The following is a 144,179-nucleotide window of genomic DNA, read 5'->3' on the forward strand; positions in this document are numbered from 1 at the left end:
GAAGTAAACGTGGAAAAAAACAGAAAACACAAGTGGTGACCAATGAGTGTATCAGGCCACAGGACCAGGCCTCAACCCATTTGTTCAGTCGAGGCTGGCTTCGGCTGACCTGTCTCCCATCCCATTTCTCATCCGGTTGGCAGGTCAGGCCAGTGGCACATAAGTGGCCTGTGAGCCTCCTCCTTAACTTTGAAGATTTTTGTTCCAATTTTTTCATTACTACAATGACCTGGAATGACTACAAAGGCTTGGAAAAACACTTGTCTGGGCCCGCATACCATGCTGGCACAAGGATTCTCTCAGGCTATCTCAGACCACTTGTGCCTAGACACGTCAAAGACAACCCCTACCCACATCACGCCATGTTGGATAAAGGGGCCCTTGAGGTGGTGCTGACTCCCAGGACTTTATTCGAATTGGGGTTCAGAACACCCCCCAAACTCAAACACACCCTCAACCATTGCTTTAATTAGGATTTCTACTGTTTTTCTCTTTCCTGGTATTTGGCCTCAGACATCAGCTAGGGCACAAAGCCCATTTCCTGGGAAAAATCACACCACTATCTAAACCTTTCCCTTCCAGCTTCCCTTCCAGCTTTCCCTTCCAGCTTCCCTCCCCCCGCCCCCCTCTTCTCGTCTGGCAAACTTGAATACTGTCTCTGAGACAGGGAACAGCGGCTCTGACTGACACTTAGCTTACATTTCTGAAGCCCAGAATCTAAGCATTGACTTGTTTTGTTCTGTGGTATGTTGTATTAACAGGCCAATTTAGAGTAAAGCCTGCCTCTTGCCCCAGCGAGGTAGGATGCAGTGAGGAGGGAAGGGAAAATGGGGGAAAGGCTGGCTCCTGGGAGGGTGAGGAAATGGATACACGTGCAGTCTTAGTCTCAAACTTAGAAAGAAAAGAAAAAGGACGAATGTCAGAGTGAATATTTGGAGGAGAAGCGCTTAAATTAGTCTTGAAATTAAAGGAGTTTTGATGTGAAAATAGCTCTGCTTAAGAAGGAAGAGGACCAAAGAGTTAAATCCAGGGTAGAATAGGAACTTCCCTACGTGGGGGAGAGGGAAAAAAGTGTTAATTAATTAACCAGCTTTTTAATCTTTGTGTCATTTTAGTTACTATAGTTTTTCCTGATATAAGTTAAATTTTAGATTTTTAAAATGCAGCGAGGAACGAAATGTGCTGGGCAGAAAAGAATTCACTCACGTCGTTATGACTTCTCTTCAGGTCACACGGTAGTTGCAAGATTTTTACCTTTACGAAGGGCATCTTGCTGGCTCAGTCAGCAGACCCAGCGACTCTTGATCTCAGGGTTGTAGGTTCAGGTCCCTTGTTGGGTGTAGAGATCACTTAAAAAATAAATAAATAAAGGTTTTATTTATTTATTTTTACTTCAGGAAAAAGTGAAAAAAAAAAAAATACAGAGAATTTGTCCTCATCATCTTCTCCCCTTCTTACTGACTCTTTCAATCCTAAATCTCAGATGCTGCTATATATGCAAGGCAGTTGGCTTTCTGTTTCACTTAAAATTATATTTTTGTATTGTTACTGAAGTAATGCTTGTGTTTTGCTAGACGATTGTATTTTTCAAAGCATGATGCAAATTTTATTCTACACTATAACAAGGAAAGAATCCAGGCACCAGCCCATAAGCGCATTATAATCTCCTGGAGACTGTGGATTCTGAGAAACAAACTGAGGGTTTTGGAGGGGAGGGGGGTGGGGGGTTTGGTGAGCCTGGTGGTAGGTATTATGGAGGGCACATATTGCACAGAGCACTTGGTGTGGTACATAAACAATGAATTTTGGAACACTGAAAAAAATTAAATTAAAAAAAAAAAGAAAACAATCCACTTAGTTCTATGGAGAATGAAATGCTATGATTCCATAGATGATGATAGGAAACAGGCAACCTGAGTATGTGACCCCGCGGCCACAGGCTGACCCCAGATGATGCTGGCACTCTGGGAATAGTTTGCCAGCTACTGAGTAGCAGAGAGAGCCTCAAACCAATATAGAGATGGCCTTACTCATGCAATCTATTTTGGCATTGGAAAGCTTATTTAATCCATCTTTTAAAGTATCTTTTACAAAGATGTCTGGGTGGCTCATTCAGTTAAGGGTCTCCCTCTTGATTTCCGCTCAGATCATGATCTCAAGGTCACGAGACTGATCCCTGAGTCAGGCTCCACACCCCACATAGAGCCTAAGATTCTCTCTCTTCCCCCTCTCCCTCTACCCCTTCCCCAACTCATGCTCACATGCTAGCTCACTCTCTCCCAATAAAAATTTATAAAGTATCTTTTACATAAGGTAAGAATGACACAATTTGTTCTTATAAATTATTTCTTCATTTCTTCAAAATAATAGCCACTTGTAATTTTATTAACCTTTTCCCCTTCTGGCTATGGCTTACTCTTGTTGCTAATAATGTCAGACTTTGTACTTGACTTACCTTTCAATCTGATTTAGCAGCTTTCCTGAAAGTCCCATGTGTTTCCTCATACATAACACATCAGGATGCTTTTTTTCCTTTTTTTTTTTTGTTTTTCCACATCAGGATACTTTTAATGATGGTAACAGGAACCCCACTCAAACTAAAGGGATTTCATTGCCTCCCATAACTAAAAGTCCAGATGAAGAACAAATTGCTTGAGTGGTTCAATTTGGGATTTTCTCCATTTCTCTGCAATGCCCAGCTCCACATTTCTGTATGTGTTAGCTTTTCCCCCCTTAGCTCAATTTCCATGTAATTTTAATACAGCTGCTATCGACATTAGGGCAACCTGATACCTCATTCACATCTGGCTGGAGAGTCTGGCTTTCCATTGTTCTCTGGTAAAAGTAAGGAAGGACTTTTTCCCAGGAGCCACCAGAAAACTTTGTCCTGGTGCCTCATTAATGAGAATATGAGGCTGATTGCCATTCTTCACAAGCCACTGTTAAACGGAATACCAAGACCAACCAGTTCTACCCCATAAGCCGAGGTCAATTATGCAAACATTACAAATGATAGAAGAACAAAATCATCATCATCATCATCATCACTACCATCACCATTTCAGATAGGTTAAAAATATTAAACATATTGGCCTTCATTTTTTTTTTTTTTTCCTATTAGAGACCCCTACCAATGCATCTCGCTAGTGACCTATTCCACAGCATGGAGCTTAAAGTAGCTTTTTTCTAAACTTCTGTGTCTAGCTTTTTTCTTCCCATGCTGCTCCTGAAAGCCTTCCCAATCAAGCAAGTTCTCTCTTGCTGGGTTCTGCTAAATAAAGGTAAGTGAATATCCTGTATGCTATTCATTCCTATATTAACTTGCTGATTAATTGACACTTAGATAGCTTTGTGATGAATAATAAGAAGGAATATTAGTTGTTAATTATGGTAATTGTTGTCATATGTGAATTAGTAAGGCTTGGGAATCCACCTTTTCAGGAACGTAACCCTCTACCGAAATCTTGTTTCCATGGGAAAATGAATTTATCTTCTATCATTTCCATTGGCATAAATTCATTTATTATTTGAATTAGCATATGGCTCTAAACTTAAATACCAGTTTTTATAAATTAATGTGACCTTTCATTCATTCAATAAAAATGATATTGCACAGGGGCACTTGGGTGGCACAGTCGGTTAAGCATCTGCCTTCGGCTCAGGTCATGATCTCAGGGTCCTGGGATCGAGCCCCGCATCGGGCTCTCTGCTCAGCAGGGAGCCTGCTTCCCACTCTCTCTCTGCCTGCCTCTCTGCCTACTTATGATCTCTCTCTCTGTCAAATAAATAAATAAAATCTTTAAAAAAAAAGATATTGCACAATCTAATCCTGTAGATAGGAAATGGCCATCTCCATTTTTGCAAAATGAAGGCTAAACACAACTGTGCATATTTAATAGATAGATGCAACAAGCATTTTTTTTTAATTGAGTGTACCCAGGGCCTTCACATTTGTTGTTCACCTCATCTTCACAACATTTTTGGAAGGCAGATTTATAACTTCTACCTTACAGGTGAGCAAAACAAGGCTTAGAGAGGTGAGTCGCCAAACAAAGGTGACCCAGCTAGCTAAACATTGAGGCTGCGAGAGGACAGAACACAGTAAATCCTGACTCCAGTTTCACTCTACCCATGAGTTTAAATAGGGAGACGTAATGGCTAGACACTGGACAGGACAATGCCAATACGGCAGTGAATTTAATTTCCAGGAATCATATATTGAAAGAATATTTTGCTACATGTTAAACTTAATTCATCTGTAGTGTGGGCCACTAGACATACGACACTGTTGGACCAGAAAAATTTTTAAGAAATAAAAATCACTACATATTAATAAGAGAGATTATTACTCACTATTCTTCTATACAATTTATAGAATATGTTAGTCTGATCTCTCTCCTACACAGAAACAGTAATTTTCTTAAAATTGCCCAACATTTTAGATTCCAACCATAGATGCAAGCATACACACCTCCAGGTTTTTACTGACCTTGAGAGTTTTGAGGAGTGCTAGTCGGCTGTTTTGCAGAGTATTCTTTACTGGCATTTGTGTGATGCTTTTTCCTATGATAAGGCCGGGGTTATCTATGGGTTATTGCCCACAGTCTTTTTTTAATCTCGTGTGAATGACTAAAGTCTAAGAAAAACTTAGACTTTATGAGAGTCTAAGAGTCTATATGAGAGATCTGAATTAATGCTTTGTTCTGCTTATATACAGAACTTTCCCCATTTCCCAGAAAAAATTAATTCCTCTTACCACAAACCCCATTTGATATAAATGTCTTTTCATATCACACAGATCATAATATCTTCAAATAATATTCTCTTCTTGGTTTAAATAGTGTGTGAAGGTAATTCAATAGCAAAATCAGGTATTTTGGTGAGGATCAAAACCAACTGACCACTCATAGACTTCCTTTTTAAACATAATGATTTTGGGCGCCTGGGTGGCTCAGTGGGTTAAGCCGCTGCCTTAGGCTCAGGTCATGATCTCGGGGTCCTGGGATCAAGTCCCGCATCGGGCTCTCTGCTCATCAGGGAGCCTGCTTCCTCCTCCTTCTCTCTCTACCTGCCTCTCTGCCTACTTGTAACCTCTCTCTGTCAACTAAATAAATAAACTCTTAAAAAAAATAAAATAAACATGATGATTTGGCTTGCCTAATAATCACCAAAATATTTGATTAGTGCAGAATTCACAGAAGTAGATTTGACTGTTATCTTTGATATAAACCAATTAGTTCCTATTTTTCCCTTACTGGTTTTCTTGGCAACATCAAGAAAGAATTGTCTTTTTGTTTGCTAAACTTACTCTGACAGAAATCTGTTCTCTATGTTACTGCTTTTGTGGCATAAGCTTTCACATATTATCTTCAATATTTGTAGCTCATTTGCATGAAAATATAACATCTAGTTTCAATACTGCAGCTCTTAATATATGGAGAATTTGCTTTCCTCTTCCATTATGTCATTGACAATTTATAAAACATATGCCTGTGGAAAATGGCATTTTTTTGGCCCAGAGGTTCACTTACAGATAAGAGTACATTCAAGAAATAGCACAAAGAAGAGTCATTGTAAAAAAAAGACGGCCAGGTGGTGGGTATTAGAGAGGGACGGATTGCATGGAGCAATGGGTGTGGTGCAAAAACAATGAATACTGTTACGCTGAAAATAAATTTAAATAATTTACAAAATAAATAAATAAATAAATAAAATCTTATTTAAAAAAAAAAAAAAGACAGCCAAAACCAAAGCAAAACAAAACAAAAAGACAGCCAATGACTTAGCTAATTCCATTCCCAAATCGGGCAGCTCGATGTCAGCATAAACCCGTCTTTGACCCGCCCATTACCGGTTTGGGTCCCTTGTTCCCATCCATCATGCCTATGGAAGCAAAGTAATCCCTTGGCTGCTCTTTCTATTCTGGCCCCAACTGATAAATAGGTAGAAAGAAGTAAAATATCTGCCAATTCTAAGAGAACTGCATCATGAATCCTATTGGAAGACCCTAAGAAACACAATCAATGACAATTCTATGATTATTTGTAGAGATCCTTTACTGCAATTTTTCTTCCATGTCAAGAATTAGAAGTTAAGAACTGAATTTCAGTTTGAACCAGAATTTATCTAATTTCCATTTTGAAGGGCAAGATGGGAGCACTTAATTTCAAGCTATTTTGGCTTCTATCATTTCCCTCAAATTTGGGTCTACATCCTTGGGAATGTGCTGTGGATACTGGAGAGGAGGGGGGCATTGGGTTACCCCACCATGCAGTTCTCTCTGGAAAAGTCAGTTTTATTTGGTTCCCAGTCAAAGATCCATGCAGTTAGCCACTGAGATGCCCCTATTCTAGCACCTAGCCCTCTAGAAGCCAAATGTCCTTCTCACTAATTTCCTGCTGAAGTCAGAGTCATGGGAACCATTCTGTCTCTGAATTAGCCTCGTGGCTTCTCATAAGTCTCTGTGACTGTAAGACCAGAGACTTTCTAATCTAGATAGATTCTAGAACCTCTCTTATCTACACTTTCTTGAGGATTTCATTTCTTAGAAACTAAAATCAGAAAACCTCCTTGCCCCCTGCTTTTGTCCTAGTAAACTTGGATCTTGGTAGGGGATCCATCTTTTTCATATTCTTTCTGCTTTGGAAGAGAATTCATCTTCTCTTCCTTTTGCCTCCCCCCCTTTTTTGTGTAAATGTTCTTAATATATAATAAATGTGGGCAACTACCTTCCCATGTTTCTAGACATTTTCTCTTAGTTTCTAGCTCTTTAAAAACTTTAATCCTTAGTGTCTTTTGTCTTAAAGAAGTTTTGAATGTCATGAGATCTTATTTTCTATTTCTTTTATGTCACGAGTTATTTTGTGCACTGATGGAAATTTTCTATATCAAGGCAAAGGCAGAGAAACTCATTACCTCAATTTCCTATAATTAATTACCCTAATTAATTACACAGAGGACCCATCTTGGTCTTTATATGTGTTTTTAATGTGGTTGGTTTCTTTTGCCTTTGAAGCATTTTTCAATGGTATAAGTGTGAGGCTTTTTTCCCCCATCCATCTATGGTTCCTTTGAAAACCTGATCTCATGTGTTTCCTATTTTCCAGTAACTTCTGACAATGTTTTATCCACTGAAGACAGTCTCTCTTGTTCCCTCCATTCCCCCATCTTTTAGTGGATTATTGTTTTCATGATATTTTGTCTTTTACTATAATGAATTTGACAAGAAAGTTACAGGTAAGGGAGTAAGATACGTATGCTAAATTCACCATCATTTTCTCATCTCTAACAATTTTAAAAAGTTATGAGTTAGTAGTAAAATGTTCATTCAGATTTATTGCAATAAAGAGCACCCATACATCAAAACTATGTATGTAAAGACAGAACAGACTGTTAATGGGAAAGGTAAAGAATCCAAATCACCAATATAAAAATCAAGTGCCAATGTATTCATTCACTTAATAGTTTTTAATGAAGACCGTTCATCCATTCTCATATATTTAACAGGAGAATGGATACACTTAGACTTATTTAATTCATTCTGACTTAAGAACTTTTTTCTCTTTTAAAATTTTTTATTTCTGCAAAGTTGATTACATCTTGTCATTTTTTCAATCTTAAAGCTTTACATTTTATTTCTATGCTACTATGCTTAACCTATACATTTAAAAAATATTTTAATTTCGTAACTCTTATTTTCCTAGTAAGTACAAAAAGGAACCACTGTATCTGCAACTTCTCTTCCAACCAAAATAAGCTTTTTTTTTTTTAAGGTTTTGTTTACTTATTTGAGAGAGAGAATGAGCAAGTGAGATAAGAGAGAGAGAGAGAGAGAGACAGAGAATGAACAGGGGGAGAGGGAGAGCAGACTCCCCACTGTGGAGGGAACCAGATGCAAAACTCCATCCCAGGACCCTGGCATCATGACCTGAGCCAAAGGCAGATGCTTAACCACTGAGACACCCAGGCTTTCCCCCAAATAAGCTTTTTAACAGGAGGCAAAGCTAACTTTCCTTCTCCTTGTACAGGGAGCTAGGTTTATTGGCAAAGGAGCTTCCTGTTGGGCTCCGCTCCATTTAAGCTTAGCTCCACAACCTCCTCCTGTGGAAGCGAGCTCACTTTACCAAGAGAGTCATTTTTGTGGTTCCAGCTTGAAGCAAACCTTGGAGGTTGTTGCTTCCAGACCAGAAGAAGTCCAACTGTGTGTCTTATATTGTCCTTGCAATGCATTTCTGTTAATAACCACAAACCAGCTCACAAAGTCTCTTCTGCCTCTGATCTTAGTGTCAATACCTACATTCTATTGTAGTCCATTCTTTTTCTGTATCACCAGTGGTTTCTACAGCTCTGTTGGGTTTTACCATTAATTTGGTGTTGTTTATGTATCTTCCAAAAATTCCCAAATGTTTTGGGCTTACTGGTTTTCTTGGTTTGCTGTAAAACACTTCTGTATTTCTTCTATCATCAGAATGTGAGTTCAATAAGGCAGACAGGAATGTATGCATGAGGTCAGTCAGCTTTCTTGGACTGGAAGTTTACAGTTAAAACATCAGAAAAGAACCTCAAAACACAATTAATGAAGATGATTTTATTGAGTTATAGGACAGGGTGCATAAGAATAAAACATTTGAGCAAAATTTAACCATTTACTAAAAACTAGAAACTTTCAATAGTAAAAAGTACATTTGTAGTAAGTTTCTAAATTGTTAACTACTGATTATTTAGAATCTTTATGACTGAAGCAAATATTTGGTTATGTAGTGAACCCCCAGATAGATAACAAATAATCAACTGAAGTTTGTTACGGTCTAAAACAAATGAAAGTTCCTACTTAGAAAAAAGTTGTTGCAAATTAAGAAAACACAGCATATGTTAGTTAATATCCATTTCCTCCTCCTGTATCATGTTAAAGAATCAGACACTTTCCTCTCACTTCTCCTAAGAAAACATATGAAAATCCCATGTGTAAAAATTCTTAAAGTTTGACCTTCCCTAACACTATTTGATTATAAAGTTCTTTGGTCAGTGGAACATAAGATTTTTTCAAGTTATCCATGAAATAAAGTGGGTCAGAAATTTTCAATGGACTAAATCCTTCTTCCATCAATTGAAACTTCTGAAGTTTGAATGTCCCTGTTGTTTCCATCTTCTCCTACAAAGCAAGTGTCAGGATTAATGGAATCATTTAATATTATCTAAAATCTATAAACAGAATATTCAATTATAAGATAGACTGTAATATTTAATTATAACACTTTTATATTCTGTGACCATCTCTCTATTTACTACTAATAATTTAACATCAGAGATTTTTTAAAATGCCCTCTAGAAGAGTGGAATTTTTAGCTCGATTTACCTCTGAACTTTATTTAATATAGAAGAATTATGAAGATTGTAAAAAACTAATTATAACCAACTATAGAAGCATCTAAAATACACAGGCTTATCTCTTTAATTCACTGTCAACACAACATCATGTACAGGAAATGTTATTAGACACCAAGAAGATAAAACCTCTGAAAGAGAACATTCCATTCCATAAGGCCAAATACTATAAAAACCAGGAGTAAAAGATGATCTAAATCTTGGGTTCTCAAACTGTGCACTGAGGTGCTCTGTGGTACTTCTGTGAAATTCCAGTGTCTCTAAGGTGCATTTTAAGTTTTCCAGGTAAACTTGTTGGTCACTGCTTGCTAACTACTAGCTCAAGGTAGTTCATACTTCCAATATTAGTTTGTGACACATTCTTTTCAACGATGCCGTATCTTTGTGAAACAGGGTTTTCAGTGGTTGCTGTGATAAAAGGCAAGTACAACTCCAAATCAATGTGCGACAAGGAATTAGGCTCTCCCTGTGCAGTCCAATCTAATTCCAAGGTTTGAGGAGTTGTACAATGCCCGATTTACCTCTCTCTGGTAGTTGTGGTTGCCTAAAAATAAGAGTATTTTTTCCCTTTCAATTTATATACACTATTTTTTCAAAGAGGAATTAATTTGTTAGATCTAAAAACTTAATGAATTTCTTTTGACCTAAATACTGAAGAAAAGAAAATTTAGGTATTTGGTGAATCCCAAATGCCACGAAATACTGAGACTCTAGAGATGCCATGAATCTAGAAAGTTTAAGAAGCTCTCTGCTTTAAGGGATTTAAGAGATAAAGTATCTCTCTGTGACAGCTTCAGGCATGGAGAAGTAACCTGCTTTGAGTCAGATGACACAGCGAGGTCCTTATAAGGTTCTATGAGTCACCTGGCCATTTTTATTCATCCTTCTGGACTAATGCAAGACTCCCGTTCTCTCTGCACCTCCTTCCCTGATCTCATCCTTTCTATCCCACCCTCTTCCCAACACTGTCATCACAGAATTAGATCTGACTGTATGGAAACACATACTCTTTTTCTCATTTTTAGAAAATTAAAGACTCCCTGTATGTATAAAATTGATATTCTGCCTTACACACACACACACACACACACACACACACACACATAGAGCTCTAGCGGCACCTGGGTAGCTCAGTTGGTTGAGCTTCAAACTCTTTGATTTTGGCTCAGGGTCCTGGCATCTGGCCCCATCAGCTCCACAATCAGCACAGAGTCTGCTTGGGATGCTTCTCTCCCTCTGCCCTTCTTCCTATTCCACTTTTGTGCTCTCTCCCCACCTCTCTCTATAAAATGTAAATAAATAAAATCTAAATAAACAAACAAAAAACCCCAGCTCTATAATATGCTGGGTGTATTTCTACAGGTAAGGTTAATTTTTCTTTAGGTAATAAAAACCATTAGGTAATGGTTTAATAAGATCTCATCTAATTATACTATTTTAATTAACATTATTCTTATTCTAGCTAATAAAGAATATCAAAAATTTTAACTCCTATAAATAACATTTTGTAGAGCATCTTTATATATAACATTTGTTCAGCTTTGATTACTTTTTAAGGATACATTTCTGGAAATGAAATTACTAAGTCAAAATATATGTAAATTCTAAGAGCCTAATTATATATTTACCAACTTGTTTTCTAGTGAGGTTATAACAGTTTGTGTTTCCACAAGCAGAATGAAAGAATCAATTTAATTTAATTTCATCCCACCCATACTAAGTAATATCACATTAAATCTTTTTTTTTTTTTTTGTAAATTTAGGGTACCTGGGTGGCTCAGGCAGTTAAGTCTCTTTCTTTTTTTTTTTTAATGTTATATTAGTCGCCATATAGTACATCATTAGTTTTTGATGTAGTGTTCCAAGATTCTTTGTTTACTTATAACTCCCAGTGCTCCAAGTGTCTGACTCTTGATTTTGGCTCAGGTCATGATCTCAGTGTCCTTTGAGGGAGCCTCACATAGGGCTCTGGGCCCAGGGGGAGTCTTCCTGAGGATTCTCTCTCTCCATTTGCCCTTTCTCTGCCCACCCCCAGAATAAATAAATCTTTAAAAAATTTTTTTTGTAAATTTAGTAGCAAAAATAATCATTTTTTAAATTTTTGCTAAATGGATTTTGGTAAGATTTTGATTTTGATAAGATAGTTCTTTTATTTACTTTGTCAGAAGTGATTTAAAGTTTTGTTCTGGGGGCGCCTGAGTGGCTCAGTGGGTTAAGCCACTGCTTTCGGCTCAGGTCATGATCTCGGGGTCCTGGGATCGAGTCCCGCATCGGGCTCTCTGCTCAGCGGGGAGCCTGCTTCCCTCTCTCTCTCTGCCTGCCTCTCCATCTGCTTGTGATTTCTCTCTGTCAAATAAATACATAAAAAAAAATCTTTAAAAAAAAAAGTTTTGTTCTGCTTATATCAGATAATTTATTATAATTCATTTGTTAAATAAATATTGTTACTGCCAACTAAGTACAATGCATTGTACTAACTATAGCAAATACTATAATAAATTTAACAGTCACATTTCTATTTCTTTAGGTATTAAATGATGCTAAAGCATTTTCTAAGTTTGTGTAAGACTGACTTAGATTTCTAGAATAGTTCTATGCCAAAATATTTCTTCTTCTTAATGAAAGTGAATTTTAAGTTGCCCTAGGGGCAACGTGTTTAAGATACTATTTAAACTACCAACTGTCTACCCCATTAAAATATATTATTTGTAAGGTAGTATGGGGAAATTCAAGAGAGAACTCAATGTGATTATAAAAGGGAAACATGAGACATCCTATGGTGTCAGAATTGTTCATATCTTGGCTGAAGTCATTGGTGAAGAAGCAATACAGGTGATAAGAGTGTATAGATCTTAATACACACACACACACACACACACATAGGTAAAGCACAAAATTTAATAAGATGGGTAGATTGTATCAACATCAATGTCCAGGTTATAACAGTTTTGAAAAATAACACCGCTGGAGGAAATTGAGTAATCGCTACACTAAGGATCTTTCTCTGTGTTATTTCTTCCAATAGCATGACTACAACAATCTCAATAAAAATTTCAGTAGAAAATGTATCAATTCTGCTTCATACTTCTGCTTACCTTTGGCATTTCAGAGGACTGATAATTATGAAAATAATCTGAGACAATGTGTATGAAAGCTCTTAAAAATTATGTAAATGAATATTTTTAAAATTATGTAAATGAAATATATATTTATGACAGTTCAGATGATGCATCCCTTTGACCAAGCCATGACAGGGCCATGAAGATGCTCAGCGAATGCTTGGAAGATGAATATGATGCTATCGATTGTTCCGCTAGGGATCTAAGAGTGATACGATGAATGTATCCAGAAAAGTTTTGTGATTGGATGTTAAGAGGTAAGTACTAGCTTTGGGGACACAGTATTAAATACACAAATGGCTGAATAAATGAGTGAGCAAATTCATCCAGTGGCTGAGCAAACTCTTCTTTTTACTGTATTTTATTCTAGCAACCTAACAAGAGAGTGCCCACCTCTCAAAACAAATAAACTGAGAATTCCTTAAAAGTTTAGAGTCCCAGAGGAAGGCTGGACAGAATGAGGGTAAAAATTAAAAGCAGAATTGCCTAAAGCCAATTGCCTTTCAGTTCTGCACACATCCTCAGACACCTTGATGTCAGTCTGGTGGAACACAGTTCTAGGCGCAGAGCACCAAGGGTCTTCACAAGGCTTGTGTACAATGGAGTTTGGGCTTGCACCATTGCTGAGGTCTTGAGTGAAGAGGAAGAAAGCAAGTCTATAATTAGGACAAAGACAAAGACACCCTAGCATTTCATCAAGTTCCCTCCTATAATTAGGCTTCAAATATGGCATAAATTAGCATCCCAATGCTTTTCATTATTCTTGAGGTTTTCTAATATAAATCAAATGCACATATTATCTAAAAGAAAATATTATCTTGTAAATAAACCATCTCCTGGAATCCTGGTCTTGTAGTTAAGTTGAATCTTTAGTTAAGTAATATTACCTGAATTCTCAAAATTCAAACAGTAGAGTTACCTGAATTCTTAAAAATCGTGGGCAGGCATAAGCTGGTAAGAATGTTACAACTTGTTCATAAACCTTCTCCAAGTCCAGAGACTTATTTGGTTTTAAAGTAACAGAAGCCATTCCTGCTTTTCCTTCATAATCTGAGAAAAAAGTTTGAAATAGCATTAATTTTACAAGCACTAGGTGATTTTTAAAATGATTCTCTTAATCACATACTAATTATTGCAAATGGAGACATTAATCCTATCACAGCAGTAACAATGCAACAATAGTATAAATGGTGGATCCCTCCCCGAGCATATGATCGATGTCCCAGAAATAAGTCATGAACAGGAAAGGATACAGTCTATTCTTGATTGTCAACACTACACAAATGAAATAGATAGAATAGAAAATACCATAAATAACCCCCAGTTTGCATTCTACCACCATTAATATAAAATATTGGGAGGAAACACTTATTTAATGGTGAATTTATTCCAGACAAATATCCATGTTAAGAGTCAATACAAAAATTAAAAGGCAACATTGTCTTTAAATTTAAAAACCAGACTGGTCTTGAATTTCACAGATCACTTAGTGCTTATCATGCCACCTATGTGTTTTTCCAGGGAAATAGTATAGACAACACCGAAGGTCTATTAGACATCCCCTTCCTCTGCTCCTCATTTAAACACTCCCATCCCATTGTCCTGGGCACCTATAAACATTAGTTGGACATTATTTACACTTTTCAAAACAAAACAAAACAGCAAAGGAGAACAGCTATCCTATCGTTTCATTTTGGTAACTTTTCTTTGTCATTTTCACCATCATGAGACAATCTTCATAGGCACATTTACAAAGATAAATGAAGCCAAACAAGTTTTTAAATTATTTTTTATAAAGGTTCAACTTAAGGGCACCTGGGTGGCTCAGTGGGTTAAGCATCTGCCTTCGGCTCAGGTCATGATCCCCGGGGTCCTGGGATCTCGCCACATCGGGCTCTCTGCTCAGCGGGGAGCCTGCTTCCCCGCCCCTCCCTCCTTCCCCCTCAGCCTGTCTCTCTGCCTACTTGTGATCTCTGTCAAATAAATAAAAATAAAATCTTTAAAAAAGTAAAAATAAAAAGGTTAACTAGGGCTCCTCAGTGGCTCAGTTGGTTCAGCAGCCGCCTTTACCTCAGGTCATGATCCTGGGCTCCCTGCTCAGCAGCAAGTCTGTTTCTAGCTCTCCCTCTCCTTCTGCCCTCCCCGTACTCACGCACGCTCTCTCTCTCTCTCTCTCAAATAAATAAAATCTTCAAAAAAAAAAAGATTCAATGTAACCACAAGTCAGTGTTACTAAACATTTAAACTAGCATGTGTTCCTATTTAGTGGCATGCATAAACTCTAGTCATAAAAGGAACAATAACAGACTATTGAAAAGCTGGAATTATTTTCAAGCAGTGAGTCATGGACCAGAATTTTCAAGCTTTACTTAAAAATACACACATCCATTAAAATTAAGTTGGTACTGGATGTGACCATGGCATTTGTTAGCTTGGTCTAGGGCATTACTTGCCAAGACAAGACTAAGATATTTAATATATCAAAAAATGAACCTGAAATATACTCGTACCTGGCACCGTTACCCCATAGACGTTTGCCTCCTGTATAAAATCCAACATTCCAATAACGTCAGCAACCTCTGTGGTGGCAACATTTTCTCCTTTCCACCTAAATGAAAATCAAGTTCCAGTGAATGTACCTCTGTCTGAAGAAGTAGGTATTCAGTTTTAGCTTCAGTGCCTTGTGTTTGGTTCTGGGAAAGTTCCAAGTAACCAAACACAATGGCAGTTTTTGAAACGAAAGGCATTTCCAAGGAAGCACTTCACTGAGAAGTCAACAAAAGCAGAATCATTGTTTTAATTAAAATTACTGTATCTGTGTTTCATTGGCATAAATCGATTACTATAAGATGTTTTTCTACAGTATATCATAAAAACAAAGGAATGATAATTCCTCTATATTTTGAATTGTAATTACAATTAAGACATAACATTGCCTATCTCTAATGATAGAGTCAGAAAAAATGAAAGGAAAGTTTCAGTTGTCTCTCAGGGTAGTGACCTTTAATTTCTAGGGGTTAACCCCTTTGGATCCTTTAATGCAAATGAATTATGGATTGAGTATATTCAATTAGAATGATTTTATACAAAGTAAGCCCGTAAGTTGTAGGAGAAGGTAAGAAATTATGATTCATTTATCCATTCAAACATTTTTTTGAATGCCTCTTGTATGTCCCTCATTATTCCATAGTCATTGAGTAGTAAAGCAAAATCATTGAATAAGCCTAAAATAATCTTAAGGAATTAAGAAGGAAAATGTAAGAAAGGAAAATTTTGCTGTTTCATTGTTTTTATCATTCAGTCAAATATTAGACCAGACTTGACCAAACTGGTTTCTGTTTCAACTCTGCCATTTAAACATCACATCTGTCTACTTATTTTATATTCTTAAAAAAAGGAGCTCACTGATTTGGACCAAAATGATTCATTTAAGTAATGATAAAAACTGACATCAACACTTAAATTAGGTTTTAATCTAGAAACAGATGGTCACTGAATTTTTAAATGGGGAGACATTACAGAGCTGAAAGCACTCTGTCTGCCCCAAAGGTACAGACCATGTGGTCTACAATCTTTCCACGGAGCCTTGCTTGGACATGGTTCACAATTCCAGAAGAAGCAGTATGACCCATGCTATTTCGCACCTGAAAGTGTCTCCAGTACGGTCCCAGAAATAAAAGAAATTGTCCTGATCTTGCACCATTAAGTCTCCTGTGTTAAAGTAAACATCTCCCTTCTTAAAAACATCACAAAGCAGTTTCTTCTCTGTGTGTTTCTTACTCCCAGCATAACCAAAGAAGGGGTTCTTCTTTTTCACTTGACAAATGAGCAGCCCAGGTTCTCCTGGGAGAGAAAGGCACTTTTTGGTGACTTGATTAAAATTATTATTACACATATCATGCATGTACTTAGATTATATCTGACCAACACAACCAGTGTTGATATCCTTTCCCTGAACTTGATTTTTATTATATTTGATATTTACCCTGGGTGCCTGCATTCTGCATCCAACACACCCTTTCACAGACTGCCACCAATACAAACCACTTTGGAAAAACTAGCAAAAAGGAAAGCAAATGCAGGCAAAGGCACATTAAATTTGTTTTACATCCTATCCTGGGTGGATAGACCAATCCATAGACTGAAGTTCCATAGATTTTAACACTGATAATAATGAAACTATATAAATAACCATAATAATAATTTTAGTAAGATTATGATAGTAGGAATATTTATCAGGCTTTTACTATGCAGCAAGCCCCATGAGTCCCTTGCAACTGTCATCCTATTTATTCTTCACAGAAATCCTTTAAAAATGATAATTAAAATCCTTATTTCACAAGGAAGGAGCCATGGCTCAGAAGGGTCAAGTAAGTTACTGAAGTCCAACAATGTTGAAAGGAATGGACGTAGAACTCAAATTCAAGTCCTTGATTTCGCAACAAGGTTTCTGTTCAATACTATCTCAGATCTAGAAGGTAATAGAAGCTTAAGAAAATATTTTATTCTTATAGGATGTTATGTGGAAATCCTCAATGGGCAAGAGATGAGGCATGAAAGTTATTAGTATTCTTTATATGTAGACACATTAACTGAAACAAATTTTCAATCAGATTTACTCAAATTAATCAGGATTTTGCCCAGCAAGCTGCAAGATAAAAATCTACTTCTACGAGAAGTGTGGAAGACAAAGGGGAGCAGCAATCACTGTCCCAGAACATCCCAAGGCCATTGTTGACATGATTTTTCCCCCTGTAAACAGAGGCGAAGTCCACATGACTACTCAGATGGGGTTAATTCCAGAACACTATAAACCAATTATGTCATTTTAACATTATTCAGTGTTCATTGCTCCCACTCCTGCTGGACATCCTGGCTTCCACAGGCACATATGCCATTGGTCAAGCCAAGTCTGGCTGGCTACTGCAGAAGCCCCTCATTGTCACTGTCATCATGGACCCCTTCATCATCATTGTCATCAGCATTGTTACACTTCCTGAGTGCTTTCTGGGGACCAGTCACTATTCTGAGCACCGTATTTATGTGATTCTCATCACAAACCTGTAACACAAGCCCTCATATCATCTTCATTTTACAGTAAAGAAACCAAGAAAGAAATAGTAATTTGCCCAATGTCATACAGTTACCAAATGTGGGAGACGGGCTTTGTTTTTGTTGTTTTAAAGCCTCAGGCTCCATGCTGAGATCAAGACTCAGATGCTTAACTGACTGAGGCACCAGGGTGCCCCTGAGATGGGTTTTTATAAACCAAGTTCATCTGACTCCAAAGCCTGTCCTCCAACACATATTCCTTCAGTTACATTCCCTCTATTGCAGACATTTCCAAGCCTCTCATGTTCCCCTCAAAATTTATATTCTTTGTTTTTCTTAAGACACAGGTTGACAGTTTCTTCCCTGACAAATTAATTATTGCAAATGCTTAAAAAGATCATAGTATTCTTCATCTATCTATTCCAGGCAAATGTATGCAAGATACAGTACCATTAATGGAAAAAATATTGAGTAATTTATAATGAGAATCACAGAACACTAAAGCAAATGTTTGGGGACAATCCTTTTTTTTTTTTTTTAAGATTTACAGATTTATTTACTTATTTTAGAGAGAGAGAGAGAAAGAGTGCAAGCACAAGTCAGGGGAGGAGTAGACGATGAGGCTGAGAGCGAGTCCTTAAGCAGACTCCCACTAAGTGCAGAGCCCAAACAGGGCTCAATCCCAGGATCCTGAGATCATGACCTAAGCCAAAATCCAGTCGGCCACTTAACCGACTGAGCCACGCAGGTGCCCAGGGACAATCTGCTTTTTTAAGAAACCCTGAGTTTGTACAAGCAGTTCTGAGACTCAAGTTCCAATGTTGATACTGTCCTAAATCCAATAAATAAAACACACCAGGAGTGCATGGCTGGCTTAGTCAGTAGAGCATGAAACTCTTGATCTTGGGGTTGTGAGTTTGAGCACCATGTTGGGCGCATAGATTCCTTAAAAAAAATAAAATCTTAAATAAGCAAAACAAAATAAAATACACTAGAAAGGTGTGAATCAACAAAGTTCTTTACAATCTTTTTAGAATTGGCTTTTCTCTTGGACACAGCTTACAGACCTGAATTAGGGGAAGATATTTGATAAATGCTCTTAGGCTTGAAATTTAGAGGACAGGGCAATTTGTTTTTTAATAGACAAGGCTTATATTCTTTCCAAGCTTCCAGCTTCCAAAACACACAAACAAGCCAGGTTTGCAACCTTTATCTCCACATTTGAAGTTAAGATTTAAATGAATTCATCTTTGAAATGTAGCCTAAGCATATTCTGAAAAAAGTAAAAAGTAATTTTGGCCTGATTTATCCAGCCTGAATCTCTAAACAGTTCCAAGTGCACATATCTACATTGAAATCTCTAGACTGATCATATGCAGCAGCAAGTTAATTGTCTAACCAAAAACTATCAGAAACTATACCTTGGTGGAGGAGGGGAGTGAGATGGAGAAAAGCAGCAGGTAGGTAGCAAACCACATGCCAGGCTCTCTGTGGGACTCTGCATACATCACCTCATTTAATGGTCAACAAGAACCTCACAAAATAAATATTGTCAACTCTACACATGAAGAAAATGAGTGTCAGCTCGAGTGGCCTGCCCAAAGTTGTATATTTTCTAAGGATGAGAGCCCAGATATAAATGTAAGTCTGCCTGACTTTCACTATACCTAGAGTGATAACTAAGGCATTCTTTTATACATTTTATCTTGGTGATAGAGGACATTAGCACTACTGTTATAACTAGAAGGGTGGATCAGGAAAAAAGGATCCCAGTAATAATCCATTTTAGATTTTAGTAACTGCCCCAATTGGGATCCCTAATACCTAATAATGAAACTATTCTACCTGCACTGAAATTCCAAATAAATCTCATCATATATCCGTAACAGCTATTCTTTTGTCTCTAAATTCAGTAGTAATTAAATAGAAATTCAGAAACTTTTGCCTGAAAAGACATGGTCAAATGCAAGAATCTTACCTTTCTTCACACGAATACACCAGCCCTGTTCATTTCTAATGGGTTCATCTTTCTGAAAATCATACTTTAGCAAGTCATAACTGAAAAGAAGCTGCAAAAATAAAATTCAAAAAACAAAAACAATAACGAAATATTTATTTGTGCAGTGACATCTACTGGTGGCAGAGTTTATGTTCAGGCAACTGAAATAAAGAATTAGAATGCAGATTTATGAAAAAAAGTAAACTTTCCTGATAAAAATTAAATACATATTTGAAAATCAAAACTGAAGGCATTAGTAAAGAGCACTTATATGATGGCATTTACTTACATTTCATTTTATGTTGCACATTAGCTTAGCAAAACATTAATTTTATTCTTGAAGGAGCAGTATCAAACATCCCGGTGCTCAGTCACATACTCTACTAACTCTAGCTAAAAGAAACACTTCCTGCTTTCTTTTTTTTGGCAATCATTCAAAAATATCCCTTCGGGGGCACCTGGGTGGCTAAACTGGTTAAGCATCTGAATTTTGGTTTCAGCTCAGGTCATGATATCTCAGGGTCTTGAGATCCAGCCCCACATGCTTGGGATTCTTTCTCTCCTCTCCCTCTGTCCCTCTGTTCATGCTCTCTCTTTCTCAAATAAATAAATAAATAAATAAAATTTTTAAAGACCCCCTGAAAGTTTTAATAAAACCAAAGTTTCAACTACACAAAGACAAGAATTTCGTTGTCTGTTTTTAAATTATAATCCCTTAAAAAGGGATCAGATGCTTATTTGACTTTGAACTTTTCCCCAAGCCTTTCACCTTTATATCCCTAAACTAATACTCAGTACTTCTGTGCTGTGAGATAGCAAATTTGTTAGAACATGCTCATCAAGTTGGGAAACAAGCTAGTTGGACATCTCTCCTTGTCCCCAAATATTTCCAGCTATCCCGCTCCTGTCATGTCCACCTATACACTAAGAGGTGATTCTGGGAGGAAAAATTGCAGATTGGTTCAACCCCACCCCTTCCTTTTATATATAAGAAAACAGAGGTTTTGCCAATCAATTAAACAAGCTATCTTATTAAGGTGAACTAGAAAACAGTCATTTAAAAATACAGAAAAAATAATAAGGAAGAACACATAGAAGAGAGAAAGACAAAGAGGAGGAGGAACAAAGTGAATAAATATAGAGCAAATAAGTGGGGAAAGATGAATAAAATTAATGGGGTGCCTGGGTAGCTCAGTCATTGGGTATCTGCCTTCAGCTCAGGTCATGATCCCGGGATCTTGGGATCGAGCCCTAAGTCGGGCTCCCTGCTCTGTGGGAAGAGGCCTGTTTCTCCCTCTCCCACTCCCCCCGTTTGTGTTCCCTCTCTCACTGTGTCTCACTCTGTCAAATAAATAAATGAAATCTTAAAAAAAAAAACTATTAAGACTATATAAAGGAATGCATTTGACAAGCATCATTACAAGTGTGTTTAAATTGATAGGGAGAAAGGTAGGAAACTGAGTAATAAAATAATCTATAAAAATGATACCACACCATCATAATTTAATTCCCTTGAATTCAACCAAAGAAAATGGAACCGAAGTTAAATTATGTGTTTCTTTAGAAAGGGAGAAATCAGTCCCTGTGGCATCAAGAATTTAACCTTGGGGCGCCTGGGTGGCTCAGTGGGTTGAGCCGCTGCCTTCGGCTCAGGTCATGATCTCAGGGTCCTGGGATCGAGTCCCGCACTGGGCTCTCTGCTCAGCAGGGAGCCTGCTTCCTCCTCTCTCTCTGCCTGCCTCTCTGCCTACTTGTGACCTCTCTCTGTCAAATAAATAAAAATCTTTAAAAAAAAAAAAAAAGAATTTAACCTTAACCCCAGTTTAACCAGGGGTCTGGCTTTCACTCTCAGCTTCTGGGAGATTCTCTCTATGCCTTGCAGTGTTATGGTCAACAGGACTCTATGTGTTAGCCTAAGGGCTTTTGGCATCCACATACTGACAGTATGGTTCAGATTGAGTGTCTCTGAACCACATGGATAACATGATGTGGTGTGGGGACTTTGGGTCTCCCAGCTTGACCTTCTGAGGGATTCGGGAAAGAGGTCAGCCTCACAAGCAACCAAATAGAGTTAAATGATGGAGCTGCAAAGAAGACTGCAGACACCAAGGCTGGTGTGCGTCCCTAGCGGGCAATACTCCGTGTACATGGTCACACGTCAGTTCCAGGAGAGTAATGCCATCCTGACTGCACATGAAAGGACCCCTAAAAGCCTTGCATTTGGTGCCCTTTTGATTCTGCCCTATTGCTTCTCCCTCCATCTGATTTTAATCCATATCCTTTAGATGGAATAATAATAATGACAAGTGTAACAGCTTTTGGTAAATTTTGAGTCCTCAGCAAATCATCGAACCCCAAGTGGGTTGTCAGGACTTCAAAACTGGCAAGTGCTGTGGGAAGTGACGATGGTCTCATGGAGATTATTGCCTAAGTGCACTGCTGGTTAAATTTCCTGGTCCATAAAAATTGCCTACTTTTAAGATAATAAATAAGTTTACAGACATTTGAAGGTATCTTTTTATTAAATCCTTTTATGTATTTACATAAATATGGGAAGATGAGAAAATTAGTACCTGTATTTCCTCCTCTCATCCCGCCCAATTCCCATCATAGTTAGTGCTGTATTTTTATATTCTCAGGATTGATACTGCCATCCCATCTATAAACATAATTTGGAGCTCTTCAATCTTCTGTATTTAAATGGATTCAATCAAACCTTTTAACTGAAGGCGATTTCTTCATTTCTAAAATCTGCTTTCTTTTCAGGTTGACTGGATATTTCCACTGAATGAATTTTATAAAGATGTATGATTTTTTATACATATAGGGGCATTGTATTCTCTGAATTCTTAAAATTTTGAGAACATCTCTTTGTTGCCTTTTTACTCAAAGAACAACTCAGTCAGAAGTAAAATTCTTGGGTGAATACCTTCCTTACTTTTTTATTTTTCCTGGCTTTGAGTGTTTAGTTCTTGTTTTAAGAGATGCCTGAGATGATTCCCATCTTCACCCTACACTTTGTACAACATTTGTTTTCTCCTTATGGTTCTTTATGTTCAGTAATTTTACAAGTATATATTTTTCTGATGGTCATTCTGTACTTTTGTTTCCCCCTAGAACATAGTGTGCTCTTTTGCTAAAGATTGAAGTCTTGAAGGAAGTTTTCCTCTATTAGGTTTCAAATAATTTTTTTTCTTTTTGATCTTTTTTTTTTCTTGCAGAAACACCAGTTAGTGGATGTCAGATGATTGTATATGTTTTCTAAATCAATCTTCCTCATTTATTTTATATTCTTATTTGCTTATTCTTTTTATTGTGTTTGTGTGACTCCTTAATCCCACCCATCTAGCTCCCTAACAATGTTTAGAGCCTGTAATGTGGTGTTCATCTCTGCAATACTTTCATTCTTAGACCCTTTTATTTTTCTCCTTGGAACTGAGTGTGTCTACTTTCTAACTCCTTTTGTTAATTTATATTTCTCTTGTACTTTCATATCTTTTGAGCTCTTATTTCTTTTTAAAAGATTTTATTTACTTTATTTGTCAGGGAAGGAGAGAGAGAGAGCACAAGCAGAGGGAGCAACAGGCAGAGGGAGAAGCAGGCGCTCTCTGAGCAGGGAGCCTGATGTGGGACTCGATCCCAGGACCCTGAGAGTATGACCTGAGCTGGAGGCAGAGGCTTAAGGGACTGATCCACCCAGGTGTCCCACTGAGCTTTTATTTTATTTATTTATTTTTAAACACTTTATTTACTTAATTGACAGACAGAGAGGGAACACAAGCAGGGGGAGCAGCAGAGGGAGAGGGAGAAGCAGGCTCTCACTGAGCAAGGAGCCTAAAGAGGGGCTTTGGGCTCCATCCTAGGACCCTAGGATTAAGACCTGAGCCCAAGGCAGACGCTTAATGACTGAGCCACCCAGGCGCCCCTGAGCTTTTATTTTTAAAGAGAATATTATTATAATTTTTTAACCTATGGGAAATTGTTTTACTAAATATTCCCTGGTCATTTTATAGGGCTTATCATTTTGTTGTGTATTTGTATTTTTTCGTCAGCTACCTTTTATTAAGACTTCTTTTCTTTTCTTTTCTTTTCTTTTTTCAAGTTTTATTTCTTCTAGGGATTTCATGTTTGTTCTCTCCCAATTATATCATCCCTAGGTGTAGAAAAGGAGAAGCCAGTCTATAACTGTGACTTGGGTTTGTCTCTCAAATGCAGTCACAAAATTTTTTAGTGTTTGCCCTCGGGGCTTATATGGCACATATTCCCTTCAGCTGTATACATTTAAATGGTAAGTACGGGGGCGCCTGGGTGGCTCAGTGGGTTAAAGCCTCTGCTTTCGGCTCGGGTCATGATCCCGGGGTTCTGGGATCGAGCCCCGCATCGGGCTCTCTCCTCGGTGGGGAGCCTGCTTCCTCCTCTCTCTCTCTGCCTGCCTACTTGTGATTTCTGTCTGTCAAATAAATAAGTAAAATCTTTAAAAAAAAAAGTGGTAAGTACGGCACACAGGAAGGACATGTGGGATGCAGGAACTTTGTGTTGATGCCTCATCTTTTCCCTTTTTTATTAACAGCCTACCTCTGTTTAGATGTTGATTTGTTTGTGAAACAGTAAGTGGAAGCTTCCATTAGGTTTAAGTTTTTGAGAGATGGACTTATCAGATCTCTCCACATGATTATGAAAGTTACTGGTCCAAATTTTTCTGGTGACTTGGTATGTAACAAAACAATAATATATACATACTACAATAATAATGAGAAAAGATATAACTGAATTCATATGACACCAGGTATACTTTTTTTCATTTCCAAACTGAAAAAAAATAAGTTGAAAATCATAAGTTTTCCAAATAAATTGGGGACAATGACTTCTTGCTTTATTGACAGTATTACAGTCAGGGAATTTAAGATGTTATAAAATTATAATGAGGTTAAGTCAGTAATGTAAAATACAAATCTTCTTCACGTACTCTTGTTGGATGACTATTAGGGAATGACTCAGCTTCACTAAGGAGCTTTAATGCGAATATGAAATTCTTAATGGAACCAGTGCAATGAATTGAGAAAATTAACTGTAAGGACTGAAAAACTCAATAAATATCAGCACTTACTTTCCCCAAATTACTTTTCAGAATGCAGCAGCATTTCTGAGAGGTCAATAAGACCTTCAAAATCCCAAAGAGTCTATCATAAAAGTAGTTTGCGCCTTCTCTAGGTTCCAAACACGAGATAAATTTATACCAGTTTTGACCTTATTTCTTTACTTTCTAAAAATTTTATGTCTCTCTCTTCTTATACCTCTCACTAAATGTTTATTTTGTGTTTCTTTAATTTTTATTTTTGATTAGTTCCTTATTTTTATTTTTATTTTTTTTTTAGTTTATTTCAGTTGCTTTTTAATTAACCCCCAGAAATGGATATTTAGCTCACAAATTTTCAACCACTCTTATGTAGGTCCAATGTTTTGAAATATAACATTTCAATTTTGATTCAGCTCCCATTATTTTTTTTAGATTTATTTTTATTTATTCACTTGAGACAGAGAGATAGCACAGACAAGAGCCTGAGCAGTGGGAGGAACAGAAGGGGAGAGAGAGGGACAAGCACCAGTAGACTTTCTGCTAAGTGTGGAGCCTAATAAGCATGGGATCCATCCCACAACCTTTGATCATGACTGAAGCCAAAATTAAGAATCAACTGATTGTACCACCCAGGCGCCCCATCTCAAATTATTTTTCAATTTCAATAATGATTTTTTGTCCACTCATAGAAACTTATAGATATTCTATAACCCAATATATAGATGACCTACCTGTCATTTAAAAGATTTATTTCTACCTTAATTAAACTGCTGTCAGAGAAAATAAGCCACATTTAATCCTCTGAAGTTTGCTGAAATTCCCTAAGTGACCCAGTAATCTTTGTGAATGTTTCATAAGTGCTTGAAAAGAAAGAATATTCTGCAGTTTTTAGATGCAGTATCCTATAAATGTCTGTTAGTTCAAGTAACTTGTTACTGCATATTCTATAACATTGAAGGGTTTTTTTTGTTTGTTCTAACAAATACTGAAAGAGCTATAATACAATATCCTACTATGATTCTGGAGTTGTTTATTTCCACTTGAGTTTATAAATATTGTGCTATATAAATTTAGAAACTATTTTCTTTAATTTCACTTTTATTCTTTAAAAAATATTGTTCAGTGTAAGCTTTATGTTGACAATTACTTTCTCCAAAGCAGTTCAAGACATTGTTCTTTTGGCTTCCATGGTTGCTACTAAGAAATCATCTAGAAGTCTTTTACTCCTACGTAAGTGATTTTTTTGGGTTGCTTTTAAGATTTTAGTGGTATCTTGGTTTATCAGAAACCTATACATAATTATTTATTTATTTATTTGACAGAGAGAGCAATCACAAGCAGGCAGAGAGGCAGGCAGAGAGAGAGGGGAAGCAGGCTCCCTGCTGAGCAGAGAGTCCGATGCGGGGCTCTATCCCAGGACCCCGGGATCATGACCTGAGCTGAAGGCAGAGGCTTAACCCACTGAGTCACCCCAGAGCCTCAGAAACCTATACATAATTTTTGTGTGATATAAAAATGAAGTGTAAGCAGAAACACTGGATTGAAAAGGCTTAGGAAAAATGGAAAGAGTCAAATTGACATGTATCAGAAACTTTGCTTGTTTTTTATATATTATTTTATTAACTTTGAAGACAGAACAAAAACCACTTGGGTATCATTATCCCCACATTATACAGGAAAACCTGGGAGACAGTTGAGGTTTTTATAACCTATGGTTTACCTAGAAGCTATGACTTTATAGACGTTCTCAACTTAAAAAAGAAAAGAAAAAGGAAAGGTGATTGTATTTACCGTAATTTATAAACAGGAAGTCTAGAAGATAGGTAAACTGACCTCATTATATTTATGGAAGGAAAATACTGTACTTACTTTGTGAAAGAAATTTGTTCTCCCGACGGATCCTATTTTTCCAGTGTAATTCATGAAACTAATGTTTCCTTCAGTAGCTCCATAAAGCTCACACATCTTAATATTTCCAAATCTGTCTAAAAATTCCCTCCATACATCACTCCGTACGCCATTTCCAACTGCCAAACGCACTTGATGATCTTTTTCACCTTCTCTCTGTTAGAAGAAAAGATTTTACTTGTAATTTATTATTTCCAGTTCTCCATTCTTTCTTTCATTACTATGACTTTATTGGCAAATATCCAGAAGTAAGTTTGCACATATGCAATAATGAAAGGGAAGTAAAAAAAAAAAAAATCACGTTTAACTGTTGCTGAACCACGTACAATAGCTAATGAAACTAACACTGGCCTAGAATAATGTAGCTTTTATTACCCCATATCTGGTAAAAGATCTTTACCTTCCAGATTACGAAAGCCTTATTTTGGTAGAGATCAGCTAAGGAAGAAAGCATATTTCAGGAAAAAAAGCATTACTTTTTAAAATGAGTTTGTACTCTTAGCTCTACTACTTATTGTCTATAGAACTTTGAACGAAAAGGTTGAATACCATTGCGATTCTCCATTTATTCACCTGTAAAAATGAGAATACCTCTCTCATCCTGCAGTGAATAGTAAACCCAGGGCCAAGTATAGGATAAACGATACACTGATATCATATAATCCCTATAATATTTGACTTGCAAATATTATGGCAACTGCTTATAAATATTATTATTTTTCATTGTATTATGTTAGTCACCATACAGTACATTAGTTTTTGATGTAGTGCTCTAAGATTCATTATGTATAATACCCAATGCTTCATGTAATACATGCCTTCCTTACTACCCATCACCAGGCCCTATGACCTGGCAATTATAAATAATATTTTTAAATATGCAATTTTCTCACATTTTTTCTTCTGACTGATACTTAAGAATTGAAAGAGAAATAGAACTATATTTTACTCTACATTCAGCAGGCACTATGTTAACGTGAATTATACACTGATCAAAAATGAGAAACTCACACCTGTTAGAATGGCTATTTTAAAAAGAAGACAAGAAATAACAAGTGTTGGCAAGGACAGAGGAAAGGGAACCCTTGTGCTCTGTGGGTGGGAATGTGTATTGGTACAGCCACTGTGGAAAACAGGAGAGAGGTTCCTCCAAAAATTAAAAATAAAACTCCCATGTGATCCAGCAATTCCACTTCTGGGCACTTATGTGAAGGATAAGTGGAAAAGATATTTGCCCCCCTGCCCCTGCCATGTTCACTGCAGCATAAGTTAGTACCCAGGACACAGAAGCAACTCAAGTGCCCACTAACATATGAATGGACAAAGAAATTGTAGTACACACACACACACACACACACACACACAGTGGGATATTCCTAAACCAAGAGAAGGGAAATACTGCCATTTGCAACAGCACAGATGGACCTTGAGGGTATGCTTAATGAAATAAATCAGACAAAGACAAAGACCATGTGATTTCATGTATATGTGAAATCTAAAAACAAAAGCAAAAACAAAACTCAAAATAATCCCCAATGTAAAGCTCACTGATATAGACAACAGAGTCAAGGAGTTGGGTGAGGGTGAAATGGGCAAAGGAGATCAAAAGGTACAAAATTCTAGATATAAAATAAGTCAGTCATGAGAATATTATATATAGCAAGGTGAGTACAGTTAAAAATACTGGGCTGAATATTTGAAAGTTGCTAAGAGTAAATCTTAAAAGTTTCTCCACAGGAAAAAGAAATTCATAGCTATGTGTGATATTAGACATCAATTAGATTAATTTTGGTGATCATTTTGCAATATACACAAATATCGACTCATTATCTTATACACCTAAGACTTACATAATGTTAAATGTCTATTATATTTACCAAAAAAACTGAGTAAGAATATAGTATGAATTAAAGTAAGAAGATACTATAAGTATAGTTATGATAAATCCATGATTCCCTGAGTGACTCCCATCCTTGCCAAAAATAATTATAAAATTAACAAGAAATAATAATACATCAGCAACAATAAAAATCAATATCCCTGACACTTATAATTAAAAATACACAACTGAGGTGAACAAGGGGAGGTGAACCATGAGAGACTATGGACTCTGAAAAACAATCTGAGGGTTTTGAAGGGGCGTGGGGTGGGAGGTTCGGGGAACCAGGCGGTGGGTATTGGAGAGGGCACGGAATGCATGCAGCACTGGGTGTGGTGCAAAAACAATGAATACTGTTACGCTGAATAGAAATAAAAAAAAATGATTAAAAAAAAAAAAACCCACGACTGAGCACATTCTTTATCTCAGTTCCTTCTCAGTCTTAAAAGAAATGTTTTAATCTATTAACTCAGTGGAAAGGGCTGGCATAAAGGCCTGCAGGTGGAAACACAAAACATGCTCTGAGGTGTTACAGAAGCAGCAAAAAGAATGAGGAAGGTAGAAGGCTTGGTTGAAAATGTCTAAGTAGTCCCTTAGATATTCCAACATAGACAATTTATCTGGGCGTCTGCCCTCACTACGTGTTTGTTATGCAGATACCAGAGACTAACTTTCTGGAGAAGTCCATCCAGACAGTCACCAGTCTGGGGTTGAGGAATCTACTGAAGACAGTAGTGTTACAGAAAAGTATGAATGCTAAATGGTGAGGTCATTAAACTCTTCTGCTCTGATCTCAGAGCAAAACTAACCTGTAGTGACAGAAATCAGAATACTGTTCACATTTGGTGGGACAATGGCTGATTCTTGAAGCTATCCAGGGGGGTGGTCTTCAAGAAAAAAAATAAACAAGGGCGCCTGGTGGCTCAGTTGGTTAAGCAACTGCCTTTGGCTCAGGTCATGATCCCAGAGTCCGGGGACCAAGTCCCGCTTCAAGCTCCCAGCTCCATGGGAAGTCTGCTTCTCCCTCTGAACTGCTCCCCTCTCATGCTCTCTCTCACTTTCACTCTCTCTCTCTCAAATAAATAAATAAAATCTTTTTTTTTTTTTTTTTTAAGAAAAATAATAGGGGTGCCTGGGTGGTTCAGTGGGCTAGGCCTCTGCCTTTGGCTCAGGTCATGATCCCGGGGTCCTGGGATCAAGACCCACGTCAGGCTCTCTGCTCAGCAGGGAGCCTGCTTCCCTTCCTCTCTCTCTGCCTGCCTCTCTGCCTACTTGTGATCTCTCTCTCTGTCAAATAAATAAATAAAAAATCTTTATTTAAAAAGAAAAAAATAAACAGAATTACTTAAAAATATTCCAACTGCTGTTAAATCATAATGAGAAATTTCAGCTGCAATGGAGAGTTTGAGAGTATTTCAATACTAACTCATTTAGATCCTAATTCATTGGGTGTTTATAAAGCCAAATTTTCTAAGAAGCAATTATTAGAAATGAAAAGTTGAAAAAATAAAATGGTAATGATCTTTTAATTACATGATGTGCCTCAGCTGTGAATAAAATGTACATATTATAACTTCTTTATAATAACTTTTAAAAACCTGATTATCAGGGTAATTATATTGGTGCCAAAGAGGAAGAAGAAACAGTCTATAAGAATATGTGAGGAGAAAGCCAGGTAGATGACAATTAAAACTAAAAAATCAAGGAATTAGTAACATACATATTTTATTGAGAAATATATGACTAGATAACAACCAGAAATATGTTAAAATAATGAAGGGAGATCAAGTATTGACAGCAAGGGGTTACCTTTATTTTGAGAGTACTACTTGGTTTTCTTTAAACTATAGAATTCCTTATTTGATAAAATAAAAATTAGATTAAAAGAATAAACTAGGAAACAAGCAAGAATGTGGATATATTGAAAATAAGACTCCAAGCTGCTGATTTCCTTCGCCCCGCATCAAAAGGGTTGAAGGTAAATATTCTGCAGACAGAGAAAAAAACTCACTCAAGATACAAGCAGCTCCTTTCAAGACAGAGGAGCAGCTGTGTACTGGTTCCCACCTCTCATGGGCAAGTGGGATATGGCCAGCCTGCCATGGATTGCGTTCTTGGATTTTCTGCTATCATTTTTCTACAGCACTACTACAAGATAGTAGTGCTGCTAATCTTAGGGTTTATTCTGCTTGAACAGAGAACAATCTTTTGTATAGTATAGCTCTTGGATGCTTTCCAGGTCAGAGATGAGTCTCAGCAAGTATCATTACTTATAAAATGTGTTGCACACTCCAGAAAAGAGTAAGAAGGTGTTTATAAACCAAATTCCACAGACTTTAACCTGTGTGTGCTACAGCCAGACAAGCTTACTAAATGAGGCTAAATATTCATCCAAAAATGATTGGACTGATAGAGAAAATTGTATTATCAATACTAGGGTAAGGCTTTTGTCTAAAAACATCAAATCCACTTATGTAATTCTTTTTTTTTTTCACTTATGTAACTCTTAAGATATCTTTATTTTATGGTCTTCCCTTTTATTTTACTTTTTAAATTTATTTACTTAAGAGAGAGAGAGAGCGAGAGCGAGAGAGCATGTGGTCAGGGGGAGGGCAAGAATCCTGAGAGTCCCTCCTGAGCATGATTCCACTGGTGGATCCATCCCAGGACCTGAGATCACAAATTGAGCCTAAATGCAGACTCAGACCCTTAACTGACCGAGCCACCCAGGCACCACTGGTCTTCACTTCAGAAACAAACCCAGAAGATCATGCTTTGAGGGGTATGAGAAAAGATGAACTGATTCATTTTTTACTGTTACGGGAAAAAAAGAAGGTATATTTCTTTTGATTTTGAAATGCATGCACATCGTAGAAAATTTGGAAAGCATGGGAAAGTTTTAAAAGGAATTAAAAAATCTGTAATCTTACTACACCAACATTATTTTCATATAACCATGTATGTAATGAAAAATTATAATCATACTGCATTCGAGCTACATATCCTTCTTTATTAATATTATATTCTGAACATTATCCTAAGGTATTGGCTCTTAAGTGTCAAAAACGGGATTTTTCATGTGTATATGATTGTCATATCATTATATTACAATTTATGTACTATCACCGATTTTTGGATAACTACCTTGTTTTCCAATATTCACCTATATAAAGAAACCTGAGTGAACATCCAGTCTACAAATCTTTGCAGTTCATTCAGATAGATCCCTGCAAGAACATAATAGTTATCAATTTTTATGATTTTGTTGCCAAAATTATTGTATAGAAAGGACATCTTATTTACATCATACTTCTTCGATGTATGAACTAAGAATTCTTTTAATTTAAAATGTTAATTTGGTAAGAACACGTGGAATAATCTTTTTGATAATTAAATATATTATTCTTTTCTTTGGTTAATATTTTTACTTGCTTTGTGATTAAAAATCTCCTTTCCCATCCAACATTAAAAAAAAAACCTCAACAGACTATCTTCTTCTTTACATTTAATAATTATATTCATCTAGAATTAAATTTGTGAGAAAAGTGTAACTTTTAAAATTTCACATAATGATACGTCTCATTTAAGGCCAATTCAGATAGAGATGCAACGTGAGAGACATTCACAGAGACGTAGAGAAACCCACGCACTAAGTGAGATGAAGAGACGAAAGTGCAGACACAGGGATGGATGCTTGCTCTTTCCTGCTTGATCTTGCTCTTTTTTATTCTCTATCCCCCCACCACACATACACACTCTCTCTCTCTGTGTCTCACTCTTCCCCCACCACACACACACAGGGTGTGAGAGAGAGTTAAAAAAAAGATAAACTAGATAGAGACATACTTGAAGAAAGAAAGGCGCACACACAGAGACACACAGTTGTACACTGAGACACAGAGATACAAGCAAACAGAGAAGCAAACAAGCAAAACTAAGTGAGATAGAAACACACAGAAAAAGGAGACAAACGCAGAAATCCACAGGGTGCGGGACAGGAACAAAAGACATGTTTGCAGCCCAATAGCAGGAGAAAAAGGAGTGGATATGTTTGAGCCCCCATGTTCAGGTTACTGTACTTTCTCATTTTAATCACCATGACAACCCTAGAAAATAAGACGCAATATCCCCATTTTGCACATTGGGATATGAAGTTCAGGTCCAAGGTCACAGGCATGAAATAAGACAGAGAATTCGAACACATTAAAATGAAAGTGCTATGTGGGCAGGCGCTGTAGCCTGTTCTCTCCTCTGTGGTGCTCCATTGCCTAGGACAGTGCCTGGTGCATAAAAGATGTTCACAACATACTTGTGGAAGGAAGAAAGAAAGAGAGGGAAGGCAAATCAAAGAAAGAAAGGGAGACAGAGAGGGAGAGAGGGAAGGAAGGAAAGAAAGGGAGGAGAAGAAAAAAAACAGCTCAAAACCCTGCAAAGCCCATGTTCTATTTTCCCAAGTATTTCCCCCATGATTTTAGGAATAGAAAGCAATCAAAACACGAGTTTAAATTCAACAGTCAGTGCTTAAATATTTATAGACTTGCATGAGTGTGCACACACACATACACACACAGAGTAAGCCATTTTACAATACACAGAAAGTACTCATTTTTATCTCCAAACATGTAAGCTCCCATTTGAAATTTAAAAGGGAATCTGCTGGATGAGTCACACCTTTTAATACAGAGATGCCACAGTCCCGAGTTACAGTAGAGCAGTGTCCCTTTGCCTTTCAGTATCATCCACCCAAACCAATGTGGACAGACCATGTCCGTACCAGGACAAGACCCACACCCAGTGGACCAAGGCTCCTGTTTTGTCAAAGCGTTCTCAGAGGAGGAGCCGTTTTCCAGCTGCCAGATGCCAGGCAGTGCTTCAACTATAGCTTCCTCCTCCCGAGCCATACATTCACATACTCATTTGATGAAAGGCACAGGCCTCTAAAAATGCCCTCCTAGAAAAAAAAAAAAAAAAAAAAAAAAAATGCCCTCCTAGAAACAAAGTCTTTTTCTTCCAGAGCACGGGCTTAATCCTACCCAGAAAATCGAAAACACAGCCAAGCTAAATGCTCTTCATATGCCTATGAAAAGTGTAAGTCTGAAGGTTCTGCTTACATACAGGTAATTTTATATCAACCTTGATTTCTCAGAAACAAAGCATGTTTGCTGACAGACAGAGACACAGAAAAGCAACATGAATTAACAGTGAAAACAAAGGGGCAAACCATTTCTACCTTCAGAAACTATCTGCCTCGGGTAACTAGCTGCTTAATGTGCAAAACACAAGTATGGTCTAATTACTAAAGGATCACTGGAAATTCATAACAGCATATGATAGGGCTTATGACCCTTCCATCTTGATTCTCCTTAAGACCTTTTTTTTTTTCTAAAACCTCCTGATAATCACACATGCACATGTGTCACACCAACACACCCCACAGGGTAAGAATAACTATATTCCAACAGTTTGCTGCCTTCACAGATACTCCAATATCAATATATTGAAAAAAAAAAAAAGGCAGCAAGCCAGCTGGGTATTACAGAATGGGTACCAAGTAACACTAAATGCAAACACATTGTCAGAGAAAAAAAATAAAAGGCATAAAATAGCAAAATTTCTTCTACTACAGCAGGAAAGGAATGGTGGGGGGGCAGGGTGGAGGCCTCTTTTGAGAAAGAGCCAGAAAGTATTTAAAAGGAGAGACATGCCCTAAGGGCTCCAGCTACCCCTAAAAGTCTTCACCATGCTGCCTCTCCAGCCTGAGCTGGGCAGGTCATGGTTTCAGAGAAGCCGGCTCTCAGTTCAACAAACCATTTTAAGGCCTAAATCATAGCTTGTAAAGAGCTGTGTGATCTCAAGTATTACAGCAGAAAGCAACCACACTGTGGGCTTATTTCAAACTCCCTGTCTAGATAAAACAGTAAGAGGGATGGCCATTTACAGACTACTTCTTCTGAACAGGTGTCTTCTAACCTGGCAGCACTCTAGGGAGCTCAAGGGTAGAGGGAAAGCCAAGTTGCAGACCAGAGACATTTCCAGATTGCCTTGTTTGACAAGGACTGGCTCCAAGACTCTGTGCAAGACATGCCTTAAACCTGAATGACAGAGCTAACAACTAAAAAGACAAGGGAGCTGTGTAGATATAAAGAGTTCGATCTAGAAACCCAGAGAAAGGGTCACCTAAGCCACAACTAAGCTGACTTATTAATGAAATGTTCTGAAAAGTGCAGGGGCCCATGACCAAGATAATTTCTGCTATGAGCGGGATACAGCAGCAGTCTGACTCCCTCCATGCAAGGATGCAAACTTTTGATTTATCCAAACTCCTTCAGGGAGCTCTGTCCTCCCCAGGAATGTGACTTGCTGATTATAACTGAGCTTAACAGGCAGGCTGGGACCAGTGAAAGATTGTGCTGACCAGGAGCGCACAGGTATCCTAGCAATGAGGCTCATTATTATTTGTTACTATATTTTTTAAAAATAACTCAACGAATTTTTATTGAGCACCTGCTATGTGTCAGGTACCATAATGAGTACTGAGGGTATAACATTAGACGAAGAAGATAAACTCCCTGCTTTCCTGGAAGGAGAAGATAAGAGGGGAAGGGGAAGATTCAGAGAGAATAAGGAACAATTATATATAAAATCTGTAATATGGTAATAAGTTCTGTGAAGAAAAACAAAGCAGTGAAAGAAGACTATGAGATAAGAATTGTGATGGAGTCTGGCTTCATTCTTGATGACTGACTGCTAATAGCTAATAGCTTTCTTCCCCTGACCCACATCTGGGCAAGCTGATGAGATCACCCAGTGTTCCTTTATTTGGCAGCAATAGGAAGCTCAAAGTATGCAAGCAGTTCCACATGCACAAGACCATTTGCCCTGGTGCCTTCTTCTTGTTACAGTAAAAGCCAAACCTACCTCTTTCCCAGGTTTCTGAAGTCATTTTTGGATATCCTTGGGATCCTAGCCCGCTCTCCCCAGAAAGCCCCATTATGTGAGTAATAAACCTGTTCACATTCTCTTGGTGCATGTTTGGTGCATGTAAGTCTCAAATCTGTACCAAATTTGGGTATGAGACCCTCTGAGTTGCTAAGGTGACCGCACCTATATTAGTAGGACTTGTGGTCAGAGACGTCCTCACCTGGGAGGTGGGATGTGGATGGACTAGGGACTGAGCCATGCAAGTATCTGAGGGAACATTCAAGGGAAAAGAACGGAGAGTCCTGATATATTGAAGGCAAAACAGGGAGGACAACAAAGCTGTAGTAGAATAAACAAGGAGAGACAGCAGGTGTGGCAGGGAGGTGGGGAGGAGGGGAAACGCTATCAGGGGAGCTGACCACATAGAGAGCTGTGTGGTTCATTCTAAAGGAATTTGGATTTTCTTCCAAGTGAACCACCAGAAGGATTTTAATGGTGAAGGAACACAACCTGATTTCTATTTTAACTGAATCATTCCAATTGCTATGCAAGAATGGAATAGAAGGGGACAAAAGTGGGGCAAAGAAGAAGCCAGCCAGAGCTAAACTAACAGGGGGAGCTAGAGCTGGCTCAGACGAGAGCAGCAAGGAGACAGTAAGCTGAGGTTTGATTCCAGATGAATTTGAAGGTCAAATCTGCAGGGGTTGCTCATGGATTAGATGGGGAGAGAGGGAAAGAGAAGCTCCAAGGGAGATTCCAGGGTCTGTGTGGCTGAGCACCTGGATAGGGCAAGAAGGGCATCTTCCATCTTGATGGAAGAGGTAGTGAAGACATTGAGCTTTGGCCATTTTTGAGATCAGATGCCAATGAGATCCCTAAGTGAGGATGTGAAGTGGGAAGGCAGGTATCTAATACCTGAAATCAAGGGAGAAGACACAGCTGGAGACACACCCTTGAGTGTTAAGCTGTGGGTGGTATTTGCAGCCAGAAACCTATCCAGAGAGTGAGAGTAGAGAAAGGTTTGATTGCAAGTAGTGGGCACTGTGAACATTTACAGGTCAGGAAGATTAGTGAAGACCCAGCAATGGAGACGATTTAAAGCTACCAACTGGCACTCCTGAGCTTGGTCTATATGAGTCTAATCTAAAGACCTATACTGATAAAGGGAGATCTGAACCTGTCAGGCTGGAGACTAGAACTTCAACTTCGGCATATTTGCTGTGATAACAAAAACCATTTTGTGAGGTCTCTTCTGAGAGCCCTTCACCACTGTTTCCATGTGAATTTCTGTGCCTAACAACTTAACCCTTACATTAATCCCAGACGTAACTGTTACTACACTCATTTTATCGAAGACCAAACTGAGGTGGGAGCTGCTCAGAAAAGTGAGATAATTTGTTCCAGATCACAGAGCTTTCGAGACACAGAAGTTAGGCTTGAATTTCAAGATCCCTGATTCCAACAGGCAAAGAAATGAAATAACTTGCGTGATGTGACACAGTAAATTAATGGAAAGGCTGGAAATAGATCCCTGATATGTTTAATATAAAGTTATTATTTTTTTCCACTGGGAATAAAATGATCACTTGGAAAATTCTGGCCATTTATTATTTGCTGAAGATTCTTGTGCTTATACACTGAAGACTGGCCATTTCTTACCTTGATTTTATACATTTTATACATCCATAGCAAGGACATCAAGAACATTATTAAAGAAAGAGACAATGTGAAAATTTGCAAATAAATCATAATACAAAGAATCTTGGAGGTACATTATAAAATGTTAAATCAATCTGAACTATAGGAAAACCTCACCCACATACCACATTTACAGTAAAAGCAGTATATAACCCAAGAGGAAACAGGCATCATACCGTCAGGATTTTTAACTTTATATTTCTGTTTTTAGTATTTTTATTTGTGAAAAGCATCATGTTATAAAATTATTACTATTTTAGTATTTTAAAGTTTTACTTTGAAATTATTATGCTGTATTTATACTGGCTTTTACAAATTTTATTCATTTTATCTATTTATTCATTCATTCTTTTTTTTTGGAGGTGGAGAGAGAGAGAGTGCCTGCACATGAGGTTGGGAGTGAGTGGTGAGGTGAGACAGAGGGAAAGGAGAGAGAGAATCCTAAGGAGGCTCCAAGCTCAGTGCAGAGCTGAAGGCAGGCTCCATCTCACGGCCCTGAGATCATGACCTGAGCCCAAATCAAGAGTCGGACACTTTACTGACAGAGCCACCCAGGCGCCCCTAAGCTGGCTTTTATAATTAAAGTATGATTTTCCTTAGTCAAAGACCAATTATTTTCAACACTCGCACAAATCACTCTAATTTTACAATGACATTGCAGAAAACATTACTACATTCTGTTTTAAAAATAGTTTCTTCCATTTGTATTGGGCTTCTCAGTTTAGCTTTTTAATGTATATCTCATAACTGGATTATGAAAAGCAGGGGGCAAATGAGGATAAGTGGGTGCTGCCACCTATTTTATATAACAATGGGAACCATGGCTCAAAGAGAAGTGACCAACAGAAAGTCACACAACAAGAGTCTGAAATTGAACCTGTGTCTTTTGATTCCATAGTCAATGCATTATTTTCTTTCTGCATCAAGTAAATTTGTTGGAAATTTTTTTAAAAGATTCATTTATTTGAGAGAAGGGAGAGAGAACATGCACACACATGTAAGAGTAGAGGGAAGGGGAGAGGGAGAGAATCTGAAGCAGACTCCCCGCTGATTCTGGAGCCAAGGTAGGGCTTGATCCCTGAGATCGTGACCTGAGCCAAAATCAAGAGTCTGATGCTTAACTGACTGAGTCACCCAGGTACCCCTATCTGTTGGGTAATTCAGCAACTAAGAGATATGTGTACTCTTAATGGAAATTATAACATGAATGGTATAAGCAAATAGAAAAAGATATGTATATTTTATAGACATTACTACCCATGAAATACAGATCATTAAATATTAAAATTAGCACTTATTAAAACCCGTTAATAATATACACAGTCTAAAACATTTCAAAATATTCATTAATTCCCTGATAATTCTTCTAGCATTTAGGCAGCTCATAGCTATTCCTATCTGAGTCCTTCTAAGGACTATGTTTCTATATTTGTAGTTTTTGTTTTTTTTTTTAAAGATTTTATTTATTTATTTGACAGAGAGAGAGAGAGACACACACAGTGAAAGAGGGAACACAAGTAGGGGGAGTGGGAGAGGGAGAAGCAGGCTTCCCGCTAAGCAGGGAGCTTGCTGTTGGGGCTCGATTCCAGGACCTTGAGATCATGACCTGAGCGGAAGGCAACCACTTAATGACTGAGTCACCCAGGTGTCCCTCTATATTTGTAGTTTTTAAGCAGAAAAAAAGATTCTGGGAACTTGTCAAATTTTCTAAACATTTTATATCTACCATGAGAATATTAAACATATCTTTGATTTACTTAAGGAAAACAGTTTTAAAAGAGATGATTTACTCAATCATATAATAAAATGCTTCAAGAAATAAAAAAAGTATAAATATCTTAAAATGACTAGGTCTTGGAGATAAAATCAATTGTTTTGAGTGTTTCAGTGTCAGAAATGATAGCGAAACTAATGCAGAACATCTTAATAAGAATTAAAGCTCATATTAATTTAAAAATGTCATTCTTTAGAGGCTATTAAATTTGATGAGAAAAGTTTTCAGAGCTCAATGTTTTGATAAACTACATCTTTTACAAGATGTGGAATGAGGAAAATGTGATGATAAACTAGGTAGAAACTAAAAAAATGAAAACATGATTAAAAAAACGAATGTTTTTAATATACCCATTAAGATACATGTATTCTTCTACGTCAACTTAGTGTAATTTAGTCCCTTCTATTAGAATTGTATTCTTTGACAAATCTCCATATTCCTCATCCCCACTTCCCTAAATATGACAAGGAAAACTCTTAAAAGTTTGGAAGAAACGATGGGCTTTCTTTGAAAAAAATAGAGTAGATGTTTTTTCAAATTGAAGTCTTAAAAAATCTCGCAGTGCTGATTATTGTCATTTAACAACATAACATTAACCATTTAACATTTAGGGTAACAACTTGTTACCCTAAAGAAAGCCCAGAAAACACGTATGGGTGCCCTGCATGACTGTCTAAACATTGCTGGTAAAAAAATTAGTATGGCTTTTAATGACCAACATTTAATAAATATTTATCAGATATCCGGGTCCTGTAAAATATCTCCCTTTTCACAATGGAAGTCAACTGTAATCCATTTTGTCAAAGTTTTTTTTCTTTTTTTTTTAAGATTTTATTAATTTATTTGACAGAGAGAGATCACAAGTAGGCAGAGAGGCAGGGAGAGAGAGAGAGGAGGAAGCAGGCTCCCTGCTGAGCAGAGAGCCCGATGCAGGACTCGATCCCAGGACCCTGAGATCATGACCTGAGCTGAAGGCAGCGGCTTAACCCACTGAGCCACCCAGGCGCCCCATTTTGTCAAAGTTTTAACACACTCTAATGAAGGTATCCAGAATCTTAAGGATACTATCTAGTTCCTAGTGAACTTTCTGGCTTTTAAGAAAATAGAAGAGAGAAAAAGGATGTAACGTACAGAAGATATATTCACTAAAAAACATATACCAAAATACATGTACTAGAAAGTATAGGATATGCCTTCAGAATGTCAAAACATAGGTGTTTTACACTGATACAAACTATATTGCCTAAATAATAATATTAACTTGAAAAACTGATATTACATACATAAATCTTTGCCTGGTTAATTATATCTTGCCCTTTGCAGGCTTTGGGCTCCTGATTGCTACATCCAACTACAAGTTCCACTTCTTTACCTCAATGCCTAATGAACATACCAAACTTAACAAGTCCAAAAGAAATTTAATTTTAATTCTTTAAATCTCAGTTTACCTTACCTGACAATGGCTCACAGTTTACCCATTTCAACCAAAAACCCGAGACTCATCATTGATTCTATTACTTCACCGCCTAACCCTGTTAGTTAGTCTTGAAAATCTAACCCTGTTAGTTAAAAGTCTTGTTATCCTTCCTTCAAATAGATTCCAAATCAGTATAGCTTCTTTTTTTTCCGTTTGCCTTCATCTTTTCCCAAATGCTCTTTTGGAAATGATATCCACATTTCTCCTCCACGGTACATATTGAGCCCTACAAGATCTGGTCTGTGAGTGGCCTAGCCACCCTTTCCTTCTCTAAATATTCAGTCTGTGTTCTCTGTGGGCTTCTTCATTTTCACTTTGTTCTGTTGTGACTGTAATCCCCCAGCTTTTTCATGGTTGGATCACACTTGCCATACCAATTCCTTGGCTCATTGGTCACCATTTCAGAGAAGCCCTCCCTGACCCCTCAACCTCATTAGTAATGCCACACCCTCACCACCCACCATCTCCTCCTCCTCATCCTCTGTTTCTTCAAAACACTTGCCATTGTCACTTTCCTTCATGTATTGGCTGCTGTATGTTCTCCCTTCCCAAACTAGAGCATGAGTATCATGAGAAAAGATGGCTTGTCTTATATGCCCCTGTATACCAAAACCTGCAATATTACTCGAATGACCAAATGAGTGACAAGTAAGATTCTATCCCTAGATATTGCTAACTCTTGGCAGTTTCAGGCAGAGTGTATTTAAAGAAGAAGTGTGCAGGAATCCCACAGAGGATCACTGATGTATAGCATGCCACCATATTCCTCACCAACCAATATGAAATGCAGCACTAATGCTAAGAAAACAAAGAACCTGATCCAATTAGAGAGTGTATGATGCTGCTTCAGTAATGCAGAAGACTTGAAAGACTGGAACGTGGGGAGGGCTGTTTTCCTATTCTTCAGGGAAGAGAATAATTACTCCACTCCTCCGTGACTAAGAAGAATCAGTACCGTGGCTTTTTAAAAAAGGGTAGTGCTGTTGCCAGAAGTTTGAGGCACATCTAATGTTTATGCCAAAGGAACTTTTGTAACTGGACTTTTGAAAAAGAGAAAAAAGACAGGGTTGGTTGGGGGTGTGATAAAAGCTTCCAGCCAGGGAAGGCCAACTCTAGGGTGTTTTTATTCAACTATGGACAACCACACACAGCTTTGGGCAAAGCTCTATTTATTTTCATCCTTCCTCCTTAATTTGCCTCAGGTCATTGCTTAAAGATTGTTTCCAAACGCTATCTTTTCTTCCAAGAACCTCAGTTAAGACTTAAAATATGATGTCATTAACTAAAAGGAACCAGGAATTCTGTTTTAAGCACTCAGACCATGAATTCTGCCTGCAGGTAAACCTCCTTTGGAATATATTACTTACCCTTGGATGGAGAACAAATCTGGATGTATTTAGAGAATATGTGGTTTGCTTTTTTTTTTTTTTTAGTTAAGGATTTATATTAAACAAATGTCTATGGTCCCTCAAACCAGGGTGTAGGGACACATCCACTTCTAATTCTCTGAAGGTGTGGACCTGGTTACCCACTCACTCTCGGCTGTGCCTGGAGCCCCTGATGTGCACCGAGCAGAAGTGGCCCCTGCCTGTAGAAGTTCACTGAAAGCAATAAATATTGGACCGAAAAAAAACAAGACCTCCTTGAAGGGGTCAGATGTCTTACCAGAATGGCTTTCTTCTTTCCCTAATCTTTAATGCCAAGAACTGCTTGTTCTTGTTCTGTGTGAAATCAACAAAAGGGATTAAGTAATACAATGAATTGCTGCTCAAAAAAAATGATCACTTTTTCCTTTGAGCAGAGCTATTTTTTACTTCCCCTCTCTCCTCCTCCACTTGTCTTCAGGCAAATGCGGAGAGATTATGCCAAAAACACTGTCTTTTCTTCAAAGAACTTTACTTAAGAATGAAACTATTTCACTAACTAAAAGAAAAATCAGATATACTACTTTCAATTCTCAGTTCTCTCAAATTCTCTGTGGCTATAGCATTTTCCCCAAATTAATTCATTCCCAATTCAGGAGCTGAAAATATTCTTTTTATAAAAAAAATTCTAACAAAAATGCTTTGAAAAAAGATTTGTAGTGAACATGACAAATTATTAATAAATAGCTTTATTACAGGAAATGGTGACTCAAACAGATAAAATATTATGTGCCACAGTCATAAATGAGTAAAAGACGCGGAAAAGACATTTTAAAGAGAACTACTGATAATTTTCTAATTATTCAACCTTGCTAGTAATCTGAACAAAGAAGTTAAAAATATATTTGTTTCTATCTATAAAGTCATAAATAAAATTAAACGTTCCCCCATTACTAAAAAAGAAAAAAAAAAAAAAAGAAAGAAAAAAAACCCCAAGACAGTCCTTGTTCAAACAAAATATTATTAAGAAGCTCTAGGGACGCCTGGGTGGCTGATTTGGTTAAGCATCTGCTTTCCAGTCAGGTCATGATACCGGAGTCCTGGTATCTAGTCCTGCATTGTGTTGTCTGCCCAGCAGGGAGTCTGCTTCTCCCTCTGACCTTCTTCCTGCTCATGCTCTCTCTCTCTCTCTCACCCTCACTCTCTCAACTAAATAAAAATCTTAAAAAAAAAAAAAAAAAAGAAGAAGAAGAAGAAGAAGGAGCCCTAACAAACCGGGTTTCATCCAACATATTTGAAAGACTGTGAAGATTGCCCTATTTTTCCCTATTCACTATCCTTCAGTGACTTTTGAGGAACTCTGAAGGGGGTTCTAGTTCTCCATGAAGCATAACTGGGAAACCACTATTTTTAATATCACGTGGTCCTGATAAAGAGACCATACGCACAATAAGTATACTCTCCCAACATCATTGAGATTCTAAATCACGTTAACCATTTTGAACTGTAATTTGGAAATATGCCCTAAAAATTGCCAAAATACCCATGTCCTTTGACTGCCTTCACTTCTGAGCCCTTCTACTGGCTACATTGCATAAAGACACTAATTGCAGCATCATTTAACAGAGTAAAACATTAGAAAAAAAATGCATGTGTTCCACTGTTCAGTACATACTTATTGAGCAAATAACCCTGCAAAAGCTAATGTTGCTATTGAAGGATGAGGAGAAAAAGGAATGGTTAGGGGTGTAGTTAGAAAGTCCATGAAGAAGTTCATTATGTGGTGCCCAATTTGTCCTTTACTGAAGGAGGCTTCTATCTTCCTGGAGTACATTAATTCCCCAAATTATCCTCATCCAGACATCACATCACCAAACAACACAATGAGAAGTAGAAAATATACCAGGTTGTGGAATTATAATTAATTATTCCACTAGGACTCTAAAGATAAGACCACAACTTTGACATTGGCTAAGTCTCCCTAAAGAAAATGAAGGCCAAAAAGTCTAAAACATTTCTCTGGGACTCCCTGTCTTAGAGATGGATCTAGGAAATCTATAGCTATTTGAAGCACTCCTGACTGAGAAAAGAAGAAGGATGGCTTCTGGGCACAAAAGGAGTGGGCCAGGAGCTAGAGGAGTTCTCTACATGGTAAAAGTCAAGCTTAAAGTGAATAAAAGCATTTTGTAAATAAAACTATCCAGTTTCACATTTTTCTTGTGTTTTCCTTCCCTGTGTAATCCCATCTCTTCAACCAAGTCTAATTTAAATGCTTCCAGCCTAGTCTCAGCTGTGCTGAGGGTAAAGGAAGAATTACATGTCCATATTTTAGCCAGAGAAGACATCCCAGTCCACCATCCATGCCTTAGGCTGGCATGATGATGGCAAAGGTGATGCATGAGGAATGAGGAAGGGGGTTTATCAAAGTCCAAGGACTGGCCATCAGCTTCTGCTGCCTGCCCCTTACAGGGAGGCATTTCCAATCACCATTATTCATGGGGTGGTGCGGATTTGATGACAGAAGGTCACTTCTTTGTAGCCTCAAGAATGTTTTAAGAAATCAGGTAAAACATAAGCATCTCAAAACACAAACAAGACCAGGAAAAGAATTTCTGAAGGGAAAAACGCAAACAAATGATTAAAGACTAACCCCAGGCTCTTGCAACTCTCTCTGCTTGTCTATTTTCAGAAAGGGCCAATTTATCAGTTGTTTGTGGGAATGACAGTTTCAGGTGCGCAGACAAGAACACATGAAAGCAAAATTTCTTTTTAACTTAAAATCAAAACAGACTAATGTAATCACTTATTCAAAAGAAAAGAAATAACAAACAAGTATAGTCAATATCATTAGTTTTGTTTTGTTTTTTAGAAAAGAGCATTTTGAAAGATGATCTAATTCAGCCTTGCAGTAGCCACTTTCTGTGTACAGAGTAGGCATTTAATTTCATAATCGGATGTGTACTACATTTGCAGAAATCTTAATCAGTCTCAACATAAAGTGGATTGGATTGCAAGTCTCTCCTATCCTGTCATAATATAAAGCACTTCAGTATAATCACGCAGAGCTCTCGTTTTATTTCCTCTGACTTGCATCTCTGTAAGTCAGTCAAACTATGTTCTGGAAGGTCTCCACCTTTGTGTACACACACACACAAACTATTTTTCTCTCCATGCTTTTTTCTTTCTGAAATTATTTTTCCTTTCTGAAAATGATCCCTCTTACCTTGGGTTGTTTGCAAAGATAGCGACAAAGTTCTCCAATATATAGAAACACAGTCACATTATACTTTCTGCAGTCATTCCAAAATTGACTTGCTGAGAATTTCTTCTTCAACACACAAGTAGCTCCTATGAGAAAAGGCAAAGAACAGGCACTGGGGGAAAATATTCAAGGGCAGAAGTGACATAAAACACAAATGATGTTGCCCCGTCTAGAACACTTACATTCAATTTCAAGGCTTTTGTAATCCATCAGTGGCCATTTATATCAAGCTCATTTGAAACCATTAATCTTACAATCCAATAAACTTAAAAAAAATACATGTTATAATTCTGCATTTTGACTGCAAATGTATTTTTTTTTCTTTTTGAAATACAGGGGATGAAAAACAAGGTCAAAATAAGTAGGGGAGTTGAAAGTATTAGAGCATGACTATAGATAATGGTCAGTCTTCTTCACAGAGACCAAGAATATTCACTTACTTTGTTTTTGAATATGTACACTTATTTTTAAAACCTTAAAGCTGCCTGAATATTTCTTGATGTTGAGACTTGGTAAGAAAGAATTGGTAAGATAGCACCAGTCAAGTTCATCGATAACTACAGAACCTAAATGTAACAACCTAATTTTCACAACAATGTAAGTCATATGACTATGTTCCAATAGTCTATTTTCCAAGGAAAATGCTAATGTCTTGACTCTTGCCTTTGTTTATTTTGGACACCGGTCATGTTTTACATATACTACTCCATAAAATTACTTTTTTTATATTTCAGACATATACAAGTAGTAGTGAATGGTCTCCATTATATATTATTTAGGGGCCAGACACATAATCTCAGCATGTTTATGAACAGAATCTACTGAGTCATAAGCTACCAACAGACTTAATGGGTACCTGGGGTACCTTGTTTGCAAAGGTAGCCTCAACAATTCCTGCTATGCAATGTGGATTTGCCACCTCTCTATTTCAAGGGGTAGGATCTGTTTCCTCACCCCTCATATCTTGACTCTAGACTGGTTTGTTACTTGCTCTGATCAACAATATGCAGGTGAAATGATCAATGTGATTTCTGAGGTTAAGCCTTAAGAGCTACACAGTTTCTACATTCACCCTCTTGGAAGCCTCTTTCCACCATTTAAGGAGGTGGGGAGTAGATCATCAAAGGATGAGTGACCACACAGAAGGAAGACTGGTCAACAGCCAGCTCCAACCACACGGCCAAATGTCCAAGGCATTGCTCTCTTCATTTCAGGAAAAGACTGAGTATATCACAAAATTGGGTCCTTTTAATAAAAATTATGTTGTAACTATATAATAAGCCCACAGTTACTCTGAATTCTCTGACAGAGTTTCGAAATTTAATAAACACAAGTTAATAAGCATTTTGAATACTCATCAAACAGAAAATGAAAACTTACCCAACTCAATACATCCACCAATTCCCACAAGAGATCCTGAACTATGATACAGAGGAAGAGTTATATAAATGATGTCATTAGCAGTACAACCGAAACCCCACAAGCCAGCAGAACCCTTTAAAGACTGCAGCTGACTGATTATAGCTGCTTTTGGTAGACCTGGAAGAAAAGAAAAGAGATATATGTAATAGAAAGCAAGTTTATATATTACAAGTGCTTTGTAGGGACCAAGCAAATGTGAGCTTCTGCTGTAATTATTTCTAGAATCTTGGATCTAGCCAAAAGATTAAAATTAAAATTATATAGTTTGAGATACCATAAGCTTCAAAGAAGAGTCATATCTGTTTTAAGAATGACAAAAAAAACCCAAATCTGAAAATGTACACCCCAAATAAGGCAAATCATGACATTAATCTAAATTATACTTAACGTAGACATTTTCTAGTGAAAAATTTTAAGATTCTATCTCAAGAACCAGTAATTGTCATGTTTCATATCAGATTCCATATTAAATGATGTTGAAATAGTTCTACACATTCATGATCCAAACATAAATTATCTGCTTTTTTCTTTCTAGTCTTCTTCTATGTACCATAGGAGTCTTATAAAAATATATAGTTTTAATCAGTGTATAAAACATTTTACATACTGTTTTTAATTTTCGATATTGTTATAGTCTTTTGTAGTATAACGTTAGCACAATAAATCCATCCAGTTAATATGTGATATAATACGAAAGTGCCTTATCTGTGATTGAATATCACCAATTTCATGTTTCAACCTATATCTCCTTATATACACAACATACAACTTGTTTTCATAATGGTAAGTATCCTCTCTTGAATTCATTTGTTAGATTAAATGGTATTTTAGTTCTATTCTGTCAGTTCAAAGAGTTCTAGTATCTGTGGGATGTCCTCAGGCAGAGGACCCCATACCAAATCTACCTCACTGATAAAGTTACTTTGCTTCACAATATGCAATGGTGACAAGGAGTATCATCCATTGTTCCAGACAGGCAAGCAGAGACCAATGTCAGAGAAGGCACAGGAGTAAGCAGATGGCAGTATCAAAAGTGAGGACCAGCAGCCCTAAGTGTGGCCTTTCTCTCTACCCCCATACTGGAACAGTCCCACTTACCATTTGCCAAGGGTGGGTTACTAATGTCAGTGGCTCTGCACACTTACTGCTGCACCTGACTGGATTCTATTTCCCAATTCTAGAAAATGAGACCCAAATTTCACAATGTATTTCCTAAATTGAAGTACTTCCTTATTATTTTCAGCTTGTCTTAGAGTCCTACAGCAAAATATACTTCCACAGTGATGTTGGCTGCAAGGCTGTATGAGTCATTCTTTTTTTTTCCCTCCCTTCTGATATAATGGGACCTGTATAACTACCTCCTTTCCAAAAGTGCCTCTGTACAACATACAAGGACACCCCAGAGATCCATCCACCCGTGGATGTGAATGTGGGTGAAGTGGACCCCAGAGGAGGTGGCAGATTAGGGGAGGTGGTGCTAGGGCCATGACCTTTCTGGCAGAAAAGGTCAAGGGTGAAGGCAGTGAGTGGGTGAGTGATGAATTTGCCTGGTCCTGTGGGCTGCTGAGTCTAGCACCAGTTGCTCTCTCTGAGAAGAGACCACAGTGATTAAGGGGAGGGAAGGGTAAGTGAAATAGGCAGACAAAGAGAGGTAAAGGAAAGTGACTCCTATTATCTACCGCAGGACTCAAGAGAATCAACCGTAGACCTCTGGGACCTCCCCCTCCACTTGCACTTGAGGATTCCCTTGGTCGCCGTGCTTAACCCCTCCCACCTCAACCACCTCTCGGCCTTTTTGTGTGTGTTTTGAGCAGGAGTAGAGAAATCAAGAATTGGTGCTATAGCGCCACCTTCTGGAAAACAAAAGGTGGGCTCCTAACTACCAAGGTGTTCAACTATTGGTATCAAAGTAAACAAAACCTTGCCTGGGGGCACCTGGCTGGCTTAGCTGGTGGAGCCTGAGACTCTGAATCTCCAGGTTGTGACTAAGAGCCCGAGGCTGGGTGTAGAGATTACTTAAAAATAAAATCTTTAAAAAAAATAATCCCCCCAAACCGGGATGCCTGGTTGGTTCAGTTGGTTAAGCATCTGCCTTGGCCTCTGTCTAGGATCTAGTCCCTCATCATGCTCCATCCTTGGGGAGGAGCCTGCTTCTCCCTCTGCCTGCTGCCCCCCTTGCTTGTACTCTTACTTTCTCTCTCTGATAAATAAATAAAATCTTAAAAACAAAAACAAAAAACCTTGCCTAAATAAGGTTTATTTCCTGCTTCAAATATGGTGGCAGAGGCACTTTTCATCAAACATCATGAAAAATCACGGTAACAGAGTATAACAGAAAATGACAATTTTTCCATGAACCAAACCAAAGATATGGAATACTGCAATCTAACTGATAACAGAATTTAAAATAGTTATTATGAAGATATTCAATGAGCTACAAGAAAACTCAGAAAGACAATATGATAATCTCAGAGCTAAAATTAATGAGCAGGAGTACTTTACCAAAGAGACTGAAATTGTGAAAAAGAATCAAATTCTCAAACTGAAGAACTCAAGAAATGGTATGAAAAAATGTATTAGGCAAGCAGTGGAAATAGACCAGATTATATGGAAGACAGAATAACTAGGTTGGAACAGAGAAATACAGAAGTGACTCAAGTATATGAGGAGAGAAAACTAAGGTTTTTAACAAGTGAAGAAAAACCTATGAGAATTATCTGATTCTATGAGAAAAGCCCATATAAGAATAATGGGTAGCCCAGAAAGAGATGAGAGGGAGAAGAGGGCAGAGGGACTATTTATTTATTTATTTATTTATTTTGAAGATTTTATTTATTTATTTGACAGACAGAGATCACAAGCAGAGAGGCAGGCAGAGAGAGAGGGGAGGAAGCAGGCTCCCCGCTGAGCAGAGAGCCTGATGAGGGGCTCGATCCCAGGACCCTGGGATCATGACTCAAACTGAAGGCAGAGGCTTTAACCCACTGAACCATCCAGGTGCCCCCAGAGGGACTATTTAAAGAAATAATAGCTGAGAACGTCCTTTACCTGGGGAAGGAATATACAAGCTCTTGAAGCTAATAGCACACCTTACTATTTCGATGCACAAAGACTTTTCCCAAGACACATTATACTAAAACTCTAAAAAATCGATGATAATGAAAGACTTTTAAAGGAAGCCAAGGGAAAAAAGACAGTACCCTGCAATGGCACCCCCATTACACTATCAGCAAATTTCTCAGCAGAAACTCTATAGGGAAGGAGAGAATGGAATGACATATTCAGAATATTGGAAGATAAAAACTGCCAGTCATGAATAATCCATTTGGCAAAGTTATACTTCAGATATGAAGCAGACATAAAGGCTCTGCCAAACAAACAAAAGTTGAGGGAGTTCACCACCATGAGACCTGACTTACATAAAATGTTGAAAAGAGCTCTTTGAGGGGGCGCCTGGGTGGCTCAGTGGGTTAAAGCCTCCGCCTTCGGCTCAGGTCATGATCCCAGGGTTCTGGGATCAAGCCCCGCGTCGGGCTCTCTGCTCCGCAGGGAACCTGCTTTCTCCCCTCTCTCTCTGCCTGCCTCTCTGCCTACTTGTGATTTCTCTCTGTCAAATAAATAAAATCTTAAAAAAAAAAAAAAAGAGCTCTTTGAGCTGAAACAAAAGGGCAAAAGTACACAGAATTCTGATTAAGTTGATCAGCAGTCAGAATTGGAATACTGTAACTCTTTTATAGAATAGTATAATAAACTCTTAACTATAACATAGAGGATAAAGGAAAATTGTTTTAAAAATAACTATCTACTATAACTTGGTAATAAAATCACAGCATATATAGAGATAATTTGTGATGTGAAAAATATAAGAGAGTATAAAGATGGAACATTTGTAGATGGATGAAGATTAATTGCTTCAGCAGAAAAAAAGAATTATTTTATCTAGGAGACATTTATGTAATGCTTGGTAACCACAAAGCAAAAATCTAGAGCAGGGACCTTATACATAAAAAAGAGCAAGACTGAGCAAATCAACATGCAAAACCACCAACTTACAAAAGTAGACATAAACATAAAAGGAAAGAAAAAGAAATAAAAGAGACACAAAATAACCAAAAGGTAAAAGATAAATGACAGCAGTAAATCCTTGCATTATCAATAATGTAAATGGTTTGTACTCACCAGTCAAAAAGCACAGAGTGGCTGCATGGATTTAAAATTAAAAAGGCCCAATTATATGCTCTGAATCATTTCAGCTCTGAAGACACTAATAAGTTCCTAACGAAAGGATACAAGTTGATATTCCAAGCAAATGGAAATGAAAAGAAGGCAGGCATAGCCATTTATCTCACAAAATAGACTTCAAGCCAAATGGGTAGTAAGAGAAAGAAGGTCATTATAAAATGATAAGGGGTCAGTACCTCAAGAAAATACAGTGATCATAAATTGATAATGTTCTTAACACCTGAGCACAGATGTTAAATGTATTGAGCAATTTAACAATGTATTTAACAGGTGTTAAATGTATTAAGCAATTAATAACAGGTCTTAAGGAAGAAATACATGACAGTACAATAATTGTAGGGTACTTTGCACTTGACCTTAGTCAAAAAGCTGATAAGCTCTTGTAGGGAACCTCAGTACCCTACCACCAACAATGGGTAGATCATTCAGTAAGAAAATCAACAAGGAAACAATGGAATTGAACATTTTTTTAAAAATGGACCTAATACACATGTACAGGACAGTCCATCCAACAGCAGCAGATTACACATTCTTCTCAAATGCACATGGAAAAATCTCCAGGGTAGATCATGCCGTAAGTCACAAAACAGATCTTAGCAAATTTAGGAAGACTGAAATCATACCATCTTCTCTGAACACAATGGTATAATACTGGAAATCAGAAACAAGAGGAAAGTAAGATCTACAAATTGTGGAAGTTAAATAACACACTTCTAAGAAGCCATTTGGTCAAAGAAGAAATCAAAAGGGAAATTAAAAATTATGTCAAAACAAAAGAAACTGAAAACACTACATCCCAAATATTGTGTAATACAGCAACAGCAGTTCTAAGAGGAAAGTTTATAGCTACAAATGCCTACATTAAGAAGTTAGAAAGATCTCAAACAACCTAACTTTGCACCTTCAGTAAATAGAAAAAGAAGAAAAAGTTAAGCTCAAAGTTAGCAGAAGAAGGAAATAATAAGGATCAGAGCAGAAATTATGAAATACAGACCAGATAAACAAGACAAAGGATCAACAAAACTAAAAGCTGGTTCTCTAAAAAAGATCAACAAAATTGGCAAACTTTCAGCTAAACTAACTGAAGAGAGAAGGCTCGAATAAATAAAATCAGAAATGAAAGAGAAGACATAACTGACGTTAAAAAGTAAAAACAATCATGAGAACTAAAGTGAAGAATTATATGGCAACAAATTATATAACCTAGAAGAAATGGATATGTTGCTAGAAGCACATAATGTACCAAGACTCAATCAGGAAGAAATAGAAAATCCAATAATGAGTAAAAAGAATGAATTAAAAAACAAAAACAAAAAAACACCAACTCCCAAAACGGAAATCTCTGGGACCAGATAAGATACTTCACCAGAGAATTCTACCAGGCAACCGAAGAATTGACACAAATCTTCCTCAAGCTCTTCCAAAATATTGAAGAGGAAGAAACACTTTCAAACTCATTCTACAAAATCAGCATTACTTTGATACTAAAACTAGATAAAAATACAAGACCAAATATATAAACCAATATCCCTAATGAAAACAGATGCAAAAATTCTCAATGACATATTAGCAAACCAAATTCTAGAACATATTAAAAGTATAATACACCATGACCAAGGGGGATTTATCCCTGGGATGCAAGGATGGTTCAACATATGTGAATCAATAAATGTAATACATCACACATCAATAAAGGAAAGAGATAAATCAGATGATCATTTCAACAGACATAGAAAAAAAGCATCTGACTATACAATATTGTCTTATGATAAAAATCTTCAACAAACTGTGTATTGATGGAATATACCTCAACAAAATAAAGATCATGTATGACAGACCCACAGTTGACATTATATTCAATGGAGAGAAACTGAAACATTTCTTCTAAGATGAGGAACAAGGCCAGGACATCCACTCTCATCACTCCTATTCAACACATTACTGGAAGTCCTAGCTAGAGCAATTAGGCAAGACAAAGAAAAAAAATTTATCTCAAATAGGAAAGAAAGAAGTAAAATTGTCTTCATTTGCTGGTGATATGATTTAATAGAAAATCCCAAATAATTAGTCAAAAGACTATGGGAGTTAACAATTGCAGTGAAGTGTTAAGACATAAAATCAATATAGAGAAATCAATTGTATTCCTTTATACTAATGATGGATCAATTAGGAAAAAAAAGAAAGAAAACCATCCCATTCACAATAGTATCAAAAATAATAAAATCCTTAGGAATAAATTTACTCAAGAAAATGAAACATACATGGAATGAAAACTATAAAACTTTGCTAAAAGAAATGAAGAAAACATAAAAAGAAAGACATCCCACGTTCATGTACTGAAAGAATCAGTATTATTAAAATGACCATACCTCCCAAAGCTATCTACAGATTCAAAGCAATCACCATTAAAATACCAAAGGAATTCTTCACAGAAATATAGGAAACAATCCCCCAAATTTGGAGGAACCACAAAACACCCCAAAGAGCCAAAGTAATCCTGAGAAAAAAAGAACAAAGGCAGAGGTATCAGGCTTCTGAATTTCAAACTATACTACAAAGCCATAGTGATAAAAACAGTATGATACTCACAAAAAAATAGACACGTCTACTAATAAAACATAATGGAGAGTCCATACTTAAACCCGGGCATATATGGTCAATTAGTATTTGACAAAGGGGCCAAGAATACCTACTGCAGAAAATATCTTCAACAAATGGTGCTGGGAATGCTAAAGAAATATATATAGAATCATGAAATTGGACCTCTATTTCACACCACAAAAAAATTTAACTTGACATGGATCAAGGACCTAGACATAATACCTAATACAATTAAACTCATAAAAGAAAACATATGGAAGAAGGTCACTGATACTGGTCTTGGCAATATTTTTTAATACAATACAAAAATCATTAGTGATAAAAGAAAATTTAACAAATAGGATTACATCAAACTCAAAAGCTTCTGCACAGCAAAAGAAACAGCCAAATAAAAAGACAACCTATAGAATGGGAGAAAATTTCTTCAAACTATATATTAGATAAGAGGTTAGCATTCAAAATCTATAAAGAAGTAAGTCAACACAGTAACAGAAAAAAATCCAATTAAAAGTTGGATCCAATTAAAAATTAAAAACAGGGCAGGAGAATTAAATAGACATTACTCTGAACTGCACATCAAAATGTCCAACAGACACATGAAATGATGTTCAATATCACTAATCACAAGGGAAATGCAAATTGAAACCACAGTGAGATAACACCTCACACTTATTAAAATGGCTACCATCAAGAAGACAAGAGACAACCGATGCTGGCAAGGATGCAATAAAAACAGAATATTTATACATTGCTGGTAGGAATATAAATTGATCTAACCACTATAGAAAACAAAATGGAGGTTTTCAAAAAATTAAAAATAAATTAACCATATGATCCAATTCTACTTCTGTATATATATCCAAAGGAAATGAAAATGAGATTTCAACAAGATGTCTGCACCCCATGTTTATTATAGCATTATTCACAATAGCAAGATATGGGAACAAGTCCATCAATGGAGAAAAAAGATGTATACATATACACAGTGGAATATTTTCCAGCCATTCAAAAGGAAGATACCCTCCCATTTGTTTTTATTTTACATTTTTAGATATATTCCCATTTGTGACAGCATGGATGAACTGTGAACGATGCTTGAAGTGATGCTTGATCTTCCAACTGAGATTTGACTCACACTGATCTTTCTATGTCCCAACATATATCTCACTCAGACAACGAGCTCTACCTGTTCCATACTAAATTCCAATTTTGCTCTGGTAGGCCTTCTCCGGTTTCATCCTCTATTCAGCAGTTCGTAGTAATCAAAATTACTTACACGTGGCTCAGTCAATGGGGGCACCATCTTACTAGTAGTAGGTTATCATTAGCTCTGATTTAACATATTCAGTGATAAGAGCCAAAATTTTCATAGGTTTGTTTTTATTTTAAAGAAGTTCTTTTTTTGTTTTAAAGATTTTATTTATCCATTTGACAGACAGAGATCACAAGTAGGCAGAGAGGCAGGCAGAGAGAGGAGGAAGCAGGCTCCCTGCTGAGCAGAGAGCCCAATGCGGGATTCGATTCCAGGACCCTGGACCACAACCTGAGCCGAAGGCAGAGGCTTTAACCCACTGAGCCACCCAGGTGCCCCTTATAGGGTTTTTGGTCACAGCGGCACCTAGAACTATGAACCACATGTTTTAGTGTCTCCTAGACACTAACCCAGGTGAACCTCAAATCCACCTTGTTGTTGTACCTGCCCTGACATTTACTGACCAGCTTTGTGTTGCATTTCTACTAAACTGGAAGACAACTGATCTCATATGCAAAGACTGGCATTATCTTGCCTTTATCCTAGCTAAAATTTATTAATTTTTTTTTTTCAAAAGAAGTCTCTCTGGCTCTTCCTGACAGGTTGGCATCTTACAACATGGAAGTGTCTAGTCATCCGCAAGCACAGGGAATCTGTCCACATTTTCTCATCACAGCCACGTATAAAGATTTTGGGTGAGCCTATCTCCATCCTTGGTCTTGATAATTTAATGCCTTTCTCTTCTTTATCCAGAGGTTCAAGTTTTTATGAGTTTTCTGCTTCTAAGAAGTTCCCACCCATGGTTCTTCAGTCACTATATTCCCTACTTCCCATGCTGTTTCTGATCTCATGGAAACCCAACTTTAAAATAATTTTTCAATTAGGGTATGACCAAAAAAAAAAAAAATGATACTTTATCTAGTTGTTTTCCATCTGTATGTTTATGTCACTCCTTCAAAGCACTTTAGTAAACTAATTAATGATATTTCCTTTCCTAATTTGGTTAGCTTTAAGTGATAATGAACTCATTAATTTATTATAAACCATCCAAAGTACTCAGTTAGATTTGGGGGCAGGGTGCAGAGGGACAAGGAGAGAGAGAATCTTAAATAAGCTTCACACCAGCATGAAGCCAGACACAGAGCTCAAGCTCAGGACCCTGAGATCATGATCTGCCTGAGCTGAAATCAAGACTCGGTTGCTTAACTGACTGAACCACTCGGGTACCCCATCCCCTAGATTTTTTTGATAAAAGAGATAACAGGTTTGAGATTGTCCAAGAAATTAAAGTGATCAAAGGTTGATGGAGATTAAAGTTGGAAAGAAGAAAAAGGAGAATAAAGTTTGTTAAAAGTGCATTTTAGCATCCCCCTTTGAAGAGTCAGAAAGCACATTAACATTTTAAAGCCCTTGCAGAGTCCAGCAATACAAAAACTTTGGTATTTTTGTTAATGGTGTCTCTCAAACTTACGTGGTCATAAAGCCGTATATATATACATAATTTTATTTTATACACACACACACACACACACACACACTTTATCTTATTTCTTTTTTTTTTTTTTTTTTAGGTATACTCCACACCCATTGAGGGCTTTAACTCACAACGCTGAGATCAAGATGTGGTATCAAGTCAGATGCTCCACCGACTAAGCAACCCAGGCATCCCACCCCTTTTTAATGTTTATTTCACTTCTTTAAACATGTGAAGGGACCTAACATAGAACACACTTTGAGAAATGCTCTGAAGTCCTTTGCTCTTCTAATCTTCTACAAATCCTTGGCATTGGAAGTCCTCAGAGGTCCAGGAGGAGGTCCAGGCATAAAGGCAGGAGGGAGGTATATCCCGTGAGTTGGGGATTAGGAGGGTGAAGGAGGAAGAGATAATGTCAAGAGAAATCTAATCCAGAGGAAGGAATAAATAATTTGGGGAATTCTGGGATAGTTTTGGAAAAATGAAAAATTCTGTAAGGTTAAGGAAAAGGAGAGATGAAGGAAAGAAAGATTGAGATGGTAAAAGCACCTGGCTTCCAGGAAAAGCTTAGTGGGTAGTGAGCTAGTTTTCCTCCTCCCTCTCCTTCTAGGAACAGTTGAACCCATGGCTGCTCTGTCCAGGCTTAAACAGTTTTCCTAAATATTCTTAAGGGTACCTAACTAAGACCAGTGAATAATAATAGAATTAGAATTTGGCAGAAAGTACACATACTTAGACCCTCAATACAAAAAGAATGGATTTATAGATTAAATCAATAAAATTTCAGAAGAGCAGATGGACAGCCGTGATGACTGACACAGACCCAACAAGCTGACACCTGAGAGGAGCCGTGAAGAAAGCTGATCCCCACCCCCCACCCTACCCCCCACCCCCGCCAGCAGAGCTCTAGAAAGGCTTAGAAATTTGATGAACAGGTACCCTATAGAATGGATGATAAGTATGGAACTACAAACAAGGAGCTTTAAGGAAGTTCTATTTAAGAAACAATGAGGTCAAGGTTATAGAAAAGGGTATCTATATAATGCTCACCCCTTGTTCATCAAGAAAACCTTCTAGGTCAAAGAGACAGGAATGCCATCAAAACTCATGTCAGCCTTTTTCTTATTCAGACACACTCTATGTTTGTTCAGATGTAGGAACATAATATTTTGGTGATCCTGAGTAAACAGGGCTTAGCATCAGTAAGAATGGCTAGGGAATGTTCACTATCAGCCCAAGGGTTTTCTTAGAGTCTGCTGAAAGGCCTCACGAGAGAACTCTCTCCCTCCATTGCTCACTTTTTCAAAGCCTCACTTTCTACATCACTTCCTAACATACACCAATACCCTCTTCATTATCAACATCAGAAGACTTTGCTGTATGAGAATCAAATGACTTTTCTGACATTAAATGGCATACTAATATAAATGATCATATTTATTACTATTATAATCAATTCAGGTTAAGGTTTTAAGTTGCAAAACACCAGTCTGTATTAGAGATTCTTTTCATAAAAAAAGTCAATCAAATCTTTAATGAGGCTGCATCATGGTTTTGTTACACTCTTCAATAGCATTATTTTAAAAAATCAAGGCATCTACTGTATGACCAATTCTGCACACGGCTTTGTTTTGCTCTCCATAAGAGGACCCCAGGTTGCCTAGGACTTTAAGCTATAAGAAGATGACATTTGTATCACTCTCCTTTTTTTTTGGATGACCTATACTTCTTTTTTTCCTCTTTATATTATTATGTTCACTTTCCCTGTGTAAGCTCATTCACAAAATAATTTTGGAAGAATGTCAATAAATGCTTTTGGTATTTATTCTAAAATTCAGAAAACAGAACAAATTATAGCCCAGATTACTTCTGCCATACTGGTAGAAGTTATGAGATTTATTCTCTGGAAAAGATGAGCCTCAGGAAACATGAGGAAGAAGAAATATTGAGCAAACAAAGGGAATGAGAGAAAGTCTGCTTATTCCTCCAGCCCCTACATTTGACTCATTTTGAGCTTCTTGTCTGAGGAATCTGAACCATTTGCAAGTCAAAACCGAAAGATGCTGGCAGTCATGAATCCCCCAAGAAAATGTCTTGGATGATGAAATCAATCAGTCCACAAATCCTACTCATGCACACACAGCTTCTAGCCAGGATCTGTTTTGGGGGGTTTCGTGTGTGTTTCAGTGTCTGCACTTTAAATATGAACTGACAGCCAAAGGTCATGAGTTATTTAAAGAAATCCTCTAGGATAAAGGATAGAGACCAAAATAAACCAAAAGATAAGAGGTTGTTGGCAAAAAAAGAGACAAGGTGAAGAAATATTTTCAAAAAAATTATCACTAATATTCTGAGAGATACAACATAACAAATAATCAGTAATACAAAAATAGCCTGCTACACAAAGAGGCATTTTCAGAGAACAGAGGTTTAAAAGATAAATCACTAAGAAAGTAGATGAAAAATAAGGAAGGACAATGGGATAGAAAAGATTAGAAAATTAATAACTCAGTCCAGGAGGGCCAATCTTTAAAAAGTTTGAGTTTCAAAGACAAAAGAATGAACAACAAACAAATACAATAGGAGGGGCTGTATAGAAAGAACAACAATAAAAAAGGAAAAAGAAGGGGTTGTAGAACTTTTTTCAATTTCCAAATATCTAGAATTGCAAGATATGAGTTTCCAGACTGAAAAGGCCTACAAATTTCCCAATAAAATGGATAAATAAGACTAGTCCCAGTACAAGTCATCACCAGATTAGAGACTACTGAAAACTCCCAGAAGGTTAAAAAATTTCCCCCAAAGAAAGAGAAAAATAACACCAGCTAGCATGTAAAGGGTAAGAAATCAGAAAGAAAACAATGTCTCACTGTGTGGAAATCAGAAAACAGTGTGATGTCCTTACAGCCAGGGATAAAAATTGTGTTTAACCTAGAATGCTACACAAACAAGGATAAAGGTATTTCCAGATGTGAGGACTTAGAGATTTTACCTCCTTAATACTCTTCTTTTTTTAAAAGACTTATTTATTTTAAAGAAACAGAGAGAGAAAGAGCAAGCACGAGAGACTGCCTGATGCAAGCATGGGGAGGGGCAGAAGGAGAGAGGGGGAATCTCCAGCAGAGCCCTGCTAAGCATGGAACCTGCCATGGGGTTTGATCTCCTGACCCTGAGATCATGACCTGAGCCAAAACCAACAGTCCGATGCTCAACCGACTGAGCCACCCAAGAGCTCCCCTCTTAAATATTCTTTAGGAGGCAGCTACTGAAATCAGTACAGTGATAAAATAAAAAGTAAACTGGGGCACCTGGGTGGCTCAGTAGGTTAAGCCTCTGCCTTCAGCTCAGGTCACCATCTCAGGGTCCTGGGATTGAGCTGTGCATCGTCCTCTCTGCTCAGCAGGGAGCCTGCTTCAACCTCTCTCTGCCTGTCTCTCTGCCTACTCGTGATATCTGTCAAATAAATCAATAAAAATCTTTTTTTAAGAAAATGAAAAGTAAACTGAGGAAACTAATTTAGAATCTAGAAATTCGGGGATCAAGAAAAAGAAAAGAACTGAAGTAAATTCCCAACACAATGGTAAAAAAAAGTACAGCCAGAGTGTGAGGGCTTGAGACTGAAATCACAGAGAAGCTCCAGGCAAAAGGTGGCCAAGAACAAAGGCATGACAACATACAGACGATCTTTATCAATACCAAAGGTGAAAAAGAGGAAAGTAGGAACAAGCAAGAAGTGCATAGAAAATTAAGGAAGCAAGGAAACAAATAAAAATAATGGTCAATCCCAAGTTGGGGGGGATTTTTACATGGAAGGCCTAACAGTGTTTACTAAGTTATGATAAGTGATACCAATCCAGTCAAAATTCACAATATTAGTGTGACATTGGGGAAAGAATGTGTCTCCACCAGAGAGAAAGAAATGAATGGAGAGAGAGAGTGGTTGGTGAGAGAAGACAAATCCTCATTTCCAGCATGGAAAATCAGTAGATACTCTTCAGTAAGCATCTACTAAGTATCAGTAAGATACCTCTTTTATGCAAAGAAATGGAAGTGATTCTAAAAATAAAGAGCTAAAAATATTGACTGTAGTTGGTTTGGAGAAGGAGAAATGGGGAAGGAAGTTATAAGTGTACTTCTCTCTAAAATTTCTAAAAGTATTAGAATTTATCTCTGAGCTATATAACTTTAACATAAATATAAAATAAAATAAAAATCAGTAGTGCCTTTGCTTTTGACCTGTTATGTAAACGCATAGAACAATCTGGTTTCAATCTGGGAAAATGAAAGCTGTTACTAGTGGCTCTGGCTTATTGTCTCTCCCCCTCCTTTTTTTTTTTTTTTGCTAGAGAGAGCAAGTATTTGCAAGCTAGCGGGGGTTGGGGGGGTGGGGGAAAAGGGAGAGAGAATCTTAAGCAGGCTCCATGCTCAGTGCAGAGCCTGATGAGGGGCTCAAACTCATGACCTTGTGATCATGGCCTGAGCCAGAATCAAGAGTTCAATGTCAACTAACTGATTCCCCAGGCAACACCACCCTCCACCCCAGCCTGTTCTCTTTGGGCCTTGGGATGGGGGAAGTGGTATAGAATGTTTGGAAGACCAATCACTTTCTATTTTTCACAAGAAAACAGCCATACAGATAAATTGATTAAGTACCTTCAGTTGAAAGTTTTCAAAGCATTTCTGAAATTTCACTGTCTCTTTCAAAGTCCAAAGTCAGACTGAATGTATCCTGACAACCTGAGACACATGAGCACTTTCCAGTTCGTTTATCAAAGCTGTTCTAGACATCAAAACTATAGTCTACTCTCCAGTCTAAAAGAGATCATTGTTAGCATCTAAGGAGTAAATAAAAGAGAGACAGACACAGACACATAGAAAGAGAAAAGAAAACTTTACTTATGCAATAGTAGTTTGCTTACAATACCACCAGTGCTTAGGAAACAAGTTAACAGAATATTTTTCCTTGCTCTAATTCAAACCTCTGATCATCTTCACACTAATGACAAAAGCTTATTTAGCCTATCATAAATGCCATTCACCTTTTCTTTTTCTTTCTTTTTAAGATTTTATTTATTTGACAGAGAGAGATCACAAGTGGGCAGAGAGGCAAGCAGAGAGTGAGGGGAGAAAGCAGGCTCCCTGCAGAGCAGAGAGCCTGACTTGGGACTCGATCTCAGGACTCCGAGATCATGATCTGAGCTAAAGGCAGAGGCTTAACCCATTGAGCCACTGAGGTGCCCCCCATTCACCTTTTCCTAAGAGTCAATTAGGTTTAACATTTCTTTTGAATTCTAAGGCGGTTTTATTATTCTTTTTATTTTTTGGGTGTTATGATTTTTTTACCTACAAAAAGGGAGGGGGAGATGTTTAGTTACTTGATTCTATTTTCTATCTTCTCCTAACTCCCCACTGCTTTGAAGACTTCCTGTTTGTCACACATTCTAATCTCCCTAAGGAAAAGTAGGAGAGCCTGCTCCCCATGCTTAAGCTACAGCTATAGCTGGATTGTGTTTAGGATTTAAGATGGCACATAAGAACACAGAAGGCTAAGCTCTATTACAAAGCTGTCATCATCAAGACAGCATGGTACTGGCACAAAAACAGACACATAGATCAATGGAACAGAATAGAGAGCCCAGAAATAGACCCTCAACTCTATGGTCAACTAATCTTCGACAAAGCAAGAAAGAATGTCCAATGGAAAAAAGACAGCCTCTTCAATAAATGGTGTTGGGAAAATTGGACAGCCACATGCAGAAAAATGAAATTGGACCATTTCCTTACACCACACACAAAAATAGACTCAAAATGGATGAAGGACCTCAATGTGAGAAAGGAATCCATCAAAATCCTTGAGGAGAACACAGGCAGCAACCTCTTCGACCTCAGCCGCAGCAACATCTTCCTAGGAACATCGCCAAAGGCAAGGGAACAGGGCAAAAATGAACTATTGGGATTTCATCAAGATCAAAAGCTTTTGCACAGCAGAGGAAACAGTTAACAAAATCAAAAGACAACTGACAGAATGGGAGAAGATATTTGCAAACGACATATCAGATAAAGGACTAGTGTCCAAAATCTATAAAGAACTTAGCAAACTCAATACCCAAAGAACAAATAATCCAATCAAGAAATGGGCAGAGGACATGAACAGACATTTCTGCAAAGAAGAGATCCAGATGGCCAACAGACACATGAAAAAGTGCTCCATATCACTCAGCATCAGGGAAATACAAATCAAAACCACAATGAGATATCACCTCACACCAGTCAGAATGGCTAAAATCAACCAGTCAGGAAATGACAGATGTTGGCGAGGATGCGGAGAAAGGGGAACCCTCCTACACTGTTGGTGGGAATGCAAGCTGGTGCAACCACTCCGGAAAACAGCATGGAGGTTCCTCAAAATGTTGAAAATAGAACTGCCCTATGACCCAGCAATTGCACTACTGGGTATTTACCCTAAAGATACAAACGTAGTGATCTGAAGGGGCACGTGCACCCGAATGTTTATAGCAGCAATGTCCACAATAGCCAAACTATGGAAAGAACCTAGATGTCCATCAACAGATGAATGGATCAAGAAGATGTGGTATATATACACAATAGAATACTATGCAGCCATCAAAAGAAATGAAATCTTGCCATTTGCGACAACATGGATGGAACTAGAGCATATCATGCTCAGCGAAATAAGTTAAGCGGAGAAAGACAACTATCATATGATCTCCCTGATATGAGGAAGTGGTGATGCAACATGGGGGCTTAAGTGGGTAGGAGAAGAATCCGTGAAACAAGATGGGATTGGGAGGGAGACAAACCATAAGTGACTCTTTTTTTTTTTTTTTTAAAGATTTTATTTATTTATTTGACAGAGAGAAATCACAAGTAGGCAGAGAGGCAGGCAGAGAGAGAGAGAGGGAAGCAGGCTCCCTGCTGAGCAGAGAGCCCGATGCGGGACTCGATCCCAGGACTCCGAGATCATGACCTGAGCCGAAGGCAGCGGCTTAACCCACTGAGCCACCCAGGCGCCCCCCATAAGTGACTCTTAATCTCACAAAACAAACTGAGGGTTGCTGGGGGGAGGGGGGTTGCCGAAGGGGGTGGGGTTATGGACATTGGGGAGGGTATGTGCTTTGGTGAGTGCTGTGAAGTGTGTAAACCTGGCGATTCACAGACCTATACCCCTGGGGATAAAAATATATGTTTATAAAAAATTAAAAAAAGAACACAGAAGGCTATTTTAACTTTTTTTTCTTTTTTTGACAGAGAGAAATCACAAGTAAGCAAAGAGGTAGGTGGGGTGGTGGGGGCAAGCTCCCCGCTGAGCAGAAAGCCCGATGCCGGGCTCAATTCCAGGACCCTGGGATCATGACCTGAGCTGAAGGCAGAGGCTTGAACCCACGAGCCACCCAGGTGCCCCCATAAGGCTATTTTAAAGTAGACTGATAAATTTTTTGATCCAGGAAGATAATTCAAAACTACATAAACGAATCTCCTCATTTTATGTATCAGGAATCTTAAGGAATAAAGAAGCTAATAGGTATCTTGCCAATAAGCTGGGCAAATTTCACACTCAGAGCAACTGGGCTGGATCAAGGTCTTCATTCATTTCAAGGTCTTTGATGACACTTGAAGAAAATCTTTCTAAATGAGACAATGGCCAAGTGAACATGGTAACTTGCCAAGTCATAGTGAGAGCAAATTCATCTAAGTTTGAGAGTTCTAAGATCTAAGAACCTTGGGACCTCTTGAATGCATGCTTTCTCAGAGTTTTGGTGAGTACCCATGACGGCAATTCCTGTTGCTTTGCAAATATGATGCACTCTTTTTAATTCTCGAGAAGAAATGGATCCTACCTGTAGTTCCGGATGTAAAAATATAAAGATGAGGAGACTTGAGACTTGAAGCCACATGGTAGCTGCGGGGCACGGGCCTGTCAGATGCCGTGCTTAGTTTTTCTTTGAGTGAAGTTATGCCCTGTGGAACAGAATCGCTCATCCCCCAAATGGTGATACCTTCTGGGAGGCTTGGAAGGATTTCTTCTACAGTTTCAAGCAGATCTAAAAACAGAGGTTAAGGAAGAGAGAAATAAAACATAAATCTCAAATCATTAACTTGTGTTTTCTTTGCTGGAACATGGATAAATGTCACTATCATGCTGACTTTATCTTCATTGGGATAATTAATATCATAGCCATTTTATGATTCTGATTCAACAGGACCAACTAAAAGGGAAATCTGGTTACCACCTGATGTAATAAATGCAAAGAGGCTGATTCAAATAAAATTCTGGAGACACCATTGTTCAGATTATGATTTTTTTTCTAATTTTTAAATGAAACTCTATTTTTATATTTTGCTTTAAATCTACACTCAGGATACCACAATAAACATTTTCATTGAAATAGATCTCGGTAGCTCATTATTCTCCAAAGCCATCTATCACTGTATCACTGATTAATTCTACTATAACGCAATACATTCAGGAAACTCTGCTGACCCCTCTGGAGTCCTAATATCATGGTTTAGACACTGTTTCAGAGTCAAAAGTTAAGTGAGGAAATTTAAAGATACCCTTTTCTCTAGATCAGGTTATCCAAAGGTGAAAGTCTTTGAAAGCAAAAGGATGAAATGAATGCCTTCTATAACAGGCAACAAGGTCCGCAGGGCCTGGCAAGGTGGGAGCAGATTGAAGAGAGCACAACCACCATCCGCAGCAGTGTGAGATCCAAGAGCCCCCTAGAGACAACAGCAAGCAAAAAGGAAAGCAAGAAGTAGAAAAGCCTGAAATGCGGGTGTCTTCAGGCCTGAAGAACTTGAGAATCTCACCTCACAAGACCAAAGGTCTGGGCTGCAATTCAGATTTCAGAAAGGAAAAAAAGGATACCTCTCCCAGAAAGTCTCTACTGTACAGAAAACAAAAGAGTACCTGGAGAGGAGAGGCTATGTTGCATTGATTTGGGAGACTGAACCCAAACTTTTTCATTTGGCCATTAATGTAGAAGAAAACCTTATTTACTCAGGAGGAGCTGGTAGAGAAGAAGAGAGGCAGAAGATGGGCATGAGTCCCTGAGGAGGAAATATTTATTAAGGTATCCAGCACTCTGTAGGATATAAAAAAAGCAGAGCCTCATCATTCCCAGAGTCTTTTGTGTAAGCCAATGAGGCCTCATAGTTTTTGCTAGAGTAGAGACACAGTTATTCACAGTCTCAAAATACCTTTAAAATTTAACACTCCCCTATTTTAATATGGATCTCTATCACAGAAGTTTGACTTTATATTCCACAAAGGTGCTCCAGTTTCAGTGTGGTATTCCTATAAAATGTCGTATTTGTCTAAGTTATAAGGGATTTCTGAGCATTACCTTACTTATCTTAAAATCCAGCTTAACATCCTTAGAAATACTAAGCGGTAATACCCCACTGGATTTTGGAATTAATGCAAGGAATGCCAGAGATTACCAGCCACTGCCAAAAGTTAAGAAGAGGCAAAGGAAAACTTTTTCCTAAATCCTTTAGAGGAGTGTGGCCCAAAAGACACTTTTATTTTGGACTTCTAGCCCCCAGAATGGTGAGGGTATAAATTTCTTTTGTTTTACACAACCCAGTTTACAGGAGTTTATTATAGCATCCCTGGAAAATTAATACACCAAGTCATAAGTTGGTGGACAGAACTGTTATTATAACCTGTGGCTAATTATCCCTAAAATCTATATATTACCTAATAAAAGAAATAAATTATGAAAAATGTTATTAAATTTAAAATATACCCTGGTTAAAAGCTCAAGTACATATAAATATGAACTTTTCCATCCAAGCAATTATATTTTTTTCTAAATTTTTTTTCATTTATTTATTTTTAGCATAATAGTATCATCATTTTTTTCACCACACCCAGTGCTCCATGCAATCCGTGCCCTCTATAATACCCACCACCTGGTACCCGACCTCCTACCCCCCGCCACTTCAAACCCCTCAGATTTTTTTTCAGAGTCCATAGTCTCTCATGATTCACCTCCCCTTCCAATTTACCCAACCCCCTTCTCTCTAACTCCCCATGTCCTCCATACTTTTTTTTTTCTAAATTTTTATCCAAACTTCAAGAATACTTACAAGATATATTCTGCTTTGAAGCTGAACTCAATGTCCTGCATTAAACATTTTTTCTGGAAATGGAAATCAGTATCTGGCAAGCTCAAAAGGCCATCTGTCAGCCATTATTTAGTTCTACTATAATTTAACACATTTGAGAAGGACTCATGACTTAGTTCCTCAAAATCTATAATCCAGACTGATCATGAAGAAACAACAAGAGAAACACGTCAAATTAGACCAAGTAGTTCCCAAATAAAACAACTAAGGAAACACAGAAAATGATAAGGAGTTCATATGCAGGGGGTAGGGAGGCAGACTGGGACTTGAACTTCTTTGAATTTTTATTTCTGTCACAAATCCACATAAAATAAACTATAAGAGTCCAGAGTTCCACTGGGTTTGTACAGCATGCTGCTAGCTATAGATTGCTTCAGTAAGAAGTGAAAAATCACAGGAAATGATGGGGGAAGAACAAGCCACAAATGAAAAAACAGGACAAACAAATGATCAAGACTTTCTGTTTTCTTTTGTGTTGTCATTGTTTTTGACAGGTTGGCGGGGTGGGGGAGGGGCAGAGGCAGAATGAGAGAGAGAATCTTAAGCAGGCTCCTCACCCAGCTCAGAGCCCAAACCAGGGCCCAACCTCACAACTCTGAGATCAAGGACATGAGCCTAAATCAAGAGTCAGATGCTTAACCCACTGAGCCAACCAGGCACCCCTAATCTTGTTTTAATGTCTCTTTCTGGCAATTTGAATGTATAAGTACAAGTCTCTGAACTGACTCATTTCATTATCTTCCTTTCAAGTTTCTTGTCTGGAATTGAAAATTTACAACAAAAACTTAAAATGTTCATAATGATATGTATGTCTAAGTAGTCAAAAAAAAAAAGTGCAGAGAAAGTTATAATGTAATTAATTGTGGCTCCAAATCTTTTTTTGGAATTGTAGAGTCTATAAGGAAACACTCAATTTTTACAATGAGTGATGAGTTTTAGAAGAAAAAGGAAGTGAGCAGATTCCTAAGAATTAGAGGAAATACAATTTAGTTCCCTTCATAGGTTAAAATTTAATTGACTTGACTCAGCTGACACATTCAGAATTCTGCAGAATTTCATTAAATTATTTCTTCAGTAGTCATAGGTAATGTGGTTGAGGATAATGAAAACTGAAATAAAAACTTGGAAAGTCTTGTAGAGGATTAAAAAAATGAAGATTTATTTATCACTGTCAATCTTCCTTAACAAAACGAAAAAGTTCAGTATCATTTTGAAAGTAAATTCTGAATAGTAAGTCCTGACACAAAATAGCACACTTTCAATACCTAGAGGACACTTGGCTGTGGTTTCAGGAAGATTTAATCTTCAGTGAAGGGTACTACCATCAAAACTTGTCAAACTGTGAGCACCTCAAATAAATGTTGTGTGTTCTATTCCACACCTCTGCTCAGGGCACCTGGCGCCCACAGGCAGTGGGTGAGGGATAGAGATCTGGTTATGGAATTGAGCCCTGCCCATGAGATCTCCTGAAAAGGCAGGTCATGACAGAAAACTGTTGTAAGAAAATAAGACACCTGAATATTCTATGATCCTGAACAAAGTCTACCTCAAAGGACAAGGTTGTAATGTAGAAGGCTTTAACCACAATAGGGTCCTTTTAAGAAACACCTTTTTATTTCTCATATACACAAGGCACTTCATTAGGTAGCACTGCAAGCATCAGCATCAAAACAGGTAAATTAGAGGGCTGCCCAAGTGGCTCAATCAGGTAAGCATCTGATTTCAGCTCAGGTCATCATCTCGGGGGCCTGGGATGGAGTCCCAGATTGGCTCCCCACCATGCTGGGTGTCTGCTTCTCCCTCTTCCACTCCCTCTGCCCATACCCCACTCTCTCTTTCTCAAATAAATAAATAAATTCTTTAAAAAAAAAAAAGGTAAATTATGATCTCCACTTATGATCCTCCAGCACTTTTTGTACCAATTAATTTGTTTCTACATCATCTTATCTCTTATTCACATTACTGAAAACACAATGAGTAAAATCTAACATATCTCTCTACTATGCCATTTAGTATGAATCATGTTATTCAGCCTACATTAAAAACTTTTAAAGTTATCTTATTTTACAATGCTTTCAAAGGAATTGCTTGTAGCTCTTAATACATTGGCAAACACTGAAACTTTTAGGCGTGAAGACAACTTACATGGAATTCAGGGACAAACGGTTACCTTGAACTTTCCACATTCCAAAGCAATAATCACACAGAATCCAAAATGAAACTGTAGATCTCATTTCATGCTTATAAATATCATCCTACTACTTAGAGAAGCTCAGCAAGTTTGACATAGAAAGCATGGGCAAGCTCTGGTTTCTAACAAAACTGATGCTTAAGTAAGCAACGTCCTAAGGCAATTCATAACAGGTTAGAAACACACCTCACCATGAAAAATGTGCCAGCTATTCTGACAAATATTAGTTTATTAATAATCATTATAACCCTAGGAAGTCCACAGAAGCACAAGTCTTGTAATTGTGATAACATATTCTTCCCTGAAATGATTTTATTAGCTGCCCTGAATATATGTACATACGTTTGTAAGTGGGCTTATGTGTTTTCACTCTCAGCTGTTTTGAGAGACAGAGAGCATATATATTATGGGTAAAATTGTGTAAGAAAGTAAAAGGCAGAACACTTCATTTGATTTTATTTCTAGCTCATCTCCCACTGCCAGTGAATAATTATTATCCAAATGGGACCACACCACAATGATGTATTTGGCTTGTTATTTTTCAATGGCAAAGTAGTAAAAACCAGTAAATGCACAGAAAGGCTTTCCAGACACAGACTAATCAGCAAGTAAACTATAAATTGGGAAAAGGCAATTCCAAGGTAGTATGTCTACAAGATTCATACACCATCAGAGTTATTTTCCACATTCCTTTTTGGTTATAAATGGAAGAATCCTCCTTTTCTTGGCCAGAGAAGAGCTAACCATCTGGCTCCTAACTTGTCTGACACCATTCCAGCCCTAGCTGCTGAAGGTTGGGAAGCAGATATGGCCTCAATGCTACGGGGCAGGACAGAACAGCTGCTTAAAACGAGTCTGCCTAAGTCACATGTCATGTGCCTGGATCTGCCTCCCAAAGGCCTTCTGCAGACAGCAAAGGCAGACACTCTTACTCTGCATATACGTCTCTGCTTCCATGTAATTAAAATAATTATGGCAACCAAGTATTAAATATATACTATGGTCCAGGCACTTTGTTCTGTTCTTTATGTTTAATTCACACAAGACCCACTGATACCCATTGATTATCTGCTATGTGTTACCAGCCAGTTAATGGCAGAGTTAGGGTTCAAGCCTATGTTTGTCTGACTCCAAGATGTATATTTCTCCCACTTAACACTGCCACTTCTCTGAGCAGGTACAATCTCCTTTTAAATAGTTTTTGCTCCTGCCAGCATTCAAACATCTTTCCCTTACAGTGAACACATATTCAGCAGATACTGTAAATAAGAACCCCAGTGAACCCATGATCAGACAAGAAAAAAACCCTAAGTGTATCAGTGCTTAGAACACTGTCTTTTCTAGCGAGGGAACCTTCCTATTGAAATGAGCCTTTTCTTTTGGAATGGAGGTCATCTTTGACTGATCTGAGTCTAAAATGGAAAATAAAAATGCAAAACAGCCATTCATTCTACTAAATGTAAGTAAAAATATAAAAATGTCCTAAAAATGAATATAGATAGATGTGCAGTTATCACAACACCTAGATTAAATAATAAAAGTTTACAGGAGCCATGCTTCTTATCTATCTGAATACATACACTTTTTCTATAAAACTTAAAGAGTCTTTATTTTTCCTCTAACCCTTCCTCTTGGTTTTTAAAAAGCAGATGCCTTTATGGCTGAAAGTTATTTGAAGAATTACAGTGCCTTGATCCTTAACTGGAACATCTGCCCTGCACAGTCTGAACACAACGTTTCAGGAAAACTAACAGGGTAAATCTACCTGCATTACTGTAAGTTATTAGAGCCTTTTTTTGTGAGCAGGAACACAAAACCTTTGCAAACATGTTGATACTACTGAATCCAAAGTAAAAGATTTCAGGGCAATATTAATATATATTTTTTAGTTACCCACTTAGAATAATTTGTGTATATTAAGATAGCAGAGAGTACAAAATACATACATGCAACTAAATCTGAAACTTTGGGGATGCTTAGTGTATCTAAGGAACTTCTTACTTTTGGGGAGTCATGATTCTAACAATTAGCAACATTTATATAAAATAACACAACAAAGAAATTCCACTGACACATCTACTATCAAAATCAATTACCAAGTGGACAGTGGTGGGACAATGTATTAGCAAACATAACAGCAAAAGTAAATAAGTTACTGAATGTCCATATGTATTTTTCATGAGGTCATTCATTCATCCTGGCAATATGTATTTGTTGAGCATCTCCTTTGTGCTAAGCTTTGAGAATTTATCAGTGAACAAGACAAACTTCTTTCTACTCAAAGAGCTTACTTACATCCCGGTTCCAGGCCTCCTCCTCAGAGTCCACACTAGAACTTTACCATATCAGTGGGTCACCGTGAAGAACCATACTACACCTGAGGTGAGAGTTAGTGGAGAAGATACTGAAAGCAAGTAGGTGGATAGACGGAACGCTAGAGACAGGGTAGGAAAGGCGGTGGGGAAGGAAAGGATGAGGAAAGGAGAGGAAACAATGGCGATGGGGGAAAGAGCACAAGCAGGAGGACAAAAACAAAGGCGTACCCAGCAGGCTTTCACATCAGAAATGCTAGTTCCAATCTGTACATTGCTTCTTCTACATGTGTGAGCTCTAGGAGATGGCTTGCCTGCTTTAAGCCATGCTTCCGCTCCCTTTAAAATGAGGCTATGGCTGTGATGTGGCTCACATAGGACAATATATATATATAAACAATCTGTAACTCATAAAGTACTTTAGAAATAGAAGATATTATTATTATTGTTAACATTATTATTGCTAGATAGATCAAAGATTATAATTGCATAGACTTTTTAAAGTGATATACAAGCATGATAAACATTTTCCTGTTTATTCTAAGTAAAGAGAAAAGCATATAGAGGTAGATGATGATCTTGGCCACAGCCACTAACAGTAACAATAACAGTTGAAATACTGGGAGGAAAGGATTAGGTTTAACTAACACTATTTAATTTTGAGTAAGCACTGAAATTTTCCAGGGAAATCTGAAATGCCATTTGATACATCTTCAAAACCATGTTATACAGATAAGAAACCTTCTGGCAAGTACTTTTGAACCTTCAGACTATGACAGAAAGGAATAAGAGCTGTAAAAACATTTAATTTTTTCTAGTTATCTGTATGTGAAAAATCTGGTGTCTGTATATTGCCAACTTTTATTTTACTATTTCTATATAACTGGAATGTATATTTTTTCATAGTTATATGAAAAGGGGGCTGACAGCCTCAGAAACAATTAGGCTATATTATATAGTATAGCACAGTCTTGTATCAGAGATCAGTTTTTGAATCTTTGCTCTGCAAACTAAGTTGTGTTAAACTAGACATCCTCAGTGAACTTCTTTCCCTCTGCTGCCAATAGCTCTGTACCTGCCTCTCAGAAGCAATGAGAGTATCTTTACATAATCAGCCTTGAGTAAAGGGCAACTGTTAATATTTTTGTTAATGACAGTAACAATTTGGTAGATGAACTGATATATTTTGCTTTGACTTATTCCTTTTTTTTAAAGATTTTATTTATTTATTTGACAGAGAGAAAGAACACAAGTAGGCAGAGTGGCAGGCAGAGAAAGAGGGAGAAGTAGGCTCCCCACTGAGCAGGGAGCCCAATGGGGCTCGATCCCAGGACCCCAGGATCATGACCTGAGCTGAAAACAGCCACTTAACCGACTGAGCCACCCAGGTGCCTCTGCTTTGACTTATTCCTGAAGACAGAATTATAAAACATTATTTGGCTCAGCTTGAAATCCCCTTGATTTCAGTTCAGTTCATGATCTCAGGGTCCTGAGATGGAGCCTGGTTTTGGGCTCCACACTCAGCAGGGAGTCTGCTTGAGATTCTCTCCCTCTACCCCTCCCCTCTGCTCACTCTGTCCCTCACTCTAAGTAAATAAATAAGTAAATACAATTAAAAAAAAAAGACATTATCTGGCCTGCCTACAAAACCTGTTTGAAGCCAGTTCTATACAACTTCTGGAAAGTAAAATGTTGTTAAAATATACCAAAGTAAGGTGTTCGAGGTCCTATGCCAAACTATTTACTAGCATTTTTTATAGCTAACTAACTTATAGCTATCTAATTAGATTGTATCAGCAAAATTCAAGTAAGCTTCCTTATTAAAAGCCTAAGATGACTTTATAATAATAATAACAGCAATTATTTCAATTCACTGCAGCCCCAGTTAGTACATACAAGCCACTCAGCCAGTCATTTTACAAAAGCTACATCATTTAATCTCAAAATTACATTGTGAAGTAGATTGGTATTGTCACCATTTTACAACAAAGTAAAATGAGACCCAGGGCACCTGATGACCTTTTCCTCAATGACACAGTTAAGAAATGGTAGACCATATATGAAATACAAATCTGTCTGGTTTATCTCCATCTAAACCCTCTGACTCATTTCTTTCTTAATGCATTTTCCCTGGGGATATAATGGTTTAATGACACATTTCCTTTAGAAACATTCCACGAGAAGCTAAGACCTCTAAAATTTAAAGCTCTAAAAACTGTATGTATATGTTTTTCAATAATTTGACTCAAGATGCCAAGAATACACTATATTGGGCTAAGAGCTTCAAATACAGAAAAGTTCCCTTGATAAGCCACATCTTACCAAAAAAAGAAAACAACAACAACAACAACAACAAAAAAAAACCCACAAAGCCAAAACACACAACAACCTAGGAAGTACATAACACACAATTGTCTCATCTTCGAAAAACATACATAATTTATATATTCTAAAGTATCCTAAAGTATGCTAAAAATCTATTAATAAGATTGAAGGTTGATTTCTCTACCTATCTATTACTAAGCAGGTTGACTAAATGGTTTTGGCTTCAAACTCCAGCATCTCAAATAAACTCACCGTTGGTATGAAAGTTAAAAACAAAGAGACAACACAATTTAGCTATTAGCAAGCAAAACTTTCACACAAGTAGAACTGCAAAATTAATTGGTCCTAATTAGGCAACCACTCAGTCAAGAGCAAAGTTTGTTCTTTGCTGAGAGGTAACCAGCCCTATTTACTCTGAGAGGAATCCCTCAGGAGGCTGGCTATAGGATGTTTTTCAGGTTGGCTTCAATAACATGGCCACCAAAATCTTTTTAGGGATAACCTGGCCCTCTTAGTTTGCTCTTGTAAAAGGAATTTGTGGCTTCATCAATTTTTAGCACAACCTGATTTGAATTTGCTCTAGAAATTGCTATCTAAATTAGATTGAGCAATAAAATGTTAGATTATATCCAGAAATGAACAATATTTTTTCCTGCTGCACTCACATTTATCACTTGCTCCTGTTCCCCATGATGTCAAAATCCTATTTGATTCGTTTATCCTACTTACTGTTACAGTTCAGAGGAAGTTCATCCCACTAGTTAACCTCTTTCCAAGATGAGGGATTGGATTTCAGTCTTGGAGGATATGACTATTAAATGGGGGGTGGGGGGAAAGGAACAAAAAATAGGCAAGAGAGACTAGTCAGCTTCTCCACTCCTTTAGATTAAACCAGATAAAATCAGTGCTTGAGAGCAAACATTTTGCTGCATTCTCAGGTCACAAGTTGAGCTGGAAGGACAAGGGGAACGAGCAGAAATGAAAAATCTTGAAAATCTAACCTTTGTACTATATATCACCTAACCCAATATTGTGTGATATGCAAGAGTTATATAATAAAGGTTACCCATAAAGTTCTACACTTTAGAGACTGCTAATGTATAAATGTAGATAATTTTTCCTCAATGCTCTATAAATCTAAAAACTCATTCTCAGGTGTTAGTGTGTACCTATGAGTATAAAATACTTAAGAACTTTCACTAAGGCCCTTGCTGTTGAGCCTCCTTATCCTCCTATCCACCTGCCTATTCTCATGCAAGAAAAATATGCACAAATCCAACAGATTATACCAAATAAGTATCGCAGGTCATAATTCAAGTCCACTTGGTTGTGGGACCCATCTTCCTAGGTTCTTTCCTAATTTGATATTCAAACAAAACTTTCTCTTTGTAGTTTTGTGTCAATATGCATATCCAAAGCCTAACTCCAAGATAGGAGGGAGAAGACTAGAACCTACTCAAGGTTAAAAAAAAAAAAAAAAAAAAAAAAAAGAAGGCGCGTCTAGGGTGAGAGAGTCAGCCAAGAGCCCGCCCACTGGCTGGGAGATGAAAACCTAACCTTGCTAGGCAAATCCTAGCTTGCAAGCTGTGCAAAGTAAGAGCAGACATGAAGATAAGAATTCACGCAATTCAGATTAAACATATTTGTTCTTCAACTGTAGTCAATCTTGAGAGTGTTACTCCTAGAGGCAGGCAGGTATTCCACCATAAAATCAAGATATATATTCTACTTGTCACATAATTTGGTCAGATAGGACAAAATTAAAAACTTATTAAGTTCTTGTATTCAACTGAAGGCATCAATAACAGTAACACCGCCTCCCTCTCCCAAAGCAGTAAGAAGCAGAGAATTCAGAAAAGTTTTTGAACTTGTCTTGGTATTATCTACAAGAGAGTGAGTGATGGAAACTGAAGAGGGGAAATTAAACCGCCAGTCACAGAACTGTAAAAACTGTAAAAAGCTTTTGTATCCTTACTACCACACTTCATCACACACGCAAAGCATTATCTGTGAACTGTTCTATCAAAGAAGGGCGGGGAGGGGGGAGCCCTCACCCCTTATTTTACCTGCGCCTACAACGAGAGCCCGGGGCTCACAGCTGCGGATACAGTGCAGCAGGCAGTTGGAGCGAATGTTGGAATTGAGGAAGGCCACCACGCAGCCCAGTTTGGCCAAGCCGAACCACACGTGGACGAAGTCAGGCTCATTGCTCATCAGAAGAGCCACGGTGTCCCCCCTTTTCAGCGTGGAATGGTTCAGAAAGACGTGAGCCACTCTGCTACTCCTTTTGTCTACATCCTGATAGGTGTGGATGTCCCCCTCATAGATGATGAAAGGTTTCTGGGGCTGCTTCTTGGCAAGACTCAGGAATTTATCCAGGACTGTGAACAGCTCCCCTTTCAGGACGTACTTCTCCATCCGAATTCCATAGCGTACCACCTTCAGCAGGAACCAGAAATCGTCCCAGAAGTAAGGGAACAGGAGTTTCTGCAAGAAATGCAGGAAGACTATTCCAGCCGCTAGTCCTGTTAAACATGACAGGAGCATGGAGGCCACCGGGATAGAAGGCAGCTCGGATACCAGCCCTTCTCTCCAAAAGCCGCTCTCTGCAGAGACCACAGGTCGTCGGGGCTACAGCCTGGTACCTGCAGTTCGCGCCAGACTTTCAGGGACGGAGAGGGTAATCTTGAGAAACAGAATCAGAAGTGTGCACAGTCGAGGTCACCCCAACAGATGCCGGGGATAAGGCTTGGGTCACCTGGCGGATGAGGGGACAGCGAGCGAAATCAACGCGGGCACTCGCAGGGTCCACGGAATCTAGGAGCCCAGATCAGCGCCCCTGCCTGGCAAAAGCCCCGACGGTGGCCCGCGCCCTGCGAGGTCCTCTGGCCCTCTCCAGCCCTCTCCCCGCAGGCTGGGTCAGTCCCTGGAGCCTCTGTGGCCCTCAACAAGTCCCACCACCCACAGGAACTATGTCCAGAGGGCAGTTGCTCTTCTTCTGAGGGTAGACTTTCCGGCGGCTGCAACTTAAAGGCTGAACTCGAGCCTGGAGAAGGCGGGGTGGCGACGGCTGAGAAAGGCAGCGGCTTCCCCTCGTAACGCGTCAGACACCGCGAGGAGGAGTCTGGGCCACGCCCGGGTCTGGGATGCCCCAGGTCTAGAGAGATCCGGGTCCGAGCCCCGCCCCCGCTCCGCCCCGCGCTCCACGGCCGGACTCCCAGGGACTCCCGGCTGACGCACGGGTCCCGGGCGAGCTGCCTCCCGGCGATCGCGGCGCGGGCAGGGAGTGGTTGCCTTCTGCCCCGGTCGCAGATCCCCTCCGACAGTTCTTCGGCTAGTGTATCTCTCTCCCCGGTCACCGCGGAGGTGTCCGCTTACCGCCCACCTCCAGGCTTCCAGCCAAGCCCTGCTCCGAGCGCCGCGGCTGGAACGGCTCGGGCCCCTTCGCCGCCTCCTTCACCCCGTCAAGTGTGCAGTGACTGGGGCCTCTGCGGGAGAAAGGACCGTCCCTGGAGGGAAAGTCGGCAGCCCAGAAGTCGTGGCAAGAGTGGAGGACAACCAGGCTGCTGGAATTAGGGCGAGGGAGTTCATTCACTAAGCAATAAAGAGAACTAAACTTAACTAGAGGTTGGAGAGGAAATTGGAAGAATTAAATATATATATATCCCGACGGAAAGAGAAAGAGAAAACAACAGAAAAGCTGTCTATGAATTGGTCAGGTCAAGGGATATTTGAACTCTTTGATTATATACATTTCTTTTTTTTTTTTAAGATTTTTATTTATTCATTTGACAGAGAGAGATCACAAGTAGGCAGAGAGGCAGGCAGAGAGAGAGGAAGGGAAGCAGGCTCCCTGCTGAGCAGACAGCCCCATGCAGGACTTGATCCCAGGACCCTGAGATCATGACCTGAGCCAAAGGCTGCAGCTTAACCCACTGAGCCACCCAGGCACCCCTGAACTCCTTGATTATAAAACACAAAACTGTGTTGTTGTTCTACAAAAAGTACTTTTAAAAAACTTACAGGTTGGAATTGACATTTATATTGAAATTTTATCCTTAAAATGCCTAGAAGCACTTTTTACAAAATCTTACAGAAATATTGATTGATGTAGAAGCTTAAGTCCATACACACACACACACACCCTTTTTTTTTTTTTTTTTTAAATGTAAGATACTATTGGGTGCCTGGGTGACTCAGTCAGTTAAGGATCCTACTCTTGATTTTGGCTCAGGTCAGGATCTCAGGTTCTTGGGATAAGCCCAGTGTGGGGCTGGTGCTGGGCATGGAGTCGGCTTGGTATTCTCTCTAGCCCTCTTTCAGCCCACCCCGTTCCTTTCTCTCAAACTTTCAAAAAAAGGGGTGGGGATACTATTTTCTGTCCTTAAAAATAACTTTTTTTTTTTTCATTTGATAGTTTAAACCATTACCAACACTTCAAACTAATGATTCCCAAGGTGGGAGGGGAAATGGAGTGGAAACAAATAATCGTAAAGAATAACCATAAAATTTTATGCAATGATGAAATTTTACTGAAGGTAAGAACCTGAGGAGCATTTAATTACACATTTTTTTTTCTTGCAGACATCATCACCGCAGGCCTCTGCTTTTAAGAAGTTTGAGTACATGGTTAATTGCACATAATGAAATGATTAGCATTGCCTCACATTTCCCTCCCTCTATCTTATGTTCTACAGCTGGGTTCTAGCTAACTTCAGATTTCCTAATAAAGAAAAACCTGGTAACTCCAAGGCAGACTCTGGTTTATTAATCTGAAAATGAGTATTTTGAAATTACAGTGAAGAGCCCAGAAGAAAGACAGGCTCTTTAATCCTATTTGTGCAGATGAAGAAAACGTTTTCTAAGTTTACTCAGCTCTGTTTTTTTCAATCCAAAAACATCTCAGTTAAAAAAAAAAAATGTTAGCATCAAGAAGTTTTCAACTTGAAAAGCATCTTTGAAATTCGATCCTTTTCTCTCCTAGTAGTAGTCTGCTTCAGTTACCTCCTGGAAAATAGCATTTTTAGCAGATAATAGATTATGGAACAGTGGGTCTTAGGCTTGTGGATTTCCAGCACAAGTAAACTCTGTCCTCCTCCAGTGGAAAAACATGACTAAAGAAACACAGGTTGCCATCTTTTACTTTGTTTAATTAAAAACAGTAACACATTAAAACAATTACCATCAACTGTCACCATTGTTTTATAAAGGGAAGTATTTATTTCAACATTAAAAACAAGGAAAGGAATACTATCATAATAAAACAGTCTTTTAAAACAAAATTAACTTCGTGGAAAATTCATTGTGTTTTACTTATTTTTCTTACCATGGCTCTGCTAACATCATCCCAAGGCATGGAGCTAAATTTTTAGCTACATGATATGAGTTAACTACAGATATGAGTTAAGAAAATATTTGGCATGATGAATGTGAGATACTTTGATTTATTAGGAGAGCTACAAGACTATATTTACAAAATCTGTATTAGCCAAGACCAATTCCTTGCCTGAAATCTCACCACAAAAGAAGGAATCAAGAAAAATCTTGGGACAGCTAGCAGTATTATCTGTACTATTACGTCAGCTCAGTTCCTGGTTTTTTTTGGTCTATAAATTTGATATTCACTTTTGAAAGAACCAAAGACAGCTAAGTAAAAATGAAATAATTATTTATTTAGTTGTTAATTATTATAAAATGGGCATCAGACAGTAAGAATGATTGCAAGTGAGTAAATTTATCATTTAAAATAGAAAAAAACACATGCAAATAGTCCGTTAACATTACTTTTGATCAGGGACAATGTAATATTTCTCAGGTTTCCTTTTATGAAATATAGAAGTTTAATTATTTTCTTTAATGTTATTTGACAATAAATATTTTGGCTAAATGCAAATGAATAAAACAAAACAAAAACCATCCTCTTTTTTTCAAAGTAAATATGCTCTCCTCTTCCCTTTTCCATTTCTGACTTGACTTTCCCTTCTAACCTGCTTCCAATCCCCTCTACACCCCCTAGTTCTATTGAAGATGAATTGTTTAGTGATTAGATAGAACCAAAACTGAACAAAAAGCATCATATGACAGACCCTGAGTCATGTTATGTCCATAGGATTTTACCATTGTAACTTAAGAATTTTGACTTTGTGTATTTGTATAGACAAATTACTTGTGCCCATGTGTATTCTGAGTATTCTGAGGAAATTCTACAGATGTCATATTTTGGATTATAGGAAGTTTTAGGGGAGAAGGTAGAGGTTTAGAGAGTCCCAAATGATGCTATGTTGGTACCAAAATACCACAACAGGTGTATGCCATGGGCCAGGACTGACTCCCTAGACTATAGCAGTGCTTGGGATGGGGGTGGGAGTGAAGTGGACCATTTGAGAGATACGTATGGTGAGATGAGGCTGGGAAGGGGTGAATGTGAGAATTGTCCACTTAACACTTCTGTCCAGGAATGGAGTCTGGCTCAGGCTTTAATCACTGTTTTAGTGTCTGATCATAACTTGGTTTTTGAAGGGAAGCCTAAGTCTTTCTGCAATCGGCTTGTTTGTATTAATGAGCCATCACTGCCTACAAGATTAGTCCCCACAAGAACTCATGAAGCAAACTCAACATTAAAGATGAGAAGTGGGTTAGAGGGTTGCACAGTCGTAATATTGCTACATGTCTTAGACAGATCAAACACTGCTTGGAATAAAAAAATTTTATAGCACCATGTAAGTGATCCTGTAATAATAGTCTGGGAAACCATTATCAAACAAATTAAATCTTTAAATATTATTTTTGCCACCGACCAGAAAACATGCCTAGAAACTTCTGCCCATCAGGATTCCGCCAAGAAGATACATATTTTATCCATGAATTTTATTTTTAAATTTTTTTTTAAGATTTTATTTATTTATTTGACAGACAGAGATCACAAGCAGGCAGAGAGGCAGGCAGAGAGAGAGGAGGAAGCAGGATCCCTGCTGAGGGACCCTGGGATCATGACCTGAGTTGAAGGCAGAGGCCTTAACCCACTTAGCCACCCAGGTACCCCATCCATGAATTTTAGAAACAGCTTTCTTATATCCAGGTACTTCTGTCTATGATAACTTCTTTTTCCTCAGTGTTGGTGTACTATTTGGAAAGATACTTAAATGAAGTTTTACATGCTGATTCTGAGTCCTCAGGGTAGCTTCATTTCTATTTTATAAGTCACCACATGGAAGCAGGTTATATGATCATTAGTGAGATAAAATCAAAGAAACTCTTCAGCAACTTTCATTAGGAATTAAGTGTTCCAAATATCACAGTGAGCTGTTCAATGGGCCCCTAGTTTTGCAAGTCTCACAGGGTCTAAGATTCAGTCTCAAAGGTATGGGAGGGGAGAGCAGAACTTCTGAGGTTCAAAGTGTAAATATCACTTCTTGACATAGCAAGCTAATTTACAACGTTTAAAAATAATTTTTTTCTCAGTGGTTTAATTATAATAATCATTTCTCCCTGGGTAGGGAGGTGGTCCAGAGCTGACAGCACTTGCCAACTTCCACTTGGTGCTTTCCACTTAGGGGGTCAAGGCAGCTACTCCAGCTCTCACCAGTTCCCAGTCTTCAAGAGGGGGAGGGGCGGGGAGACTGAAGGAGTCACCTTAACCCACGTTGCATTGCTTCAGTTTTATTTTTCAGCTTTTTATTAAATAAAATTTACAAACACACATAAAGACAGAAATAATACAATAATGATCCCCCTACCGTATTGTCATCACCTGGAGTTCACGATTGTTAACCTTCTGCCCAATTTGTTTCAACTCTTTTTTTCTGAAATACTTTAATTTCAGACAACATATCATTGCCACCCTGAATATTTCTAGTGCTTTTCTGAAAAAAGGAGATTTCACTCCCTAATCACTATACCACAGTCACATGTGATAAGATCAATGCTAATTCTTTAATACCATCTAATTCTTAGTTCATATTTAATTGCTTCCAAAATGTGTTGGGGAACTGGCTGATCTAAAACCAGAATCAATTCAAGCTCTGAAGTCTAAGTTCTCTTTTAATCTAGAAGAGTCCTTCTCACAACCTCTTTATCTTTTCCTCAAACATTTCCCGGTTGAAGAAAATAGGCCTAAGACTACAGAGTGTCCCACCTTCTGCTTTGATCTGATTGCTTCCCCATGCCTTTTTTAAAATGTTCCTCTGTCCACCCACATTTCAGACAAACTGGTAATTAGACCTAAAGACTTGGTGAGATTCAGGTTAAACATTTTTCGGCAAGAATACATCATAGGAGAATCTATACATTTTATGTTGTATTACATCAGGATAAACATGCTATCTAGTTGTTGTGAATCATCACTGTTGAAGAAGAAATGTACCTTACTATATACACTGATACCTATCTTGTTTTGTGCCCCTAATGCACTCCGGTGACCACACTCTATCATTATGCAGTGATCCTCCTCATTTTCTTTCATGGTTGTATATACTCTATCATGTGGTGAATAACATAACTTACTAAACTTGCTCTCCACTGGTGGGCTTGTTTTCAATCTTTTGCCATTACAAATAGTGTTACAATTAATGAATCTATGCACATGGTGTATATTTATTTTCAGTGTAACTTTTCTAGAAATAGGATTTCTGAGTCATAGAGAAAACATTTGTATAATTTTTCTAATTATTGTCATTTTCCCCTCTATACCAAATGCCCACCATAACTCTATGAGAATATTTGGGAAGAGCAATGAAGTCTCTAATGGCTACTTTGACTAAACTGGCAATACCAGGGACTACATCCAATGTTCCCACAAGTATGTACAAGGTAATTCGTGTTCAGTATTGTAAAGCATTTGGTTCTCTGTTCTGACAGTTATTCAAGTGTTTCATTTGTTTTCTTTAAGATTTTATTTATTTGTTTGACAGAGAGACAGAGCATAAGCAGAGGGAACAGCAGAGGGAGAGGGAGAAGTAGGCTCCCTGCTAAGCAGGGAGCCAGACACAGGGCTCAATCCCAGGACCCCAGGGTTGTGAGCTGAGCTGAAAGCAGACACTTAATTGACTGAGCCACCCAGGCAACCCTGGAGTGTTTCATTTGTACTGATATAATTTTTTTCTTTTATTTTACATGGAACTACATAATTCAGAATCCACATCTGTGGTATGATTTGGGAAACACTAAATTTCCAGCCTTTTTAGGTAAATTACAAAAACATATTTAAAACAAAAGCTAAACTAAAGTAACAGATCTTTTCAAAGGTGAGAAACAAGACAGCAACGTGACCTCAACATCCAGACCGCACACTTCAAAGAGATAGGCTTCTGCAAATTATTACAACAATGTGTGTTCTGATTTGTTACAGAAGGCACATATAAGTTCTGGCTCATTTAATTGATATCTCTGGGCAGCCTAACATAATATCAGATGAAAACCTAAAGGTTACAGACAAGGAATTTCTGATGCATGTCAATAAGAAAACTTGCCCACTCTTTAAAATTGGATTTTGAACCCAGAGACAGTTCCAAAAATCCTCATATGGATTTTTCTCTATGTGGAAATTTCAAGAATAAAACTGAAAGTTTGATAATGCACTCTTTTACCAGGGAAAGATATGTGAAAACAAAGGGAGAGAGCCTGGTACTCTCTCTCAGAGAAGGGTTTTCAACAAAGTCAACATCAGATTCTGTGGCGCTGTTTCAACAACCTGAGAACTAGTACAAACATGGTAACTGATGCCCTTCTTTAAAGATCAGAGTACAAGGGATACAACCTCCAGCAGTAACATGCTGATAGAACCTGCAGATAAATGATTTCCCTGGTGCTCAATGATTTACCCAGGAGGGTAGGAAGCATAGTTAGATCTGACTGCTGTCATGTGGCCACAGAATTTATCAAAACTCAGGGCAGGAGTGACCACATGCAACTCAGGACCATCTTTGACAAAGCTCTAGAGGAAATGTTAATTAAGCCGGCATCTCACTGGGGAGGCTTATGTCTCTGGCACTCTGCCTGAGCCCCAGCATAATCTTGGTGGATCACCAGCAATGTTAACTATGCAGTATCTGGGCTTCAGGGTCCTTGGTGATGCTCAGGTGAAATAATGACCTACATTGGACATACTATAATAATCTGGTAGACCAGATGGACTGAAGTGTTTTCTGTACCTGCCCTTGACGCCCAAGAACCCTAGTTCTGGTCAGTGGACCCGCATATTGGTCTTCACACCCATATTAGCTAAGGTTGCCCAATTCAACCCCCTGGTATGAGTCATCATCAGAGTTCTCTACTCAAGTCTTTACATCCCCTGGCTTCCAAGGTCACATGATATAAGACTAAAGAATTCTAATTTTTATTCCTCTTTTATGGAGTTCTGTGTAGTACCCACTCCCATGCCAATAACAAATGCAGAGATAAAATTAAGCTGAGGGGAGTCTTAAGTGCAGTATCACCTAGTGTATCTCTTATCTCTGTGGGGCAAAATGGACATTCTCTAATTCTCTCCAGGCATTTAATCATCACATATTCTTCATTATAGCAGATTCTAACCCTCTCACTGTCATTATGGCTATTCCAATAGCAGGTCAGAATTTAGAGAAGCTACATGACAAATAAAAGAGATTAAAAAAAAAACATAGCCAACAAAGCCTATGTTCTCCAGGTCTGTATGTAATAGGGAGCCCAGATAGGTGAGGCCTGTAGTTCTCATCTGTCCATAAATATTAAATAAAGAAGAGGGTACTTGACTGATGCTCAAGCACCAAGCCAACAGCCCAGAAGTTTTTGCCTGATGCTTCTTTTCCCTTCTCCCAAGATTTGAACATCCCCTTCTCCCAAGAGTAGCCCTAGTCCATCAGCTTGCCTCCCTTTGGCAGAAAATACCTACTAGAAGACTGGTAAATATTGTTGCCTAAAACCTGAAGGACATGCAGACCACATGCAAGAGAAATATCCCTTCTGGGACCCAGCCTTGTGCTTCCTCACTAGATGTGCTGCAGCCTCTAACATTGGCAGGTTGGCCAGGTAGTCTTTCAACTTAGGCAGCTGGCCATTCCTCACTGACTCTTATGAATGGTTGATCCTTAAATTAGCAATGTGCCCAAAATCAATACGATGGGTGGCTAATTCACCGAAATTTAATTCACTAGAAGATAATCTGCTAAACTACTGGCCACTTCTTTAATGTTTTAGTATTAGCTTTTTTGTGTGTTTGCTTTACCATCAGTGTCTATTGCTACCGAAGCCTTAGTCTAGACCTTGTACTTTGCAGAGGTTGTCAGACCAATGCTGGAATGTGTGCAAAGCAGTTAGTCCAGCCTTGCTGCCACCAGAGGCAGGGAGGGGGCAGACCCAACTACAAGAGCAGGGTAACAATGAAGCTGCAAACAGAGAGTTTAAGTGTCAAACTGTTCTTTGAATATGAAACAGGAGGGTCAGCGGAAGGTCAAATAGATGGTGGAGCAGGAGAAGGTGCAGGGGAGGCAGCCACCTCATTCAGCAAAACTGAAGCTTTGCGAATAGTGTGATGTTTCTCTTTCCAACTACAATGCTTGGTATAGTTCTTCCTACTGGATTAGAAGGGTAGAATAAACCTACAGACTCCTGGAGATTCAATCTGGAGTTAGAATGAGGAAGAGGCTGACACACCTTAATGAGGATTTTTTCTTAAAGCCTCTTAATTAATTCATTTGAAAATATATTTGAGGGTGCTAAGGTGGGTTCAGCAAGTTTTAAAAGACAGAATAAAAGGATTCGAATGTACAGATTACTTCCTTATATTCTACAGCTTAGGAATTACAATGTACTCAAAGCACCAGGCTAAGGCTAACCCAACCATTTACTCTCCCACTTACTTCAGCAGCTCCTCTTCTGCCTTTAATAAGGTCTGTACATTGTTTTCTCATGTGCTCTGAGGACCTGTTTGGCTTCTGTACAACTTTTTTTTTTTGGGGGGGGGAGGCATGCTTGTTCACTGGACGAAAAATAGAGACTCCTCAGCACACATACACAGATACACATACACAGAAGCATCTACTCTACTTCATCACAGCATTATATGGGTTTTTCTGTTTTAATTTCATGGCAAAGCAAATAACTCAGAATTAGTTTATGCATATCTGTATGTATGCATGTATGTACATTCTTTCCTGTGTAGTATCTAATAAGAGAAACATTATCATTAATCAGATGTAAGTATTCTTTGGGTAACTAATTGAGTTTCTTGAGACTGTCTTTTTTTTTTTAGACAATACCTTACTGAGGTATAATGTGTAGAATAATTTTAAAACGCTACATATTTAAAGTGTATAATTTAGTAAGTCTTGATGTGTATATGTGTATATATATATATATATATATATAGGCATGAAATTACCACCACAATCAAGATAATGAACATATATCCATCAGTATCCAAAGCAACCTCACTTTGAAATCCTTTCTTCCAGTCACTCCCCACCACACCTGCCCTACCCCTATCTCCTAATGAATACTGATGGTGCCTTCTATAGATTAGTTTCCATTTTCTAGAACTCCATGCAAAAGAATCATACCAGTGGTTCAGAGCATCTGACTAGACATTCTTCCAAACAAGACTTATAGATAGCTAACCAGTAGGTACATGAAAAGATGTTCAACATCAGTAGCCATTACGGAAATACAAATCAAAAACACAGTAAGATATCACCTCACCCCTATTAAAACAGCTATTAATGAAAAGATAAGAAGATAACAAATGCTGGGGAGGATGTGGAAAAAAGAGAACACTTGTACACAGTGGGTGGGAATGTGAATTAGTGCAGCTATTATGGAAACCAGTATGGAGGTTCCTCAAATAATTAAAAATAGAAATATCGTATCCAGCAATTCCACTTCTGGGTATTTATTCAAAGAAAATGAAAACAAAAATGTTTATGACAGCATTATTATAATAGCCGAGATATGGAGACAACTGAAGTGTCCATTGGCAGATGAGTAGTCATAATACACACACACACACACACACACACACATTATTAAGCCCTAGAAAAGAATGAAATCCTACCATTTGCAACAACATGGGTAAACCTTGAGGGTATTTCACTAAATGAAATAATTCAGGCAAAGACAAGTACCATATTATTTCACGTATATGTAGAATCTAAAAAAAACAAAAATGAAAACAAACTCATAGATTTAGAGAAGAGACTGGTGGTTGCCAGAGGCAGAGAGTGGGAGGTGGGGGAAATGGGTGAAAGATGTCAAAGGGTACAAAATATCAGTTATAAGATAAATCAATCATGGGGATGTAATATACAGCATGGTGACCATAGTTAATATACTGTGTTGCATATATGAAAGTTGCTAAGAGGCCAGATTTTTTTTTTATCCTTGATTTTTTTTACTTAAATTCAATTAGCCAACATATGGTATATCATTATTTTCAGGTATAGTGTTCAATAATTTATCAGTTGGGTATAACACCCAGGGCTCATCACATCACATGCCCTCCTTAATGCCCATCACCCAGTTGCCCCATCCCCCACCCACCCACCTCCTCTCCAGCAGCCCTCAGTTTGTCTCCAATAGTTAAGAATCTCTCAGTTTTTCTCCCTCTCTGATGACTTCCCATTCAGTTTTCCCTCCCTTCCCCTACCATCTTCGGTGCTGTTTCTTACATTCCACATATGAGTGAAACCCATATAATTGTTTTTTTCTGATTGACTTGTTTCTCTCAGCATCATACCCTCCAGTTCCATCCACATCACTGTAAATGGTAAATATTCATCCTTTCTGATGGCTGAGTAATATTCCATTGTGTGTGTGTGTGAGTTTGTGTATGCCACATCTTCTTCATCCATTCATCTGTCCATGGACATCTTGGCTTTTTCCACAGCGTAGCTATTATGGACAGTGCTGCTATGAGCATTGGGGTGCAGGTAACCCTTCTTTTCACTGCATCCATATCTTTGGGGTAAAGACTTACTAGTGCAGTTGCTGGGTTGTAGGATAGCTCTAGTTTTAACTTCTTGAGAATCTCCATACTGTTTTCCAGAGTGTCTGTACCAGCTTGCATTCCTACCAACAGTGTAAGAGGGTTCCCCTTTCTCCACATCCTTGCTAATATTTGTTGTTTACTGTCTTGTTAATTTTAGCCATTTTCACTGATGTGAGGTAGTTGTGGTTTTGATTTGTATTTCCCTGATGCCAAGTGATGTGGAGCATTTTTTCATCTGTCTGTTGTCCATTTGTCTGTCAACTTTGGAAAGATGTCTGTTCAAGTCTTCTTCCTATTTAGGAGACTAGATCTTAAAAAGTCTCATCACAAAAGAAAACAATTCTGTAATTATGTACAGTGACAATGTTAACTAGATTTACTCCACAATGTATACAAATAATGAGTCATTATGTTATATACCTGAAACTAATATAATTTTGTATGTCAATTATACCTTTTAAAAAAAAACAATATAACTAAGGCTTTAAAAAGTAAAAAGAAATATTCTTAATGAACCTAAAAATTCATTAGCTTTTTCGTGCTGTTTAAATGTATTTTTTAAATATGAGAGTCTTAAATCAATGAAAGCCTTTGGTTTGTCATTATGTTGCCCTTTTTCTTTTACTTTCTTCTATAGTTTCAAATATATTATTAAGCAACATGAATTACCACACTATTTTTTAAAAAGATTTTATTTATTTATTTGACAGAGAGAGAGAGATCACAAGTTGGCAGAGAGGCAGGCAGAGAGAAAGGGGGAAGCAGGCTCCCCACCGAGCAGAGAGCCCAATGTGGGGCTCGATCTCAGGACCCTGAGATCAAGACCCGAGTCAAAGGCAGAGGCTTAACCCACTGAGCCACCCAGGCGACCCAATTACCATGCTATTAAATAATTGTTTATAATGTATTTTTTAACTTCTCACCTGAATATTGTTCTTATTATTTATATTTGTGGATATATTGTTACTACAAAATAATTTAGTTTCCTCAAAGAAAAATAAATTTAGTTAAACATTATTATTTTACCCACCCTAATGGTAATTCTGCGAGCACCAGCAACTTTAGCTGGAGCAGTAAAACTGTATGCTTCACTCATATGCACTTAACTATTATTGAGGGAATAAGACACACTTCCAAAGACAGAATAAATTCCAAGATAATAAGGCACACTTGACATTCATGTGCCATTTTGTTCAGCAAGTGGAGACATTTTGAAATAAATCTTCTATCTGTGTCAGAAAGACGTCCATAGCTATCAGGATGAGGACATAGGAGCAATCAGGTTAACCATGTCTTGATAGACCAGGCAGCTCTTAAAAAGAGAGACATATTGCTCCACTCCTAAGCAATATGCCAGATTTCATTCCTGTATGGTTTGGGAGGGTCAAGGTGGAACAGAGAACAATACTCCTCACACCAATGCTCAACCCAATTCCTGCCTGCACTATCCTCACCAAAGCAGAGCCATGTTATTGGTACTCAGTGATGGTAAGTCGCATTTTATTTATATTGATGTTCAACCTACTGGCTTTTATTTCTACAGAAACATGTGAAGTATTAAACCATTCATCTATGTAATGGATATGTATTCAGTATCTAATAGCAGATATTGATAGATGCTGGGGACAACCTGAAATATCATAGTCTCCTCTCTCAGGAAAGAGAGGTGGCAACCAGTAGGATGGTTTGTAAAATGGATGAATGAACAGTGTATTGAGGGGATAAAATGAAAGAATCCTCGGGTAACTTGGGAGAATCAGATACTTCCTTCCAAAAGAAGTTAATATTTGAAATGCACTTTTCTGAAATTTCTCATATCAAAGAATAGAGAAGCCCCAGGCAAGACTCAGGAATCAGACTATTTGGGTTTCACTTGGGCTTCCTGTGGTATGTGAAGTTACTTGGTCTCTGTATATTACTTCAACCAACTACCACCAAGGACTACTGCAGACACAAGATGAGATAACATAGATAAAGAAGAACATTGTGTGGTAAGTTTCTAGTAAATATGATTCATTCCTATTTTCTTTCCATTACCAAATGTGTAGTCTTATCTAGTATTAGGTTGACAGCTTCTGGTTGGAGTTTCACAGATAAGGAAAAAACAGATCCAGAGATGCTGGTTGGCCAAAGCCACACAAATTATCTTCTGACATAATTTTTAAAATTAACCTATGGCTCTTCTGTCAAGTAGAACTTGCGTCATCTTTTTTTTTTTTTTTTTTACTCAAAATACACTTTGATTCTGAGCTTATCATTTCTAAATAAAGTAGCATTCAGAAATTTATGATAAAATGGATGAGATTTTAAAATCCTCACATTGTCAAAATCTTCAATTTTCTTTTATCAATTGGATCAAAAATTGAAAGTATTTGCTATTTAAAGACTTTAAGTATTTTTCTCCACATTCTTGACTATGAACATATTTGTGAAGATGGTTTATCTGTCAGATTTTAGAAGCTAACATCAGCATTTAGTTTCTGAGGAAGAATTATTCTTTCCAACACATTAATACTTTATTGAACAAACTAGATGATGGCCCTAAAGATCCCCTCCCTTCACACATCAGAACTACAGCAAGTACAGGCAACTCAGCCTTACTCACACTAGCCTGAAACCGCAGGTGATACTTTTTAAATCTTGTATTCATACTATTCGACATTCCTATTGCACAATAATCCATTTGAATATCTGTGCCCTAAATCTATATCCCATTGTCACAATGCAGATGAAGAAGAGTTCTAAGAAAAAGATTTCTAAGAACTATTTCTATTTTGTCAAGAAAACTCATTAGGTAAATATCACCTTTCCAAATGTTTTGACCATTAAAATTGATATTTTGATACTAAAACAACATTTATATTAATTTTACCTACATATTCACTGCCTAAACTAAATTAGTCAAAGTTTAAATGAAATTATTTGTTCCATCTTTCTTTTTTGTTTGTTGCTTTCTGTTAATTTCCTGTTTCCTGTTTCCTGTATTTCATGTTTGTTTCATTAGCTATTTCACGAGTGCTTATTTGCTAACAGAACACATTTTTGTTCACTTGGCTTAGAAGCAGGCACAAGGAAACATGACATTTATACACTGAGTTAGTCCAGTACAGATTTTGTAGACTGGTGACATTTGGGTTGTAAATTAAAATTTTCAACACATCTGCACTGACTGGATTTACACACAAAATTTTTGTCTGAAATCTGTGCAATGAAGATGGTTGAAATGTCAAAACATAATGTTCTAAAAAAGAAAGCAGCAATGGAATTTAATGAGTGTTTGTCCCCAACAAACAGGTATCTCTGTACTTGGTACTCCTCATTCGAATCCTACTGACTAAACACTGCACAGAGATTGAGGTACATCTTGGTGAATCAAACTAGAGAATTTATACTGGCCATCTAGCTAGTATAGCCAGTGACTTTCGTGACTGGGAAGAATTAAGTTGGATTTCACGGTTTGGTAACAGAGTGACAGGGAGGAAGAAAGAAAGGACTGATGGAAGGAAGGGAAGGAAGGAAAGGGGGAGGGAGGGAGAAGAGGTAAAGATAGAGAGAAAGAAAGAGAGAAAGAGAAAAAGGAAACAAGCAAGCAAGTTTCAGATATTTAAATTGCAATGACTGCTCATGGGTGGTAGATGTATCTATTTTAGTCTCCTAGATAGCAGGGAAGAATACTCATGTACACCCAGAAATGGCCTCCACCATGTGAAAAGTTATCCCAGGAAAGGACCATAATAGTTTGATAGTTTGCTTTTATTCCCCAATGATGGAGCTTCCCTTTCATTTCACTGCCTGTGACCGCCTTTCCTTTTCTTTACACAGAATCTGAGTTTTATGGTGGTAGCCCCACTTACCTCCTCCCCCGAGTTTTTTATGGTAAGATGTGAAATAACAAGGCTAGTTGAGAAAGGAAGGTGGAAAATATCCAAGGTGGGTTCTCACCTTACTTCTTGTCTCACCAGCAAGCCACACTGTTATTCTTCCAATCAAGCTTTCACCCGTCGGAGCTCCCTCTCCTTCTCTTCTCTGGACTTTTAATGCAGATTTTGCAAGGAACTGCTCAGATAATCATCTTTTGCATAAAGCAGAGCTAAATTTCCTGATGTTTAATTAAATCTTAGAGAAACTGATTGCAACTGATTGCAAACAGGAGAAACTAACTAACACTAAACAAATTTAAACAGAAAAGACATTGCCAGAATTGGACAAAGCCAGGGCAAGAACCAGAGGAGGCTAAACACGGCAGCAGCTGACCTCCAGATGCCATGTGGAGGCAGACACTGCTATCTTTCCAATTGCACACGATGTGTAGCATCTGGCACAGTTCCATCTGGCACCATATAGTATGTACACGGTGGCACCACGGTGACTGCAGCCAAAACTAAGCCATGCTGTCAGATGAATTCTTGCCCTCCACTAAGGGCCTATAAGATGGTACTCATCCCCCACTTCTGGGGACTGGAGAAAGGTGTTTGGATGGTAGAGATTTTGTACTAGGAGATAGGCCCTGCCTCCCCAAGGGTCATGAGGGAGAGAATTTCTCAAATAGAAAAGAATACAGAAAAGGATTTTCCAAGCAGACAGAAGAGCTTCAACACCTACACAGCTAAAGTAAACCAAAGGACCCAGCAGAGTGATATTTTTTACACGATTTGAATTTCTCCATATGTTACTTTTAAGCTAATTTTTTTTAGTTTTATTATTGAAATGTTTTTAAGACCTTCAATTAAGCTTCTCCAGTGATATGTGACTTCTAAATGAGTCATTAAATCAATTTAGTGAGCTAATTTTTTTTAACACACTAGAAAGGAATACAAATTATTAATGTGCATATCACATAGAATGATGAGTTTTTTCCCTGAGACTCCAGTTTCAGTTATGTGTATGTATGTATGTACACACACACACACAAGCATTTACTTAATTATGATATAAAATGCCTTTATGACAGTGGGTCATAGTAAACAGAAGTTTGAAAAGAACTCCTGCAAAGGACTGTATACTTGGATTTGGACACTTGGAGACTAGAGAATAATATCAATTTTTCATAACGGTGACCTGGGAGAGGAGATAAACTGTGGGAAGAAGGGGCAAGTCAGGGCAGTAGAACTGGAAGCACATGGGTCACTGTCAGGGCCTGGACATAATGTAATTGGGAGCTGATGCAGAACAAAGGACCTGAGTTCTCCTTGCTCTCTTCCAGTTGTCCTTGACCCAGCCCCAAATGGCTGGAATTTTTCATCCACGTCTCAGTAATCATTCCCAGTGATTGAGAAGACAGTGTTGGAAAGATGATGGCAGTGGGACATGGTTCCTGTCATCTGAAGTTAGAATGAGTTATGAGTTTCCCCTGGCAGAGCTTAGAATACAATGCTACTGTCTATAGGGCTATTGTTGCTCTCCTGAGGAACATCATGAATTCTGTAGGCTACATGTACATTATTATTTCTATAGCAAATATGTTCCATTTCTAAAGAACTGACACACTTCGTAGTAATTTGGTAACTTCCTCCAATATTTCCCAGTTGAAGCAGGGGTTGATGAAAAGTCACGTGCATGAAAGAGGAAGTGCCTCTCACTATAAACATATGGACGGGCAGCAAAAGCCATGTAAATATGGCTTTGTAGTTTGGCATTTGTAGGAATTTTAGTAATATTAGATGTCTTTAATATTGTCATACTCTGACATTACTCATATTTAGATCTCTCCCAAATGGAGTTACCATTAACCAGAACACACTGGCATATGATCTATCCCTCCTTTTTGTAAGGAGATGACTTAATCAATTATCATGTTGATCTTGTATCAACATGTATCAGGCCAGAACATCTCTAGTTGATGTTGGAGTATGCAATGAACTTCACAGTATCTGCTGAATAAACACTGTTCTGTAACTCAGAATTGTGTGGTATGGTAGAGTTCAGAGGATACAGAATTACAAAGAGAAGCATCACTGAGATGCAAACACATTTTCTCTCACAGATGACTAGACTGTAAACTTCCACAGAGTAAGGAATGTGATTTATTAACTCTGTGTTCCCAGGTTGGGTCTAGAGCTTGAAATCCAACTAACTCAACGTGTCATTCTGGATGTGATGGCCACATTTCACTCAGACATTTCTAATACACGCTTTATTAATTAATCTTTACAAAAACATTACAAACTAGGTTTTATCACCTTTCATATTATACAAATGAGAACACTGGCAAAGGTTAAATAATTGTTCCAAGTCACACAGCTCATGGAAGACCAAGCTGGGATCTTAACCATGCAGTTTGACTCAAGAATCCACAGCCTTGGGACGCCTGGGTGGCGCAGTTGGTTAAACGACTGCCTCCAGCTCAGGGCGTGATCCTGGAGTCCCCCAGGATCGAGTCCCACATCAGGCTCCCAGCTCCATGGGGAGTCTGCTTCTCCCTCTGACCTTCTCCTCGCTCATGCTCTCTCTCACTGTCTCTCTCTCTCAAATAAATAAAATAAAATCTTAAAAAAAAAAATTAAAAAAAAAAAAAAAAAGAATCCACAGCCTTAATCAGTGAGCAAAACTGTCTCTCTTGATGTCTAAGTATTGTTGGGAGGGAAGAGAACCACAAGAAATAAGACCACAGGCTTTAAGAAATTATCAAAATGAGAATAAAGGTAAAATTATTCAAACCCCCAACAGAGTGCATTTTCTTTGCTAAAACAAGTTTCCTCTCTGCTTCCCTTTAGTGAAACTTTTTACAGCCTGAGTACTAGGATATGTATGGACCAGAATATACTTTAATAGTAGGGGTTACATGAAGCTTATTTTATTCTCATGTAAAATAAATCTGGAGGTAAGAAGTTCAACTTATGTTTTCATCAGAAACCTCAACTCCTGTTGTTCTTTCCTACTAGGTTAGCACAGGGTTGCTACCCTCAGGATACCTTGTGACCCAAAAAAGTCTGTGGAACTTCAGCCATTATATCTGAGCTGTGGGCCAGAAGACAAAAGGAAGAAGGATAAAAAGAAACTCCTTACTGAAAAACCCAGATATCCATTGACAGAGGAATGGATAAAGAAGATGTGGTGTACATATACAATGGAATATTACTCAGCCATCAAAAATGAAATCTTACCATTTGCAATGATGTGGATGGAACTAGAGGGTATTACACTACGTGAAATAAATCAGTCAGAGAAAGACAATTACCATATGATCTCACTCATATGTGGAATAAGAAACAAAACAGAGGATCATAGGAGAAAGGAGGGAGAAATAAAGACAAAATCAGAAAGGAGACAAACCGTAAGAGAATCTTAACTATCGGAAACAAACTGAAGGTTGCTGGAAGGGTGGTGTGTTGGGGGGAATGGGATAACTGGGTGATGGACTTTAAGGAGGGCACGTGATATAATGAGCACTGGGTGTTATATACAACTGATGAATCACTAAACTCTACCTCTGAAACTATTAATAGACTATATGTTAATTAATTGAATTAGGAAAAAAAAAGAAAAAGAAAGAGAGAAACACCTCCTGCAAGTTAACTACCTTTAAGCAACATTCACAGAAATCACACATAACATTTCTGCTGACATCTCACTGGCCAGTGTATGGTCACATAACAGCTTTAAGAGAAGCTGGGAAATGTGGTCTTTCTTTTCATGCATCAATGGGCTCAACTAAAGTCAGGATTGTGGACTAAGAAGGAAGAGGGATCGTGGATATCTAGGTAGACAACTAATAGTTGCTGCCACAGTCCCTCACTGACAGGTCACCTATTCCAAGAAATCTTTCCTTTAACTTCTATTCCGATGTGATCACCCTTACTTCAAATTCCATAGCATATCGTACATGCTTCTAATCACAGTTTTATAACCTTATCTATACAGTGCTCTTGCTCTATCCTTACAATTTGATAATCAGATTCTTGAAGTCAGACACTGCCTTGGCCCTTCATGCATTCCACGCAGCACCAACAATATAGTCTTGCATCGAGTGGATGTTCAGTACTAGTGCAAATGGAACCTTCCTTGTGTTGCAGGGAAGCAAAAGAATGGTCATTCATGATGCTAATGTCATTATTCCTTCATATTATCATCTCATCAACATTACTTCCAGGAGAGATTCTACAGAAATGGAGAGGTTAACCAGCATATCAATGCCATGTGAGCAAATCCCCAGTATTGTCCAAAATAGAAAAAACAATGCTTTAAAAAGGTTGTAAGAGACTTAATCTCAGGAAGCAAACTTAGGTTTGCTGGGGGGTAGGGGAAGGGATAGGGTGGCTGCATGATGGACATTAGGGAGGGTATGTGCTATGGTGAGTGCTGTGAATTGTGTAAGACTGATGATTCACAGACCTGTATCCCTGAAGCAAATAATACATTCTATGTTAATTAAAAGAGAGAAAATACCATAAAAATGAAAAGGAAGCTTTCCTCAGAAAGTGATTTTTAAAAAGCTGAAAATAGGGGATTTCTCTCTCTTTTTAAAAAAAATTATTTATTTAGAATGGGAGAGTGCCCACCACAAGTGGGGGGGCGGAGCAGAGGAGGTGGGAGAGGGACAAGTAAACTCCCTGCTGAGAGAATTGGAGGCCATGCGGGGCTCTATCCCATGACCCTAAGATCAAGATGTAAGCCCAGATCAAGAGTTGTTCACCCAACTGAATGAGCCACCCCGGTGCCCCAGGATTTCTCTTTATTAAAAAATAATTTTTTAAAAGATTTTATTTATTTCTTTGATAGACAGAGATCACAGGCAGGCAGAGAGAGAGGGGGAAGCAGGCTCCCTGCTGAGCAGAGAGCCTGATGCAGGGCTCAATCCCAGGACCCTGGGATCATGACCTGAGCCAAAGACTTAGCCACCTAGGTGTCACCAAAATAATGTTTTTTGAGATATAATTGTGGCAAAACATTACATTACTTTCAGCTGTACTACATAATTATTCAGTGTGTGTATATGTATCAAAGTGATCACCAGAGTAAGTCTAGTTAATATTCACCATCACATCTAGTTATAAAGTTTTTTCTTGTGAGGAGAACTTTTGAGATTTATCCTCTTAGCAACATTTTATGCACAATACAGTATTATTATCTATAGTCATTACATTATAGTCAGGACTATATTTATTTTGTAACTGGAAGTTTACACCTTTAACCCAAATTCACCCATTTTACCTACCACCTACACCCCACCTTTGGCAACCATTAGTAGGTTCTCTCCATCTGTGAGTTCAATTTTTGTTTTTATTTTTGATTCCACATTTAAGTTAGATTACAGTATTTCCCTTTCTCTGTCTGACTTATTTCACTTAAGATAAGGCCTATATATGTATGGGTTTATTTCTGGACTGTCTTTTCTCTTTCATTGATTTATGTGTCTGGTTTTTTTTTTTTTTTAAGTTTATTTATTTATTTATTTAAGCAATCTCTATAACCAATGTGGCGCTCAAACTCACAATCCTGAGATCAAGAGTCACATGTTTTTCCAACTAAACAAGCCAGGTCTCCCTATGGGTCTGTTTTTACGCTAATATTTGTTCCAATATTGGATAGGAAGGGAGATGGAATGGATAAAAGATATATATACAGCTTGTCAATTACTTTGCTAAAGAAGGGAGTCTGAGACCCTAAATGGTTTATCTTGGGCCTGCATATCTAGGAATATCCTACACATATATGAAGGACATCAGTATGTCATTTTGTCAGACAGAGCACTCAGGTATCCCTCTTCGAAATTGGCAGAGTTTACCTTAATAGAAGAAAACAGAGGTCGTCTTTAATAATGAAAACAAAACCTCCATAGACTGATTTATGTAAAGACTATATCATAAAGGAAAAATTAACATAAAATGCCAAAAATGTTGCAAGTCCCAAGCTCAGCAAGAGAATTCGGTTCAGCTCTTAAATAGATGCTAAATCATGGGATTTCTTTTGTATTTTTCTCTCTTGGCTTGAATTCTGAGGCAGTTATTCTTTAAAGATTTTATTTATTTATTTGACAGAGAGAGGGATCACAAGTAGGCATGGAGGCAGGCAGAGAGAGAGAGGAGAAAGCAGGCTCCCTGCTGAGCAGAGAGCCCGATGCGGGACTCGATCCCAGGACCCTGAGATCATGACCTGAGCCGAAGGCAGCAGCTTAACCCGCTGAGCCACCCAGGCGCCCTGAGGCAGTTATTCTTAATCTCTTAGCTCTGTAAACATGCTCACAGTTTTGTGTCTTAAAATATAAAGTAGAGAGTACATTAACAGTCCCTTACTTAGCCTAAACTTTTTTCTCTGCACTTAGCAATTTACTTCCAATAACAATGAGAGCCAAACAGTGGTTTATTTATATAACGTACGTTTTAAGAAAATCTGTAAAACTTACTACTTTGTTTTAAGTGCCTTTATGTTTCTTAGTCTCAAAGATAGAAAAAAATAAAACTGTAATAGAATTATTGAATAGATCTTATAGAGCTATCTAAAATATTTTTAGGAATCAGGGAAGATTTTTAGTTAGTTAGTCTGTGGGCAGTTAAGTAAAAACAAAAACTTTGTGGAGGCCTGGCCCAGTTATTTCTGCAAAAAAGAGCAAATGAATCCTCATACTCCCTCCTTCACCAAACTTCTCAGAATGCAGGATCCCAATTTAACTCTGTGTTTAATATTCTGAGGAAATGCCAGACTTTTTCCAAAATATTTTCCAAATTTGCATTCTCATCAGAGTATGAGGGTTCCTATTCCTCCACATTCTCACTAGCAACTGTTACTCATTTCTTAGATTATATCCATCCTTGTAGAAGTGAGGTGGGGTCTCACTGTAGTTTTTGATCTGCATTTCCATGATGAGTAATTATGCTGAGTTTATGTGTCTCTTCTCTGAAGAAATGTCTATTTGGATCTTTTGCCCTTTGTTTTTGTATATATGGAAATTTTATTTCAGTTTTTAAGATTTATTTTTCCAGTTGTATTAGGGTATAATTGATAAAACTGTGTATATCTGAAGTGTACAGTGTGATGATCTGAATTAGGTATATATATGAAATGAATCAAGTTAATTTTATAACTGCCTTTTTTTTTAAGATTTTATTCATTCATTTGAAAGAGACAGAGACAGTAAGAGCACAAGCAGGAGGAGAAGAAGAGGGAGAGGGAGAAGCAGACTCCCCGCTGGGCTGGGAGCCTGATGTGGGACTCGATCCCAGGACCTGGGGATCATGACCTGACCGGAAGGCAGATGCCTAACCACCTGAGCCACTCAGGTGCCCCTATAACTGCCTTTTTTGAACTAGGCTTTTACAGACTTAATTTTATGTCCTTAGGATTTTGTTTTTCTCTTTATGTTTACTTTGAGCGTTTGAGTACTTGCTAGGATACTTAATTTAATTGGAGTCGAGTTTGAGCACAAATAATGAATCCAGGTACTGCACTGGCCTAGTTTACAAGTTGTTTACAAAGAGCTGAGAATATTTTGACTGTCCTTGTGATCACCTTGTCAAAAACCCCACCAAATATGTAATATGCAATGCGAAGACAGAGTTTTGCTGGGCAAAGGAGGCTGCAAAAGGCAAAGGCCTTCTAAACTGCCAGTCTGCCCACAGGAAGGGGCTTGTGGGTTTTCCAGGGAAATAGAGGATATAGCTAGTTTCTACAGGACTTATATTTATGCTGCAAGGCTCCTTCCTCATGTTTTCTGGGTCTACTGAGTTCTTGAAACCAAAAGCCAAAAAGGGAGGAGAAGAGGGGAGGTTTGTGGAAGGGAGTAAAAAGGTGACTTTGGTTAAAACTAAGCCTCATTGAAGCAATAAAGCAGACTTTTTGACTTTTGTTCAACTTCATGCTTTTAAATGGTTTCCATCACTTCACAATTCTATTTCCCTCCCCACATTTAAGTTGCTTTAGCATGTGCATGAAGACAGAATAATTGTAAACATAATCTGCTCCAACACGTGCATTCAACATATACTGAACTACTAATGGGCATTTTTTTTTTAAGATTTTACTTATTTATTTGAAAGAGAGAGTTCACAAGTAGGCAGAGAGGCAGGCAGAGAGAGAGGAGGAAGCAGGCTCCCCGCCGAGCAGAGAGCCCGATGAGGGACTCGATTCCAGGACTCCGAGATCACGACCTGAGCCGAAGGCAGCGGCCTAACCCACTGAGCCACCCAGGCGCCCTAATGGGCATGTTTTAAAAACCTGTTTTTATTTTATGGTTCAGAGCAATAGGTTAATAGCTTTTATTGCTTAAATATGTTAGCTATTTGGTCGTAGCAATATTTAAAAGTTTTATTACTTCAAAAATAAAGCTAATAAAACAAAAATAATCACTTGCCTGTGAAAGCAAGTATAGTCAGAACAACAGGTGTTTTTAATCTTTTCACATAGTGTATATTAAAGATAAATTAAGGAAACAGGATTATTAATGCAAAAAACAGGATTATCATATTTTTCTACCTCAAGTACATATTTCACTTCATTTTGCTAATCATCAATTTGTAGAAATTGAGCAGATATCTTGGGACCCTGCAGATATCTGCGTTAAACATGGTAATTGTTAAGTATGAACTGTTTGGCAGTTTTTTTCAAATTCACATGGAATTTTCTGAGCACTGTATAATTAAATACTATATCTTATAGCATTCTTCTGTTTCAGACACTTCATTCTAATTTAGGAACAACATGTGTGATTAAAAAATTTCTTCTAGTAAGTTCTGGGATGACTACCAAAAATACAGTGACCGTATCCTGACATCTTGGGGGAGTTCTGCCATTAATGGTGTTAACAAACTAAGGCTGAACTTAAAGGACAGGACCCCAGAGCTGGGGACAGAGTACCAGGCACTGGGACTCTGCTCTTCACAGAAAGTGGTTCTCAACCAGGGAGACTTTGCCCTGACGTGGGGACCAGTTGAGGGGTAGATTTGCTACTAGCATCTAATGGGTAAAGGTCAGGCATGTTGCTGAGCACTCTGTAAGGTGCGGGACAATCCCTGACAACAAAGAATCATCTGGCCCCAAATATCAATAGGGCCCCAGTTGAGATACTTGGATGCTGAAAGAAAAGAGACGGCTCTATTCAAATGTTTGGCTTCTTACTGGTAAAGATTATCAGCTGAATTCCAGGCAGCATGCTAAGGCTTGGACACTGTGTCAATTTCTCTGTGGACCCTATATATATTGTCTTAGCATGTTCTTACATTTCCTATGCAAGGTGGTATGATGACCAGATACACTGTGAACATATGATTCCAATTCATTAAGAACTCAGATATGCATGATTGAAACATGGCTCAATAAAACTAAGCAGCCCTAGTCTCCATTTTTATGCGGTACCACCTAAATACTAAAGATAAATTTTCATCTTAACATGTAAGGGTAAGAAAAAATACACCATTCTTTTCACACTCCATTTATACATTTTCAACTAAACTGAATTTCAAGTGATTCCTTCTCTTCACCCCATCATAATTAGAGGGAAGACTGTCACTGGGACTTTGAACTGATCTATAGATATTTCAGAAGGCATCTTTCTAATGATTGTCTTCTTCCACAATAACAGGCAAAATTAATAGTATTAACAGAAAAAATAACATCATAAAAAGCCTAGGGAATTGAGTAATGTAGACTAAAACAGCTGTCATGAAAACAATCGGACATATCTATCTTTAATTACGTTTTCAAACCCTCCCCACTATCACTATGTCAAGGGTACCTTTCAATTTACTCCATCAAACTATTTGCTATGAGGCAAATAGAAATTTAGCCCAATATTTAGGAGAAACTTCCTATTTATACTTAATTATTGGCTAGGCATTTATAGTTTTTAAATTAAAAAATCTGAACCTGTTTCTGTGAACAAAGATATTTCAAATTTATCTTAAGAATGACATTAAGTACCTTTTGATTTAGGTTAGATATGGATATTTCTCCAAGCTGTCAACTGCCCTTCTTTCTGCTAAGTGCTTATTTCTACATAAGTGCAAACATTTCTAATTATATATACTAGCAAATACACAAAAATCACCTATTGTGTGTCATCCATTCAATGCCATTTCCCACAAGAAATTTTTATATGTGAAAACTGTAAAACTGACATTTTTGTTAAAAAAAAAACAACAACTCATACTTTACTTTATACTATGAACCAAAATCTAGTTAATCATGGGGAAACAAACAGTCATCAATGATGTGGGAAACAGAGGCAGAAGAAGAGTTATTAAATTTTCTTATCCACTGGCAAGCCCCTGAAACAGGCAGAGTGACATTCCTCTAGGGACTCAACTGCCTCCACCTTGATACTTTGTTAGGGCAAAAGGCAATCTTAGCCTGACCGCCCCATTCCCCACCCCAACCAGGATCCTGTGGGTCTGCTTTAACATATAAAAATTCCTTTGCAAACTTCCTTTATCTCTAAATCCTCCAAGATACGTGTTGGCGATCATCTTCAAGCATATGGCCCACTGATATATATCTGAAAGGTCTCATGACTAAGGTTTTATTAGACAGTAATAAACAACCTTTTCCCAACAACAGCTAGCCCCTCAAATTCCTGGAAACCTTGCTTCCAAAATTCCTTAGTGACTTTTGCTATTCCTGACCCCCTCCCATCTTGCAAGTACATAATGAACCACCCCTCACAACCCCGAGGCAGCAGCTCTTTCTGTCCACGGGTCCTGTCCCCATGTTTTAATAAACCACCATTTTGCACCAAAGATGTCTCAAGAACTCTTTCTTGGTCTTTGGCTCCGGACCTCATTCCAGTGAACCTCACTTATATTCTAAAACTTCATCATCACAAGCAGGGGCAAAGGTAAAGGCAAGAGAAGGATAAGCAAAATATGAGAAGATTTCTAGTGGTTTATTTGTTAAAAGGAGAGTTTAAGTGTGAAAACCAACCTGAAGAAAGAAATGGAAATGGAAATGGAAATGTTCCGAGGCATTGAGAATAAAGGGCTCCTTGCCCAGGGACACGGCAGTCATAATGCTATCCTATCGCATGCTGTTAAAATGGCAAGCCATGAAGTTAGAATTGTACTGTATTCCTGTCTTTACCAATCCACTAGAAGTTTGCACAATTATACTGAGTAAAAGCTCTTACAAAATGGATGCACTGAATATCACTATTATTACCCACACAGCTTCATAAATGCCTCCTTGCTAATTGTGAAAGAGTAAATTTGGTTAATTACCTGCCAGGGGCCAAGGAGTGTTGAAAAATGGCACGTCCTAGTCTTGAGACCATTTCACCTCACCTCTAAGATCATTCTGAAGTCTGAGAGTAACTTTTTTTTTTTTTTTTTAAAGTAGGCTCCAACATAGTAATGGAGCCCAACACAGGGCTTGTACTTATGAACCTGAGATCAAAACCTGAGCTGAACTCAAGAGTTAGACGCTTAAGCAACAGAGCCACCCAGGCACCCTAAGTGTAACTTTTGAGACAAACAAAGTTACACTGTTCTTGGACAATCCTCAAATTATTCCTCATTGTCACTGAGGGGCAGAGTTCTCCACAGGAAGGTGATGATAAGAAACAAAATATTTGGCTCACAAAGGTTACTCTGCCATACGAAGGTTAAGTAAAAATTCATCTGGAAAAAGAAAGGCTTCCATTTTCTGCAACAGAATCATATATTTTTAGGCCCTGTTAGCCAATAAAGAGCACCATACTGAGTGTCATTTATAATGTAATGGTTGAGACGAAAGCATATTTTACAGTTTTTATAAAGTCGTCAGCACAAACTGTGTTTCAGTATTTTGGCTTCCCTAGTGTTGCTTTCCTCTCTCTCTCTCTTTCCCCTCTCTTGCTAACATTCTTTCATTTTATCCAATATGAAAATGTTATATATAACATGTTCAGAAGAAAAGAAAGATCAAATACACTGGCACTGGGAAATGGAATTTCTTGGAAGGAATTTCTTGAATGGCTTGGTCCAGTTAAAATGCCTGCTGTTTATAGATCCACAAGCTGAAATATATTTATCTTCATGTACACAAATGCCACAGGGGCTGTGGGACATCACAGTGTCTTCTCTGAGGTAAATATTAGCTGCCTTTGTGTAGACAGCCTGCCTGAGCCCAGCCCCGTTAGATTTCCTTCCGCCTGTGCCAAAACCATGATTTTACCACAGGATATTTTTTACTTCATTTAGCTTGAAATTCCTTTAACTTTCTTGATATTTAAAAGGAAAAAGAATGAACCATGTGGAAAGGAGCAAGGGTGGTTATATCAAGGCCAAATTGGGTTTAAAATGGCTTGTACACCATTGCTGATTTCTAGTACACCATTGCTGATTGCCTGAGATGAAAGAAGTAATACAGTATCATTGTGGCAACGGTGACATAAACATCAGATAAAAATACACAAGAAAAAGATTAATGGCAGAAAAGTAAAAGAAGAGCAAATCTAAAAGTAAAATATCTTCTTCATATTTTGAATAGTGGCTTCAAAAAAAGATATGTCCATGCCCTAGTCCCTGGAACCTGAGGATATTACCTTATTTGGAAAAATGTCTTTATAAAATAGTTGAATTAAAGATCTTGAAATGAGAAGATCATCCTGGATAATATGAGTGGACCCTAAATTCAATAACGAGTGTCTTTATTAGAGACATACAGAAGAGAAGTCAGACATACAGAGGACAAGTCAGTGTGATGATGGATGTCAGAAACTGGAGTGATGTGACCATTACCCAGAAACTGGAAAAGGCATGGAACAGATTCTCCCCTAGAACATCTACAGAGTGAGGCCTACCAACACCTTGATTTGGGGCTCTAGCCACCAGAACTATGACTGAATAAGTTGCTATGATTTTAAGCCACCAAGTTTATGGTAATGTTTCATTAGCCCTAGGCAATTAATACATTTTCCAAACTACACACATACACACACACACACACACACACACACACAGATATATGTGTATATATACACATAAGCATGTATAATATGCACACAGGGTCGGGTGTATACATATGCATGTTTTGAAAGGTGTGAGCATGTTTCTCTCAAAGCTTCAGTGCACTGACTCAGTGAGAGTCACTGAGTCTTTATTTGGCTAACTCTATAGGAGATTGAACATAATGCTGTTTAAGTACAGATGCCCTTAACACTAAGTATCTTGATTGTGTGTATGTGATTTTGTTTGTTTTTCAGTTGACCTGGTTGTTAAGTAATAAATTATGAAATTTCAATTGCATGAAATTTAAAGAATTCCACTCAACTGATAAAATAAAATTTTAAAACAAATTTTAAACCATGTTAATCATTAATTTGGGTAAATTGGAAGGGGAGGTGAACCATGAGAGACTATGGACTCTGAAAAACAGTCTGAGGGGTTTGAAGTGGCGGGGGGGTGGGAGGTTGGGGGTACCAGGTGGTGGGTATTATAGAGGGCACAGCTTGCATGGAGCACTGGGTGTGGTGAAAAAATAATGAATACTGTTTTTCTGAAAATAAATAAATTGGGGGAAAAAAAAAAAAGAATATATTTGGAAAAATACATTGCTCCATGAATATAAAAAAAAAAAAAAAAAATCATTAAGCAACATTTAAAATGACTATCTGTTGATCTTCGCCTCTAAAGAACAGGTAGGAATGGTAGAGTGGTATCTTATCCATCTCAAGAGCTACATGGGAAAGGAATTTATGAGGATGTTGTGAATTGCCTCCTGAGTTATGGTAAGGAAAGAGTCACCACTTTCAAAGAACGGTTTCTATTGAACAGTTTCTGATTCCCTTCCTCTGAATGGAGTTCACCTGGGAAGACAGGACTGTCAAGACTTGGTGTGAGGAATACACGAAGCAGGGCTGGCATGGCGGAAGCAATGGCCGGAGGCTGAAGTGAAGGGATAATGTGGAAGAAAGCTATAAATTCCACTCTTACTTTTCACCACATTGCCTAAGAAAAGCTACGGCTTACCCTGTGACTCAAGAAATGCTCAGGAACTGTCAGGCTGTTGGATTTGGTGGGGGATAGCAGGCCATGGCCCCCCCCCCCCAGATTCTCTCAGATGTCTATGAAGAGATATGCACAGAGATGTTCAGTACAGCCTCATGTGAGTTCAGGGAGTGTAGCAGATGCATCCTGTGGGGTATTATGCAGCAGTTAGTGGTGTTTTTGTTTTTTGGTTTTTTTTTTTTTACCAAAGTATAAAACCTTGTGTAGTGGATGGAACTAGAGGGTATTATGCTGAGTGGAGTAAGTCAGTCAGAGAAAGACAATTATCATATGATCTCTCAGATATGAGGAATTTGAGAGGCAAAGTGGGGGTTTGGGGGCGTAGGGAAGGAAAAAATGAAACAAGATGGGATAGGGAGGGAGAAAACCATAAGAGACTCTTAATCTCACAAAACAAACTGAGGGTTGCCGGGGTAATAGGGTAGGGAAAGGGTGGTTGGGTTATGGACACTGGGGACAGTATGTGCTATGGTAAGTGCTGTGAAGTGTGTAAGCCTGACAATTCACAGACCTGTACCCCTGGGGCTAAGAATACATTATATGTTAATAAAAAAAAAATTAAAGGGCACCTGGGTAGCTCAATGGGTTAAGCCTCTGCCTTCAACTCAGGTCATGATCTCAGGGTCCCAGGATCGAGCACCGTATCAGGCTCTCTGCTCAGCACGGAACCTGCTTCTACCTCCCTCTCTGCCTGCCTCTCTGCCTACTTGTGATCTCTGTCTGCCACATAAATAAAATCTTAAAAAAATAAATTAAAAAAAAAACTTGTGTAAAGAAAAGTCTACTTTTAGACCACTAAGTACTTGGAAAAGAAACTGTAGTCACTTTAATTAACCCTGACATGGCAACATATAATATAAGTGGTATATTTTAGCTACCATTTTGGTCTGACCATGGAAATAGCTTTGTGCACTTTGGAAAAATAGGTTTCAACAGGTTTAATTGTCCAAAGACATGCGGTAAATCAGAGTTGTCAATACAAATGATTAATGATAGTACTTTCAATCTTCTCCTGTTCCCCATATTCTCATATCCATCAATCCACAGAAGCATGGCTGTCAATCCTTCCTTATGTACAACGATGGTCTGTAAAGTTATCTTACTTGTCATGTAACCCAGTATGGTTGTCCTTGAGTATGTTTGATTCCACAACCAAACAGGGCAAGCCAGGAGTTTTATAAGGCAAACATGGAAGCCAGGATGCTTTAACATCATAATTGTCCCTTGTTTTCTAAAGACTGTCTAATAATTTAGTCCCAACTATCTTCTGAGAATGATTCGCCATCACAAGATCCTCCTATTGGCAGGCAGGCTCCAGACCTGTTCAACCCATGTTAGGTAACTTAGCTGCATTCCTTCACTTTCTGGAGATTATAAAAACCAACCAACCAACCAACCAACCATCCAAACAACCAACCAAACAAAAATCTTTGCAAGAGTAGAGAAGCAATATTGAAAGAGCTACTGCATAATTTTAAATTTTCACTACCTGGAATTTTTAGGATCTTGTGAAGAGAACACCAATGTTCAAGTATTTGAAAGGAGCTCTAACAGTAAAAGGATTTATTGGGTCATTCTATTTGAAAATCTAAATTGCCTTTCACAAAGAAACTACAAGAATACTGTATCTGACTAGGTCTGGCTATAACTGCTATCATGATATTTTTCAAACCACATGGGAAACCTCAGGCTCCTTCAGAGTCCGAGGCTCTGAAAAATCACTGTGATTTCAATGGTTATCCAGCAGTTTTTCTGATCAGCATTGCTATGTCTCATATCCTTTTTGTTTCTATTTCTTGCCAAAAAGTATCATTATTAATTCAATCATGGATCTCAAGTTATGCAAGTAATTAGGTTTAATGAATATATTTTGTACCAGGAAGCCAATGAATGGGAAATTTAAGGACCTAAATACCCTTATTAAAAATAAGCATATTAATTTCATTGGATCTGTATCACCATGGGCTTTTTTCACAAATTAATAAGCAGAGATGAGTTTTTTTTAAATAGTCAAGGTAAGCGGTAGACAGAATCAGTTAGAGTAAAGATCCAAGAGTCATAGGATGGTCAGAATCCACACATATTTTAAAACTGTTTGTGGAGGTCCAGGAAGTTTCTGTGTGTGGCTGACTAATCACTGAAGACTAAGCATTCAGGGTCATAAGTTGTAGAGGCTCTGTGGGCTGGGTCAAAGTCATTTGATGATTTCAGCAACAGCCTCTTCTTTGCAACTCTTTCAAAATAACTGCTCTCTGCTCCAATCTGTGTCTCATCCTGCACTCAATTAATATCTTTAAAACATCTAACTCTAGATGATTCTCTTCCTCAAAAATGCTCGGCCTTCCTTCATCATCTGGCAACATAGCATTCATGTGTGCCCTCCTGGCCCCACCCTGCTGGCAAATCTGCACATCTCCCTCTCATTCACTCAGCCATATTTCCCAGGAATCCCTACACCACTGCCCACTTCTAACTTCAAGCCTTACCTTGTGCTTTTCATGTCACTTGCCCCTTCTCAAACTGTCAGTTAAATCACTCAAGCCCATTTTCTTAAAAATCTCAGTATCTTCAGCACTCACATAATCCCATCTCCAAATTCTTATAGGGTTTATTTTCTCATCTGCTCATTTTGGTGTCTAATTATACACTTCCACATCCTGTTAATTATTATTTCAAAGTTTAATCAGGTTCCTATAATTAGGTATTTAAATAATAATTACTACTGTGTGTAAGATTTTACTGTTTTCCAGCTAGCAAAGGGTTTTGCTCTTAACAGAATATTTTCATCCATTGAGAGAGGAAGGTCTTCAAGTACAGTGATCTAGCAAAATTCAAAGTAATGTCAGATCTCTTGGTCATGTAAGTTCAAAAATATAAACTATAGGAGCACAACTAATTTCTCATCCGTGACAACATCAGGCAACATATACCAGCAGGAAGTGACTTAGATATGCTATCAAGGCACAACTTTGGTCTTCAGTGAAGATTTTGACAAGATTGGTTTTTCAAGTCTGGATTGTTTTCAGTTTGTCTTTCCTTGATCTGCAGAATATCCAACAGTGCCTGCTATCATCTTGCTTTATCTTTTTGGAAAATAAGATTGTTTCAAGATGATCCTAAAATACTGCTCCTAACTTTTAAAAAAGTAATAATAAATTTTATACTTCTAAATAGATTTTGTTGTTGTTGTTTATCTTCTTTGAATAACTGTGATTACATGGTCATCATCATTGACATATCTTTTTAAAATTTACAATCAGATCCACTTTACTAGTTATGGGAGACAAAATAAATCTTACATTATCACCCTGACTCACTTTGTACTCCAAAAAATACCCACTTTATTCACTAAATTTAGTTTCAAACTGAACCACCCCTACAACAAATCTACCTTCAAAGGATGATTCGACAATATGAATAATATCTTTAGGAAACTGGCTCAGATATTGAAGGCAATTACAAAGGAGGAATTCCAGGGGGCGAGGGTGGGGAGTCAAATGGTGAGAATATTTCCAGCTTCCAAAGAAGACTTCTTTGAAGATTTAAAAGAAAAACAAAACAAAACTATCTTATATGTGTAAATTCTGGCATATTTATCCATATCACTGTTACATTCTAGCCATAGACCAAATGAATGTGTGTGTTTTCATATCTCCCTTTCAGTTCAAATGGTTATTGAATAGTTTCCATCTTCTAGGCATGTTTCTGGGGATAGAAACAGAAATGAAACAAAGTAGAATACCTCAAAACAGCTTCCTCCAGTGAGGAAGACATACAGATGCATGATTATAATCAAATATTACATGTAAGTGTCCATGGGAATATCTAGAGTTTGACCTGCAATTTTTCTGGACAGGTGAGGGAAACAGAAGAATGTTAACCCTTTTTCTTTTTTCTTAAGAAAGCAGAAGTGACGATTTCTTTTTATGGAGCTTGAAGTGAATATTTCTTTTTACAGAGCTTCTAGTAGAGAAAGAAAGACCACAAGCAAAAATAACACCCAGGGGCCCCTGGGTGGCTCAGTGGGTTAAAGCCTCTGCCTTCAGCTCAGGTCATGGTCTCAGGGTCCTGGGATCAGGCCCCACATGGGGCTCTCTGCTCAGCGGGGAGCCTGCTTCCCCTTCTCTCGCTGCCTGCCTCTCTGCCTATTTGTGATCGCTCTCTGTCAAAATAAATAAATAAAATTTAAAAAAAAATAACACCCAAATACCATGTTGTAGTAACACGAATTACAGAAAACAGAAACAGACAATGGAGATAGTGGTGTCAGCGTGATCAAAATTTGAACGGAGGTGATCAGAGAAGGCTCTGTGAAAAGTAAAAATTGAGCACCACTTTGAAGGCAAAGCAGCTATCTGGTGAAAGTGTGCTTCAGGCAGGTGCAGAGAGCTCCATAGAGAAGTCTGACTGGTATACTACAGGAACATCAAAGATCGCTGGATGGGAGAGAAGAGGAGCTGGTGTGGAAAAGATAAGCAAACAGTGGGGGAACCACAGGATGGTGGCAGAGTTAATATAAGATGAGATCAGAGAAGTAAGAGCTGCGTAAGTTACAGGTCATTGAGGCCATTTTAGGGTTTTAACTTTTCTTTTCAGATTAATTAATTAAGTGATTAATTAATTAATTAAGTGAGCTCTACACCCAATGTGGGACTCATGACCCTGAGATCGAGAATTGAATGCTCTTCCAAATGAGCCAGCCAGGCACCCCTGGGGTTTTAACTTTTCTTGAGTAGAGATGGAAGCCAATGACATTTGGGAGCAGAAGAGTGCTAGGATCACACTTACATTTTGCCAAGGTCATTGTGGATGTTGGATTTAAACCAAACTAATGGCACAAGAGCAGTACCAGGAGATCAGTCAGGAAGCTATGGCTCTCATCTGCTCCAGGAATGACAGCATCTTTGATGCTCCTAACAGTAGTGAGGACAGACAAAAGTGCTCAGAGACATTAGATCATAGAGCTGGCAGTGAATGCTGATGAAGTGTAAGTCAGGGGAGGAGACAAAGACAAGGAAGGAGGCAAAGACAAACCCACAGTGTTTGGATTGTCAGGAGGACAGAACTGCCAATAGGGAGGAAGTCTTAGCTTGATATAAAAATTTGAAAGTCATCACATGGTTTGAAGTTTCATACCTATGTTGAGATATGAGTAAAAATGGTGTTACTATCCATATTGACTCTACAGAAACCCAAGACCCACACAGGTGGACTATCGGCACAAAGTCCCTCATCAGTGGGACAGAAAAGGAATGAGAACATGGGTCTCTATTCTTGGATTAGGACTCTTTCACTTACAGTACTTGATCTGTTTAAATAATTCTACCATCCTGCTGTAATTAGTTATTGCAGCCCCCATGGGAATACACGGAGCATGTGTTTATTGAACACCCAGCAAGCGCAGGAACTGTTTTTGGGGCTGGGAATACAAAAAAGGAAAAAAAAAAGAAAGAAAGAAAAAAAAAAACCTGACAAAATCCTGTCTATTGAGGAGCCTACATAAACAAGTAGATGTGGGGATGCCTGGGTGGCTCAGTTGGTTAAGCGGCTGCCTTCAGCTCAGGTCATGATCCCAGTGTTCTGGGATCGAGTCCCACATCGGGCTCCTTGCTCAGCAGGGAGCCTGCTTCTCCCTCTGCCTCTGCCTGCCATTCTGCCTGCCTGTGCTCGCTCTCTCTCCCTCTCTCTCTGACAAATAAATAAAAATCTTAAAACAAACAAACAAACAAACAAAAACCCAAGTAGATGTGTGGCAGACTGCTTGATGATAAAATACAGATTTTAACAATAAATCCAGATAAAGGGGGAAGGGAATACCAGGGGTAACAGAGGTGTTATTGTGTCACTATTTTTTACACGGTGTGCACAGAAGGGTTCAGTGAAGGGAATGAGCAGAGCCCCACGGAAATGAGAGCATGTTGAATCTGGGCAACAACTTTCCATGGGGAGGAGCAATTTGAGATGACTGCCCCCTCCCTCCCTCCGCCCAAGTCAGTAAATCACAAGAGAAGCAAAATAAGATTTGTGAGTGAGGATGTTTTCTCCCAGTGGTCTAAAGGTAAATGGATATTCACCAGGTAGCTTAATTTATAAAACAACAAATTTAGATCTGATATTATAGGGTTAAAAAATGCTCTAAAAAACATGAGCAACAATAAAATAAGCAAAAATGTAAATTGGTTATATTCTGGAAGGTGGAAGTTGAAACACCCTTTACAGGCCCACAAATCAAAGAATACATTGAACAGTAACACACTACTACTCTAAGTAAGCGTCCTTGCATGTGCTGCCATCTTGTGGCAGAACAGAAAAATGTTACTAAGTTACCACATGTAATGTCTACGTTTATGCAACTACTGGTTGTCTTAGTTGACCAAATGTGGCTCTCGGGAGAGAAAAAGCATGCTTTGTCTGATTCTGGAGATGAAATACCTTTCAGCTAAGTTAACATTCAATAAAAGATCTGGGAAAAGTAGAATTTATAAAAACGGTGGCTTTATCAGTTTGCCTAAAAAAAAAAATTGCATTGTAAAATTACTTCACCATACACAGTATTTCTTCTCAATACATAAATACATAATTTTAAGGTGAATTTCATTATTCTACACCCTCAAATGAACCACCTTTTTGCTACACCTAAACAGATCATGTCTTTCAGCCTTCGACAAATTGCCGACTGCAAATACTAGGTAACATACACAAGGGTAATTTTCATTCGTTCCTGTGTCCATGACTTTTGTGTTTGTTAGCTGTAAGTGATTTGAACAGACCAGTTGCCTGGGTATTTATAAACACTGTGCTTGGAGGAATAGGATTCCTGGGGGTCGGGGAAGGAGGGAGCTGCCTAAGGCTGTGATTTAATGTGTCTTGAAAACTAATTTTGACTCTTAGAGAGTTAAAAATCACAGGTCATCACCAGTGTATGTTATCATGACCCCCCTTTGCCTTGAGAGCCAAAGTGTTTGAGACATCACTGAACTGTAACAGAGACAGTCACAGGTCTGACCTATAACTCCATCTCTGGTTACTCATCCACACAGCATCCTATGGCCCTACTCCACCTGATTCCACATCCATCATTTCTGTCTTACAGAGGATTGCTGCTTGGTGGGTCTCCCAGACCTATCTTACCTCCCCCTACTAGACTATCAAAACATATGGCATTTGCATTTGGTTCTGTAGCAGTAACTCTCACATTTGGTTAGCCTTGATTCTATGTTTAAACAGAAAATATTGGGGCACCTGGGTGGTTCAGTGGGTTAAGCCTCGGCCTTCAGCTCAGGTCATGATCTCAGGGTCCTGGGATGGAGCCCCACATTGGGCTCTCTGCTCAGTGGGGAGCCTGCTTCCCTGTCTCTGCCTGCTTCTCTGCCTGCTTGTGATTTCTCTCTCTCTGTCAAGAATAAATAAGAATAAATAAAATCTTTAAAATAAAAAAAGAAAATATTTATGACAGAGGCGGCCAGTGGTCCCCCTATACCACCCTCCATGTTTTTGTGGCCAGTATGAGAAACCTCAATTTTGACCCAAACACTTGATTGCCCAGGATGAAAAGTGCGTTTCCCAGACTTCTGGATATGGCAATCAAATTAAGTCTTAGCTCATAAGAAGGAGGTAGAAGTGCTAAGTGAATTCTTTTGGGAACTTTTATAAAAGACAGCTAGTGTCCTACAAATTAATTTTTTAAAAATCAATTTCAAGAAGTGTCATGTATGTTGGAGGGGTTTAAACATGCTCTATAAGGTAGGAAGGAGCCACCCCAAATTGCAGGGATTCATCACATCATTAAGATTTCAGGAGTCCACAGGGGCGCCTGGGTGGCTCAGTGGGTTGGGCCGCTGCCTTCGGCTCAGGTCATGATCTCAGGGTCCTGGGATCGAGTCCCGCATCGGGCTCTCTGCTCTGCAGGGAGCCTGCTTCCTCCTCTCTCTCTCTCTGCCTGCCTCTCTGCCTACTTGTAATCTCTCTCTGTCAAATAAATAAATAAAATTTAAAAAAAAAAAAAAAGATTTCAGGAGTCAACAGTCAGACATACCCTCCAAAATAAAACACACATTATTACTCCTTGAAGTCTGGTCACTTATGGAACACCTCTGAAGGACCATCCAGGCTCTAAACTCTCCATTGGAGGGACTGAGACCTCTCTCTCTCTTTTAAGGTAGGCTCCACACTGAACACAGGGCTTGAACTCACTCTGAGATCAAGATCTGAGCTGAGATCAGGAGTCAGATGCATAACCAACTAAGCCACACAGGTTCCCCTGGACAGAGACCTCTCTTGCAGCTTCTCTGCCTAATTCTGTTTTCTTCAGTTCCTTAGAGATTAAAGGAGAGGAGCGACCTGCCCCCACCTCTCCCTAATTAAACTCCTGCACACATCATTTCATTTCTGATGCTTTTCTAGTGAATGCAATCTGAGACACCTTTCAGTGTTCCCCCACCCATCTCCATGCAGACCCATCAGATTTGCACATTCTTCTGAACCCCACAGTGTCTGATGGTAAATGTGTTTAATGCTGACTTCCAACCCCTTCCTATCCATTTATGTATAGTCCACACAGTTATTGGTAGTATGCAATATGATCCTCTATACTCTTACTGATTTTTAAAACATGGGACAGAAATCACAGAATAGATACAGAATTATGTCTAGAGTGTAGATAACTTTTACCATTCTCTTTTTACTGATATCTTTCTTAGAAAACTTATTATTTCTAAAATAAAAACTTTTACATAAGGAAGACTTTTCCCATCTAATAATAATGCTAATAATAACTACCAACCAGGAATACCTAATTACCCAAAAAAGGCAGTGGATTGTAATACAAACCCTATTAGTAGTAACTGATAAGCACATAAATTATCTCAAGTCTGTCTCCTTCACGGCAGTCCAAAAAGAGTAGTGAGATAAACTGTGTAGCTCTGGCTAGGAATATTTCAACGCTCAAAAAGGAAAAACAAAAAAAACCACCCACAACAACAATGAGCTATTTCTGCATCTCTGTCAAGTGTTGTCCCTGCTGTAATCTGCTTTGAGCCAAGGAAAAGATAAACGCAATAAAAGTGTGGAGTGAGAACCCCACTATAACACAGTCACTTAGCTTTGTTTAGGTTAATCAGCATGAATGATCTTTGAGAATGTATCAGGAGCAGATTTCTGGGGGTTATTATTATTATTAGAAATTACAGAATGAATTGCAAGTTCACCTTTAGCTAACATTTGAGATCCTGGCTTTCACCCTTTACTCTCGTGAGGTGTAATTCATTTTCTTAAGTCTCTCTTCTCTTCCCTTTCAGTCCCATCCTATACTATTCTCCAGTATTTTCTGCATTTCTCAGGGAAAAAGAAATCTCATACTCTTTACAGACTTAAAGCTAATGCTTTATTTGGAAACAGTGCATCCCTCTCCCTGGAGCTAAGAGCTACACAGAATTAGACCAAATGTTTCTCAGTGCAGATGACATGGGCTTTTTCCACCACTGATTTCTGAGGCTTTTTGTTTGTTGCATACAAGGATAATCATGAGTCAAAATGACAGGGGACATACCTGCAGTTTGCTTTGTGTTTGTGCGTGTTTGTCCTGTGTGTTTGTCTTGTATGAGAAGTCCCTAGGACTTTTTCTGGCACATAAGTGGCTCTGTCTCTTAAGACAATACATTTGAGGGGAAAAAAAAAAAAGACAATAGACTTGTTCTTTCAGATCTGTAAGTCGAGCTGTATTCATGCTACATTTTACAGCTCACACCTTTTTCCCCTCTAAAGTTCTAGAAGGCTTTAATTTTCAATAAAAACACTAACTGGTCTTAACACAGTGTGGTCAATTATTAAGTAATATTACAATAGCTGAATGCCTTCGAACATTAACAAAGAAGGAAATAAAATGGACTTGATGCTTATATATCAATATTAATTAATTTTACTAGACGGCTCTCCTGTGATCTTAAGCACCCCTGCACATATTCTCAAAAAGACACTGGGTGAGTGAACTTCCCAAAGAAAATACACCCCTTTCCTTTCGGTGCTTTTTTCAGGATGACTATCTTCTCAGCAGATTCCTGGCTCTTTAAGGGTTGGAGTCTGGGGTTCATATTTTCACTCCATAGCAGTTAGCATGGTGTCAGTGTCTTGCACATAGATAGTGTTAATAGTTATATGTCAAAATGATTGATAGGCAAGAGATTCACATTGTGATGGAACCAACTGTCCAAATTAGTGTTGTCAGCTTTGAGGAAGAATGAATATTTGGGATTTGATTAGCAGCAAGTGAATGAACAGCTGGGTACATACATTCTCATGTGATCCTAAATTGATTGTGACTATATGTGGCTTATTATAAATGGCCACACATGTTCTTTGACATTTCTTTCTTTGATGCTGGGCAAGATGTCCCTTCCCTTTGAATCCAGGCTAGCCTTTGACTGCTGTGACTAATGGAGCATTGTGGAAATATACTACACTTGTTCCAGGTCTAGCCTACAGCTTTCATCTTGGTTTCTAGGAGCCCTGTGCCACAGTATAAGAAGAGTGACTACACTGAAGGACAGAACATATGGGGAAGCCCTGAGATGATGATGCAGGCAGAGGAGAGTGACAACTCATTTCCAGCTATCTCTGTCAATGCAACAGGCATGTAAGTGAATCCATCTTTGACCCTCCAAACCAGACCAGCAGCCAGCCAGCCACCACCAACTGACCCTATCTGATGCCATGTGGAACAGAAGAATAGCCCAGTTTGACTCTTCCTGAGTTCCTTGCTCAAATAAACAAAACAATACAAAACAAACAAACACATGGATATAATAAAAGAGTTGTCTGAAGCCACCACTTTTTGCAGAAGGTTCATACATAGCAGTCAATAACCAGAACATTCTACATGGTGGTTTGCCTGGGAGAGTCCCAATCTCTGACAGTTGTTCAAGCACCATCTCATGATTTATATGTGTTCTGGATTTTCAGTTTTCATAAAGTATTATCTATCACTGGATTTAAATAAGCCAAGATAGTCTTGATGTTTCTGTCATGTTCCCAACCAGAAGAGAGCAAGAATTATGTGAAAGGAATAATTGCAAGCCGAAACTTATTTAAACTGGGACAACCAATGAAAACCTTCCTTTTCTCCTGAAACCCTCAGACAGAAACAGACTGACATTTCCCCTTGGAGGTCAGCAGGCAGGGTGCTTGCTGATAAAGTTAAACTCCTGGAACCCAAACCATCAGCTGCAAAAAACAACCAGCTCCTTCTGATCTTAGGCAGTGGTGGAGGGAGCACCATTCTCTGCGCTGCTTTAGTTGGCCAGACAATGGTGACTCAGAGCTGCCTTGGTCTGCAAGAGAGACAAATCTGCCAGGCCACAAGCCCTGCATTAAACTGATCAGTAGATGGGAGTGAGGGGCCTTAGGGGGAATCATGGGAAATTATAAGTTAGGTGTATATGACTAACGTGTAGGAAACAGAACTGGAGCTATCCTTCCACGGAGTGAATAGAAAAGAGTCTGTGTTCTTCATTTAGTGGTAAGATCCTTACTGCATCATGCAAATCTATAATATTCAAGAAATGTTCAGAACCAATGAGCTAAAAATAGAAGTGCATATTGAAGGACAATTAAATGCTAAATTTTCATTTCTCAAGAAAGTAGATGATAAAAAAGTAACTTACACAAAATGGGCATCATTGCCTGTCTGCCATGTTATCTGTACTGAAATCCAGAAAGCATAAATCTGCTAAAGAATCACTGGCATTTGCCTCAAGAATTAATTTTAAGAAAACTGTGCCTGAAGAAAACAATTTAGTATATGTAAATGCAGAAAACATATTTATACATGAACCTGCGAAGCATGACTTCCAATTATACCTAAAGACTGTTTTCCTAATTTAAATGTGCTCATTTTAAATTCCAAAATTACTTGTGCACATATAAAATGAAGCAGTAGCTGCCAATGTATCCACTATTAGAAAAACAAACAAACAAAAAACAAAAGCAAAACAAAACCCCTTGGGAACAGAGAGTTAATGCAGTTTGTTCATTAATGTCATCAGGTGCTTCAAATAGAAAATCAAAGAAATGCATATCAATAATAGATAAAGAAAATGTGGTACATACATACAATGGAATACTGCACAGCGATCAAGAAAAATGAAAGCCTGCCATTTGCAACAACATGGTTGGAACTAGAGGGTATTATGTTAAATGAAGTAAGTCAGCCAAAGAAAGACAATTATCATATGATTTCACTCATGTGGAATTTAAGAAATAAAACAGATGAACACAGAAGAAGGGAAGGAAAACTAAAATAAGATAAAAACAGAAAGGAAGGCAAACCATAAGAGATTCTTAACTACAGGAAACAAACTGAGTGTTGCTGGAGAGGCATGGAGGTAATTGGGAAATGGGCAATAAGGAGGGCACAGGAGGGCACATTACACATTACACACGATGTAATGAGCCCTAGGTATTACATGCAATTGATGAATCACTAATTCTACTCCTGAAGCTAATAATACACTATATGTTAACCAAATGGAATTTAAATAAAATTTTTTTAAAAATTCATAACAATAATAATTCAAATACTTTTCACCCAATTGTTGGAACCAAAGAGTGTTTATTTAATTCATTTTGTGAAAGCTGATAGTGTGGCTCCTACTGTAGAATTCATTTAAAAGTTCAATACTGAAGATAAAATCATTTAGTTAGTAGTAAAACTATAAAGACAAATTTAGAATAAACAAGTTTTATGATAAAAACAATAGTCTTAGAAGTTGAGGAATAATTCACTTGTAATTTATGGTGATGTATACATAATTCATAATTGAGTTCAAATAAGATGTACACATAATTCATAATTGAATTCAAGTAAGCTTCAAGAGTCTACTAATTGAAATAGAGTGTATTTAGTGTCCAAATTTACAATCTACAAATACTACTATATATATGTAATTGGGGTAACTGGTCTACAGTTTTGGTGATGAGGCTGGTATTTAATATTTTAAAAATCACTTGAGCACAACTGCAGATACTTCATTAATTTAATATTAATTGGCAGTTAGCTATATATAAAATCTTTGAAGCACTACCTTGTAAATCAACCTAAGTGTTCTATGACGGTACTGAAAATTTCTGTAAATTCGTTCTTTGAAGTTTAGAATAAGTTTCTAAAAAATTATAGGAAAATTTTAATCCAAGTGTTCCAAAATTAAGCATCAGAAATCTCTGAAGCATTTACATTTTGTACCAGTTGAAAGCATTGCTTGCAGAACAGAAGACAGTGAGTATCATCCTTACAAAGCTAAAGAGGAACTGAACAAATTAGCTAATGTGAACTCAGGATGTACATGATGTAAGTTTGATGCTTTATACTTGAAATTTTAATGTCTCACCTTGCAGAAATAATCTTTAATGGAGCTTTAAAAAAAAGATTGATTGATTTGATTTGAGAGAGAGAGACAGAGTACAAACAAGCCACGGGAAGAGTGGGGAGAGGGAGAGAATCTCAAGCAGGATCCCTGCTAAGCATGGAGGGGCTCTATCTCCTGACCTTGAGATCATGACCTGAGCTGACATCAAGAGTTGGACACTCAACTGACTGAGCCACCCAGATGCCCCACGGAGCTCCTATTTTTAATAAATTTAAACTCTATACTGAAATCAAACTGAGATGGCCTATAGTTTTCTAAGATTAAAGCTTTGCAAAACATTGAAAAGAATTATACACAGAGAAAATTTTTATCTTGGAATAATATTTGTCAAAGATGGCTCTTTGAATGGAGGTTAATAAAATACCTAAAATGTTAAGCTAAAATCTTTTCATAGCTTAAGAAAAAAAGTTCAAATTGACTAAGTCTTCCATTTAGGGTACTTGCTTGGAGTTTATTAAACATGTTAGCACCTGAAGGGAAAGCACTTTCTCAAGTAAAATTATCCTAATATACAGACAAGTCCATTTCACATTCAGCAGCATGAAATGTAACTTTCAAGAAGATGGGAGATAATTTTAGGAAAAAATTATTATAGTACCATTATATTGAAAGTATATTCTCCAGAAGATATTAATGACAAGGCATTGAAGGTAAAAATTGCTGTGAAACTGATTCAATTATGTGACCACAGATGAGAAGCAATTATTTTGCTTGTATTATTTTAAATTTCAGTTAATCAATATTTTTGCTTTAGTGTATGTGGATATATTCTATTTTCAGAAATCAATTTTAAACAGAACTGTTTTATAGGTCCACCAAAAAAATACAATCAATTTATTCACCTATAAACATTTTTAAAAATATTTTATTTATTTATTTGACAGAGAAAGATCACAAGTAGACGGAGAGGCAGGCAGAGAGAGAGATAGAAGGAAGCAGGCTCCCTGCTGAGCAGAGAGCCCAATGCGGGACTCGATCCCAGTGGCTTAACCCACTGAGCCACCCAGGCGCCCCCACCTATAAACATTTCTAAAAGTTGTAACATTTTAATGATTTCAGTGCTGTGTGCTCTCAGAAATGTCCCATTTTTAATGATAAATGATATGGTTTCTTTCCTTATTTCTACTCTGAATTACTATTTCCAGTCATTTCTTCACTTCACTCACATTACAGCCTCATGCTATCAACATCAGATTGTTTTTCTCTCTTCACAATGCAGAAAAAGTCCATTTTTTCCTACTTTTCCTAGCCTGACATTTCTTCATTTTCCTATGAACTCTGATTTCTATTCCCCAAATACACTTTTCCATCCCTCTCAAATGTTGAGGATACTGTTAATGCTCTTTTTTGACATTTTAAAGAAGATTTCTTTATTCTTTTGGCAGGAGAGAGAGAGAGCATGAGTAAGAGGGGCAGAGGGAGAGGGAGAGAGAAACCCAAGCAGACTCCATATTGAGTGTAGAGCCCCATGAGGGTCTTGATGCAGGGCTTGATCTCAAGACCCCAGGATCATGAGCTGAGTGGAAACCAAGAGTCAGAAGCCTGAGTGCACCACCCAGGTGCCCCTACTTTTTGACATCTTGAACCCTTCCCTTCCAAAGCAACTTGTGACAATATTCCCCACTTTTCAACACCTGGCTCAAATACTGTCTCCTCCCACATTCTTTAAACCACAATCAATCTCTTCCCCTTTTCTCTTCCTGAAGAGTTTTACTTGTACATCCACTGGAGTCCACTGAGTTTGCTTTACAATGCAGATAACTGCATGCACAGTTTTCTTCCTCTAAATAATGTCTTAAATACCATATTTTCCTATTGATCTCATCTTTCTTCCTTGCATCCCCTCCTTGCTGTGGTAGACTGGATAAGCTGAGTAGAAGGCTGTTAGACTAATTGCTATCTTTCTATAAACATGTTTCAATTATCATCTCTTTATACACATGTCATCTTAGTCCATTTTATAGTTTTAATGTGATATGTTTATACTCTTTTTTCCAATGTACCTTAATTACTCTTTCTTAGTCAAGCTTCTGACCATTCGTATCCAAATACGGTCTTATTCATTTCTTCCTCAAAAAATGGATACATCTTTATCTTGCCTGATGCATTTCCTAGTTTTCTGTTTTGTTTTGTTTTTAGATTTTATTTATTTGAGAGAGAGAGAGAGAGCAAGAGCAGGGGGAAGGAGAGAAGGAGAGAGAAAGGGAGATAATCAGACTCTCCATTGAGCATGGGGAACTGGACCAGAGGCTCAATCCCAGGACCCTGAGATCACATCCTGAGCCACTCAGGCATCCCCCATCTCCTAGTTTTGTTGCAAAATCTAGTATTTCTTTTTGTAATAACATTGCCACTTTGACAAAAACATGGCCATTTCTTCTCAGCTTTTACTCCCCAAATTTTTCCCCAAAAAGGAGAATATGTGATTTCTTCAGACAATAAATAATAAAGGAAAAGAGCCACATATAATCCTTGACAAAACAGATGAGAAAAATAAGGCCATGGATATTATTAATACAAGGAAGCTGGATAGGTAGCAGTGTTCAGAAAAACACATATATGACCCTGATTAATAAAATGCTTTTAATTATGACTCACTGAAGTAAGAAAATGTGTTTAGTCAAAAACGATAGAATTTCTGGTAACACAAATAATAGAAAATTCCTTGGATTTAATTTGTTTATAAAGAGCTTTTTTGTATACTTAAAAATTGACATCACAGAATTCAAAAAGCAAAGAGAGCAAATTATGTGATATAAACTGTTTTAATTTCTATGTAGTAAGGGGTATGAAAAAGGAGATCAGATTTTAAATATAAAAGATGAAGACATTACTGGTTTTATTTCTAGCTTTGTGTGCATTATTACTTGACATACATTATAATTTTCAGTCATTCTTATTGTTTTAGGTTCACTTTTGTTTCTCTACTGCTTTGGAAGTTATCCATATCCTAGTTCTATTTTTAAATTGACTTAAAATTTTCAACATGCATACTTTACTTAAAACCAAACATTTAATATCTCTCTCTTATTCCTAAACAATCAGGGACTTCTTGGATGTATGAAATTGCAATCACCACTCTTTCAGCCTTCCATATATTATTATTTTGGTTCTTTTTGTGATTTCTTTTAACCACAAAAACTCGGCATTGCTATTATTGTTTTAAACAATCGCTGTTAAATTTGTCTGTAAGTCCACCGTTTCCTTGTACAACCTTTCATCCCATGCCTCAGACATTCATTTCTCTTTAGAAATTTCTTCAGTGAAGATCTACTGGTAATATACTGTTAAGTTTTCAGCTTTCAAAAAATGCTTGTATTTCATTTTCATTCTTGAAAAAAATGTACTTTGGAACACAACTGTATATCAATAGTTACTTTTTTTGCATTCACCAAGATATAATTCACTATTTAAGTGCTTCATTATTACTGTTGAAAATTTTGAGTCTTATTCATAAACTTTTCATTTTCTCTGTTTTAAGCTCTTCACTTTGTAAGTTCCTTATGATGTGCTCCTAAATTCTCATTTCCTACCAGGTATGTAAAATGATCTCTTCAAACTATCCCTTAAAATTCTGCCCCTTTCTTACCTTCTTGATTCTCTTCTTTAGGGGCCTCAATTAAAGATGCATTAGATATTCACATTCTATCCTCTGTGTCACTTAACCATTCTTATATTTTTCATCTCCTTATCCCACCATTTTGCAATCTGAGTAATTTCTTCAAATCTATCTTCCATTTCACCAATGTTTCTTATCCTTGCCCATTCTCTCATATTACTCTAACTTTCCATCTGATATTATGCTCTTTCTCCATGAAGAATATACTTTAGTATTTTAAAAATACCATTCTTACAGTGATTTCTTTAGGTGAGAATATCTTATTTTATTTCTTGGAATAAAATTTACATGAGTTATAATCCTGGTTTGGCCATTACTGACTTTGAGCTATATGTATATACCTTTCCCTTTTCTTCCTGGCTTCTCTTGTCCTTAAGAAATCAACTGTCAGTCAAATAGTTGCTCTTTTGATGGTATCTGCTACTTTTCCCTAGCTGATTTTGGTATTTTTCTTTGGGTCTTTGGCCTTTAGGCAGTTTTCTTCATGTGTAGGTGTGCTTTTGTTACCTTACTTTGAGTTCATTTGGACTTCATGAATCTGTGGCTTCAGTCAGTTTCAGTTATGTAAAATCTTCAGGCATAATCTCTATAAATATTGCTTTTACTCTTTTCTCTCTCTTCTCTACTTCTGGGAATTCGGTTAAACTTGTAATATACCTTTTATTGTATCTTTCATATTCTTATCCTATATTGCCATTTTCCATCATTTTTCTCTATGTTGTTCAGGTTGGATTTTTTTCCTGAACTATTTTCCAGTTAACAAATTCTCTCTTCAGCTGTCTCTAATCTGCTTCCTTCACCATACATCAGTTTTAATTATTGTTCTTTACAATCACAGAATTTTATTTTGTTCTTTTTAAATCTGTTATGTCATTTGTCCTCTTAAACTATGGTAGTTTTTATTTTGAGACATAATATGCATACCATAAAATTCATTATGTTGAAGTATAAGATTTAGTGGTTTTTAGTATATTCAAAAGGTTGTACAACCATCACTGCTACCTAGTTTCAGAACAATTTCATCACCCCCAAAAAGCAATCCCATATCATAAGCAGTCACTTCCCATTATTTTTTCACTGAGTTCCTGCCATCCCCTCATCTACATTTTTTTCCCATTAATTTGTCTATTCTCGTTATTTCATATAATGCGACCATATAATAGGCAGTCTCTTGTGTCTGGCTTCTTTCAGTTAGCATAATGCTTCCAAAATTCACCCATGTTGTAGCATCTATCAGTACTTCATTACATTTCATGGCTGAATAATACTTCTTTCTATAAATATGCCACCTATGGGTTATCCAGTCAACAACTGATTGAAATTTGTTTCCATGTTTTGGCGATCTGCGTAATGCTATCTCTTGTAGATAGCATATAGGTGGATAATGTTTTTATACACACTTTCCCAATATCTGCCCTTTAACTGAAGAATTTGAATGGATCAAATGGTTGCATTACATGTAATTACCAATAAAGTGGAATTTAGGTCTGCTATTTTGGTATTTATTTTCTGTACGTCTGGAATGCTTTCCCCTCAGGTATCCACACAGTTCACTCCATCAGTATTTTATGATCTTTTCTCAAACATCAGCTCCTTAGTGAGGTCCTTTTGCTGGCCATCCTGTTCAAAATTTAAACACTTCTAACATACACATTTCCTAACTTCATACTCTACTTGATTTTTTCAATATTTATCTTTATCTAACATACTATATATTGAATTTATTCATTTCACTTAAATGTGTATATTGTTTTGTATACAAACAGATTTACCTCATTAAACTGTATGCTTTGTGGGGGTAGGGTTTTTTCTTATTTTGTTTTGTTTTGTTTTATTATATTGCCAGCACGTAGGAAAGGCCCATAGTAGAGGTCCACCAAATATTTTGTTGAATGAATGGTCAAAATACTTAGACATTTTTTCTACGAATCTCATTGCAGGCTGCTTGTTTTCTTTTCAGTCAGAAACACCATAAAGTTTTTTGAAATTTAACTGCAAATGTTCCTTTTAGAACAACTTAAAGAGAAATAACTTTGTAATACTTATTATGTGCTAAGTAATGTGGGGGATTTGCAAAACAGAATTCAATAGATGCATTAATTGAAGACTCTGCATGATCAGAAGGCAAATTTGATCTGACTCAGGGGAGCTCCTAACTTCAGCATACCATTTTCTTCTTACAGATGGAACAAGAGGTATTAAATAGCTCCAGCCATCTGAAACACAATCATTGAACTCCAAATCCAAAGAGCTTCCTACCATTTAGCATTCTCTCTTAGCTATTTCAAGGTCTCCCAAACTCATCATACCTGAAACCAAAATACACACCTCTTCACACCAGATCCTCTCCCCAAGAATGCCATCTTACCCATCTTATTACACAAGCAGTACTGACACAAGCAGTACTTTCCTTAAGTCTTAATATGAAATCTATCATCAAGTACTCTTCCATCTTACCACCCAAATACCTACTAAGTTTATCCCTATTTTTCCATCTCTGTCACTACTGTCCTAATTCACATTACTATCATTTCTATTTGGTTTCCTGCAATAGATTCTTAACCTGTTCCCCCCTGCCACTTTTCACTCTACTCCAATCCATTCTGTACACTTCAGCCAACATAATTTTTGCTAAAACAGATCTGTTTAAGATATTTCATCAGCATTTTATTCCACTTAAGATAAAGAAAATACTTTGAACTTGGCTAAAGCTCTGTATGTTTTCATCCCTGCCTGCAGCTTCATTTTAAGCCACTCTCTTCTCTACCTTTATAGAGTTGCTACGTTTATCATTTCTCATTTTCTGGAACGCACCTCGTTTCCTTTGCCATTTTGTTCCTACTTCTTGGTCTCCCTCTTTCTCTCACTCTCTCTCCACAAACAGGCCTTTTTGTCTCCCTATTCATCTAGAGAACTAACACTACACATCTACCATACTTCAGCTCAACTCTTTCTTCTCAAAGAAGCTTACCCTGACCATTTTTCCTATCCACCACACCACATACGTAGGCTAAGTATCAATGTTATATTCTCCTATGAACCATGTTCTTTGTGTCATAGCACTTATTTGGTTTGCAAACAAATACCACTTGTAAGGTTACTTGATTTTTATTTATATTTTAAGCTCTGCAAATTCAAGACCATGCCAGCTTTTGCTCTATATGTTTTTACCCAAATACAATGCCCAGTATAATAAATATTTATTAAATGAATGTATTATATAGTTTTGTATCAAGTAGACCATAATCCAATGTTAGGGTGCTCCTACAGCTTCCTTTATGCATTACCTTCACTGACATTGCCCCACTCTCTGTCCCCCAGTAACCACTCCATAGAGCAGACACAGTTATCTTAAGCTCTTCCAACAAATAATGACAGTACTGCTCATCATGTGTAAGGTTCCATAATAATAATATATCAGGCAAATACATGGACTTCTGCCTACAAAAAAAAAATGGCACATCAGTATTGCTCATCTCCATACATTCTTTACCACTGACATATGTAAAGAGTATCATATTTTTTATAAATAAATAAATAAATATATGGGTAGGTATGTATTGGAAGTGCATGAATGTATTAGAAAATCAGTACTGTTCATATATACAATCATCACTCAACTCCCTTGTCTCTTTTTATTATCTGTGGACTCCAGACCCAGCTCTGTAAAAACCATGAAGTCAGCCAACTTGTTTTTGTTAATGTGTTCTTCCACTCTCCTTTTCAACCACTATCACCTCTACTTGCATTCTTTCCTCATGACATATTATTCTTTCCTCATAACATATATGTCTACTCTCATTATTTCCTCATGACCCTGTGGTTCTTGAGCTACCTAGTGTCATCTCATCCACCTCCCCTGCCTTGAGCCTCCTTCACCTTCTTCCCCGCTGCTACTACTTGTGAAGTATATTATCAGATAATTTGTAAATTATCCAAATTATTATTACCCATCCTGAGAAAAAAAGTCTCTAGCAGTGGGTTTCATTTATATAAAATAGGCTGGCAGATGATAATGGTAGGATCAAAAAATATTATTCACATCTCTGATTCAAACAGTATAGGTATACTCTAGCAACCAAAGACAACCCAGATCTTTCCCCAGTGGGCTGTTCTTAGCAAGTATTAAAAAAAAGAAGAGGAAGAGGAGGAGGAAAAGGAGGAGTAGGGGAGGAGGGGAAGGAGGAGGAGGAGGTGGCAGGCTGGGGATGTGTGTGGGTGGGGTATGGGGTGGTGGGGGAAGCATCCAGTACAGCTTGTAAGGAAAGGTATCTTTTTAAAGCTGTTGAAATGTTTTAAAAGCAAGAACCACACCCCTAAAACTTAACGTTATAGTACTTGCTATATAGACTTCCTCCCTGCCTTTGGAAACTACCCAACTATTTTCATGTGGTGCTTTAGTAGTAGTTCTCCACCCCCATGATTGATGTGGTTTGAATGCTAAAGTTATAGTTCCCTTGTCATCTGAAGTGATTTCCCAAGATGATCTGTTTCCTTTCAAACTTCAGACATTTTAACCTACACTCTGAAAACAGCCAAAGCAGTTTCCACAAAGATCAGATTAACTTACCATCAAGGCTATGTGGAAAAAAAAAAATTCTGGATCATAGTCAGTGTTCTTAGATGTTCCTGGATGTGAATGAAGACCTAAACCATGTTCTGACTGTAGTCACTAAGGAAAACAAATTCTATTTATTTCAAGTTAAAGGAGATTGATTTTAAACATCCATTTTTTCCCAGTAAAATTATTTAAGGTTCATTTTGACTACATGCTTCAAACAAAGGGAGGGTTTAAGGAAATTACCATCTGGATAAAAGAAAAATGTCTCCCACTATTTTATTTTTGACAATCTGGATTGTTCAGGTAAAGAGCCCTGTTTCAACCTGAATAGCCTGGGCAAGGCTCCAATTGTGCATACTCCCTAATCAATTGGGAGGGGTGCCTTTCCAGTAGCAAAGGTGTTTCTGGTGTTCTCTTGTCAATGTTTTCAATTAAAATTTAGAGATAAGGTTTCCATTCCATACAAAAAGACCAGAAAAGAGAAAAGAATTCACAAAATTTATGCTTTGTAAAGGTGAAACAAATCTGCAGAACTGTTAGTACTACTGGCCTCTGCCTCCAACCATCATCCACCTGAACCACACCTGCCAAACCTACTCCTCTGTTTGTAGCATCACCTCTGCAAATTGCTTAAATCAGATACCAGAACATAAGTGCTTGAGTCCGATCTATTCATCTATCTCCACAAAAGACACTGCATACTGTTTTTATGACAGGTTAGTAATTTTAGAATTCCTCCACTTTTCATCATTTTTATTGGGTCTACTTTACTTGAGGCCACTATCTATCCTTGCCGGATTATGGAGAAGCTTCTGCCTGACTTCTCCAACCTCATCTCTTTGTAAAGCTTTCTACATCATCCTCCTCAAACCCTATCCTCTGACACAGCTGACATATTGGCAGGTCCCAGCATCATCCTCACTCTTATCTCTAGGTTCTGTGCATTCTGCTTCTTTTGTTTGGACTCTTCTCCCCAACCTCTCTTAACTACTGCTTGTTTTCTGTTTCCTTCAAGGATGAACTGAGTCATTAGTGTCCCTGACTCCTTCTACCACCACAAATCTGATGAATGTCCCTCCTCTGTGTTCTTTCAGCCAAAAGAAAATTTAAAACAAACAAAATCAAACTTATCTCTTAACAAACGGTATGGTTTTAATAATAAAAACAAGTTTCCAATAGACTTCAGGAATTACTGAAAAAATAATGGGCATTTCATTCTTTGACCACACGGTTGTATTCCAGAGGCCAGGATCCCTGAGATTAAGTTAAAGGAGAGAAGCTGCTAATGCCACAGCACTTTACTAAAGGCAAATTGGTGAATGGAATCTTGTGGCCTGCTTCCAACCAGGTCATTCTTAAAGGCACTTGATTTATAGAACTCTTTATAAAAAATACAGGTCTCCATAACTTGGCATCTTTTCCTTCACAATTTTGTAAATCACAGGAGAATGTGGATGATTTAGCTCATTAGAATTTCAGCACTTAGTTCTCTCTGTAAATACTCATCTCTACCATTGTTTTCCTTTCAACAGAAAGTTCCAGAGTTGATCTATGTATTAGAATTATGATATAGCTTCAATGTATATGACTCACTACAGAACATTATTTTTCCTTTACCGGTGGTTTCTGTCATTACCTCAAATTGCAACCATCCAAAAAATGTGTGGAAATGTGTGGACTAAAGCAGAGATAAATGAGTTTAGCAAATATGAATTATTTTGCCAAAAAGGAAAAGTAATTTGCTCTTCTAAATTCTCTGAAGTGTCTAAAAGGAGTCAAAGTGAAGTCTCGCAACCCCCAGGCACTACCCAAGCTGTGCCCTCTTTTGATCTTAGTGACTGTGAAGTATCTATCTTAGTGACTGTGAAGTATCTTGTGTCCTTCCTGCCTTAGGAAAGCACAACATTAGCTCATTCAAATTCATGAAAAAGACTGATTAGCTTTAAATAGTATCCTGTTTCTATTTTTGTCTGGAGGACAGGCTTAACTACAAGTAATAAATCTTTGGAGAAGTGAACTTGGAAGACAGCCTCCAAGACTCTTCAAACCTTAATTGTGTAAGCATAAAACACACTCGATCTCAAGAGGGATAGAAGGGTTAGTATAGCAAGTGTACTGGATGCTGGGTGCTCCATCATAAGGTACAAATTAATATTCTATATTCATCAAGCATTTAAGTCAATAGAGTTGATTTTATAATAAGATGGAATTAAACATATGTATACTTAATCATTAAATCATCACTTTTTTTTCAAAAATCATCACTCTTTTTAACATTTCTTGGAGACTTTAGAGGCTCACAGGACCTTAGGATTCTCATTAATGGGAAATTCTTGCGGATATGAACTAAATGCATTTGTATTATCTAATACAATAATTAAGAGTCAATTACTTAGTAATTCTACTAAAAATATTATTATGTGCCTTTGCAATACTCCCTTCTAACAGCTGGTGGACAGCAGTGGCCTTGTTTTGTACTTATATAACCCCCACCCAGAATAGATGATTAGATTCATTGAGCTTCTCAGATGGGATTAAGGGTTTCAGTATATTTGAGGAGTTTTAGATCAATATTCCTTCTGTCATTTTCTGTCTTCTCCTCTTGGTACTCCCATTTTACATATGTTGTTGCACTTAATGGTGTCCCACATTTCTCTGAAATTCTGCCCACTTTTCTTCCTTCCTTTGTCTCCCCTTTCTTCAGGTTGTGTAATGTCTAATGATTTCCATTCCAGTTCACTAATTCTTTATTCTGCCACTTCAAATCTGCTGTTGAGTCACTTCCAGTGAAATTTTCATTTCAGTTATTTTACTTTTCAGGAAAAAAACATAATTTCCATTCAGTTCTTTTTATAACTTCAGTCTTTTTATTGATATTCTCTATTTGATGAGATACTGTCAACATATCTTCCTGTATTTCTTTAAGCCTGGCTTCCTTTGGTTCCTTAAACATTTTTATAATGGCTACCTTAAGGTCTTTATCTATTTAATCTGACATCTGGTTGCTCTCACAGGCAGTATTTGCTGTCTTCTTTCTTACCCTCATGTATAGATTTTCCTTTCTTTGTGCCATGAGCTTTTGTTGGAAACTGGACATTTTAGGTATTATATTATAGAAAGTCTAGGTATTGCTGCTCCAGCCCTCCACATCAGGATTCGCTATTGTTTTTTCAATGTTTTTTTGTTTAGTGATGGGCTGCATTAGCTGAGTGAAGTCTTAATTCCCCTCAGTGCGAAACCAGTAATGCTGCTCCTAGAGGGAGCAGTCTTGAGCATGCAAAGTCACTCTGCGATGACAGTGATTTTGGCTGGGCTCTCTTTCCATCTCTTTCCCTAACCACAACCAGCTGTTTAAGCTCAACTAGTTGCCAGCTGACTGCTCAATTACTTTCAACAATGCTCTGGGGCATAAACTGCTCCACAGATTGATCCATTGCATTGAGGATCCTTTATTAATTTATGAGGTCAGTGTTTCAGATTTGTCCTGACTCTAGAAGGTCACTGTTTTACTCTGGTAAAGTAGCTGGCTAATGGTTTATCTTCTCTCTCTAATGTATCTGTAAGTCTCCTCTAAATTGCTTTACCCCATACCCTCTATTGTTTTTGAGAGGGCCCTTAGGCCTGAATTTCCCCACACTCTGTGGCAAATGAAGTCAGTTCCTTTAGGAAATGTTTCCATTGCTGTGTTTTATGACCTGCCTTTATCTCTGGCCAAACTTTCTGTTCCTCTCTGAAGCTCAGGGTGGGGAAAGTGACACACTCTTCCTTAAGTAACCCTCCTGCTTTAGGATCTGGTGCATTTGCCAGGGAGGTAGGGGTTGAAGGCAATAGGCTCAGGTCTCAGCTGGCCACTCATCATATGGAATGTCTGCTTTATGAGTGAGGCAAGAGTGATAGGGCTCTAGTATTCACTGTATCTGTGCTAGAGCTTCTGTACCATGAGGCGACTGGAGGGAAGAAAAGAGTTCCCAACTCGTGGCTATAACTGATCAGAACTTAATCTTTGCAACATGGTTTTGTGGGCAGGATACGAAATGCTGATGTTCTCTGCCTCCTTCCGGAAGACACCACAGCCTTGAAATTGGCAGCTGGGGGAGGAGAAAGCCCTGTGTTCTTGGCTGCGCCCATCTGAAACACTATTCCCACCATACTGAGCTGGGATTGGGGTGACGAAGGGAGCAGACTATGATTCAAATGCTACCTATTTCTGCAATTCTTACCAACTTTCAGCAGGCTTTCAGAATTTTTTTTTTTTTTCCTGTATGCCCTTATGATCATTTCCAGAAGATTTAAAGGTTTGGGGTTTTATACAACACTTTTCACAAGTTTTGCTGGGGAGTAGGACCATGGAGCTTCTCACATTGCCAAGCCAGAAAAGGAACTCCCATATGCATTCATAATTAGTAAATAAATGTAGCTAGCCCAGATGACTGGACTCAGAATCATCATCAAATCAGACTCCTCTCACAAATTTGGAATTGGGAAGCCTAGAACTTCAGCAGTTATTAAGAAGGGCAGATACCAAAATACTACATCAAGAATTTTTATTGAGATAAAGAGGACCTGGTCAATTCAAATAGGTTACAACGAGTCTAAATGAATGGATACCAAGAGGTAATGAAGACAATGGGATAATTATTAGAAAGAATAGAAAAGACAGAGATGGTCGGGGGGCCTATATGGGGGGACCATGTAAATCCACTGAGACCAGCTCCATTTCATATAAGGTCAGATTTTATTTTGCTTCTCATACTTGGAGCCCTGAGATTGTAATCTTGTTATATTTATACAAAGCAACCAGCCTAGTATAGGGGTCAAGGACAGGCTGCTCCAAGATGAACCATTTTGGCTGATGAAATGAATAACCATTTTGAGCTGAAGGAAAATAATACCCTGCAGGCTCAAGAGAAACTTTTGTTTTTTTCTTGCCTATTCCTTAATTACACAAAAAAACTAAATTGGGGGTCTTTCTCGGAATAATGATTATTACCACAGATAAGTTTTATCTGAGTGACCCATCTGTGTGGCAGGGTGAACATCTAATTACCAAACACATACAGTTTTCCCTATTGCCCTGTGAATTGCATTCCTTCCCTTCAAAGTCCCAGATTGCTACCCCTGCTCCTTAGTTCAGGATGACACATATATCTCATTTTGCCTGACTGCCTTTGGAGCTTTTATGTCTGTGTGGATTCCCCACACATATGCCATGAAATTCAATTTTCTTCTGTCAATCTATCTCATGTCAATTTGATTCTTTGTCCAGCTAGAAAGACCTTGAAGGGGACAGGAAGTCTTGCTCCCTGACACTAGCAGTCAAATAAGATTAAAGAGAATAAGAATTCTCTATTTAAGAATTAAGCCTCAGGTTGATTGGTTTGTCTGCTTTCTTGCTTACTTGTCTCTGCAATACATTATAGTGGAACAAAATCCTAAAGTTCCTAAGGGTAACAGTATTAGAGAATGCTCATTTGGGAAAAGTTGCAGATAGCCTGGAAAACTATCTGATATGAAAAAAGTTCAGATAGCCTGGAAAACTATCTGATATTAAAAACAAACAAACAAACAAAAACAAAAACAAAAACAAAACAACAACAACAACAAAACCCCTAGGAATTCTGGATAAAAATGTGGCAAATATACTTGGTTTTGTTTCTTTTCTTTTTTTTTTTTAATTTTGGTAACACACAGAATATAGTATTTAAACCTTTTAGGACTGTACAGTTTAGTGGCAATAACTATATTCACACTGCTGTGAAACCATCCACACCCATCCCTCTCCAGAACTTTTGTATCTTCCAAAACTGAAACTTCATACCAATACAAAGCAACTCCTTGTTCCTCCCTTCGCTCAGCCCCTACAAGTATTATTCTGCTTTCTGTCCTTATGAATGTGACTACTCTAAGTACCTCATACAAGTGGAATCATTCAATACCAGTCCTTTTGTGACTGACTTATTTCACTTAGTGTAATGCCTTGAAGGTTTATTTATATTAGAACATATGTCCAAATTTTTCACCTTTTGTAAGGCTGAAAATATTACATAGCATGTACATAACATGTTTTGTTTATCCACTCATTTCTCAGTGGATGCTTCATTCGCTTCCACCCTTTGGCTATTGTGGATAATGTTGGTATGAATATTGGTATACAAGTTCCTACTTTCGGATATTTGAGGTATATACCCACAAGTGGAATTGGTGAACCATACGGTGATTCCATCTTTGGTTCTTTGAGGAACTGCCATACTGTTTCCCATCATGTCTGCACCATTTTTAGTCCTACCAGCAATGGGCTGGGGCTTCACTTTTCCCACATCCTCACCAACACTTGTTATTCTCTGTTTTATTTACTTTTTCTCTTTATAATGGCCATCCTAATGGGAAAATCTAACAAATATACTTTAAAACCATATCTGAGCACTGAGGAAGAAATACAAAGAAAGTAAAAGAAAGAAAGAAAGAACGAGCGAGCAAGCCAATGTGGTTAACCTATGGAAGAGACTTATGTCATAATGGTCACTAGGGCACATGGGACAAATTTATTTTTTAAGATTTTATTTATTTATTCATCAGAGAGAGAGTAACCACAAGCAGGGGGTGCTGTAGGCAGAGGGAGAGGGAGAAACAGGCTCCCCAATGAGCAAGGAGCCCAATCCAGGACTTGATTCCAGGACCCCGGAATCATGACCTGAGCCAAAGGGACTGGGCAACCCAGGCGTCCCAAGACAAATATTCAGAATGGACAAAGTAAAAGACTGAATGAAGTGCCTAGACAAAACCAGGGCCATCAAAGAGCTACATTCTTTGTGGATGAAAGCTCTGGTGTGTGTGTGTGGGTGGTGGTGGGGGGAGGGTTGCAGCACAGAAAAACTGTGAGCGGAAGAATCTTGTCTATTTTTGCATGGGGTAGAGAGTACAAAGATTGAGTAGAAACATCTCTAAGAATTTGCAACAAGAGGTGTGCCCTCAAGCAGATTTTGAATCAACTGCACACCCCTGTGTGCCCTTAGAATACAGAGGCTAGCATATTAGCATGAAGTAGTCAGGTCATCCTGTCTATTAATGTCCTGAAGAAAGTGTAAATAACTTTTAAGACTCACACTGTCAGCCCAATCCCCAGAAGATCTCCTAAAATAAAACTCCACTACTCCTTTCCAAAAAAGCTATAAGATATGAGAGAATATAAACTATCACAACCAAGTCATTAAGCATAAAAAAAAACAGCACATTTATACACCAAAGTAGACCATGGAAGCATCAGTAAATAATAACATTAAAATGTCACCCTGTTTAGAGAAATAAATGTGATAAAAATAAAATAAAGGGATATGTTACTTCCAAAAAATATGAGGCTGATCCGAACAAAAATTAAATAAAATTTCTATAAAGTGAAAAAAAAGTCACTGAAATGAAAAACAACCCACTAATGGACTTGCTTATATATAAAATCAGACACAACTGAGGTACACAACTGAGGATAGCATTAGTGAGCAGAATCACAGTTCTAAAGTGATTGCCTATAATACAGAGTATACAGTAATAAAACACACAAAAAGAAATGAGATGTGGTGGAAAGAATGAGAAAGGCCAATATGCCTCTTATTAGAGTTTTAAGGAGAAATACAGATAATAAATGAATGGCAATAATGAAAGATAATGGCTGGGAATTTTCCAGAGTAAAGGAAGATACTGTGTCCTCAGATTCATGACATATACTAAATCACAAACAAAATACATAAGACCAGATTCACACCTAACCACTATGTAATTAAACCAGAGTATTTATAGAGCTATAATAACAACTAGATAGAACTGACAGCTGGCTTAGAAAACAAACAAAAAAAAAGTCTGAAAGCATAAGTAAGGAAAATAATAGCCTCGAAGTGCTAAGGTAAATAATCATCAGCCAAGATTTCTTTTTTAAAGATTTATTCTATTATTTTAGAGAGAGAAAGAGAGGGAGAGGGAGAAAGACAGAGAGTGAGAGTGTGTACAAGTTGGGGGAAGGACAGAGGGAGAGAATTTCAAGCTGACTCCAGGCTGAGTGTGGAGCCGGATGTGGGGCTTGATCTCACCACACTCAGATCACGACCTGAGCCAAAATCAAGAGTCAGTCACTCAATGGAATGAGCCAACCAGATGCCCCTGTCAACCATGATTTTTAGAGGTCGTCCCCAAATACTGGTTTTCAAGAATAAGGAAAAAATCATCATATACTCAAAAGAACAATACTAAGGAAATTTTTCGCCAAAAGTCTTTCACTTAGAAATTCCAATTTCTCCAAGGGAGGAAAAACTGAAGCAAAAGAAGTAGTGATGAGCAAAGGAATTGGTAAATTTGTGGTTATATTTACAGAAGTGATAAATGTATTAATTCTAAAAAATAATAGAGCAATTGGTTCAGGAATAAATTTAATGGAGAAAATTTTCACCGTTAAATATTCTAAGTTCTCGTTTGGGCACAGTAAGTGTAACAATTAACTTTTGCATTTCTTAATTATCTCTAAATAAGTAAAAATTTTAAGAATGACCATAAAAAGAAGGAGAATATTATTGCTTCCAAACCAATATAGGATAGTAAAAGAATAAGGAAATATCAATCCAAACAAAATTTAAAAAGGAAAAAAATAGTAAGTATAGAAACAGCAGGAGAGGTGGAAAATACCAAGTGTGAGAGTAGAAATAAAAATAAATGTAATTAAGCTAAATTCAATACATATCCACTCAAGAACTAAACTCAAACTTTAATAGCACTTAAGGTTAAATGTTTAAAAAAAAAAAAAGAAAGAAAGAAAAAAGCAGGTGCATCACAAGTAAACAAAAGCCAGTGTAGCTCTTTTTAAACTGATGCTAAGGCAAGAGGAAACTGTATCTGTTGCACCTTTTGACAGGTGGTGGGTACCTTTCTAACTTTTGTTATGGCTGAAATACTTCCTGATGATAACAAAAAGTGATAAAGGAAATGGCCCAGGGTTCAGGATTAGGCAACAGTCCAAAGGCATCTAGAGGAGCCCCAGTAGCCAATTAATATAGTGAGGACTATATTATATTATAGGACTAAAAATATCACTGGCACTTGTGGATAATAATGTGCTAAGAAATACTGTCCATTATGAGCTAGGCATCAGTACCAAAAGCAGCACAAGGATGTCATCATAGCAAAGACCTAAGGGACCAAAGCCCTCAGCTTGCTTTTGTCTCTCTAGCGACTTCTGACTTTACCTTTGTTGAATGAAGATCAAATTTCCTATCCTGTGGTTAGTTGTTAGGGTTAAGTGAGGAACCTGGGTAGCCACTGTGGACTTCCTTAGCACCTGAGACAAACCTTGAGTAAAGAAAGCAGAGCCCTACTTTGGCAAGCCCTTCTAATTTTATGTCAACAAAGAAATGACAGAACACATGCACGCACATGTAGATACACACACACACACACACACACACACACATTCATGCACGGCTGCATGTGAATGCTATTTCCTGTAGATGCTGAGAAATTTCAGGGCAAAGAAGGGGCAGCCATGACAAAGGGGGAAAGTGATAAAGATGAATAGAATTCCATGAAAGGAAAAAAAAAATCCAGATTTCCACTAGAGAGTGAAGGCAGAACGTGGGAAGAGAGAGAGAAAGAGGGAAAGGGATTGGGGAGAGAGACAAAGAGAAGGAGGGAGGAAGGGAGAGAGGAGTGAGGGAGAAAAGGAAAGAGGAAGAGACGGTAAGAGGAGAGAGGAGGGGAAGAAAGAGGAGGGTAAGGAAGAGTTTGAGCCAAATGTCAGCCTCTTTCAGAAGTCCATATAGGATTGCTGCTATATACCCACAAGTAAGATGAAACTTCAAACAGCTAGACTTTGCAGAGAACTGGACAATAATATAATCTAAACTCTGTCAAACAAAGACAAAAGCACATAAACAAACAAAACAAGCTTAGTGATGATATTTGATCAGGCATGTCTTCTCTAGGGAACATTCCACACATTGCCTCCACACTGCTTTCTCTTACATTATAATAATATGTTAATATTATTATTAACTAAGATTATATATATATGTGTGTGTGTATGTGTATATATATGTATACGCACTAATTGAATATGTAATAATTGGATGTATTGACATAAATAAATTATTAAACAAACTGATCAAATTCTCATAGCAACCCTGAGAAGTAGGAATTGTTTTGTCTCCATTTTACAGATGGGGTACCCAAGCTGGAAGAGCTTAAATAACTTGTGTGAGGCCACATAGCTGACAGAAGATAAAGCAGGGTTCAGAACCTAATTAATCTGTTTTAAAGCCTATTTCTTAATCTGAGAGATGACTGCCTCTAGACTTGAGGAAGGTGAGCATGAGACCATGCCTGTACAGGCAAGCCGGGCTATGAGCTGGGACCCTGAGATCATTCTCCACTCTCTGGGCAGCGTCCCTGTGGATTTTAGGAGCCATGGGCACTGACTGGGGTGGGGGGGGGTGGTAGGAGATGGGCACATTCTTCCTGCTCCACGCTTTCTCCATCTCAGAGCATAGGTGCCACTGAGGTAGAGTGATAGAACTAAAACACTCAACTCAAAGACAGACCTGGTTTTATGCTTGGCCAGAATGAATCACTGCATGACTGCAAGGAAGCAGGAAAAAAGAGGGCAGGACACTGCAATGTGTGAGCGCTCTCCCCGTACAGCTCACCTACCACTTCTCCAAACCTGGGGCGTTGGTGGTCTCTCTCTCCCTCTCCACTAGCATTGTATGCTAACTCGCAGAGCAGCTAAATAAATGTATGGACTGTTGTTGCTCCTCAGTGGAGCTCCCGTTTGTTGCTTCTTCTTTTTTTTTTTTTTTTTTAAAGATTTTATTTATTTATTTGAGAGAGAGAGACAGTGAGAGAGAGCACGAGCGAGGAGAAGGTCAGAGAGCGAAGCAGACTCCCCATGGAGCTGGGAGCCCGATGTGGGACTCGATCCCGGGACTCCAGGATCACGCCCTGAGCCGAAGGCAGTCGTCCAACCAACTGAGCCACCCAGGTGTCCCCCGTTTGTTGCTTCTTATGTGTGATGACAAGTTGTGCTGATTCCATCCCCCCCCAACCCCCAAAAGCCCCTGTCTCCATCCAGATCTAAAGCCCCCTCCACTCTACCACACCAGTGGGCACACAGAAACTTGGAGGGACCTGTTCTCAGATTCCAAGACATTCTTAACTCAGAGGGAGCCCAGCAACTCCACCAGGGACCCATGTGGGCTGAAGATGGAGCCCTTCTTCCCCTGTCAGAGAAGGAGCCATGGGCAGCCTTGCAGATACACCACGGCAGCTGACAAAAATGTAAGTATTTTTATTTGACTTGAGAGACCCTCTGGGCAATTTTGCTGGGGTTCTTCTGTCCTGGTTGTTTTTCTTAGATTAGAAGTTTCAGCAGCATTCCAAGGGGATACACTCACTCACGCGCAGGGGCCCAGTAATGAGCGGGAGCGCCACTTCGGAGTCAAACTCTGCCAAGTCTAATACTAAAAGTAGGTGAATGAGATTTGACTGCCTCCTAAATTGAATGTCTGTGGAATTTCTTGGACCTGAAACAGAGCCCAGAACAAGGCCTGTATAGTAACATTCACTAGGTGTCAGTGTTTGACAAACTGTCTTCCAGCATCATTAGTGAAATGTTCATCTTGGCACAAATTGTCTATGGAAAATGCAATTAGGAAAAAGTTGTGCAAATAGCAATTAGAAACTGAATAACCTGCCTTATTCCTTTTATTCAGATTACCCTTGGCAACTAAACTGAAATCAAGCTCTGCAGGAAACAGCTCGCAGACTGTCACAGTAGTCTCTGAGACACACTGTCTACACAGGGAGGGAGACGAACAGGCCAGGGGTCTCTTCCATGCTTTTCCACTTCCTCTTCCTGCCACTTTCTCCCCTTTTCCTGGACACTGTCTTGTCACTGCAGTGGCCACTAAGCCCAGGCCTCCTTCCTTGGCCACAGGCTAGTCCTAGTGGAGGGAGAGGAAAATCCCTGCCAAAGAGGGGCATTTTAACACATTCCAGGCTAGACCAACACTGAGCTGCTTTGAAAAAGGACAAATTTTATCTGCCCCATTTGTGATTGGTAAAGTCCCAAAGAAACACGTTTGTTCCTTCACTCAGTTCATTCGATCCTCAACAATGTACTGAACACTTACAAAGGGCCAGACACTGTCCCGGGTGTGAGAGAAATAACAGCAAACATCCCTGACCACAGATGCTGCTTTTTTAGTTTGAGAAGACAAAAGAAACAGAACAGTGAAACATATAGTACGCTAAATGTTGATAGAAGCTATGGGAAAAAAAGAATAAAGAAGGGAAAGGAGAGAGGGAGTGCCTTATGGGGAGAAGGGCTGCAAATGTATGGAGGGGTGTCATCCCTGCCGAGGGGGCGCATGAATGAAAAATGTGAAGGAAGGGTGGGACTAATGCCGATCTCAGGAAATGGTGTTCCGGCTGGCGAGGAGATGGCAAATGCAAATGCCTTGAGGGACGAAATGTACCTAGTGGGTTCCAGAAAGAAGTCAGGTTTGTGAGGCTGGAGCAGAGCAGGAAATGAGACTGGAGAAGTGAAGGAAGAAGTATACGCCATGCAGAGGGACTTGATGCTCTTGTAAGAATGGGCATTTTCTCCAGGACCCATTAGTGTGCTTTGAATAAAGGAATGATAGAGGTCTGACAGAGGTTTTAAAGAGGTCTCTGCTTTGTTTTGTTTTGTTTTTTAAGATTTTTTTATTTGAGAAAGAGAGAATGAGAGAGAGAGAGCACAAGAAGGGGAAGGTCAGAGGGAGAAGCAGACTCCCTGCTGAGCAGAGAGCCTGAAGCGGGACTCTATCCCAGCACTCCAGGATCATGACCTGAGTTGAAGGCAGTCACTTAACCAACTGAGCCACCCAGGCGCTCTAAAGAGGACTCTATTGAGGACATTCTCTAGGGGTCCTGGTGCAAAGATGGAAGCAGAGGGACAAGTTAGGAGGCTGTCAGAATAATTCAGGTAAGGCTGTGATGTGGAGGAGTGAAGAAATAAAAGGATTCAAACTACATTTTGAAGGCATAACTTAGAAGGACTGGCTAGTGGATTCTTCTTTCTGGACTGCGGGAAGACAGAATAGTCAAGAATGCTTCAAAAGATTTTGATTTGAGCAGCTGACCGTGCCATTAACTGACAATGATCTGGAAGAGAGGTGGGGACAGTGGAGTGGGGGGAAGACAGCGGATTAGTTTTGGACTTGCTCATTTTCATATACCTCTTAGCTATCCAAAAGAAGATAATGAGGAAACAATTTGCTACACAGGTGTGGAGCTCAGGAAAGTGGTCCAGACTAGGCATACAAATGTGGGAATTGTCAGTATGTGGGTGGAATTTCAAGCCCTGATTGGGGCAAAACAGCCAGGAAGGGAGTATAGACAGAGAAGAGACAGTATGCGAGGACTGATCCTGGGACAATTTACCCCTTAGAGATTGACTGGGGTCATGGGAAGGGACCAGTAGAGGAAACTGAGAACGAATGGCCAGAGAGGGAGGAACAAGACCTGAGGTGTGCAGGGTCCTGGAAACCAATGGAAAAGACTGCTCAGGGAGGAGGGAGTGATTGACTGTACATTAAAAAGAGGAAGTGGTGCGGGCACCTGGGTGGCTCAGTGGGTTAAGCCTCTACCTTCAGCTCAGGTCATGGTCTCAGGCTCCTGGGATCGAGACCTGCATCAGGCTCTCTGCTCAGCAAGGAGCCTGCTTCCCCCTTTCTCTCTGCCTGCCTCTCTGCCTACTTGTGATCTCTCTGTCAAATAAATAAAATCTTAAAAAAAAAAAAAGAAAAGAAAAGAAAAAGGAAGTGACCAAGGGATCATGGGAGGGCCAGAAAAGAGTGTTTCCAGACACTGCATTATGAATCTTCTAGGATAGCCCTTCCATTATGTTTGCAGTCCACATAGAGTAGCTCTGTGAGACACTGGTTATATTTGGAAATAAAAATATTTTGCTTAACATTGCTTCCTTCCTGATTATAAAACTTCAGCCACTTCTACTTCTCGTCTTAACCATACTCATGTGCTTATGTGTCCATGTACAAGCCCACACGCACACACGTACACAGACTCTGAGTTAGCTCTGGGAATCACCAGAAGTTGGCTCACTTGTGCCTGTGGAAACGTCCCAAGAGTTACCATAGGGTGCCCCTCTTCTGTCTTCCCTGGGATGTCTGTTACTGCATAGAGACCCATAGATAAAACTGGAATGTGTTAAGGGCTGTCAAGGTAAAAGAGATCTCATTTAATAAAAGAGGAGGGGGATGTTACAATTGTGCCTCCAATTTCAATTGATAATTAACTCATGATATTGCTACTTCTTCAAAAACATGCTAAGCTAAAATGTTGTTTGCCTCCTCTTCTTCCTCCTCCTCCTTTTGCATACAACCAAATTTCAAGTAAATATTCTTACAAGACTATGGTAAAGATATAAGCAATGTAATTGGGTTAAAAAGAAAAGTGGTATAAGCAGCCAACCCAGAAGAGCTCCTGATGGTCAAATATGGAACAATCTGAGCAAGAAAATAGAAAATAAGTAACAATAGTACTGGATTGTAACCCACAGAGTAAAATAAACATCCATGAGGTCATACTAATACAAATCAACAATGGAATGAATCAGTTAATGCTGTTTTTATGTGTTATGTAAGTAGGACTGTGAAATAAACATTTTTCATGCCTGTTCCGTTTCACTTTTTATTTGGATGATCTAACCATATCTTTATATATATTTTGACTCACTGTTACTAAGTAATGCCTATATTTCACCTATGTACTTAACCCTCACCTTAGAAATAAACACCTAGATTTCCTTCAACTTTCCAACTATGCTGTACAAATATCCCTGAACATGACTGTTTCTGTGGCCCTATACAAGAATATTTCTCTGGGATAAGTATTCAGCAGTAGGCTCTCCAGGTCATAAAACAAATGCTAACTTAATTTTACTAAGCACTTCCGCATTGCTTTCCAGAAAAAAAACATGAGGTTATATTCTGACACAGATCATAGAAGCTTCCCATCCTTTCCCATTTTTGCCAGTACTTGACACTACCCACTTGTCTGATTTTTGCAGTTCTGACGGATATTGTATTAGTCTCCCCTGATGTGGTAATACACCAGCAAAAATGGAATGGTTTAAAACAACTCTAATTTACCTTACAATTCTGAAGATCAGAAATCCAAAATTAGTCTTGCCAGGGCTAAAATCAAGGTGTCAGCAGGGCTCCATTCCTTTCTGGAGGCTCAAGGGAAGAATCTGTTTCCTTGCCTTTTCCTGTTTGTGGAGGCTGTTGCCATTCCTCGGATCATGGACCCTTTCTCCATTTTCAAAATCAGTAACATATGATCTTCAAATTTCTCTCTCATTTTGCCTTTCCTACTTTCTGCTTATAAAGACCCTTGTAATTCCAGATAACTCAGGATAGTCTCCCCATCTCAGGAGTCCTTCTGCCATGTAAGGCAACATAGTCACACGTTCCAGAAATTCATTGGGGGCCCATAATTCTGACCACCATAGAAGGAAAGTTTTTTTGTTTTGTTTTGTTTTGTTTTTTACAACCTTCAAGGGAGTGGTAAAAACTTCTCTCTCTCTCTCTCTCTCTTCCCCCTACAGATACACATACGCACACGTACATGCACTGTTGGTTCTGTTTCTCTGAAGAACCCTAATACCTGTGCTTTTGTTTTTATTCATTTCCAGGCCACAACACAGTATTTTAAGGAGTTACTTAATGCTACGCTAAAGGATGGTTTCTGGGTTTTTTCTAGATAGAACTGGAGCATCTCCATATCAGCTGGGGAGATTCACATGGAATCAGAATCCAGGCTCTCTGTTTCATCCTGCTGCCCGTTCTCTTACTCAAGACCTTCTAAACACTAACTTTCTGGGTTGTGAAAAGAGAGGTTAAATGAGCTTTCTTACCTCTTGTGAGATTCTTCTGGCAGCCAAGGCACCAGCTTGGGCTTCCAGACTGCAGATCCAATCTGTTCCATATGATTGATACTTGGGCCACATTGCACTGCCTCAAGCCAATCTTTCAATCAATTTATTCTCTAATCCAGTTTGTTTGGCTGTACCTGGCTAATTTACCTTCTAATTTCCGTATCAGCAGCCAATTACGTGGATTGCTCTACTTTAGCCAAAAGAGTTAAGTCAATTTATAGCTTTAAAGGTAACTAAAGCCAAAACAAATCACAACTGAGGCTCATGGTTAAATTTCAATATTTGAAGGGTTGTTAAAAAAAAAAAAGTACAGAGCCCTTTTGACAGATGGAAACACGGCAATGACTAAACACATAGCATAGAGTGTGTTGATGATTTTTGTTTTTAAAAAGGCCAAATTGTCTTAAGAAATGTTTCTAAATTGAGTGCTTTAAATAGAAAACAATCCATCAAATCAGTTGAGGGATTGCAAATGTTGCCACAGGTCCTTGTTATGTTTACCAATTGAGAGCCAACAGATTAAATTAGGAAGACCACATAAATACTATAGCTTCATAGGTATTAAAAAGACTTGAGACAAATGACCATAAGGGTGATTTTGAACTCAGATGGAATGAGATACTGGGCAGATGACAGAGATGCTATGAGTTGCAGAGCACTCATTTATTTGGGTTTGCTGGGAAGGAATGGTGGTGGATGAACCACAGGGAACAATGAAATGTAAGGAAGAATTTAGAGAGTGGGGGATGAGAGTTTAGAGTTTGATCAACAGGATGCTGGCAAAGTGATCAAAATGACCACGACATTGTACATCTCCACATACAGGAGTCTGATCGGCCACACCATGCATTTTCACATTTAATGGAACTTTATATTTCTATTTTCAAATATAAAATTTGTAGTTCTAATACATATCAGGATCATATTCCACATCAAATACCATGTGGGATTTTTTTTTCTTTCATTTCTACTTTGCAGTGTTGCATGACTCTCATTTCCTAATAAGGGTATTGGAGAGTATGCAAAGAGAGGACTCATATTAGAAAACTGAGTCTTCAGACTAACACAATTCAGGTACTCCAAGAATCTACTTCTAAATAAATCTGCAAGTTCCTAACACCTGACAGATGAACAGTGAAGCAAAAATAAACACAATTTCATTTATCTCTGAAGATGTAAATTTAATTAAGAAAACTCTTTATTTGCTGAGCATTCAAATTCAATGTCACTAATGCACAAATACTGCACAAATGTTAAGGTGGACTTGCTATTTTTATCACTGAAAACAAAGTTGTTTCTGAATTTGTACTTAGAACTTCACATTGTTCCCCATTTCAAAGGTGCAGGTTAAAAACTGAGAAAGAAAATAATTTGGGACATGTTTTAAAAAAAAAATCTTTTTCTTTCAGTCAGTAGAAAGCTTTTTCCAACAAATGCTTATACAGATCACCAAAGTGTAATAGGCTGAAAGCCAAACTTTCTGGTTGAAACAGGAGGTGGAAACCCAAGAGCCAAGCTCACTCTTCGCTTCACCCTTTCCAAGAGGCCCAGTGACATCTTTTTGGGGTCCTAGACTTTAAGTATCACAGCCTGACTAATCCTGGGGTAGTCTAAGGAGTAACTTCCCAAAACAAAGAAAAAAATATGAGAATTTTTGTCATGCAATGAACCTGTTTGGGAAGGAGACCTCCTTGTAATTTGTCACCGCACTCAGCATGGAGTCTGCCTGATCTTCTCTCTTTCCCTCTTCCTCTGTCCCTCACCCTGATCTCTCTAAGTAAAAAATTTTTTAGAAAAGATTAACTATCACAGCACAGCAATATTTATTCTAATTCCTTTATTTATTCA

General features: G+C 38.1%; 1 protein-coding gene across 1 annotated transcript; it reads right to left on the reverse strand.

Moving 5' to 3' along the window:
- Positions 1-8,711: 8,711 nt before the first annotated feature.
- Positions 8,712-75,932, reverse strand: SLC27A6 (solute carrier family 27 member 6). The gene is made up of 10 exons (XM_044228343.1): positions 74,955-75,932; positions 63,765-63,968; positions 46,295-46,453; positions 44,876-45,000; positions 26,501-26,695; positions 19,534-19,624; positions 16,148-16,346; positions 15,014-15,111; positions 13,423-13,553; positions 8,712-9,151 (listed from the first exon to the last, which is right to left on the reverse strand). The coding sequence occupies exons 1-10, from the start codon at positions 75,433-75,435 to the stop codon at positions 8,975-8,977; spliced, it is 1,860 nt and encodes a 619-aa protein (XP_044084278.1). The 5' UTR covers positions 75,436-75,932; the 3' UTR covers positions 8,712-8,974.
- Positions 75,933-144,179: the final 68,247 nt, after the last annotated feature.

The sequence above is a fragment of the Neovison vison genome, chromosome 1 (assembly GCF_020171115.1).
Source record: "Neovison vison isolate M4711 chromosome 1, ASM_NN_V1, whole genome shotgun sequence".
Taxonomy (NCBI): domain Eukaryota; kingdom Metazoa; phylum Chordata; class Mammalia; order Carnivora; family Mustelidae; genus Neogale; species Neogale vison.

Excerpts from the sequence above, each read along its gene's own strand:
- SLC27A6 (XM_044228343.1), bottom strand. The coding sequence starts at position 75,435 with ATGCTCCTGTCATGTTTAACAGGACTAGCGGCTGGAATAGTCTTCCTG. Across the intron at positions 16,347-19,533 it reads GTGTATTCGTGTGAAGAAAG|GAGAACCTGGGCTGCTCATT; the intron begins GTAAGATTCTTG and ends TTTCTCTCCCAG. Across the intron at positions 15,112-16,147 it reads CGTACTGGAGACACTTTCAG|GTGGAAAGGAGAAAATGTTG; the intron begins GTGCGAAATAGC and ends ATTTTCATTTAG.